The sequence below is a fragment of the Salvia hispanica genome, chromosome 2, assembly GCF_029641045.1.
Source record: "Salvia hispanica isolate PSC_SH4W2 chromosome 2, Shi_PSC_v1, whole genome shotgun sequence".
NCBI classification, from domain to species: domain Eukaryota; kingdom Viridiplantae; phylum Streptophyta; class Magnoliopsida; order Lamiales; family Lamiaceae; genus Salvia; species Salvia hispanica.
The window spans coordinates 44,311,170-44,455,348 of NC_142693.1; the positions used below are offsets into that span (position 1 = coordinate 44,311,170).

A 144,179-nucleotide genomic window follows, 5' to 3' on the forward strand; every position below is an offset into this window, starting at 1 on the left:
GCTTGGTTTTCGGTCAAAAGAAAATCTAAATTATCCCTATTGAAAATATGAGATGCACTTCATTATTGCGTATAATCTTAATATATTATTTAACAACCCAAGTGCAAATGAAAGTAAATCTTATGCGTAATAATTGTGAAAATTTAGAGGTAATATTGTATTTCCTTATCCATTCTCCCTCGGCCACTAAATCAATACAATTTTAAACTCTTCATTAATTATTTTCTTAAATACACTACAAAGAATTCAAATCCTTTTAACCTACCAATCCATAAATGCAATAATCAACTTATACTAAAATCAAACAAAATACTTTAGCAATAATACATCTTTCAAGTTATATTACCCTATTAATAATTCCTCACAGAATTAAAACCATGATTCACAACTTTCCACATTAATGAAAGAAATAAATAAACACTACTCGCTCCGTCCCGGTTAAGATGACACATTCCTTAGCGGGCACGGAATTTTATGAGTTGTTGGTTAATGTGTTTAATTGGAGAGAGAAAAGGTGGGTGGAAGTATTAAAATAGAGAGAGAAAGAAAGATGACTATTTTAATAGGGGTGAGAAAAAGTGGTTGGGTGTATTAATTAGAGAGAGAAAGTTTCCAAAAAAGAAAATGTGTCATCTTAGTTGGGACAAACTAAAAAGGAAAACGTGTCATCTTAAGTGGGACGAATGGAGTACAATATAACGACTCTAAGAATAAAAATCAAAAGCAGAAATCTAGCTTCAATAGATATGCAAATCGTAATATACAAACACCAATAACATAATATCAGTTTAACAAATACATTTATCATCAACAGAAAACAAAAAAAATGCAGATATATATTAAACATTAAATATCGACAAATAAATCCTATTATGTAAAACAAAATATAATAACCATATTGCATGTACTCATATTTTATTGCATAGATTAAAGCACAACATATTAACAATTATAGGGATCTCAGCAAAGGTAAAATATTACGATATCATTGTATAATGCAATTATAAATTATAGGTAACAAGTTAGTAAATAAAATCCAAACAAACTTCGAACTAATTTAAAAAGTAATCTAGCATGCATTATCCTTTTTGACTATTATAAAAACTAATTTAAAAAGTAATACGGCATGCATTATGTGTATATACGTGTAGTTTATGAAATTGTACGTTTATCAATCACTTTTCTTTATTTTCACTCAGAAACAATTATACATACAGATGTGAAAACACAAGTTGAAGCATAATGTTATTGCAAATATACTACACGTCTATTAGTCACTTTTAGGAATATTTTCCTTATATATCTATATAATAAAATGGAATACTATATTATTTCCTCTTATTAAATTTACAGGATTGATGACATTAATTTATAGTATTTTATTATGTACTTGAAAAGTTGAAATAAATAGAGAGACCATCTCATCGTATCTTTTAATGTTAGTAATATTAATTAGTGATAAATTTAGTTGTAATTTAATATATATTTTCAAAACCTATAGAATATTAATATACTCCATGTATACTTCCAAAAACTATAGAATATTAATATACTCCATGTATACTTCCAAAAACTATAGATTATTAATATGCTCCAAAATTATTATTACTAATTTCCATCTTTTTGAGCACCAATTGTGTGTTTTCAATTTCATATTTCAATTACTGTGATTTATGTTGTTTATTTTATACAATTTTAGTCTATCATTTATCGTGCTTTTTATCAATTTTTAGTGTGCAATAATAAATTTATCATGTAATTTTTTATTATAAGATTTAACAAAAATAAATATATAATGGTGTGGTTGGACAGTCACTAATAAATTACAAAAAAAGTATAGTTGAGTTTGTTGAATATTGAGCATATCTTAAAATATTATAATTTATTATTTTGGATTCTCTTATACATGTATGATGCAAAAAGTAAATTTCCCATTGATTGATTTAAACTCAATCAAAGATAATAAAAAAGTCCAAAAGTTACATAAATTATATAGCTTCTCTAAGAAGTTTTGCACACAAAATCTTAATAAAGTGCAAATGTATACTATGAGTTAATCTTTGTATGGTTTTTTAAAATATGAGATAAAAATACACTATTGATTAATGACATAAAAAAATATTTTCTTCCAAATTGATAACAAAATTTTATATAATCCATATATCAGTATGTTGTACGATTCTTTCTTTGCACAAATGAAAGGAAAAGTTGAATTAGCAATTTATGATATTGGAATAAGAATAGCCGTTATAGCCTCTACAGTGTGAATTGAGAATATGAGAATGCATTGAGAATAGAGAAATTTTTTGGAATATGCATCATATGGATAAAGCACCATTATACTTTGTATAATGCACATACAAAACGTGAATGAGTGTTATTGATGTGATTATCAATCAATAAATCAATGTACCAAATGGCACAATCTCATAGGTTGATAAATATTTTTAAAAAAAAAATTATATATCTTTTATCTATTATATTAAGGAATTATATAAATTATACCAAAAGTTTCAATTTTTCATCCTCTATAAATATAAACCGCATTTGCTATATTTATTTTATCATAGAAAAATATCATCTTTTCTTCTCATATAATCCCTCTTCTTTGGTTGTAGTCTTCTTTGTTTTTACTATGAATGGTGGTGAGAGTAATATATTATATGATTCTCAAAATTACTACTATTACTAATTTCCATCTTATATTTTGAGCACCAATTGTGTATTTTTCAATTTCATATTTCAATTACTGTAATTTATGTTGTTTATTTGTTTATTTTATACAACTTTAGTCTATCATTTGTTGTGTTTTTTTTAATCAATTTTTAGTATGCAATAATAAATATTTCATCTAATAATATTATTATAAAAATAAGTATATAATTGTGTGGTTGGATAATCACAGATAAATCAATCATAAAAAAAAGGTATAGTTGAGTTAGTTGAATATTGAGCATATCTTAAAATATAATAATTTATTATTTGGGTTCTTTTATACATATATGATGCAAAAATTAAATTGTCCATTGTACAAAACAAAAGCTTAAAATTATAATTATCACTTTAAATGTAATTCTAAAATATTATACTATTATGGACATTTCTTTACGTGGAAAGATTAAAATTATAAATAATCACTTTAAAGGTATATTGTTAAAATATACTTATCAATTATATCAACTAAATATCCATATTTTATCGATAAATGATAAACCAAGAGCCGATGTAATCTATACATCTATATCTATATTCATACATATATAAATGTCAAGTTGTAAGAATTTTTATTTTCCCGCTCAGATTCATGAATTTTTTTGAGTATATTGTATACATCTTTTAGAATGTATTATATAAATTTATGTAAGATGCATGACTTGATAGATTGTCATTGAATAAAGCACCATTATACATTGCATAATACACATACAAAACTTGAATGAGTTTTATTGTGGTGATTAATAAGATACTACTCCATAAACCAATGGTCAATAAATAAATCAAATGACACAATCTCATTGGTTTATAAATATTTTTAAAAAAAAATTATATATCTTTTATCTACTACATTAAGTAATTATAAAAATTATACCAAAATTTACAATTTTTCATCCTCTATAAGTAGAGACCGCATTTGCTATATTTTTTTTATCGTAAAAAATATCATCTTTTTCTCTCATATAATCCTTGTTCTTTGGTTGTAGTCTTCTTTGTTGTTCACTATGAATGGTGATGAGAGTAACATATTCTCCGATTCTCAAAATTACTATTACTAATTTTCATCTTATGTTTTGAGCACCAATTATGTATTTCATATTTCATATTTCAATTACTGTAATTTATGTTGTTTATTTGTTTATTTTATACAACTTTAGTCTATCATCTATTGTGTTTTTTTATCAATTTTTATTATGCAATGTATAATATTTCATGTTATAATATTATTATAAAAAAATTAATAAAAATAAATATATAATGGTGTGGTTGGATAGTCATTGATAAATCAACAAAAAAGGTATAATTGAGTTGGATGAATATTAAGCATATCTTAAAATATCATAATTTATTATTTTTAATTCTTTTATACATATATGATGCAAAAGGTAAATTGTACAAAACAAAAGCTTGATTTATTGACTGATTCACAATCAGTCAAAGATAATAGTAAAAAGGCTCAAAAGTTACATCAATTCTTTAAGAAGCTTTGCACAAAACCTAAACAAAAGGCAAATATGTACACTGAGCCATTAACATGTCCAATATAAATAAACCATTGATTATTGACGTAAAAAAGATTAAAACACATTTTCATCCACTGATTTTAATTTTTCAATCTTACCTACATATTTATTAAACTACACATTAACCCAACAACACTATTAATAATTTACCATTATAAATTACATAATATAATAGATTTTTTTAATAATTTGTTTATATATATTTAATAAAATAATTACATTAACTTGAGAATTAAAATATATTTTAAAATATTGCAATAATATATAGACATAAATAAAAATAGATTTAAACATTGAAAAGCACTCACTGTACGTACTATAGCATTTAAACTGAACTAATCCATTTGATTAACTTAATCAAGTTCAATTTTCAATAGTTAATATATGACCAATTAATTTAATAATCAATTACATGTAATATTTAAGCCTAATATATTCGGTCCATCTCCATTGAATTTAAGCCCACTTTTATTTATAGTAAAACAAACATATAAACAATAACCTAAAAAATAGAGTACTCCATAAAATGTGCACAGTGAGAGCGGCACTATTTATCAATGCTATACACTATTTACCAATGGTTTTAATGCATAAAAATACTTTTGGCAGATTATAATTATTTTATCTCCTAGTCAATTAACAATCACTGAGTGTATTTTAATATTAAAAAAAATGAACACATCATATTTATAGTTATAAGATAACTTTCCCTTATTTCATGAAGAGTCTCTTTTAAAAGTTGTAGAATAAATTGTTAGAATCTCTTTTAACCTGAAAAATTTATTTTCGATAAATGATTAATAAAATATTATAAAAATCTGTGTCATTTTAAAATTCATATTTTAAAAAAATAAAAAAGGGATAATCTTTTTTATACAATTACAGATACATAGCAATCATGATATTGTAAGAGTATTACAAAATGATATTAATAAAATATAAGTAATTCATCTATAAACTCTGTATAAATTATAGATACAATTAATTTGAGTATCACTTGCTATCTTTTCTCATGATAACGTTTGTATTCTAGTGGAGTACAACTTTTACCGATTAAATAGATGAATGCACAATTATATACTCCTAAAATGCCAATTAAGGCAATATATATATATATATATATATATATATATATATAAAACCTTGCATGAAAAAATATTCTAACAACTAAGTTCAAACGAATTGAAAAACTGAAATCTTGGGAAAGGAATTAAATGAAAAATAATTACTACATATAGTACTTATAGTCCTAAGCATCAATTTTTTTTTGTTATTGTTTCTTTAATTTCCAAAATTTCAATTTCTTTAATATTTGGAACGTTATTGTCGAATCTTGTTAAAAGAATTCTTGTATTCTTAAATCATCTATTTCACATTTTAAAGATATATAATTAATATTTCCTATGTTTCTTTATAAAATACACTTAGCAACAAATCAATTATTTATACTAAATATATCATATTAATATTTCCTATGTTGTGATTGTAACAATCTCATAATTTTAATTGCCCATTATTTTTATATCTTAAACTCTCTAATCAAACATCGATAAAAAAAATATGGAACAATATCTAATAAAGTGTAATTTCATAAATTTTAAATTTTGGAACATTACGATCAAACATTGCTAAAAAAAATCACATGTTCTTAACTCTATTTAATATTTTAGATCTATATAGTTAATATTTTATATTTCATATAGAATATTGCATAGCAAAAAGTACATTACACAGTTTTGTTAAATTGTAAACTATGTTACTAAGTCGGTACTACAACCTAGCCCTGCGGATTACTAAACCCTTTGGGAATGGAGTTAACTTCGATCACTTAGTGAACGATATGTTACCGAGTCGGTACTACACCTGTCACGACCACAACTCCCTAGTGCTAGTGAACGTAGCTATTTCGCGACTAATAACACTTTAGAAATAATGAAACGGGATAAACATGATTGATAAGTTGAATATAGGACATTAGTCTCATAGGCGAATGTGAATCAAGGCCAAAATAAAATCAGTGTGCGGTCTAGGTTCATAAATTCCTAGTACAAGTCCTAATGCAGCGGAAAAGTCCAAGACAAAGTAGTATGTATGGAGACATACTACCTTGGGCTACCTATCTACTTATTTAAGGATCGTTCCCAACACCTTCGCCTGCTCGTCCACGTTCAACCTGCACATTTGAAAATAACATGCAGGGCTGAGTATTTGATATACTCAGTGGGCACATTGCCAAAAATAGTTCTATTTTTAATTGTCAAGCCATAGTTGAGTGATCACAGGGTTTTTATTAAAAAGGCCCGAGTCACTAAATCCTTTTCTTTCATAAAGATTTTGATTGCGCAATCTCGTAACATAGATATACCATATCTGAAACTGATGTGAACCGGGAATGTGGCCACATTCCACGACGGTCACTGGACCGGCCAACTCCTTTGTTAGCTCACGGTCCCCTTATGTGTACACTAGTCCGAGTAGGGTTTGCGGCCCTACTGGGACCCGAATTCGATTTAACTTAAATTGGCATAGCCAAGCAGATAGGTAATTGTAATACCCGCTTCTTTAATTACCCCGATACATTAATGCTTAAGACGAACTAGAGGATTTTCGTTTTCTTGATTCATGACAAAATAAAAACTTGTTACTTTTCCTTGCTTGTGTTTAATAGAGTGGTTCGCAAGAGATAAAAGCTAAAGTAAGAATTTAGCGAACACAAGGACGTCAACAATATGTAAATGAAAGAAGAAGGACAAGAAGTCTTTTCCCAAGTATAAAGAAATTCGAATAGCGTTTCATATACAATAAACGAACTACTAACTTCAAAAAAAATAATAATACATGGAACAAGGCTTCAAATAAAGAAAACAAAGAAAAGAAAAGATAAATTTTTGATGCACTTCGGGCCTCTTCTCCAGGCCCGAACTATAGCCCGTCTTTGAGCAGTCCGTCGGGCCGAGGGGAGCGAGCCTAGCCCGAGAACAACACAATAGCCACACCTTCCTTTCTCACCTACAAAACTACAAATAAAGTAATTAATGCATATTTACAAGAGAATTAAGGGGTCTTCCTATTAAAGAAAAGGAACAACACCTCTTTTAACTATGAAGGACTAAGGACTTACCCAAGAGAGGCAAGTCAAAGCTGCCATTTTTTTTGCTCCTCCAAAACAACCCCTGTGCACCAGCTTTCCTAGTCACACAATCAACTAAAATCAGTTTTGAGGGGACTTGTAATCTCCAACTAAAGACCAAATTGCATTTAGTGTAGAGTACTACTAAATCACAAAAGTGAGATAGGTTTCAACATGAGGACAAGTGGGAAATCAGCTTTCAATTAATTCTCCTAAGGTACAAAATCAGCCTATAAAACCCCCCTCAACCCCACCGTTAGACTCCCTTCAATGCACTGGAAATTTCAGCAAATTAAGAGTTAGAGAGAGAGCTTGGAGTAGGATTCTGCAGGCTTTCTTACAGCAGCCCTGCATCCCTTAGGTAACATGTCTTCCTCCTTCCTCATCTCCAAGAATCTCTCTTCATTCAAAAAAGGAGAACTCAGTTTCACCCCCCTTTCTTTGTCACTGCAACTAGGAACTCTAAAGGAGGAGGGCAAGCTTTGTTTTCTAACAACAAATACCAAGTTAGTAATTTCTCCAAGAGGTAATTTCACCTCCACCTTCCTCCCAACCAGAATTTCATGTCATCATGTAGTAATCAAACCTAAAGCATGCTTAGAACACCACATGATAAAAGTAAAGGGAGAAAAAGAAACATTTATGTTGCATACAACCCTCTGCCTCTCTCAAATTTTCATGTTTAGGATAAGGGAATTTCTTTTCATTTTACTCCTGCAACATAGACACACATGCTGGAAACTCACTCCACTAAAATAAACAAGACACAACAGAGAAGCCCTTAGATTAAGAACATAAATCACTTTATATACAAGTTTCCTTCAAGTAGTGTTAACCCTTCTCAATCAGTAAGAAATAAGTTCAAAACTGTAAGCCAAAAGTCCAGATTGTTTAAGCTGCCGACTTCTTCTTCGAAAAAGAAACAACTACAATATGCCTAAAACCAAAATCTATGGAACAAGAACAGACTCTGTCTAAAGAAATCACCTAAATAGCTAAGATTGGAAGACTTAGCTTAGGTAGGAGCCATCCGGAGACTCCGAGCAATGGCGGAAAGAAGACCAGCTGCTGTCACATGCCGGCGAGCTCGATGAGGCGGCTGACATGCCGTCACACGCCGGAGGCGGCGACGGATGGCGGCGGTGGACAGAGGCGCTGTTTCCAAATCCTCGCGCGACGGCAGCGGCAAAGACTCGTCGCCGGTCCATAGCTGGCGGCTGGCGGCGCCGACGGCGAGACAGCGGCGACCCGATGACCGGCGCGGCGAACGGCGAACGGCGAGGGAGAGGAGCCGCCGGTTCTGTTCCAAGTTAGGGGTTTTGAATTGGGAATTTGAGAAAGAGAGAGAGAGTAGGGTCGATGGAAATGAGAAGAAAGGAGTGTTGGGCCTCTTTTGATTTTATTAGTTGTTGGACCTGATTCTTTTAATTAAGTTTGGGCAAATTTTTGGGCTCATGATTAAATTGTTTTATTTGTGTTGGGCTGCCCCTAATAAGATTTAATTATGGAGTTTGGGCCACCAACTAAAATAAGGGTGTAGGCTAAGAATTTAATTAAATCATGGGCCCTCCTATGATGTTGGTTAAATAATTAACGGTTGCTAATTATTTTCACGAAGATAAGTCTAATTTTCCGGACCTTAATTTAAGTGCTCGAATAAATATTTTTTTTCAGAATTTTATGCGCTAACGATGAATAGACCTCGAGTCTATTTTAGTGCTTGAATAAATGGCATAGGAGGTAACACCCTCTAGTTAAGCATTTGGTTTAAATTAATTAAATCTACTGATTTAATTAATATTCAAGAATTCTAGAACCTTTCTAGAAAAATTTAAGGAAAAGAACAAAAGAGCACGCACTTAGGATGCATCCACGTTTAAGCTTAATTGATTTATCAAAGTCTAATTAAGTATTATGTTATTTCCTAAAGGGGCGTCTACGAACGTCATCTAAGGCCAAGTTAAGGAAATTACGGAAAGAGCTTTAGCTTTTGAGGTGGGCATTTCTTTCAAAATGTGATTTCAGTATGAAAATGTGAATCTTTGCTCAAGTATGTTGTCATGCCATGTTTTGTTTTATGATTACCTATCTGCTTGGCTATGCCAATCTAAGTTAAATCGAATTCGGGTCCCAGTAGGGCCGCAAACCCTACTCAGACTAGTGTACACATAAGGGGATCGTGAGCTAACAAAGGAGTTGGCTGGTCCAGTGACCGTCGTGGAATGTGGCCACATTCCCGGTTCACATCAGTTTCAGATATGGTATATCTATGTTACGTGATTGCGCAATTAAATCTTCATGAAAAGAAAAGTATTTAGTGACTTGGGTCTTTTAAGTAAAACCCCGTGATCACTCAACTGTGGCATTGACAATTAAAGATAGAACTATTTTTGGCAATGTGCCCACGGAGTATGTCAAATACTCAGCCCTGCATGTTATTTTCAAATGTGCAGGTTGAACGTGTACGAGGAGGCGAAGGTGTTGGGACAAGACTTCTATATAAGTAGTTAGGTAACCCAAAGTAGCATGTCTTCATACGTGCTATATTGTCTTGGACTCTTCCGCTGCAATCCAGAGTTATGTTCTAGCAAGTTATGAACTTAGTCTTGATACGCTGAATTCATTTTGACTATGCACCCATAAGCCTTTGAGACTATTGCTTTAAGTGGTTTCACCCTTTTCATGTTGTCCCTTGAATATTGAGAATTGTTTAGTCGCGAAATAGCTACGCTCACTAGCACTAGGGAGTTGTGGTCGTGACAGAGTGGTATCAGAGCAACGTTCTTTCGCTCTGGACCCAAGAACCTTCTTTCAAGCCTTAGTCTAGAATTATAGTACTAGACTAGAATATGACTAAAATGAAAAGCTTAAAGGGACCCAACACCTCGACTCGTCACGTTCAACTGCAGCAATGAGGTAAGAAAGAAGTTCTTACCAGAAAATTTTCAGTTATTCATGAAAGAACTTGATAAGAGGAAAAATGATTTCTTTCAGAAGATGTTGTGAAAACATTCAAGGTTTTCAAGGAAAAGCATGTAAATTTCAATTTTCCTATGAACTATGGAATTTCAAGTTTAAAATGTTAGGCATAAGGATGTCTTGAGACAAATGCTAAAGTATTATTAATTACGCATGCTCGATTATGTGAAGTATGATGATAGATTAAGAACTTTTAGAAAGTTACGAAATGACTAATGTATGCGAACATAGTATGCCTAAGAAGTACATTAGGCTGAACGCTCTTGAACAGTGATATAAGTTGATGACTTCCTTTCCGCTTTCCTAAGCGATAAAACGAACAAGTATATGCAAGTTAGGGCAAAACCCTAGTTTTGTTTTCAAAATGAGGAAATATAGGTGAATGGGTCTAAAAAGGGAACCCACACCTTTTCCTCTACCCTATGTCTTGACGAGACCACGATCCATAATGTTGTAATTGGAACAATTCCAAATGTACAATAATGAACCTAACAATTTATAAATAACCCATCTATTCTTAGATGGTAACGATCACACGAGATACGAGAAACTACCTACGGCACATGGGCGTCTGTTGAACGTTTTAAATGATGAGAACAACATGAAGTTCCTTTTGTCTTCATGAACTCAATCATAACCGAAATGAGCGTAACCTCAATCCAGTAAAGGAGGTGTATCCTTACACGAAAAGACATCGTACCTACGATCTAATTAAGTGATCCAGTCTTGCGTAGCAAGTCAAGGAGGCTACGCGATCTAGAAACAATGCTTATAGCACGTTGTGAAGCACGATGGAGAGTGCAATGTTTTACGAGAATGACCGTCCTGACTTATCGGGAACATTATGAAAATATGACCTTCAACGACAGTTATTAGCAGTAACACCAGGAATCCTAGCTTGGAATGTATGGTTTCCTAGAACGCTCTGATCATGTTCGAGCTCCGAAAGAACAACCAAGGAAGTGTCACATAACTGGGACAGATGATTATGATCAACAGTACTTACTTGGATTCCCATCGATTTCTTTCTATGAACCTCTTTAATGAAAATGCCCTCGTCTACTTTAGACTCTAGAATGCAAGTAATGCCTCACTTTTTCCTTTCCTATGAAAGTTGGGGCTCTCTTTCAGTTTATTGGCTATAGTAGTTGAGCTCGTTATTCAGAAAATGTAAAGTGTTGACTTCTTAAGCTCCGGTCATAAACCTTCGATTCTAAAGTTGCTTACGACCATGCCCTTCGAAATAATCTCATTTTGAACATCCTTAACAAGGTTGTCTTGCCGTCTATTTAAGACTTTTGATTGACTCGCATTTTGGCAAGTAATAAGTCACTATCATTTTTTTTTCAATGAAAGTGGTGACTTACTTTCAAATCTTAGATTCAGAAGACTCATATGTTCTCAATTATCTTTGTTGGTTGTTTTCTCTTACGACCCATCATTTATAAGATCAATATCCTGGTTTCTTTAGCTCTCACGATATAACTTCACCCTTAAGTTGTTTATTGTTCAGACATTTCTCCTCAGAGAATGGCGCAAAAAGTGGAACTTTTGTTCACCTCCTTATTTGACAACCATATTGTGACTATTTCGTTCTTATATGGGTGAATTTGTTTTGCCCAGTTCCACTACATGTATTGTTTCTAGCTCATGATTTCTTTCTGAAACACTAAGTTAAGGCTAATGTATTGCATTTTCCTTGATGGTAGTGGATTTCTTCAAAAAAAAAAAAAACATTTCTTTCACGTTGGCCACTACTGTGAATCCATTGATGTATTTCCATGATTTCCACATTATGATGTTGGTAAACCATGATCAACGTTAATTCATGGCAATTGTTTACATTTCTAAACCCTCCTGCGACTAATCATCTGAGGTCTTGAGGTCTTGACATGTTGAAACCATCATCCTTGATGTCCGGATCTAGACAATTTGAACGGACAATTGAACTATCTTATTTGACAGCCTACTATGGAAATTGAGAGTTAATACAGTATCATCTTATTCTCATAATCTACCTCATGTTCTTTCAAGCTCCCATCAGAAGTGAATTCACAAATTCGATGGGTTTAATTATTTGAAACCATTTGAACCTTGAAGTTCCTTGAATGGATACGATAAGTTATATTGAACTCAGTATTTTTTTTCCCTCAGAATCAATTGTCACGATTTGATGATGAAAATTCATAAGAGTCGAACAAGAGATGTTATTTTTGTTCCATTTGATATTATGGAGACCTTCAAATTTTCAGTCATGCTCCTTCTATGTTTCCTATCCAAGTTAAGACTGTTAGATTAATCTCCAAGTTCTTGATACAAGACTTTCGAGAAAGGCATAGCCTTAATTTCTTTAAGATACGTATGATAAAACGTTTCTATTACCACACGTGCAGAAAATGATACATCAGCCAGAAGCGTCGCATAATCGACAACACGAAACGTTAAATATTTCACATCTTCGTACCGCTTGTAACAAGCTGGAAAAAGATCGAATCTTATGCTATGTGGATAGGTAATTAGCCTTAAGAAGAGAAATGTTAAGGAATATGTTTATGGATCAAATGACTATTGATGATGTACAAGACCATATATACAGCTGTTTGACCGATCGAAATGCTTATTAAGAGTAAAATAAGTGAGTCACAAGAAACGAAGACTCAATAATAGTTATGAAATGAAAATCATGGAGAAAATGCGAATACATTCGTAGTTTATGTTTGACGAAACAAATTCCATCAACCAGAGGGATTCGTCTGAGAGGTGGCCAAGAAGAGCCACAAGTTGGAGAGACATTCGAGAAAAGAAACGCATGATGGCACTACTAACCTCACCATCCCTGCTACGAAAGGGGAGAATCGAAATTTTTTTTAAAGAGTTATCGCGGGAGAACGGATATGGAGTCCTACAATGTGGAGCAAGGACAAACGTTAGCAACAAAATGCGAAGAAGTATTCCGAGATATGTTAATAACCCGTTTAAGTGGTCGAAAAAGGAAATGACGATAGAGTTTTTTGTTAATCCTAGACATGAGATCTAGATCATTGTGGAAAGTCATGTTAGATTATCTTACTACGAATCGCTCAGTCGAACAAATGGGCATGGAGCCAGCAATGTTTGGAAAAATAAGCCAACACCTCCGCTATACTATTCCTGTATTCAAGGATAAATATAATTAAAACGAAGTTTGTACTAAATCATGACAAATGGATCACGACCGGCACAAAAGTATCCTTAAGACTACGAAAAGTAGACTACCCTAGCTAAGTAGAAGGTTACGAAGTCTAATTTGCTAGCCTTATGGCTACAATTACGACCGATGCAAGCATTAGAGAACTCCGTATGTGACGATGAAGCTTAAGATGAGGAATGGCTTCACCAGTCATAGAAAATAAATTAATCAATGGATGGCTTGAATCAGCCCTAGTATCAAAGGAAGGCACCATACGGAATGACACCTAACGAGTCAGAAGAACTAAAGATATAGTTCCAAGAACTACTAGACCTGGGTTTCATCCGACCCAGTGTGTCACCATGGGACGCACCAGTACTCTTCGTGTAAGAGAAAGACGGAACACTGAGATTTGTATCGACTACCGAGAGTTGAAAAAGTGACTCTCAAGAACAAGTATCCGCTACCGAGGATTGATGAACTTTTTGATCAACTTCGAGGGGCGGGTGTATTCTCAAAAATGGACTTGTGATCAGGCTATCACCAACTGAAAGTCCGACAAGACGATGTACCCAAGACGGCGTTCCGCACCAGATATGGCCATTTCGAGTTCATTGTAATGCCTTTTGGGCTTACAAATGCCCCGGCGGTGTTCATGGACCTAATGAACCGCGTGTTCTACCCGTACTTAGACAAGTTCGTCCTAGTCTTTATAGATGATGTACTTATCTATTCGAAGAACGAGAAGGAACACGAGGAACATCTGAGAACCACCTTAGAGACGTTGAGGGCCAAGAAACTCTATGCTAAGTTTGGCAAATGTGAGTTCTGGCTTAACGAGGTGAACTTTCTTGGACACATAGTAACGGCAGAAGGGACCCGAGTGGACCCTGCAAAGGTGGAAGCAGTACAACGTTGGCAGTCACCAACAACGCCTAATGAGATTCGAAGTTTCTTAGGTTTGGCTGGATATTACCAAAGGTTTATTGGAGGATTTTCTAAAATAGCCAGACCAATGACTCAACAGCTCAAGAAAGGAGCTAAGGTCAATTGGACGCCGGAATGTGAGGCAAGCTTCCAGCTGTTAAAAGAAAAGTTTATCACCGCACCAGTCCTAACCGTGCCAGCACCAGGAGCAGGTTATGTGGTGTACACCGATGCATCAAAGATCGAACTTGGATGCTTATTAATGCAGAATGGCAAGGTGATTGCGTACGCGTCACGCCAACTCAGGCTGCACGAGTTAAACTACCCCACTCATGATTTGGAACTAGCGGCAGTGGTACATGCCGTGAAGATTTGGAGACATCACCTTTACGGAGATCAATGTGAGATCTTCACGGACCACAAGGGCCTTAAGTACTTCTTCGAGCAGAAGGATTTGAACATGCGACAATGCAGATGGCTCGAATTAGTCAAGGATTATGACTGTGGTATAAATTACCACCCAGGCAAGGCGAATGTAGTGGCAGATGCCTTGAGTAGGAAGGCTACACCCTAAGTGGCCACTTTCCTCACAAAGAACTAGAAGCTCCTAGGCGAGTTTGCTAAGATGCGACTGGAAGTAGTGAGAGCACCAGAGACGGTGGAAAGTAGGATCGTCACTTTGGTGATTGAACCAGACTTAAGGGCCAGAATTGTTGAGGCTCAAAGGAGTGATGAAGCATTGGAGAAAATTCATCTTAAAGTGAGGATGGGAAAAGAAGAAAGTTACCGCGAGGAGGCGGATAGCGCCATCACTTTTGAAGGAAGATTGTGTGTGCTCAATGACGAGGCACTCAGAAATGAGATCATGAGTGAAGCGCATGAGACACCCTACATTGCCCACCTAGGAGTACGAAAATGTATCAAGATATGAAGAAACAGTTTTGGTGGGATGGCATAAAGAGGGGCATAGCATCGTTTGTAGAAAGATGCCTAGCATGTCAACAGGTGAAGACTATACATCAACGAGCCTATGGAAAGTTGCAATCCCTTGAGATCCCAGAGTGGAAACGGGAGCACATTGCGATGGAGGTCGTGACAGGATTTCCAAAAGCGCTGCTATTTGGGTGATTATAGATCGTCTCACCAAAAGCGCTCACCTTATACCAATTCGTATCACTTACGGATCAGACAAGTTAGCTCAGATATATGTACAAGTGATCATACGCCTACATGGAATACCAGTGACAATCACTTCAGACCATGATTCAAAATTTACTTCTAGATTTTGGATAAGCCTACGACAAGAGCTGGGCACTAGATTGAATTTCAGTACTGCATTCCACGCACAGACTGATGGGCAGTCTGAAAGAACGATCCAGACCTTGGAAGATATGCTGAGAACCGTAGTGCTCAACCGTGGAGGAAATTGGGAGCCAGTACTACCACTTATAGAATTTGCTTACAACAACAGTTACCAGGCAACTATAAACATGGCCCCATATGAAGCGTTGTATGGAAGGAAATGTAGATCACCGCTGTACTGGGATGAAGTCGGTGAGAGAAAGACGCTTGGACCGGATTCGGTAGAGGAGATAATAGAGATCGTCCACCAGATACGTGAAAGAATCAAGGAAGCTCAAGATAGGAAAAAGTCTTACGCAGATGCTAGCCGAACCGATATGCAGTTCAAGGCGGGAGACAAAGTGTTTCTGAAAGTATCCCCATCTAAAGGGATTACGAGATTTGGTGTCAAGGACAAGCTAAGACCACGTTTCATCAGATCCTATGAAATTCTAGAAAAAGTCAGTCCTGTAGCGTACAGATTGGCACTCCCGCCAAGTTTCGGGAATGTGCCCAATGTTTTCATATGTCACAATTGAGGAAATATGTGTTCGACTTGAAACACATATGAAGAGGAGCCAGAGGCAATCTTGGACCGGAAGGTCAAAGAGTTGAGGAATAAATTTGTGGTAATAGTGAAAGTTCTATGGAAGCATTATGGTCACGAGGAAACTACGTGGGAATTGGAAGACAAAGTGAAAGAGAAGTACCCAGAGCTTTTCATTTGACGTAAGCAAATTTCGGGACGAAATTTTTGTTAAGGAGGGTAGAATGTAATACCCGCTTCTTTAATTACCCCGATACATTAATGCTTAATGACGAACTAGAGGATTTTCGTTCTCTTGATTCATGACAAAATAAAAACTTGTTACTTTTCCTTGCTTGTGTTTAATAGAGTGGTTCGCAAGAGATAAAAGCTAAAGTAAGAATTTAGCGAACACAAGGACGTCAACAATATGTAAATGAAAGAAGAAGGACAAGAAGTCTTTTCCCAAGTATAAAGAAATTCGAATAGCGTTTCATATACAATAAACGAACTACTAACTTCAAAAAAAAAAATAATACATGGAACAAGGCTTCAAATAAAGAAAACAAAGAAAAGAAAAGATAAATTTTTGATGCACTTCGGGCCTCTTCTCCAGGCCCGAACTATAGCCCGTCTTTGAGCAGTCCGTCGGGCCGAGGGGAGCGAGCCTAGCCCGAGAACAACACAATAGCCACACCTTCCTTTCTCACCTACAAAACTACAAACAAAGTAATTAATGCATATGTACAAGAGAATTAAGGGGTCTTCCTATTAAAGAAAAGGAACAACACCTCTTTTAACTATGAAGGACTAAGGACTTACCCAAGAGAGGCAAGTCAAAGCTGCCATTTTTTTTGCTCCTCCAAAACAGCCCCTGTGCACCAGCTTTCCTAGTCACACAATCAACCAAAATCAGTTTTGAGGGGACTTGTAATCTCCAACTAAAGACCAAATTGCATTTAGTGTAGAGTACTACTAAATCACAAAAGTGAGATAGGTTTCAACATGAGGACAAGTGGGAAATCAGCTTTCAATTAATTCTCCTAAGGTACAAAATCAGCCTATAAAACCCCCCTCAACCCCACCGTTAGACTCCCTTCAATGCACTGGAAATTTCAGCAAATTAAGAGTTAGAGAGAGAGCTTGGAGTAGGATTCTGCAGGCTTTCTTACAGCAGCCCTGCATCCCTTAGGTAACATGTCTTCCTCCTTCCTCATCTCCAAGAATCTCTCTTCATTCAAAAAAGGAGAACTCAGTTTCACCCCCCTTTCTTTGTCACTGCAACTAGGAACTCTAAAGGAGGAGGGCAAGCTTTGTTTTCTAACAACAAATACCAAGTTAGTAATTTCTCCAAGAGGTAATTTCACCTCCACCTTCCTCCCAACCAGAATTTCATGTCATCATGTAGTAATCAAACCTAAAGCATGCTTAGAACACCACATGATAAAAGTAAAGGGAGAAAAAGAAACATTTATGTTGCATACAACCCTCTGCCTCTCTCAAATTTTCATGTTTAGGATAAGGGAATTTCTTTTCATTTTACTCCTGCAACATAGACACACATGCTGGAAACTCACTCCACTAAAATAAACAAGACACAACAGAGAAGCCCTTAGATTAAGAACATAAATCACTTTATATACAAGTTTCCTTCAAGTAGTGTTAACCCTTCTCAATCAGTAAGAAATAAGTTCAAAACTGTAAGCCAAAAGTCCAGATTGTTTAAGCTGCCGACTTCTTCTTCGAAAAAAAAACAACTACAATCTGCCTAAAACTAAAATCTATGGAACAAGAACAGACTCTGTCTAAAGAAATCACCTAAATAGCTAAGATTGGAAGACTTAGCTTAGGTAGGAGCCATCCGGAGACTCCGAGCAATGGCGGAATGAAGACCAGCTGCTGTCACATGCCGGCGAGCTCGATGAGGCGGCTGACATGCCGTCACACGCCGGAGGCGGCGACGGATGGCGGCGGTGGACAGAGGCGCTGTTTCCAAATCCTCGCGCGACGGCAGCGGCAAAGACTCGTCGCCGGTCCATAGCTGGCGGCTGGCGGCGCCGACGGCGAGACAGCGGCGACCCGATGACCGGCGCGGCGAACGGCGAACGGCGAGGGAGAGGAGCCGCCGGTTCTCTTCCAAGTTAGGGGTTTTGAATTGGGAATTTGAGAAAGAGAGAGAGAGTAGGGTCGATGGAAATGAGAAGAAAGGAGTGTTGGGCCTCTTTTGATTTTATTAGTTGTTGGACCTGATTCTTTTAATTAAGTTTGGGCAAATTTTTGGGCTCATGATTAAATTGTTTTATTTGTGTTGGGCTGCCCCTAATAAGATTTAATTATGGAGTTTGGGCCACCAACTAAAATAAGGGTGTAGGCTAAGAATTCAATTAAATCATGGGCCCTCCTATGATGTTGGTTAAATAATTAACGGTTGCTAATTATTTTCACGAAGATAAGTCTAATTTTCCGGACCTTAATTTAAGTGCTCGAATAAATATTTTTTTTCAGAATTTTATGCGCTAACGGTGAATAGACCTCGAGTCTATTTTAGTGCTTGAATAAATGGCATAGGAGGTAACACCCTCTAGTTAAGCATTTGGTTTAAATTAATTAAATCTACTGATTTAATTAATATTCAAGAATTCTAAAACCTTTCTAGAAAAATTTAAGGAAAAGAACAAAAGAGCACGCACTTAGGATGCATCCACGTTTAAGCTTAATTGATTTATCAAAGTCTAATTAAGTATTATGTTATTTCCTAAAGGGGCGTCTACGAACGTCATCTAAGGCCAAGTTAAGGAAATTACGGAAAGAGCTTTAGCTTTTGAGGTGGGCATTTCTTTCAAAATGTGATTTCAGTATGAAAATGTGAACCTTTGCTCAAGTATGTTGTCATGCCATGTTTTGTTTTATGATTACCTATCTGCTTGGCTATGCCAATCTAAGTTAAATCGAATTCGGGTCCCAGTAGGGCCGCAAACCCTACTCGGACTAGTGTACACATAAGGGGATCGTGAGCTAACAAAGGAGTTGGCCGGTCCAGTGACCGTCGTGGAATGTGGCCACATTCCCGGTTCACATCAGTTTCAGATATGGTATATCTATGTTACGTGATTGCGCAATCAAATCTTCATGAAAAGAAAAGTATTTAGTGACTCGGGTCTTTTAAGTAAAACCCCGTGATCACTCAACTGTGCCATTGACAATTAAAGATAGAACTATTTTTGGCAATGTGCCCACGGAGTATATCAAATACTCAGCCCTGCATGTTATTTTTAAATGTGCAGGTTGAACGTGTACGAGGAGGCGAAGGTGTTGGGACAAGACTTCTATATAAGTAGTTAGGTAACCCAAAGTAGCATGTCTTCATACGTGCTATTTTGTCTTGGACTCTTCCGCTGCAATCCAGAGTTATGTTCTAGCAAGTTATGAACTTAGTCTTGATACGCTGAATTCATTTTGACTATGCACCCATAAGCCTTTGAGACTATTGCTTTAAGTGGTTTCACCCTTTTCATGTTGTCCCTTGAATATTGAGAATTGTTTAGTCGCGAAATAGCTACGCTCACTAGCACTAGGGAGTTGTGGTCGTGACAGTAATCATAAAACAAAACATGGCATGACAACATACTTGAGCAAAAATTCACATTTTCATACTGAAATCACGTTTTTAAAGAATGCCCACCTCAAAAGCTAAAGCTCCTTCCGTAATTTCCTTTACTTGGCCTTAGACGACGTTCGTAGACGCCCCTTTAGGAAATAACATAATATTTAATTAGACTTTGATAAATCAATTAAGCTTAAACGTGGATGCATCCTAAGTGCGTGCTCTTTTATTCTTTTCCTTAAATTTTTCTAAAAAGGTTCTAGAATTCTTGAATATTAATTAAATCAGGAAATTTAATTAATAGCATTTCTTTCTTAAGCTTGATTATTTTTGTGACTCGAGAACGTCGTTTCCCTCTTTCTTTCTATTTCCTTAGCGGCTGCCCGCGGCGTCGCGGGGCGACGCCGATCGACTTTCCACGTCTCCAACTTCAACATTTACCGTCTTTGAAACTTAATTAACAATCACGCTTTAACTGGGCTCTCAACTCAATTCCATAATTTCCAGCCCAAACACTTTACTTACACTGGGCCCAAAACATTTAATAAAACTAGGCCCAACTATTTAAAATCAGCCCATTTTCTTTTTTTCTCTTATTTCATTTCTGGGTCCAAATCATTTAATCATTTTAGTGGCCCACAATGACTCATTTACACTCCCCTTCTCCACCGTGACATCTACATCATCCCACATTCCCATTTCCAAATTGGGGATCCTTAATTGGAGAAGAGCACAAACCAGCGGCGCCTCCATCTCCTTCCTCAACGCTCTTCGCCGGACTCCGCCGGCGTATACTCCATCCTTCTTCGTTTATCCATTTCCACTTTCCCAAATCTACATCTCTCCCTCTTCCCTCCGTGATATCGCCACTCCGACGATTCCACGCCGATCGCCGAAGAATCCACGCACGGATTAACTTTCTTTTTCACGGATCGGGTTTCACTTCGACTCATTCATACTCTCTTTCATCTTCGGCGAACTCGCCGCGGAGTTTCCCCCGTCGCCGCACAGCTGAGGCCTCGCCGCTCCCCGACGCGGTGGAAAAACTGCTGCTATCCCGGTTAGGGAGAAGGCGTCGCCTTTCCCTTCCTCCGGTTCCTCTCTCTCTTGCGAAATCGTCGCCGAAATGGTCACCGCCGTGGTTGTACTCCGTCGTTGGAGGTGTTATCGTGCGAGGCAGCCCCTTTCTCGGCCTCTGCAGGCTCGCCAATCGCTGCCCGTCTCGCCATCCGGCTCTCCGTCAAGCTGCAGCTTCGCCTGCCACAAAACTCCGCTGCTACTCGTCGCCTTCCATCGACGTCACGGAGGTGTTAGAGTTTGTATACTAGAAATCACGTTTCGAGTGATTGAATACTGTAAAACTCTTATTTTATTTTCCAATGAATAAAACAGATTATTTTTGTCATAATGTTGTTATGTTTTACATTTAATGGATGTTAATGCATGTTTAAATGTATAAGTTAACTTAACAAAGTCTAAGTCTTTGTTTTAGTAGACCGGTTGTGGGCGTCGTCCACTTTAAGGTAATACGGTCAGTTCTAAACAAAGAAAAATATGAATTTCACAACCTAGATGGAATTAGACTACCCATCGAGAAAGGTTGCAATGTCAGTCCGTATATTTCTAAGCCTTACTGAAATAAGATGACATTGGTGTGGTATAGCATTGAACGGATCTAACAGCAAGACTTGCCTTGGGCTATCTACTGAAAGGCGAGGTCTTGATAAATATTTATTTCTTAATCAATGTAGGTTAGCATTGAGCATACGGTATTGATTATGCATTGCTTTGACTTATCAAATGGTGCGGGTTTTTCGTAGCCCAATTATCCTGATATATTGGGCAGTGGTGATCGATATCTAGCGGTGCTAGGATTGCTATTATATTGAATCGTGCACGAGGTGAGTCTCGTTTGATAATGTCCTCAAGAGGAGCGCGAAACTAAGTTTTATTATTCGGAACCTAGCTAGTTGGAGTATGATTACTCTATGAATAATAAATGAGTGTTTCATGCTAAGTCCACTCTTGGAATTAATAAGAAGTTAATTAATTAAGTCAATAGCAGACATTAATTAATTAATGGACATATTAATCTTAAGCACGGGAAATGAAAGATAAACGGAAACCCGGATTACTTATAATTTCGGATTTGGATGGGGAGAGTTCAATATTACTTCTGTAGTGGCTGCTCGTAATATTCCAATTATAACTTATATTAAATTGTGGGTTCGATTTAATTAGTAAAAAGTAAATTGGATGAGCCCATATCCAAAGCCTTCCATAGATCCCTGTCTGGGCCCAAAAGGAACTTAATATAAATAGGAGAATAAAGGAGACAGAAAATACACAATATCTCATATTGCAATTTTCGAAAATTTCGATCTCTCCCAGCTGTAGGAGATTTCGAATTTGAGTCCTATTCCAAAAAGGATTTCTTCTGTCTTCTTTATTTAAGTCCTAGTATTCTAGTAAGATCAGCCCACACTGATATTAGAGTACAGTTCGGGAACCAGAGAGAAGATTTGTGGTCTAGTACTTAAAGCTACACGTGGAGAAGTCGCTAGCCATCTTCAATTCTTTGGAGAATTAATTAGGTATTATTCTACTCCGTAGAAAAGCATGTTTTAGGTTTTCAATATTCTTAAAGCATGATTAATTCAAGTTATGAGCATGATACATGTGATAATTACGCGAATAGATTTTGTCTAAATAATCTGCTAAATAGATCTGATTATTATGTGATTTATTTACATGCTCTTCCGCTGCGTGCACCAACAATTGGTATCAGAGCCAGGTTTTGGCTCTGATTATTTGGATTTAAATTTCGCGAAATTCATGTATGCATGTCTTGATTGATTACGAAGCATGTTCTTGTGTTTTTATTTTTTTTATGTTTATGCATGTTGAACTCAAGAACATTCGAATCATAGAACTTGAATTATTCGAACGAACTAGATGTGCGATTCGTCGGCGCTTGCGCCGGGACGAATTGCGCTATGATCGATCGAAGAGGGTTGCCAATCGAGTGGGAGCCGAGGGCGACGGGCATGGGGCGACGCGCCGGCGAGCAAGGGCTCGCGCGCGCCACCGGCCAAGCCCGCCAAACCCTAGCCGGCCCCGATCAAACGGCGTGGTGGCTCGTCCGAGAGCTGCCGAGGCGCCAAGAATCCGACGAAACCCTAACCCTAACCCTAGAATCCTAGTCGACCCAGCCCTAACGAGGCGCAACCGAGAGCAGCAACGCCGGCAGGCGGCGTCTGCTGGAGCGCGCGAGCTCGTTGGGCAGTGGGAGATCGCCGGAAAGTCGCGGCTCCGGCTGTGCTTTCTGGCTTGACGTTGACGGAGGGAGATGCGGCGATGCCGCGGAAGGGAGAAGGAAGCAGCGCGCCATCGGTGCGAACTGTCGGCGGTGGTCGGGCGGCGAACACGCCGCTCCGGCGAGCATCTCCGGGAGGAGTCTTCAAATCTTCGTCGTGTTGATTCGTGCAAACCTCGAATCGCAAGATAATGACGAAAGATTATTTTAATGATTATTTAATTCCTAAATTAATAGAAATCATTAAAAATAATATTATTTAATGAAATAAAATATTTTGGGAAGATTTCCCTAGATTTTAGGAATATTTGGATTATTTTCTATATCTATGAATATTTTATATCCTAGATGATATAGATAAGAATAATTTAATAGTTTCCTAAATATAATATATCTAGAATCTATAATAAGATAAGATATATATAAGATTACATTAAATAATATATTTTAATTTTCTTCCTAATCTTGAACTTGGAAATTATATGAATTTAATTTTTCATGTCTAATTAAGATTATAAATAATGTACTTTATTTTAGATATATCTTATAGAATGACGTGAATAAGAATTAAATTCTAGAACAATAATTCCTAAACTAAGATATTAAAGATAATAAAAGATTTAATTATCCAGTAAATTAAATACCAACAGAATTTAATTAGTCTTAATCTGCCTTAAGGCTAAAGGATAATTAATTAAAACCATAACCCAAATGTCTAAGCGATAATTATGAACTTATAGTTTATATATGGTCTCCATCGGTTGGACTGCCACATTTTGTGAAGCTGATTTTCTAATATTATCGCCACCTACAGAGTAGGGACAATAATCCTACGAAAACAGTAAGTTCATAAGGGCGGACTTCTCAAATAATAAATAGAATGAACTAGAAAGTGGTTCCTAATATTATCGCCACCTACAGAGTAGGGACAATAATCCTAAGGAACTGCGAGTTTCAGGGTTCAATCAGAATTTATGAGATAGCTTGGTTTTGTTATCAACACATGAACATTGTTATGGGAGTGTGTTGTAGAAATAAAATTCTGTAATGCTAAACCTGATGGTCGTGCTTAGGCAGCATTAGATATGTCGACCTCCAGAGGAGGAAGCTATTGATATGTCGGTGTTGTGACCAGTAAATTGTCAAAATTTTAATGCGTATTAACCTCCAGAGGAGGATACAATTTATTAATTTGGCTGTTGTAAGATTTTGAAAAGTTTTATGGTTAATCTACTCAATTTCCTTACATAAGTTTATGACAAATAGTAAAATCTTCTGTTTGCAGTGCAATAAAATTCGTCAAGATGTCTTTTAATCCTCTTTCTGCCATTCTCAAAGAAAACAAACTCGAAGGCCAAAATTACATCGAATGGAAACAAAACTTGGATATCGTTCTCACAGCAGAAGAGTACAAGTTCGTACTCACTACTCCACGCCCAGCTGTCCCGGCTGCTAGTGCCAGCCAAGCATTGCGAGATGCGCATAGACGGTGGCATAAGGCGAATGAGATGGCTAAGTGCTACATGTTGGCTTCTATGTCATCAGTACTCAAGCATCAGCATTCTGCCATGGAAACTGCCGCCGAGATCATGACAAATCTCGCAAATCTTTTTGGTACTCAGAATCGAACGGCTAAGTCTCAAGCCTTTCGGAGTATCATGACGAAGTCTATGAAGGAAGGCTCGTCTGTGAGGCAACACGTCCTCGAGATGATGAGTCACCTCAACCAGATTGAGGTATTGGGAGGGACGATCGATCCCGAGTCCCAGGTTACTATAATCCTTCAGAGTCTTCCCCCTAGCTTCCAGCAGTTCAAGCTCAACTTTGAGATGAACAAACGGAATTATACTTTAGCAGAGTTGCTGACTGAACTTCAGTCGGCGGAGGACCTTATGGTTCAAGCTAAAGTAGCTATGATGAGTATCGCGCCTAATTCCTCTGGCTCTAAGGCTAGAAGAGGAAAGAAAAAGGCACCGAACCAAGTAGCAGTCAACAATGCTAAGGGAAAGAAGAAACAGCGGGGTGACAAGAAGCAAACTGGAAAATGCTTCAAGTGTGGAGAGAAAGGTCATTGGAAGCCAGATTGTCCTAAAAAGGGCAAGGCTACAGGTATGCACCATGCTCTAGTAGTCGAGTCATGTTTGGCTTTGACATCTACTCATACTTGGGTTATTGATACTGGAGCAACTGATCATATATGTTTTGATCCTGACTTGATGCAGGTGACAAGACGGCTACATGATCGTGAGATAGAGGTCCAGCTGGGCGACGCTACGAAAGTGGCGGCCGTTGCAGTGGGAGACGTTTATTTACGTTTTTCTAGTGATAGATTTTTGATTTTGAAGAATGTTTTGTTGATACCCTCTTTTAGAAGAAATTTAATTTCAGTTTCTAAATTGTCTTATGATGGATATTCGATTTCTTTTAATGACAATTGCGTTATTAAGAAAGATGGTTCTTATATCTGTCGCGGTATCATGGAAAACAATCTGTACACGATCACTTCTACACAATTTAATCAACGTAAATCAGAACTCAATGCTACATCGAAAATTTCTAAGAAAAGAAAAGAACCTTCAACTTCAATGAATGAAACGTACTTATGGCACCTTAGACTTGGTCATGCCAACGAAAGAAGGATTCATGCGATGGTTGATCAAGATCTTATTAAAGGTCTTGAGAAGGAACCGTTTTCGAAGTGTGAGTCCTGTCTCGAAGGCAAGATGACTAAGAGATCTTTTAGATCAAAGGGGAATAGGGCCAAAGAAGTACTTGAGCTCATTCATACTGATGTGTGTGGACCAATGTCAACCGAGGCAAGGGGCGGTTTTCGATATTTCGTCACCTTTACAGATGACTACTCGAAAATCGGATACATCTATTTGATGCGCTACAAGTCTGAAACTTTTGACAAGTTCAAGGAGTTTAAGGCTAAAGTAGAGACGCAACATGGTAAGAGTATCAAATGCCTGCGATCTGATCGCGGAGGCGAATACCTAAGTGCCGAGTTTTTGGACTATTTATCGGTAGCTGGGATTGAATCCCAAACGACTGCGCCGGGCACACCCCAGCAGAATGGCGTGGCTGAAAGAAGGAATAGGACCTTATTAAATATGGTCAGATCGATGATGAGTTATGCACGGTTACCTGTTTCGTTTTGGGGTCATGCTTTGCTTTCTGCAAACTATCTCTTAGACGTCTTACCTTCTAAATCTGTTCCTACTACCCCATATGAGTTGTGGAATGGGCGTAAGCCCAATCTAGAACATCTCAGAGTATGGGGGTGTCCGGCTCATGTATTGGAAAAGGATCCAACTAAGCTGGAATCTAGGACTGAGGTTTGCGTGTTTATAGGATACCCTAGAGGAACGAAAGCTTATGAATTCTATAGTCTCAGAGATCAGAAAGTGATTGTGAGCACTCATGCCACATTCTTAGAGGAAGACTATGTAATGAATCATAAGTCCAGCAGTGAGATTGCTCTAGAAGAGCTAACTCAAGTTTCAACTTCCATTAACCAAGAACAATTACCAAGTGTAACAACAATTCCAGAAACTTCAACTAATGCTCCAGATATTGTAGTGCCGCGCCGCAGTGGGAGGGTCTCTCATGAGCCCGATAGATACATTGGTTTGGGTGAGTGTATGGATCACTCCTCGGACAGCAATGTACTGGATCCCTGGAATTTTGCAGAGGCGCAGGCTGATGTCGATCATTGCGAATGGGTGAAAGCAATGGATTCGGAACTACAATCTATGTTAGACAAAGACGTCTACGATTTGTCTGTCCTACCCGAAGGCTGTACTGCCATTGGGAGCAAGTGGATATACAAACGTAAACGTGGACCCGATGGACGAGTTAAAGTCTTCAAGGCAAGACTAGTGGCTAAGGGGTATACCCAAAAGGAAGGTATCGATTACGATGAGACCTTCTCCCCAGTGGCCATGCTCAAATCGATCCGTATACTTTTGTCTATAGCAGCTTACATGGATTGGGAAGTATGGCAGATGGACGTTAAGACTGCGTTTCTAAACGGGAGTCTTGAGGAGACCATCTACATGGAACAACCCGAAGGCTATGTAGTGAAGGGCAAGGAACACATGGTTTGGAAGCTTAAGAAGGCCATTTATGGTCTCAAGCAAGCATCTAGATCATGGAACCAGTGTTTCGATCAAACTGTTCAAAAGTTTGGATTCGAAAAATGCCCTAATGAAAGCTGCGTGTATAAGAAGGTTGAAAAAGGAAATGTTGTGTTCTTAGTTTTGTATGTAGATGACATTCTTCTAATTGGAAACAATAAAAAAATGTTGTCATCAGTGCGAACTTGGTTGTCCAGCCAGTTCGAGATGAAAGATATGGGTGATGCGGGACACATTCTCGGTATCAAGGTTCTTAGGAACCGAGGTAAGAAAATGTTGTGCTTATCCCAAGAATCTTACATCGAAACGGTACTTAGACGCTTTAGCATGCAAGATGCCAAGAAAGGTTTCCTACCTTTTAGACATGGCATCCAGTTGTCTCAAGAGATGTGTCCTAAGACAGCATCTGAGATAGCAGAGATGAGAAGAATACCATATGCCTCGGCAGTTGGTAGTCTCATGTATGCTATGCTTTGTACTAGACCCGATATCTGCTTTGCTGTTGGCATGGTAGCAAGATATCAATCAAATCCCGGCCAAGGACATTGGACTGCCGTAAAGAACATACTCAAGTACCTTAATCGGACTAAGGACTATGTTCTAGTTTACAATGCAGCCGAGCTCTGTCCTTTAGGATATACAGATTCAGACTTTCAGGCTGATCTGGATTCGAGAAAATCAACTTCCGGATATGTGTTTACCTTAGGAGGTGGAGCTATAGTTTGGAAGAGTGTAAAGCAGAAATGCATTGCAGACTCTACCATGGAAGCCGAGTATGTAGCCGCTTCGGAGGCTGCAAAGGAGGCTGTATGGCTTAAGAACTTCCTTCTGGACTTAGGTGTGGTTACGAATATGCCCAAGCGCATCACCGTTTATTGTGATAACTCTGGTGCTGTGGCAAATTCGAGGGAACCACGGGCTCATAAGGCGAGCAAGCACATAGAGAGGAAGTATCATATCATTCGAGATATAGTGCAGAGAGGAGACATACAAGTGGTCAAGATTGAGTCAGAAAACAACCTGGCAGATCCTTTCACGAAGGCGTTAGCGGTAAAGCCGTATGAAAGCCATGTTGAAGGAATGGGAGTTCGACTAATTCAAGACCTCAATCCGCTTTCAGTATAAGTGGGAGATTTAGACGTTAGCACATTTTGTATACTCGAAAGTGTTTTGAGTATAAGTGGGAGATTGTTAGAGTTTGTATACTAGAAATCACGTTTCGAGTGATTGAATACTGTAAAACTCTTATTTTATTTTCCAATGAATAAAACAGATTATTTTTGTCATAATGTTGTTATGTTTTACATTTAATGGATGTTAATGCATGTTTAAATGTATAAGTTAACTTAACAAAGTCTAAGTCTTTGTTTTAGTAGACCGGTTGTGGGCGTCGTCCACTTTAAGGTAATACGGTCAGTTCTAAACAAAGAAAAATATGAATTTCACAACCTAGATGGAATTAGACTACCCATCGAGAAAGGTTGCAATGTCAGTCCGTATATTTCTAAGCCTTACTGAAATAAGATGACATTGGTGTGGTATAGCATTGAACGGATCTAACAGCAAGACTTGCCTTGGGCTATCTACTGAAAGGCGAGGTCTTGATAAATATTTATTTCTTAATCAATGTAGGTTAGCATTGAGCATACGGTATTGATTATGCATTGCTTTGACTTATCAAATGGTGCGGGTTTTTCGTAGCCCAATTATCCTGATATATTGGGCAGTGGTGATCGATATCTAGCGGTGCTAGGATTGCTATTATATTGAATCGTGCACGAGGTGAGTCTCGTTTGATAATGTCCTCAAGAGGAGCGCGAAACTAAGTTTTATTATTCGGAACCTAGCTAGTTGGAGTATGATTACTCTATGAATAATAAATGAGTGTTTCATGCTAAGTCCACTCTTGGAATTAATAAGAAGTTAATTAATTAAGTCAATAGCAGACATTAATTAATTAATGGACATATTAATCTTAAGCACGGGAAATGAAAGATAAACGGAAACCCGGATTACTTATAATTTCGGATTTGGATGGGGAGAGTTCAATATTACTTCTGTAGTGGCTGCTCGTAATATTCCAATTATAACTTATATTAAATTGTGGGTTCGATTTAATTAGTAAAAAGTAAATTGGATGAGCCCATATCCAAAGCCTTCCATAGATCCCTGTCTGGGCCCAAAAGGAACTTAATATAAATAGGAGAATAAAGGAGACAGAAAATACACAATATCTCATATTGCAATTTTCGAAAATTTCGATCTCTCCCAGCTGTAGGAGATTTCGAATTTGAGTCCTATTCCAAAAAGGATTTCTTCTGTCTTCTTTATTTAAGTCCTAGTATTCTAGTAAGATCAGCCCACACTGATATTAGAGTACAGTTCGGGAACCAGAGAGAAGATTTGTGGTCTAGTACTTAAAGCTACACGTGGAGAAGTCGCTAGCCATCTTCAATTCTTTGGAGAATTAATTAGGTATTATTCTACTCCGTAGAAAAGCATGTTTTAGGTTTTCAATATTCTTAAAGCATGATTAATTCAAGTTATGAGCATGATACATGTGATAATTACGCGAATAGATTTTGTCTAAATAATCTGCTAAATAGATCTGATTATTATGTGATTTATTTACATGCTCTTCCGCTGCGTGCACCAACAGGAGGAACTCTCCGCCTCCCGTCGCACCACCGCCGGACAATCTCTCTATAAGCTAAGTTTTCTGCCTTCTATTGCTTGGCTCAAATCGTGGGTTTATTTAGCAACCTATGTGAAATCGATTCTTAACTATTGGTGATGTTCAAGCTTTGATCTTATGAGAGTTTGATTATTGAGTCCATTAATTCGGTTTGTGGCAGAAGCTTTATGTTGTGATTCTTGGCAGAAAAAAAAAATGCTTAGTCTTGTGGAAATTTCTATAGCATGTCTAAGTTCTTGCATTTGATTACTGTGGTGAAAACTTGGTTGTTGAGCAAAAATGTTGTTGTTCTATGCTTATCCTAAATCTTTTATTAGTTAACAGCCCAGGGGTTTTAGATACGTGCTTTAACATGCTTTGGGTTGATTTCTACATGGTTGATATGTAAATTTGACTGGGAGAAGGGGTGGAGGTGGAATACCTCTTGAAGCTGCGGCTGCTTTGAGAATTCAGCTCTTAAAACCTCAGCTTTCTTCCTCTCAAACTTGCTATGTTGCTGGAAAAATTTGAAGTGTGTAGGAGAGTGATCAAAGGTGGTGTGGAGGGGATTTTATAGGCAAGAGTGTGTACTCGTGAAGCCTTAATTGAAGCTGTTGTATTTTCTTGTTATTCTCCTGCAGCAAATCTCCCTTTTCTTTGATCTTTTGTAGCCACTTTATCTTAATGTAGTTTGGTGCCTAGTTTGGGTACTTGGTACTTGGCTAATGAATTCCATTGTTTGATTGTGGCTGGTAGAAACAGGTGCTAGGTGCTGCATAGTGTGGAGGATTTGCAGGATTGACTTTCCCCTCTTGGTGAGTCTTTGGTCCTCCATAGCAAAAGGAAAGGTTGTTTCTCCCCTTCTAATAGTAGTCCCTTAATTACTCTTGTTCCTTAGCCTTAACTTGTTTTTATCTTGCAGGTGAGAGAGAAATCTTGGCTACTACCTAGCTGTACCTCGAGCGGGCCTGGATTCGTTGTCTGGGCTGACGGGCTGCTCGAAACGGGCCCTAATTTGGGCCTGGAGAAAAGGCCCGAAGTGCACCCAAAATTTTATATTTTCCTTTCCTTGTTTTCTTTCTTTGAGGACTTTGATCCATGTAACCTATTTTATTAGTTGTTCATTTTATTGAACATGAAATGCCATTCGAAACACTTTATTTTTTCGAAATGTATCTTTAGTCTGTTTTTAATTCGCTCACTTACTTCTTTAGTTTTTTTTTTGTAACTAAAAGGTTAAGTTTCAATAACGGCTCGAGTTCCATTTATTTTCACGAAATGAGAGAACGTTACATTTCTAGTTCCACATTACTATATCGAAAACAAAATACTGGTGCGGGTATTACAACACCCTAGCCTCATGGACTACTATATCCTTGGAGTGTTGTGCGCAAATTGCATAAAATTGTTCATCAAATGATATTCATGTGATAAGTGAATTTGCACTTCAACTTCGGCGCGAAGCGTATCTGATGATATTTGTAGTAATCAAATAAGTACATAATATCATTAATATATGTGAACTTTAGTACTACTATTTTATAGTATTGAATTGTTATATAGTCCACCCGTTAGAGGTGCCCTTGGTTCGGAATCGCCGGTTCCGGTTTTGGAAATTATTGAACCGGAACCGAACTGCGAGGGTGTTTCACGGTTACGGTTCCGGTTCTAAAACTATCGGTTTTCGGTTTTAGTTCCGAACCGGCGGTTTTCCGACGGTTTTTTTGCGGTTTTCACGGTTTCAAACCGCCGTTTTTTTTGCGGTTCCGACTTGATTTCACGGTTTTCCGGCGGTTTTTCGCGGTTCCGGAACGGTTTTGGTTCGAAAATTTTTGTACCTGAACCGAACCACGGTTCAAAAATTGACGGTTTCTGTTCGGATAAATTCTCACCGTTTCGATTCAGAACCGTAACCGCCGGTTACGGTTTCGGTTTTAACTCTAAATTGCAATATTTTCAATCACAGCGCGATATACTATTTTATTAATTGAATGAATATATAATAAAGTATTATTAATAACTCTAAATTTTGATATCATTATATAGTACTATTGAAATTGATATCATTATATATATAACTCTAAATTTTAGTATTTTTATATAAAATTTGAATTGATTTTTATTATTCAAAGCAAAGTCGCATTCTTTACGTATTGCTATATACCATTTGACTTGATTTAAATTGTTTCAAATTTGCTATAAATTTGCTACACATAGAGTTCGACTTTACCTTTATTAAGACGTAATTAGAGAAAATTGAAGTCACTAAACTTGCACCATATTTTAAAGTTTATTCATGTTGGGATAACAATGTGATTGATTTTGATAACCGAAGATTTTAACTAAGGTTATGTTGAAGAAATGATATTTCAATCCATCTTTATATTCGACAAAAATATCAAATCATTTAAATTCCTAATAATTAATTACATTAAAATAATTAATATATACTATTGTAGTGTGTATATTATACGTATATTATCGTACATTTTATATTTGTAGCTCATTTATTTTTTTTCCAATTGATTAGTTGGTTAATTTCCATCTTTTTAAGCACCAATTATGTATTTTCAATTGCATATTTCAATTACCGTAATTTATATTGTTTATTTGTTTATTTTATACAACTTTAGTTAATTGTGTTTTTTTTATCAATATATAATGGTGTGGTTGCATAGTCACTGATAGATAAATAAAAAAGTATAGTTGATTGGTTGAATATTGAGCATATCTTAAAATATTATAATTTATTATCTTGGGTTCTCTTATACATATGGTAACATCCCAATCCATTTGACGTATGGATTTAAAATAAACAAATGTAACTTAAAATAAAATAATCACGAATCAAATATAAGAACACTCAAATACTATAATATAAAAGCCAAAACTTATCAGATAAACATTATAAAACATTTTTGGACTGCATTAAGACACTCTCATAAATCTATATGTTATTCATTTGCTTACGTATCTAAATTCCACGTTTAATCTCACATCACACACGAAACATATTCTTTAACCAACACATATATCCAGAAGCAATATAAATAAAATATACATATGCATATGTCTCTCTATTCCTTTTTATTATTCTGTTACATATCAAGCCTGGTATCTGTTCGGGATTCTTCTATGACCCGAAGGTCCCTCTGTAATTGGCCCCCTCTATAATTGGACATATAGGCCCTTCTGTATTTGACCGGAAGGTCCCTCTGTATTTAACCCGTAGGTCTCTCTGTAATATCAGATCCAGGGCAAGACCATCACAGATCCTCTTTAATCATATGATTCATGTACTTTAATCTCAAATAAAAAACATATTCATTTCCTCACATCATATTCCACCAAAGAATTCCAATATAGTTTATAAATATATCCATTGCACCAGTCCCACGCAGCCAGATCATATTCTATCATTAATAACAAACAACATATAATCGTATTAGGTTCACATCATATAATATAATTAATCTCTTCATCAGAACTCGGAATAAAGAAGCATGTGAAACATGTAAAATTAAAAGTATGATTTATACACACCTAAGTACTATAGATATTCTCATTGATTCTACCTCCGGCTGTGCAATCCTTTTCTTCACCAAACTGACTCCGTTATTAATTTGTTACTCTTTTTCAAAATGTTATCGGACTATTGCTTCTTTCAATTCCGTGGTTAGGATGGCATGTGTATTATGATGAAATATTATTTCGTAAGGCACATGTATGAATAGGATTTTGAAGCTAAAGTTTTGAGTATACAATTTTCTCATTTACTTTCTTAATAATAATATTCTATTAACTTTAATTACATATTTATAAACCAAAGAGTCGGTGTTAATATGACTAATTTCTCCAACTTATCATACGTGTTTGTCTATTGCATAAATTACTCACACGTATAACACTTCTAGCTATATGCCATGCGTATTCATATAATATTAATTATTAAACTATTAATATATATCCATTTGCCAACACTTTTCTATAATATTCCATACACCCACTCGTTAATTATACATATATGTATATTATTTATATAATTTCTCATGTATTTTACATCTCTTATATACACATATACACTTTGTGAATAGTTTAATAATTTTACTATCTATGTTATTTTTTTTGTATAATTATAAAAAATAATAACTATAGTTTATAATAAAATGAAGAGTGCTATTAATGATCATGGTCAATCTAATAATAACTATATGTTATAATAAAATAAAGAGTGCTATTAAACTTTAGGGAAATTAGAAGTTAATATCGAATAATGTGATTTGGGCTTATAAAAGAATAAATAAATAGATGAAATATGAATTTCAGTCTGAATAAATTAGAAGATGTTACAACTATACAATGAATTTTAGGTAATTAATTGTAAGTATAGTTATTGATATTTTAAATAATCTATTGAGTAATAGTCTGATATATTGAATAATTACTAAAAATTAGTATTTTATTATGATGGATGGTAAAAAGAAAATATAATTTTTGAAAATGCGAGAAGCACATGTTCTTAACTCTTCTATTTAATATTTTAAATCTATATAGTTAATATTTTATATTTCATATAGAATATTACATCGAAAAAAGATATTGCAGAATGTTGTTAAATTGTAAACTATGTTACTAAGTCGGTACTACAACCTAACCCTATGGATTACTAAACCCTTTGGAGATGGATTTAACTTCGATCACATAGCGAACGCTATTTTATTGAGTTGGTACTATACCCTAACCTCATGTACTACTAAACCCTTGGATTGTTGGATTTACACTTCAGCCCCGGCGCGATGCGCAACTAACGATATTTTTAGTAATTAAATAAGTACATAATCATGTATTATTGATACATGTGAACTTTAGATTCGAATCGTTATATGCTCCATCAATCTAATGAAATATTGTCCAAATATTCAATCCCAGGACGATGCACTATTTTATTAATTGAATAAGTATATATTTAAGTATTGTTAATAACGTTACATTTTGATATCACTATATATTATTAAGATTAATTTTTTATCCACAAAAATAAACAATTAATGATTTATATGAATAGAGAAAAAGAGCTCAATATTTTAATTGGAATGAGAAACATGGTTAAGTGTATTAATTGAAGAAAGAAAGTTTTCAGAAAAGATAAAAGTATCATCTTATCTGGGGCAAACTAAAAAGAAAAATGTGTCATCTTAACTATGTGATAAAATTTACTAAAACTAATACTCCTACATGGCCATAATTAAAATTTTAAAACTAATACACCTACGTGGCCATAATTAAAACTTTAAAACTAATACCTTTAATTACTAAAACTAATATTCCTACATGACTATAATTAACATTTACTAAGACTAATACTGTAACACCCCGAGTTTTCGTGCACTAGTTTTAGAGTATAAAAAAAATTGGACGAAAAGACGATTGGAATTAAAGTGCGAGGAAATTTAAGTTTGTAAACTACAATTTTTGGAAGAAGAAAAAGAGAATAAATTAGCACAATACTTTGTGTTGAGGAATTTCAAATCTTGGAGAGATAGATGGAAAAGGACTACACAATCTTATTGAGAGGTGTGAGATTTTGCTACATAATAGTTACATGTGGAAAATACAAAAGTGGAAGCTACAACTTAGAGCATCTCCAATGGTACTTCGGCAAGAAATCGGCCAGCAGTTTCTCCCCCTGCCACGTCAGCAGCACTAAAAATCCACCTGCCACATCAGATTTAGTTTAGGCCAGCCATAGGCCATCCGCAATAAAAATAATTCAAAAAATACTACATTTACGGAATTAAAATTACGATTAAATTACGGAATTAAATTTACGAGACATATACGGGAAAATTCATTAATTGCATTTAAAAAAGGTACATAGATAAAAAAAAATTACATTTAACAAGGTACATAATAAAGAAAAAAAACTATCGCCGTGCAATCCTCCGTGCCCACAACTCTTCAATTATATCCTTTTGGAGTTGAATATGAGCATCCACTTGGCGCATGTTGGCAAATTCCTTGAGGCGGCCGGCTTCATCGAGAGGTACCCCACATCGTACACTAGGGGTGGCCGTTCCGTGGCTTGGACAGGCTTCATCATCATTGGCCCAACTAGTCAGTTGTACGCCTTCGTCTTCGACGATCATGTTGTGCAGGATAATGCAGGCGTACATTATCTGGGAAACGCATCCGACATCCCACAAACGCGTTGGACCCTTAATTGTCGCCCATCGAGACTGGAGCACACCAAATGCGCGCTCCACGTCCTTGCGCGCCGACTCCTGTCATTCCGCAAAGTAGGCCTTCCTTTCATCACTTGTTTGCCTGATCGTCTTCACAAAGACCGGCCACCGAGGGTATATCCCATCCGCCAAGTAGTAGCCCATATCATGCCGGTTGCCGTTGGCCACAAATGAGACGGCTGGACCGACGCCCTGGCACTTCTCGTTGAAGAGGGGAGACGAGTTCAGGATGTTGAGGTTGTTGTTCGACCTGGCTACCCCAAAATACGCATGCCAGATCCACAGCCGGTAATCAGCTACGGCCTCGAGGATCAACGTGGGATTCTTTGACTTGTAGCCGGTCGTGTAGGCCCCCTTCCAGGCAGTCGGACAGTTCTTCCACTCCCAATGCATACAATCTATGCTGCCTAATATCACGGGGAACCCATACTTCTCCCCGTGCATCTGCATCAAATTCTGACAATCTTCGGGAGTAGGGCTTCGAAGGTACTGCTCACCGAAAACGTTTATCACGCCCCCACAGAAATCCTTCAGACATTCCAGGGCTGTCGACTCACCGATGTGGAGGTACTCATCCCACATGTCTGCCGCGCCTCCGTAGGCCAACTGCCTGATTGCCGTCGTGCACTTTTGAATAGGGGTGTGGCCGGGTCTGCCAGCCACATCGTGCCTAAAGCAGAAATACAGATATCGACGCTCTAATGCGCTAACGATGCGCATAAACAACTCTCTACGCATTCTAAAACGCCGCTGGAACATGTTGGCGGGAAACCGCGGGTTCTCTGAAAAGTAGTCGTCGTACAGCCGCTGATGTGGAGCGGTGTGATCCCGATCAATCACTGCTCGGCGGTGGATAACCCGTGGAGGGCGAGGTATCGTCTGTTGTTCCACCCTACGCATGTACCGCTCCATGCCGCGGTTCATGTAGGCATTCATAGCCTCGTTCATCCTCCGTTCGTACTCCTCAGCATCCCCACCACTACCACCACCGCTACCACCCGCGTTACTCATCGGTCGATGATGCTCTTGTACAGAAAATTAGAGAGAGAGAAAACTCGTTAAAATAAGTGGTGCAAATGAAAATGAAACTAAAATCGCGTTTATATATAGGTTTTTTTTTTCTTAAAAAGAAAAGAATATTCGGCGCTGGCCGATCGGCCGCCACAATGGCGGCCAGCGCATCGGCTAGCGCATCGGCCAGCGCCCACCAATCGGCCAGCCCACGCCGATCGGCTCGCCGGTTAGCCGCTCGCCGCCTCCAATGGTTCGGCTAGCCGATCGGCCAGCGCGAAGAATCGGCTAGCCGGTCGCTAGCCGACCATTGGAGATGCTCTTAGCATTTCAAAGATGCCAAACTACAATATTTGGATACTAGTCAAATAGAGCAAATAAATCTAAGTGTTTCCCTCATTCCCATCCTTCTCGATTTTCGGCCTCCACAAGCTCCAAGGATGACAACCCATATACCTACAAATTAGCACCGTAAAGGATATTAGAAATATACTTCACAAAGACTCAAGATTGGAGACTTCTTCAATCTATACAATGCATCATCAATCTTCCAAGAAAGGAAAAAGACAAGAATGAGCAAGGAGTGAGCTCATCCCTAAGGCCTTTTAGAGGCAACATTAGATTCTCTTTCCTCATCAACCGAGGCTGAGATAGCAGCCGAGAGAGGCAGCCCCAACTTACACCAAAACAGCATAACAAGCATAAACATCATGTTCGAAAGGGAGCAAGCTGGCAGCCAAAAATGAGAGTCTTTGTCCCCAAGTTTCAGCACAAACAGCCAAAATAGAGAACTATATAAGCAACCCCATCTCCCTTCCCCTCCCCACTTCTTTAGACACCACAAATTCACTCAAAATCAAGGAGTGCAGCAAGGAAATGGGAGGAGCAAGAAGGCGAGGAGAGGCAGCGGCGAAGCGGAGGAAACAGCCGCGAACCGAGAGGATTCACCGAGTGAGGTAATCCCCTCGGTACCATTCTCGGCATCACGTTAGAACGCCACGAAATTTCCAGAACTTAGAATCATAGGCAGCATGCTCACGTAGGACAAATCATAGCGATAGGATCAACGAATAATCAGTTACCATAGTCAAAGAACAATTCCAGTAGGTTCTCAAAGAATTAGATGATAGGATTTAGGAAATCCTTATGCAAGATCAAAGCTTGAACATCACCAATAGTCAAGAATCAATTTTACATAGTTTTGCTAAATAAACCCACGAATTGAGCTAAGCAATAGAAGGCAGAAAACTTAGCTTATAGAGAGATTGTCTGGCGGTGGTGCGACGGGAGGCGGAGAGTTCCTCCGTGACGTCGATGGAAGGCGATGAGTAGCAGCGGAGTTTTGCCGCAGGCGAAGCTGCAGCTTGACGGAGAGCCGGACGGCGAGACGGGCAGTGATTGGCGAGCCTGCAGAGGCCGAGAAAGGGGCTGCCTCGCACGGTAACACCTCCAACCTCGGAGTACAACCACGGCGATGACTGTTTCCTTCGGAAGACGACAAGGATTTCGCAGAGAGAGAGAAGAAACGGGAATGGTTGAAGCCGCCGCTGTTTCTCCGATTTTGAATTTAGGGATTTCTAGTTTGGGGAAAATTGGAGAGGTGAGGTAAAGAAGGGATGATTGAAAAGGGAGGCGTAGCCGGCGACGCTCCGGCTACGCAGAGGAGCGGCGAATTCGCCGAGAAACTTATGGGAGTGAAGAAGCCGCCGCTGCTTCTCTACTCTTTTGATTAAGGATTTTAATTGGAAAATGAATTGGGGAAGAAGTATCGATAGAGGAAGGAGTATATTGGGTTCTATTTTATTAGGTTGGGCCATGGTTGGACTAAAAGAAAAAGAGGAGTCCGATAAAGGAATAAGGAGATTGGGCTTGTTCCATTTAATTAAGGAATTGGATATAAGGATTGGGCCAGGGGCTGCACGTAATTTATTTTGGTGACTACTGAATTATTCTAGTTGGACCAATTAATTTACTTTGGGCTAGAATTAATTATGAAAGTGAGCTTGGAGCTCGAAAGTTAATGGATTAATTCACGGATAAATTACTAAGTTCCGAAAATGGAAAATGTTGAAGTTGGAGACGCGATGGGCCGACCGGCGTCGCCCCGCGACGCCATGGGCGGCCTTAAGAAAATGCAAAGAAAAGATTTAAGAAAGGATTTTCTAAGAAAACATATTAAATGCTCAAGTAATTATTTTAAAGATAATGGAACTTCTCCGAATTTAGTTTAAGTGGACAAATAAATCCTACAACTTAATGAAGCCCGAGAAAGGACTAGTGATTCTATGAGACAAGACTAAGGATATAGGTGCTATGTCATAGGGTACATGCATTCTTTCTAAGGAGAAATAGTTCGAGTACTAATTAGCGCGTCGCGCTATTTATTTTCAAAGGATAAAATATTCAAGGGCAAGTGAGGTCAAAGCGAATAATCGAATTGAAGAATAAGCATATCAGGTGGACTTTCTTTTAATATTCAGCACACTAGTGTGGATATAAAGCAAATACATTTGATGTTATGAAAAATCATCTTTTCTCAAAATGGAGCTATGATTCTTTTCAAAATTATTGTCATGCCATAAATATATTTTTTTTTTGATGAATGAGATTGAATGTCATGGAATTGAATGTCATGGAATGGAATGGATTTATGAACAGAATGGATTTTCGGATGGAATGGATTTATGGATGGAATGGATTCACGAACGGAATGGATTTATAGATGGAATGGATTCACGAATGGAATGGATTTATGAATGAATGGAACGGATTGATGAATGCATGGAATGAATTTATAATGGAAATGGATTTATGAATGAATGATGAATGATGAATGATGAAAGTACCTAGTTTGTAGTCGAACTTTTAGCTCACAAAAGAACTTAGTAAGCTCGGGCCTTTTAAGAAAACCCTCGTGTGTTACTGTGATGGCTTGACAACTATATAATGTATGTTTTGTTTTCGGCACGTGTCCACTGAGTACTCCTGTACTAAACCCTGCATGTATTTATAAATTTGCAGGTTGAACGTCAAGAGGATGGAGTGATGATCGGAGTCGATGTTATCAAGTTGATCTCCCAACGATTCATGTCTTCATACACGAACCTTACTTATTCCGCTGCGCTTTTGTGAAGTGAGAATTGTAGAACCTCACCATCAACTCTGATTTATTTGAGGAGATGTTTATTCTGTTTTCAAGACCATGTAATGAAATACTTGGCTTCTTTGATATAAATTGACTTGGCCTTTGTGTAAATTCTCAAGTTCTAGCCCTTTTTCTTTCCCCGCTTCTTTAATCCCTCTTATTAGTCGCGGTTTACCCGTTTTCGCTATCCTTAGCAAAATGCGGTTGTGACAAATACCTTCAATTTACTAAAACTAATACTTCTACACGGCCACAAATTAAATTTAAAATTATCATTTATTAATTCAAGTGGGGTTTAGTTAATCCTTAATTATTTTTGGCCCAAAACATGTTAGCCTAGCCCAAATTCACTTTTAGGGTTGCATTATTCACTATATAAGTCCAACAAAACTATTCAATTCCTCCCAACGGCACTTTTCAATTCCTCCAAGTGTTGCCTTTATTTCTTAGTTATTTCTACCTCTTTCACGCCACAAATTTTACTCCAGATTTCTTGAATTTGTTTTGTTTACTAAAAATATGGAATGCATATGATGTGGAATGTTACTCCATGTTATAAAAAATAAACGAATATGGAATGCATATTATAAAAAGTAAATTGTCCATTGTACAGAACAAAAGTTTGATTGATTGACTAATTACAATCAATCAAAGACAATAAAAAAGTCCAAAAGTTACATCTATTATATAACTCTTTAAAAAGTTTTGAATAAAACCTAAATAAAATGCAAATGTATACATTGAGCCAAATTGATTAAATTTATATTATATTAGTATGTGGAACGATTTTTAATTTACATGACCATACCTGATATAAAGTACATAGCATTACACATAGTTTACAAATTTTTACTTGTTTTCTTAATTAATTTTTGACAAAATTTAATAAACTATTTAAACGATTAAAATCTAAGAAATAGTTTGATTAATACCATTATTATTATCTAATTAATGTATATTTTTTGGAGTATTTGATAATGCCATCAGTATTAATTACCTAATAATCTTATGTTTAATCGATTAATGTACACTAAACAATAATAAAATTATTAATGAAGGAGTGAGACGGTAGGTCAGGCCAACAACATATATAACAGTATGGGTCTCATCCCAAGAATCCAATCTCCCTTACCTTTATCCCAAAAAAAGTCCAAAAGTTACATCAATTATACAGCTTCTTTAAGAAGCTTTGCATAAAACCTAAATAAAATGCAAATCTATACATTGTACCAAATTGATTAATTGGTGACAAATTATGCATTAAGAAATAGAGAAAACTTTTTGGAATATGCAAATGTATACAATGTGAATTGGGAATAGGAAAATATGCATTAAGAATATTACTTGCTAATCATATAAGCATTACTACATATATTTTGGAAACACTCTTATCTCTATTTTATTCTCTGTTACTTTACTCTCTTCACTTCACATACAAAATAAAATTATATAAAATTATCAATTTTAATTATGCAATAATAAATATTTCATGTAACATTATTATTATTATTATTATAAAAATTAATAAAAATAAATATATATAATGGTGAGAAATAAAATGCAAACATGCATTGAGTCAATCCATCATTTGTCATTATAGCCTCTGCAATATGAATTGGGAATAGGAAAATGCATTGAGAATAGAGAAAACTTTTTGAAATATGCATTATTGATATACGTGTGATTTGCTATTAGGAATATGGCATTAATTGAGTAGACAACACTAAAAATGGAAACACTCTTATCTCTATTTTATTCTTTCTCTTTTATTTTACTCTCTTAACTTCACACACAAAATAAAATTACATAAAAATATCAATTTTTATTATGCAATAATAAATATTTCACGTAATATTATTATCATAAAAAATTAATCAAAATAAATATATAATGGTGAGAAATAAAATCAAATGAATACATTGAGCCAATCCATCATTGGCCATTATAGCCTCTGCAATGTGAATTGGAAATAGGAAAATACATTGAGAATAGAGAAAACTTTTTGGAATAGATTTGAAATAGGAAAATACATTGAGAATAGAGAAAATTTTTTGGAATAGATTTGTTGTTTGGAATATGCATCATTGATGTATGTGTGATTTGCATTAATTTTGTAGACTTTTTTATACTCATCATTGATATTTGTTGACATGCAAGGAAAAAATATATTGATAATTCTAAAATATAATAATATTAAATTTTTAACATTTGTTTGAAAACCATTCTTGTCTTCCTAACCACAGTCGGCCATTTTTACTCTATAATTTATATTTTCTTGATTCAATTCAGACTTTTTTAACTTTCAAATTATGATCATTTAATCCCTCTACAACATTAGATTAAATTTCAAATTTTAGTTTTTTTTCGCTCTAAAGTGAACAGATTTCCCCCCTTTTTTGCTTCAAGAAATCCCTCTATTTTAGATTCCTATTCTCAATATCATTAATTTATCACTGTTCAACAAACTAATTTTTTTTTAATAATTTAGTAAAAAGATTAACTTTTTAAATTAAATATCTGCTGCAAATTTTTTTTAAAAAAAAAAAAAATTGATTTAATATAAATATTTGTAATCAAACTCAAAATCTTGTGCGAATCTTTTATAAAATTTTCATATCGTTTCGTGCATTCTTATGTTTATAAAATATTATGGTTATATATAAAAATAATTTATGTTATTCAAATCTAATTCAATTCAAAGTTTAAATACATTATAAACATAATTTATATATGTTCATCTTTATTTTTTTTTAATAATTTACTATATGAATTGTTGTAAGATGTACAATGCTTTATCATATAAAAGTTGTTTAGTGTGAGTTTGTGCTGCACTTTTATAAAAAAAAGGAGAGTAATACATTTTTATTGCATCAAATAGATTAAATGTTATAAAGAAAGGAGAGTTATAAATTAGTTCATTGCATCAAATAGATTAAATGATTTGCAACGAAAATAAGAAATAAAGTTGAGGAGGAAAAGAAAAAAAAAGGAGAAAAGAAGAATAAAATTGACTATGTATTACCGAAATGAGGGATAAACTAATTAAACAAAAAAATGTGTATTTTAAATTAAATAAATGAAAGTTTTGATTATTTAAATATTAAAAAAAAAATATCTAATGGAAACTTGAATATAAATGAATTTGTTATTTTTGAATTTATTTTATGAACTGCCACTGATCTAGGTCCTAATTGTTTTTCGTATAGTACATTTTGACTTAATTTTTAAATTTAGAAAAATATTCACTATCCTTGATTCTAGGATTAAGAAATGTTTGTTGTTGGAATGAATATTTATAGGGCAACTTCTAGTTGAGTTTTGGCTCTTAAAATTCAAATTTTAAATTTTTAGCTCTGAAACATGATAAAAGTTTCCTCACATTGTTTGGGAGGGAAAATCTGCTCTTTTTTTAGGAGGGAAATTCCTCCCATTATTTTTGGGGGGAAAAATTTGCTCTTGTTTTTAGAGAGAAAACCTGCTCTTTTTTAGGAGGGAAATACTTGTTATATTGAAGTCACCCTCATTTTTTTGGGGAAAAAACCTTGTTATTGGTTGTCTCTATATTTAAAAGTTGATATTTAGCAATAGTTATGAGGAATAGGTGAATGAAAATGCCTGATGGTACTTCTATTTGTTTTTTTTGTCACATCAACTTTTACTCTTTTCTTACACATGTCAACTTTATGTCTTTTTTTTACATATGTCAACTTTTTGTCATTTTATCACACACTTCAACTCTCTTTACGCAGTAATCAACTACTATTGTCATACTCTTAAAGAAAATAAATACTCCACGTGATAACATAACATGAAACATATATGAATTAATTAATTAGCCTATCACAAGTCTAAAAACAAATACGTATATTAGTATTTAATTAGCCCATCCCACTAACTATATTCTACTACTAATTTAAACCTAATTTTCTCTCTCTGCAATGCTGCTATCTTCTTTCCCTTCTCTGTTTTTTTCGTTTTCTTCTATGGCTTTGCATCTCAAAATTTTCTTCCTAAGTTCTTCAACCATCAACAACTCTCCAAATATGTCCTTGCTTCTATTTGGAGGCGAATTCTACCCCAAAGATGAGTTTTGCATCATTATTGGAGATGCCCTCCGTTTCAATGAACAATAAATTAGACAAAAGAAATTGTAGAGAGATAAAAAAAGTCCCTCTAAGAATATAGAGAGAGAAATAAGAACCTGAGATTGAGAAATGTTTGTTATTTTCCCTATAAATTGTATTTATATGACAAATTGTATTAGAAAGTAAAAGATAATAGTATCATCCTAAGATTGTGCAATCAACCAAAGAACCAGGGCAATACTGCTTTTTTATAAACAATTAAATGTGGAAATTTTATTTTATATATATATATATTTAAAGTTAAAGACATTTATTTTATGAGACTATTTTCTTTTTTATTGATATATACATAAATTAATTTTTTTTTTGTATTGCACACAACAAATTAACTATGTAAATTATTATTTTAGCATTGCATACTGATTATGTGATGATTATAGGTTATGTAAAGGTAGTTAATAATAATAAGAGAGTCTAGTGGAATTTCTACAATAGAAAAAAAAGTATAAAATTCAGTATGAAATTAAATAAATTAAAATAAATTAAAATACTTTTACAAGGGATTCAAATTAAGGATTACAGTCTTAGTCTTATTTTTATACAGTTAAAATGAGATTATGTTAATAAACCAAGAAGACAAAATTTGGTGGACATAATTATGCAGTATTTTATAGTTAATTAACTTAAAAAAGGAACATTATTTAAAAAATCAATGAAAATAACTTAAATATGCATAAATATTTAATGAATTAACTTATGTATCATATTTACATGTATAAAAGAAGATTAAATTGATACTTTAGATTCTAAAAAATTATTATGTGGTGAAGTATAAGATGAGTAAATATGTACTGCTAAAGCATAACAATGAAAGGAGCTTACCATCAAACCTCAATCTCAATGGCAGTAACTTACGATTTAAATTCAATGGTAGTAACTTACGATTTTTTTAAATGATGTGAAAAATATTGATGAATCAAATACATAGAAAATTATGGACCCTGCCATATATATGTGAGTGAATTAGTGAATATATGGTAATGCATATTATATGTGGGTGTGTAAAATTTTCATAAAATATATTATAGTGGGGCAATCATGTATGCTTTAGCTAGAGGTGGGTCCCTTTTGTATTTCCATTTAGCAAAATAATGTTGGTGGGACACATCACATCGCATCACATCATATCATATTTCTATGGTGGTATCAATACGATAGCTATGAATTAATGCTACTTGTTTCAAGTTTAAATCCTATAAAATGAGCTCATTAGGTTGGACAGAAAATGTATATATTAGTAGTACCTATTAATATTATACTGCATTAATTATTAATCGCTGGAATCTTTTTTTAAATTTATTTACTTTACAAAAGTATAGAATTTTAACTTATGTAACCTGTTAAATGCATTAATTATTAATGGCTGAATTTGACTTTAAAGAACTGCATCTGAAGTAACTTACTTTTAATACTGCAGTCTACTCAATTAAAAAAAATGGGAAGCAACTTGCACTCTTTGCACAATCCTCAATGTAGAAATGAAGGTTTTCAATCTTCAGTCTTTTCATCTTTTACAAAGTAAAATGAAACAAAATAAATTTGCATGGTGGAAATCATTTGATGAATTAGAATTTTGGGATATTTAAATCCCTAAAAAATCTCCTACCTTTTATAAGCAGTACAACTGTAAATTTTGGTGGAAATATTTTTGGAATAAGAAAGATATAAAATAAAATCTATCAAAAATAGATTAAGTAGGAAGAGAAAATAATATATCAAAAGCATAATTAAATTGTGGAGTAATAAGAAATAGTACTAAATTTCCAACCCCTCTGACCCCCTCTGATTCTTTTAATCTCACCTCCACATCCTTGTTCTACTTTTTCTCTCTCGAGATATATATGAGCATACATATACAATATTAGCATTTATATAAAGTGTCGAGTTGGTCATCAATATTGTCCACCAATGAAGTACATTGAAACTTGCAATTACAATCTCCTTTTACACCCTTAGATACTATTTCCTTCCTAATATCATCCACTAGATTATAGTAGTGGACGGTCAAGATCAATCTTGGTAAATGGATCCCGGCTTGCATTATTTTTCATATGTTGTGCATTATGAGGGTGTATTAGTAATCGCACCATAGCTCAGAAACGTTTTAAAACGGAAAGGCCGAGAAATTAGCGGGATTTTGTTATTCCTTCCATCTACTCATTCTCTCTCACTCCATCCCATCAAAGCACAACTCAACAACTTCTCCCCTCATTCAAAGCCCAAAAACCCTAGCCGCCAAAGAGGAAACCGCAGATTCCGAGTGCCGCCGTCAATCGTGTCAGTGAATCGCGACGCCGAGCGTCGATTCGGAGTCACCGAGTTCAGGGTTTTGTACGCTTGCGCCGGTGGACGTCGATTCAACTAATTTATACATAAAAGGTGTGTTTTTAAGTCTTGATTCGTAGTCTGAAACACTTCAAATCGCGGTTTTTTTGTCAGGTAAGGCTCGGCACAGTATTCGTCGTTCGTTTTTTTTGCGATGGAGTTCCTTTTTTGCTGTAATGCACAAAACTTTTGTTTTTTTTTTTAAAAAAAAATTACGAATTTCTGAGTAGCAGTGGTTGGGTTATCCCAATTTTCAAGTATATTCATGGTTTCTAGGTTGAATTTTGTTTGGTCTTTGAAATTGGCGTTTAAAACGTACTGCAGTGGTTTAATTTGCTCTAAGACTACGAGTTTTCGTTTGCATCTTTTGTAGGTGATAGATTTTGGTCAAGATTTGTGGGTTCTGTTGACGAATTAACTTTGTTTATGGTGTAAAATCTAAAGTCTGTTATGTTCTTCTTGCATTTGTTAGTGCGGGAATGTCGAAAAGATGGCACCCCTTCAGAAGCCAGCCAACGCAGCCCGAACGTGAGAATGCTTCGCCTTTTAACTAATTTGATAGTATTATTTTACACTTATTATGGTGCATTGTTCAGTATTTGTTATGCATTTGTGTCATTATTATTTGCATTATAATTCTATTCTATCTCTGTTGAATTGTTGTCACATTATTAAGCGCATTAGCTGCATTATATTGAGGGATTTCACCATTGTTGATGTATGTGCTTTGTAATAGTCATTATTAGGTTGGAATTGTGCAATATTGGTTATTTTTGAATCACAGATGTACATTATTAGGTTGAAGTTATGCATTATTATACGGTCTATTACCATTAGTGTAAGGTCATACTGCGGAAATTTTAACAATGACATAGTATGATGTTGTCACTTATTATGTTGCATTATTCAGTGATTGTTGTGCATTTTTATCATTATTATTTGCCAGAACTGAAAGTAATGTTATTGATCTCGATCCTGTAAAATTGTGACGTTTTCAGTAGCTTTCTGAATTTTTTCTGGGTTTGTAGTGGATTTCGATCCGGGACTGAAAGTGATGTCGATTTTATGTCTTACAGAGAACAAATGACGAAGAGAGGTAGAGCATACAATACCCAACCAACAGACTACGAAGGTTACATACTAGTGCCCCTGTGTTGATGCATTATTTATAGGTTTTGTGAATTATGAAGGCTTTTCTTTGCATTATGATTGGTATTAAATTAATATTAGCCATTATTAGATTATTATGTTGCATTACCCAGTGGACATGATTGCATTATGTTTCTGATTTATTGCATTATACATTGACAGGCATGTGTTACTGTGAGTTAAGTTATACAACCAGAGATATGCCACCGGGTTTTGGAAGGAGAGACCGCCAAAGTTTGTCTTCGAGAAGTGGGTCGAAGATTACGAGCTGAATTGATCACATGAGTAGTCATTGAAACGCTCTTTAGTTTATTTTGAACAATGTGGTTTTTTTTAGGATAACGCATTTTGGAAGGAAAAAAGACGAATTATTTGTTGGTCAATTTTGAACAATACTTAGCTCTTGCTAAATGAAACATATTGTGGTGCTAGTGTGTGATGTCGTAATCAGAACATATATAATGTATGTAATGAGCCAAGTAATGCCAATGTATTGATTAATAATGTCAAAAAGGGTAACACGTTAACAGGATTTTACTGAACTCTTGCTAGGCTGACTATGCAATAATGAAACAAATGATTCGAATAATGTACAGAATGTGCTTAATGATGCAGAAATGAAATCTACAACAAGTTCTGTCGTAGCGTGCAATAATGCACATAATCATGAACGATAATGCACGGAACAAAGTTAATAATGCAAGGCTAATAAAATATTTTTAATATAAAGTTCATCGCTACAACTATATAATGCAAACTATATGTATTCAAAATGCACATTATCAGAATAAAATGCAAATGTAGTATGCATGGAATGTTCACTGTAGTATGTACAGTAGTAAGTTAACAGCTAGAAAAAAAAAATGAACAATTTCTTCATTTATAATGCACATTAACGTGCAAAAAATACAAATGTAATACCCCTAAAGTGTTTACATTGGTAGGATTACTAACAATAACATCAAGCTTTCCTCTTCCCCTTACTCAGCTTTTTCTCCTTCGACATCTCCTTAAGCATAGGACAGTTTCTAGAGTCGTGATGCCCCATCTCATGGCACGCCTTACACTATCTTAGAGGCCTAGAAGCGTCCTTCAAAGCCTTTACAAAATATGCATTACAAAGTCTATTATATGCATTATAGAAAGATACATGTCCCTTATGTGTATAGGTTAAGAGAACTCCATAACCCAGACGAATTGTAAACCATATATGATTCAATGAAACTCGTTCACTTTGAAGAAAACACGTGGTACTTAGTAATTACTAAACCCTAGCCCCCAATGGTTGCTAAACCCTTGGGGAATAAATGAAACTTTCGGTAAAGACAAAAACGTGCATTAAAGAGTACAAAACATGCATTACAAAGTATATTATATGCATTATAGAAAGAAACATGTCCCTTATGTGTACAGGTTAAGAGAACTCCATAACCCAGACGAATTGTAAACCATGTATGATTCAATGAAACTCGTTCACTTTGAGGAAAACACGTGGTACTTAGTAAGTACTAAACCCTAGCCCCCAATGGTTGCTTAAACCCTTGGGGAATAAATGAAACTTTCGGTAAAGACAAAAACGTGCATTCAAGATTACAAAACGTGCATTACGAAACCTATTATAGGCATTATAAAACGATAGATGTCGATTATGTGTATAGGGGAAGAGAACTCCCTAACCCAGACGAATTGTAAACCATATATGATTCAATGAAACTCGTTCGCTTTGAAGAAAACACTTGCTACTTAGTAAGTACTAAACCCTAGCCCCCAATGGTTGCTAAACCCTTGGGGAATAAATGAAACTTCGGCAAAGACACAAAAACGAACAAAAAAAAAAAATTGCAATGAACCATTATACCAAACAATCGGTGTTCAAGTCAGCCAATCGGTATTATAAACGATGAATGTAGAAATTTAATTACCTTCTTCCATTTTGTAGAAAACAAAATCAATAAACTATTGCTCCCAAAAACGGTTTCCGATAATAAACCACAACCAATAGAGATTTTATAGAGAATGTTTCAACAACGACGGAAGAAAAGGGAGAAGATCCGACAATGGAATGTCTTCAACGTTGGAAAAAGGGAGAAGATTTTGGAGAGAATTGTTTATTTTTGTGAAATAACCGCTAGAATCATGGGAAGGAGAAAATTATGGACATACCATAACCAACTCAAAGTTTGAATACCAATTTGGCTCCTATCGGTTTTTTAAAGGATTAAAAATTAATAAATCAGCCACAATTTTGGGCCATTAGATGTATAAAATAAAGGGCTAAGATTAAAAAGGAAAAAAGAACAAAAGATGTAAAAAGGATTTGAATACATCCCTATATATATATATATATATTGGCTTCAACTAAAAATGGGTATCATTGCTCTTAATTAATGAAGTTTAAAATCTATTGCTTCACAATAATCATATGGCTACTAAACTTAATCTCAACTCTTTGTGCCACCTGTTTCTAATTGTATCTCTCATTCTCTCTCTTCCTTGCAATATACTGTACGAAACCAATGGTGAAGAAATAGAGGATTCTATTTTATGTCTTAAAGTATATTAAAATAAAAGAAAATATATTATATTAAGACAAAAGAAAGAAATGACATTGATTTATTGATCAATAAAAATATATAATCATTTACATAGAGTATTGTTCAATAAAAGAAAAAAATGACATTGTAGATATTGTTTATTTTAGATAAGTTGATTTATTGATCTGTAAAAAAATGTACTCCATTTAATACTATTTGAAATTATTTGATTAGAATATATATTTAATGGACTTATGAGAATTAATACAAATAAATAGAGAAATAAAACTCAAAACCCATTTTACAGTTGAAAACTAAGATATTTAATCCTTTATAATTATATAGTACTCTATTATATTACAAACTCATATTTTATGGAAAATGAAATGCATCTTTATCTATACTATCAATAAAAGCTCGGTTTTTTTTGGGGGGAAATCAAAGGGAATTCCCCCCTGTTTTCAAATTTGTGATTTGGGGGAAATTTTAGTAATGCCAACCGCCCACACACACTCCCATGTATTAACAAATAGTTTAATTGACAGCACACATTTTTTGCATTAAATCCTATGGTCAAAACCATTTTACTGATTTTTAATCTAATTTTTTTACACTTTGAAATCGAGTTTAAAAAAAGGGTGGGTTTTCCCCCCCAAAAAAAGAGAGGGTTTTCCCCCCAATGAAAAGGGCGGTTTTCCCACCTTCATAATAGAAACTTCTCTATAAATACCAGTTGTCATTGCAAACAATACTCTTGCTGCAGGTTCTTATTTCTCTCTCTATTCCCTTATTGTTGCTTTTATATGTCTTTTATTCTTCTTATTTTCTTTTAATACGAATAACGCTGTTTGTTTAACTATTTCTTATGTTGCAGATAGCAAAGGTAATATCTGTGTTTTTTCACGTTTTTGTTTTATTGTTTTCTTATTTTGTTTCAATGCTTCCTTAAATGCTGATGATTTTTTATTTTGCAGATTATAGAGGTGAAATCTTTGTTGTTTCATTGTTTCTGTTTTAGTATTGTTTCGTTTTTATTTTTTTTCATTAGTTTATTAATTTCTGATGGTTTCTTATTTTACAGATTGTAAAGGTGAAATCTTTGTTGTTTCATCGTTTGTGTTTTAGTATTTTGATTAGTTCATTTTACGCTGATGATATTTTATTTTGCAGATTATAAAGTTGAGATCTTTGTTGTTCCATTGTTTGTATTTTATTATTGTTTCCTCTTCGTATTTTATAAAAATTTTATTTTATTGTTGTAACAATATCTTCACTTCTTCTGCAGTAATCGTCTTCAAGTTTTAGGCAGTTGTTCGCTATTTTTCAGTCTGGTTTTTGTATGAAGAGCTGAGAACGATTGTGATGGAGAGACAGTTTGAAGAGTGAAGGTGGAAATGGTTGAAGATGGAAATGGTTGATGGAGATGGTTGAACATTTCGAAATCGTAGTTTGAGTTTGGAAGATGTCTTTGACAGTTGATTAACTGTGTAAAGTTGTTACCCTGTGTATATAGGCCAGATAGATAGTGGAATGGTGAGTAACAGTTGTACAGTTTTTGGAATGTTAAATAATTATTTGAAGTTCAGATAATAAAATAACATTGTTTTTGTCATGCATATTATTTTATTTTATTATTGAGTGATTAGTATATGTGTCTTTGTGTAATAAAGTATTTGTATAATATGTGGAATGTTGAATAATCAATAGATGTTCAAATAATAGTATTCGAGTAACATAGAAATTGTTATCCATATTTGTGTTTGTTAATACACACAAAACTGTGGGGTTTAGTAGTTTTTGATTGTAGTGTGTAGCATCTGCTCATTGGTGTGAGTTATAATCTTAGGATAGTGTTCACTAATTGATCGGAGTTAAATCCTTCCCCTAAGGGTTTAGTAATCCATAGGGCTAGGGTCTATCACCTAATTAGCGAATTTTGTTTACAGTTTTATACATTAATTTTTTGTATGTAATTTTATGCATAAAATACTACATTAACTAATACTTATAATTCAAATGTTATCAAACTTTATTTTGATTGTAGTTATTGTGTTTTTGCGTCGATGTTTTTATAGTGTTTAATGTTGATCATTTAGAGGTATTTGTATGTATTAAATTTAAATTCCCACAAAACTGTATGGTTTTTTGAGCTTATTTATGTAATGAAATTAGTCATCAAGTTATTTGGGAATGATAAGTTATGTTGGATTTTTGTAATTTTTTATGTTGTGCCTTATTGTTATGAGTTATAACCTTATGATAGTGTTAACTAATTGATCGAAGTTAAATCCTTCCCCTAAGGGTTTAGTAACCCATAGGGCTAGGGTCTAGCACCTAAATAGCTAATGTTGTGTACAGTTTTATACATTATTTTTTTGTATTTAATTTTATGCATAAATATACATTAACTAATATTTATAATTCATATGTTATAAAAATTTATTTTGGTTGTAGTTATTAGGTTTTCGTGTCGATGTTTTCATAGCGTTTTATGTTAATTAGTTAGATGTATTTGTATGTATTAAAGTTTAATTCCCACAATACTAGATGGTGTTTTGAGCTTATTTATGTAATGAAATTAGTCATCAATTTATTTCTGAATACTGACTTATGTCGAATTTTTGTTATATTTTATGGTGTACCACTGAATATTTTTACAGATATATGTTTACATGTGTGTTGTTTGTTTTTGGAAGTTCATTTATTTAATTTTAATAATTGTTAAATTAGTTGTTGAGGTGTTTCATTTATCGTTGATCGACGTGTTATTCAAGTTTGTAGGTATGCAGAGAACATTGACATGTGCGAATTATATTTTTTGTTTGTTAATACATTCAAAACTCTAGGGTTTAGTGTTGCATGGGTGTAGGGTGTAGTACCTACTTTTCATAGTTGTAATCATATCATAGTGTATGTCTATATCCATAGGGTTTACTAATGCATACGGTTAGCATATAGTAGTATTTTTTATTACAGTACTTCTTTGATTGATTATACTGCTTCGTCAATATTTATAATACGTCAAGATTTATAATACAGTAATTTTGATTATTTATTGCAGTATTAATTCATAGATAATCTAAATCACTATTTTTGAGGTGGTTTCATTTGTTGTTGATTGACGTGTTGTTCAAGATTTTGCTTAATTTAAAATTTATGATAGAATGTTAGATGTGTATATGCATTCATTAGTTTATATGTATTGGTTAAATTTGTAATAATTAGCTTTGCTCAGAAAGTTGATATTGTCAAGATTTTGCATAGATTATCTAAATCACTGTTTTTGAGGTGGATTCATTTATTGTTGATTGACATGTTGTTCAAGATTTGCTTAATTTAAAATTTATGATAGAATGTTTATATGTGTGTATGTATACATTAGTTTATATGTATATGTTAAATTTGTAATAATTATCTTTGCGCAGAAAAGTTGATATTGCCAATTAATGCAAAACTGATATTCTTTGCAGTAATGGGTATTGCATTTATTGCTGATTGACATAAATTAAAAATTTTAATTGTGAGTATTGGATAAATTGTTTTATTTAGATTATGAGTATTAATTTTCGTTGTGTGTTTTAATAGATTCACTCTTACCGTGTTATCTCATTATAATGTTCATCTTCATATTCATATGTTGTTTTCATTTTATTTTTTTCTTGTGATATTTGATTTGATTTTTGTAATAATTTGCTTGGTTGTGGTGTTTTAGTAATGAACTTTTCAGCATTGTATGTTGGTCCAATTTCAATCCAACTATACGATGGATAATCAAATCTCAGAGTGTTTGATTCTGTAGAGTAAGACATTGTTTGCTGAACAAATGATATAGAATATCATGACAATTTAACAAAATAAAACTAATATAGAATATCAGGACAATTACTACTATGAATTAATTCAACTCTACAAAAGTTACAAAATACAAATAATTTTATTGATGACAATCAATATAGAATACAAATAATTTTATTACTCTACAAAATAGTAGATCTAATTTGTATTACTATCGGACGCTACACATTTATATTCCAAGTAGAATATAAATTAGATCTACTATTGACTACTACCAAAAAATATAGGCAGCTACACATTTATATTCCAAGTAGAATATCATGACAATCGAACTCTCGGAGTGTTAAATTTGTATTTATAAAAAGTTATAACAAATTTCATGATATTCTATATTGATGTTATACATTTATACTCAAGTATTTATTGTAATAACACATTTTATGATATATTGAATACTATATGTTATATTGAGTCGGATGATGTACTTATGAGATATATTTTGTATTTTAGCATTTTGAATATGAAAGCAGAATTGTCAGTCGGTTGTAATGTAATGATTAGTTTGATTAGAAGTGTTTGTCATTAATGTTTTGTCGATTCGTCTTACGTCGGTCATAGTAACTTTGAATTATATAATATATTTTACCGGAGTTATTATTTTAGTAGCTTTCATAGTGTAAATACAACAACCTGTTTATTTTTAATTATACAAATATAGTAATTAACAAAAGAGAGTAATATCGTAATAGTGAAATAAGGTATGTTGTTTCATAATACTACTTATTAAAAAAAATGAAAACAATAATGTTTTGGTAGTAGTGAATATAAAAGGATAGATCTACTTGGAATATAAATTTAACAATTACATACACACATATATCTAAATATTTTTATATCATAAATTCTAGAGTAATAAAATCTAAACAAGTACTACTATGAATCAATTCATACAAATAGTACGATATGAGCAAGTAAAATACAATATTAATCTATACATGTAAATTATTACATACATACATGAATCTCAACATTCTATCATAAATTTTTAATTAATCAAAATTTAATTTAATATATGTTAATATTTGTAATGAATATCATTTTTTCTATAATAGTGTCATAAGCATAATACAAAACAGATATTAATTCATTGATGAGTACATATTTGATTTACATATTCATAAATATAATGTAATCAATAATTGCATCATAAATATAATTCAAAATAGAATTAACAAAGTTCATATTTGATACTGTATGCGATAGAGTATTTAAAACATAATCAATTAAAAATACATATTGTTTGTTCCACAAATTATAGTTTCTAAGATTCACTTACCTGATTAGCAATTCTTCAAAATACTCCATTTATCATTTGTCATCACTGCAAAGATATATTGCAAGATTGTATTATTTATTTATCTAGCAATGTAATATCGTGTATTGAATTGAATTAATGCATTAATTATGTACTATACTATTTATTACGTTACCTCATTGTGGTTTGGCGTTTTAAACAATGCGTAACACCATCATATATATCCACGTGGAAAGAATTGGGTGAAATCAGATGAAAAATCACCACACCTCCGGCTTTCAGGTTGTTATCTGTTTGAAATTTCTGCCATCCATCATCGAAGCACTTTAATCCGTCGGCAAGTAGTTTGACTTCTACTGTCCAGATTTTTTGCCTGTTTTCAAGTTGGCATGTTGGGCCTAACTCACCTTGAAATTCTGCTTGAAGTATGTCTTGAAAGACCTGTTGTATTAATTAATATGAATTTTATAGTTTTGTGAATTTAGATGATACAAGCAACGTATTCTAAAAAGAAAAACTAAATTTAATAAATGAGTTTCAATACGTACCATTTGTGATTGTTGATCGGATGAAATCACTGTGCCAAACTTTGTAATCTTTTTTCGTGGGTTTCTTTCATTTAGTTGCATAGCCATTTTTTTAGCAAATTGAATCTTTGATCTTTACAGAGAGAAATATGGATATGGTTTCAAATATGAGAGAAAATTTACAGGAGTAATTGTGGTTGACTGGTAGATGAGGAAATGTTGTTGCTTTTATTGAATGGTAGGTGTAACACCCCGACTTTTTTTTCTAGTTTCTTAGCTGTTCTCACAACAATGTCGATTGTGTAGCCAAAATTTTTATTCAATAGCTCGAGTTCTTTTTACATTTGAAGGACTCAATTAGATGATCATTTTTTTTTTGACGATGCAACCCGAATGAAGAAACGAATGTGTTTTATTGAAGATAGAAAGAAATTTTAGATTTTGTTGATCGTGTACCAAGTCTCAAAGTTTACAAATAAATTAACATCTCTCTTTGGAAGCCCAAATTCTTTTGTTGAGAAATTATTTTGTTTAAGAGCCCAATCCATTTATCAATATGTCTGTTGAGCCCAATTTTGTATCTATAGCACAAATAAGATCAATCTGATCAGCATCACGTTCTTCCCCCACTTTTATTTTGTTACCGGGAAAAGAGGAAACCGAATTATTTTATACACTCACAAATCACTGCCAAATACTGAAACAACCTCAGCCTATATGTACGCTTACCATTACTCAGTTCAGTTATGCACATCATAATTGACAAACCAAGAGCAAAAAGAAGAGAAGAAATGCGTTTACTTTGTTTCTGGAATTGGTAGCTGCAAAAGAAGAGAAATCAATACAACATATACTTTCATCAGTGCAGCAAGCATCGTTGGAATTCACGAAAATCGAGCGGCACCGACAGAGCAGAATTTATCGGGAAGGCGGCAGCACTGCTAGGCTGCTTGACGAGCAGCGGAGTCTAGGCAACGGAAATTTGCAGCAACCGAACACCGAACGGATTGACGGCACCCAGTGCTGAAACTGATTGAGAAGGAGAGTCTGATGAGACGGCAGCAATCTTGAGACCGGGCTGGAGCACGGTGGTCTCAAATTGAAGACAGAGCGAGCTTGATGCTGAACGGAGAAGTCGGTGGTTGGGATGCGAATCAAAAGTGGCAGCGGCGAGGGACACTGAGAGAGGGAGAGAGAGATAAAGCTGCTTTGAGAATTTGAGAGATGAAGATAGAGGCAGTTTTGAATTGTGGAAGGAAGAAGGAGAGAGGATGAAGGAGACAGAGGCAGCGGCAGACTTCCGAGCAGGCCCAACCAGCGACGGTGACGGGAGCAAGGAAGGAGATGGCGGCGTGTGAACGACGGCGCTGCGGGAAAATTCAAAGCAGCGGCGAACTTCCTTTGAGAGGCCGAGATGGAAGAGGATGAGAGATATCTAGAAGAGGGAGACATAGTTGGGTTTCTCTGATTTTGGAACAGCAAATGGCGGTGGCTCGGCGAGTGCAGGGCAGCACTGAATCGCCACGGAAATGAACAGAGCAGACGTCGTTGAACCGTCTGGAGAGAAGAGGAGTGAAATACCGGCGAGGAGAGAGAAAGAGAAATAGTGTGATATGAATTTGGGATCCCATGATTTTACGCAAGAAAGTGAAGAGAGAAGAGAGGGATTGGAGTTTCTGATTTTGAAATTTCAAATGGGCGACTCCTGTTTTGGCATTTGCTATTGAGGTTGAGGGAGAAGCAGTAGAGGAGAGAAGTAGTAATTAAGAACTGAGAGAAAATGGAGATATGCATTGATCGAGCATTCCTTTCCTCTAGGAATGGGACTAATTTAATGGATTGCTGGAGCATCTAATTCATTGTTGAGCACATGGAAATGGAGTGGGTGAGTTCTCTTTTAGATTTTCGAGCTCGTTTGATAAGAATATTTATTTTATTACTCTCAAGCAGTATGGATTTGAAATGAGGGCAAAGGGAATTAGTCTTAGACATAATTTATATTTGCAAGTGTTGGGCTGGTGTAGTTTTGTTGGGCTAAGGATTTAATATATATATTGATGATCTAGTATAGCTTTTTGGGCAGCGAGCTTAGCTCTTGAAGTGAGTTGGGCAGGTTGTTTGATCGCTAGGCTGTTTAACGAAATTAATTAAACCTCCCTTCTAACTAAAATACGAGAGCTTCACAAATTTATGCTAAGGATGAGCGAGGATTAAATGAACACCATGTAGGACGCATGCACTATTTTAAATATATTTTCTTTTTGCAAAGTCTAATTTTAGCATTCTATGTTCTTTTGAAAAGGGTGAATTTTGTGCACGTCTTTTGAGATCGGAACGGAAAGTTGTTTTGAGGAGATAAGCGAATGAGGTGGACTTTCTTTTTAAATAAGAACTATGTCCTAAGCATGTTATTTTTGAAATGATGGAAGATTGGGAGATATGTTTGTCATGCCATATTTTCTTTTTGTGATGCCGTGGGACCTATCTGAAGTGGCTTTTGCCATGTATGGTTAACGAATTCGGGTCTGACTAGGGAGTGAGTCCCTACTCAGGCTGGTGTACACCCAGTAGATCGTGCGCTATCTCTTTGAGTTGGCCGGTCTAGTGACTTGGAATGTGGCCACATTCCTTGTCATGTAGTTCAGATATGGTATGGTGATGTTGATGATGTTGAGGTTGATGGTGCTGATGATGTTGGTGAAATGTTTTAGTGACTCGGGCCCTTTCAAAGTTAAAACCCCTAGGCCACTCGTTAATGGCATGTTAAACAATTTTTATAAAAATGTTTTCGGCATGAGTCCACTGAGTGCATCAAGTACTCAGCCCTGCATTTGTTTTAAAAAATGTGCAGGTTAAGCTGTGACGAGCGTGGTGGGTGTTGAGCATAAAAGTGGAGAATGTCTATCAAATGTTCGGAATATGTTGTGTCTTCATACATGACATTATTCTACTCTCGAAATGCTTCCGCTGAGTTGTTGTCTTTCTTTTGAGTTCTTGTATTGTTGAGATAATATTCTTTGGGGTTGTTGATTGTCGAAATGGTACTCTGATTTTATTTGAGCTATTTCAATTTTTTCGAGCTATGGTCGAGTTGTGTCTTTTTCCCCTTTCTTCCCCGCTTCTTTAACCCTCTCCAGTCGCGATTTACTGTGTTTTCTATCCTTAGAAAATGCGGGCGTGACAAAGGTGAGTAGGGTTTTAATATTTTGTACTCGGGATATGTATTCACTTTTTATTTATAATTGAACAATTAAATAATATTATATTTTAAGTAGATAAATACGTAACTAATTAATAATATGATTAGATGAATGTGTAACTATGTTGAGTATAATTTTGCATTTAATACTTTGATTTTTTTTAATGTTTCAGCGAATTTATTTGTTAATTCGCATGTTGTTTTATATTTTTTCCCAATAATATTTTAGGGGACAATATAATGACAACTATGAATTAATGCTATTTGGTGGAAGAGGACAATATAATGACAACTATGAATTAATGCTATTGGTTTCAAGTTTTAAATTTCTTTTAATCAAAATATATTTCCAAGATTTCAGTTTGTGGTTTTAATAAATAATTATTTTCATGTTCTAGTCTATGATTTAAGTTTAGGATTTCAATAAATATAATTATTTTCATTTGTTTAATTTCTTTTTCAAGATTTATGTGTTTGTTTCATTGGATTAATTGGATTGCCATATACACACACGTATATTGATATCATAATATGATAATATTATACACATAAAATGTCACGACCACAACTCCCTAGTGCTAGTGAGCGTAGCTATTTCACGACTAAACAATTCTCAGTAATCAAGGAACAACAATAAAAAGGATGAAATCACTTAAATCAATAGTATCAAAGGCATATGGGTACATAGTCAAAACGTGTTCAGAGTATCAAGACTAAGTTCATAGCTTTCTAGCACATAACTCTAGATTGCAGCGGAAGAGTCCAAGACAAAATAGCACGTATGAAGACATGCTACCTTGGGCTACCTATCTACTTATTTAAGGATCGTTCCCAACACCTTCGCCTGCTCGTCCACGTTCAACCTGCACATTTGAAAATAACATGCAGGGCTGAGTATTTGATATACTCAGTGGGCACGTTGCCAAAAACAGTTCTATTTTAAATTGTCAATGCCACAGTTAAGTGATCACGGGGTTTTACTTAAAAGACCCGAGTCACTAAAATACTTTTCCTTTAGTAAAGATTTGATTGCGCAATCACATAACATAGATATACCATATCTGAAACTGATGTGAACCGGGAATGTGGCCACATTCCACGACGGTCACTGGACCGGCCAACTCCTTTGTTAGCTCACGGTCCCCTCATGTGTACACTAGTCCGAGTAGGGTTTGCGGCCCTACTGGGACCCGAATTCGATTTAACTAAATTGGCATAGCCAAGCAGATAGGTAATCATAAAACAAAACATGGCATGACAACATACTTGAGCAAAGATTCACATTTTCATACTGAAATCACGTTTTGAAAGAAATGCCCACCTCAAAAGCTAAAGCTCCTTCCGAAATTTCCTTAACTTGGTCTTAGATGACGTTCGAAGATGTCCCTTTAGGAAATAAAATGATACTTAATTAGATTTTGAGATATCCGTTAAGCTTAAACATGGATGCATCCTAAGTGCGTGATCATTTTATTCTTCCTTTAAATTTTCTAGAAGAGTTCTAGAATTCTTGAATATTAATTAAATCAGTAGATTTAATTAAATTAGAAAAATTATTCGCTTAACTTGAGGGTGTTTCCTCCTAAGCCATTCATTTAAGTACTAAAAATTTGGCTCGAGGTCTATTCATCGTTAAAGTATCATATTTTCTTAATATTAATCACTTGAGCACCAATTCTAAATCCCGGGAAAATTAGACTTATTCTTGTGAAATAATTAGCGGGCTATTATTTAAATTCATAACATAGTAAGGCCCAAAGATTTAATTAGCTTCCTAATACTTAAATTTATTTAATGGCCCAACTAATGCTCACCCTACTAGCCCATCTCATAAAAAAAATATAAGACCCACCAATAAAATAGAGAGAGGCCCAAAGATGAAGCCCCATATACTTCACAAAACCACCGGCCCCTCCCTCATTCCCTTAATTCGAAACCCTAATCGGAGAGAGAGCTTGGCGGCCCCTCCTTGTCTACCGCCGCCGGCTGCTCCGATCAGCGCCCCCCCCCCTGTGCGTCGCCGGTGACTCGTTGCCTTCCCCTCCTCTCTCTACCTCATTAATAAAAAATTTCCCAAATTAAAATCCTAAATCGGAAGAGGAAAAATCGGCGGCTCCACCCTCTTCTTCCTCACGTTGCCTCGCCGGACTCCGCCGGCGCATACTCCCCTGCAACTCGACACTCGACGCCGCTGAGCGTTTCCCGGTGAGGCAGCGCCGCCTCCTTCACGGCTGCATCCGTCATCGCCGTCTAAGGCTCGGGGGAAACGACGGCTGCTGCGCGGCGAGGCTCGAGGCGCCGCCGCTTCGCGCTACTGCTCCTGCGGCGCCGTCGCCCCGGTCGACTACCCGGAGCTCTGCCGTTGACTGACCATACCAGACAGCTTGCCTTTCTAAGGCTAAGTTCTTTAGCCTCTCTCTTTTTTTTTGGTTCATCTCCTATGATTTAGGTGTGGAAAGGAAGTAGATATTCTCAAAACTATGCCTCTGATTTTAAAGATTTATTCTTGTTGGGTTTATTCACAGGGGTAAAAGCAGCAGCCTGTTGTTTTTCTTCTTCTGTTATGCAGGAAAGCTCTAATCTTCTTATCTTAAACATGAAATCAATGAAAGGCAAGGAGTGTGCTAGTGCTTTACTGATTCTATTTAGGATTTAGTATGCTATTTAAGATTTCTATGCTGAGGTGCTCTGTTCTCGCTTGTATTTGTTCTTCTTACTGATTCCGAGTTGTGGATTTGTAAGTGACCTCTTTGTGCTTAAGCATGGTTGTGTGGTGATTTTCTACATGGATGAAAAAGGAGTCATAAGGGGAGTTGTGTGTTACCTCTTATGATAGTGAAGAAAATGGGGCTGCCCTTGTTGTTGCTCTCGGTTATGTGCCACTCTTTACTCTCTATCTTGCTGAAAAATTTGATGGTATGCAGAAGGAAGTTGAATGTGTTGTGGAGGGGATTTTATAGATTGGTTGTGGTGTACTCGTGAGCCTTAAATGGCTGTTGTATCACTTGTTGTTATGCTGCAGAATATCTCACTTTTAGTGATCTCCTTGTCTCTCCTTCATGGCTGCAAAACTTGTATTTTTATGGGTACCTAGTACTAGTTATTAATTGGGGTTGTTTGATTGCAGAGAGGCAGGGGATGTTGTGCCAAGGGCTGCCTTATGTAGGGTGTGCAGGCTGGAATCCCCCCCCCCCCCCCCCTCCTTTGGCAAGTTCTTGGTCTTCAAGGAAAAAGAAGGGTTTGTTTTCTATCCCTCCCTAAGTATTCCATTAATTTCTCTTGTCCCATGGCCATTAAAGCTTGTTTTTTTTTTTATCTTGCAGGTGAGAGTGAAATCTCGGCTACTACCTGGCTGCACCGCGAGCGGGCCTGGGTTCGTGGCCTGGGCCGACGGGTCTGCTCGAAACGGGCCCTAATTTGGGCCTGGAGGAAGGGCCCGAAGTGCACCCCAAAGTCTATTTTCCTTTCCTTGTTTTCTTTCATTGAGGACTTTGATCCATGTAATCTATTTTATTAGTTGTTCATTTTATTGGACACGAAAAATACCATTCGAAACACTTTATTTTTCCGAAGTGTATCTTTAGTCTGTTTTAACTCGCTCACTTACTTCTTTAGCTTTTATTTCGCAACTAAAAAGATTAAGTTTCATCAAAGGCTCGAGTTCCACTAAAAAAAAAAAAACTTCACGAAAAGAGAGGACGTTACATTTCTAGTTCCATATTAATATATCGAAAGCAAACTAATGGTGCGGGTATTACATAAAAAATCTGATCATATTGCATTACTTTTCATTTTTCAAGTCAAGGAAAAAAATTATACTATAACAATTCTTTAATAGAATTTAAAAAAAACACACACATCTAAATCAGAACCAGTCCATAGATGTGTGTGTTTCAGTTAGTTGGGGATTTGCTTTTTTTTGTCAGCTGCCTAATGCTATGGATTTTTTGCTAGATGTGTGTGTTCACTAATTGAGATTTGGTTTTAGGTAATATTAAGAAGACTGAGTAAAAATAAATGTGTGGGCTGGTTTGCTTTAGATTTTGTGAGTTTCGACTTAAAGGAAAGCAGCCCACACATAGATAAAATATATAATTTAAAGTGATGATATTATATTAATAAATTATTTTTATTACTATGGATATAGTTATGGTATTGATATTTTAATTTTATATTATTATATAGGAGTATGAAATTAGTGATAGTAGTTTATATTACTACTATATATTTTTACGCAGATAAAATATAGTATGACTTATTAATTTTAAATTTATATAAAAAAATTGAAAATTCTGGTCATATTTATACTCTGTAGGTCATATTTAGATTTATATTTAAAATGTGTATTTTTAATTGCTCATGGAGTATATGTTTGTCTAAGTTGTATCCCAAAATAAATTTTGTTCTACATTTGGAGATGTTGTATATAAATTTTTGTTTGGTTGCAATAAATTTTTTGTTTGATTCAGAGCAGGTTTTGTTTTGTCAAATGTAGTGTAGTTATTCTTTTGTTTTATTGATATATTCATAGTGCAATCATTATTTTTCCGTTTTCAACTAATAATAAACTTTATTGAGTACGTATTTATTGTACATTGATTATATCTTCAATTTAATTGTTGGATTTGCTATGTTTCTCATGTAATTAAAACCATTATTGAGTTAGTGGTGAATGGTTTGTTTGTATGTATTGAATGTTGTGTTTTTAAACAGACTGTATTATTACTGTTTTATCATTGTGTTTATTTTTGTTTGACAAATTTTTAAAGTTTTGATCTTATGATAAAATATTGAGGTGTTTGTATACATGTATTAATTTATATGTATTAATTTATATGTATATTTTAAATGTTAAATTTTTTGCATTAATATTTCTGATATTTGTGTGAAAATCAAAGGGATAATTCTATTCCTAAATTGATATGTTAATTGTACTCTCCGAAATTGTATCTGCAGAAATTCTCTCTTGCCAATTGATAGGATTACAAATCAGAATTCTTTTGCAGTGAGTTGTAGTTCATTTATTGATGATTGACATAAATTTAAAAGGTTTATTCCGATGTAGATTTACATTGTGTGTATTTATAGGTTTTTTATTAAATTTTATTCCTATATAGATTTACATTGTTTGTTTAATGTGGGAAGTTATTCCAGACTCTTCATTTATCTACAATTTTATTAATTTGCTCCTTTTTTTCAGTATGTTATATTAAAGTTAAGCAATGAAAAAATATTAACATATACAGTTATAATTGAAGAATATACAACATTTAAATGTTGATATACTTCAGTTCTGAGATTGGCAATGATTAGTATTTACAAATGAACAGTTTTTGCAGAATGTATTTTAATTATGCTTTATTTTGCTGCCGTATATATATATTTAATAAAGGGAGTATAAATTTAGAAGTTGATGTGTAATATTTTATTAGTTTTACACGTGTTGTTGATATGTGATTTTATGCATGTAATGTTTAATAAATGAAATTTAATTCAAAAGTTGGAGTATACACACGTGTTTTCTATTTGTTATTTTATGCATATATCTCGACTTATGTCAGTATCTAGATATCTAGATAGCTTCGTTTTAGTTTATCTAAAGGTATTATGGGTATTAGATTAGATTTGGTTTATAACCATTGTGTAATTTTTTGGAGCCAATTTTTCGATTCAAAATCGTCTTTAAATTTTCTCTATAAATAGGGTCATTTGTGGCTTTGTTAATTGCTAAGTCTGATTTCAGGTTAAAAAAAATTTTGTGTTCTATTTTTTTTTTGTTGTAGTTTGCGATTGCTATATCTAATAATGTTTTTTATTATTTAATGATCAGTTTATCTAAGTGAATTCGTAATGGCGCAAGGTGTTACATTGCTAGCAAATTTGACGAGGGCAAGTGTCACATAGCTCATTAAAGTGCGTTGTGTTTATAAGTATAACAATTATTGGGCTGGTAGGGAGGATGTTGTTTCTTCGCTTGAGTGTATAATGCATGATGAGGAGGTATTATTATAATATATTTCTATTTGTATAAAAATTGTTTGGCATTTACGAGCATAATTATATATATTCTGACAAATGGTTTTTATTACAGGGAGTCAAAATACATGTCACATTTCCTAAGAGTATGATAGAGAGAAAAGGCCGTGTTATCAGTGAAGGCGAAATATATTATATCAAGAACTTTTTCGTCAAGGATATTCCCAAAAAATACAAAACCACATCACATGCATTCAATATCCAGATCTATGAAAAGTCTGTTATCACAAAAGTTGAAGTATCTGGGTTTTGCGTTTGCATGTATAATACAATGAGTATCAATGATATTCGCAGTATTGATGATGTCAATAACTGTGGTTTGTTTGGTATGTTTTAAGTTAAATTATTTTTGGGTTTTCAGTTAATTTTATTATTATATATTTTTCATTTTAGTTTCATTTTAAATTGCAGATTTGGTGGGAGTTGTTCAAGATTGTGTTAGGGTTTCTAATGAAAACCATTCTAAATTGCTGGAATTGGTTATTGAGGATGAGCAGTAAAATTCTAATTTTAAACTCATATTTTAATTATGTATTTTGAGTACTATAATTTTTAACTAACTTGTACATTTTTTTTATAGTCATGTATCTATTCATTGCACTCTGTGGGGGCAATACGTTGATTCTTTTTTGAGTCAACGTGATTTTGATCTGAAGATTGTACCAATTGTTTTGGCAATGGTATGTTTTTTTTTTAATTATTTTTTTATATATGTCTGTTTTACTAATGCTAATATTTATTTATTTTTTGCTCTTTTAGGTCAAATTCGTTGTGGGACTGTTTATAATGCTTCAAGAGTATTGTTCAACAAAGATATTGAGGAGATCAATCGACTTAGAGAAAGGTGTGATTTTGTAAAATAATTTTCTATTTTATAAATTTTATTTTATTTTGTGTTTAACATGTTTTTGTTATTTCTATAGGATTAAGGATGATGAGTCATTCTCTGTTGGTTTACCATTGGCGTTAAAGTCTCACGAGCCTAAAGTGGTTGATGAAATTGCCGGAAATTTGAAGTCGATTGAAACATTATTCTGCCTTGAAGTATGAAATAATTTAAATATTTTCTTATTTTGTGTTGTTATACTTATGATACATTAAAATATTTTATAGTTATTGGATGTACAGGATGAAAGTTATTGGATTTGTGCAAGAGTAGAATCGGTTAGTTGCTATGGCGATTGGTATTATATTTCTTGCAAGAAATGTGGAAAAAAGGTTCTTAAGGATGGTAATCAGTTTTTCTGCTCTGGATGTGGATTGTTTGATGGCTCTGGTTTTATGAGGTATTATAATTTAAATAATTGTTTTAATTTTGATATCTTTGGTGTATTTTTTAATATATATAAAGTTGATTTTTAAATTGTATTTAATTGTTTTATAGGTATATGTTGAAGTTTGAAGTCTTTGATGGTACAAGTACTGCACAATTGGTGCTTTGGGACAAGGAATGTGTCAATATAATGAACAAAAAGGCTTCTGAAGTTGATACCCGAGAGGTATGTTTAGAAAAATAAATACGGTGTATAATTTTTTTGTTTTAGTTTAATTAATTTGATATTTTTTTTATTTATATTAGGTTGTTCTAGTAAACTGCGTGTCGAAGGATGTTGAAACTTTTATCACTGGAAAAGTATTCCTCTTCAAGGTTTCTATCAGGAAAGAGGATGATTTCTTAAGCTTGAAACCCTATAATGTCAAAAAAGTTGTTACTGATGAGGATTTGATTCGTCAATATTCTGCAAATATTCTTCCAAATTTGGACATAGGGAATTGTTCGCAATCATTAGATGATCTTTTCTTAGAAGAGTGCGACAGGCTGTCTCCCATTGTGAATTTGGGTGATGATCAAGATTCTCTGCAGGTATTTTAGAGTAGTATTAATTAATTTTTTATAGTAATTAATGATTACTATTAGATTTTATTATTATTAATTAATTAATTAATTTTGCATATTAGGTGTATGGTGAGAAGTTGTTTTCTCCTGGCTCGATTGGTATAAAAACTGATGTGGAGATTCTTCCCGATGATGGCCTTGTGAGTCTTGATGGTTTGTGCAGAGTTCCTGGAGTGATGAATGAAGATTTTGTCATTGATGTTGATGCTGTAATTGATGTTTGTCCATCCTTGGATCGCAAGAAAAGTGTTGTTTTGAAGAGTGAAGGTGATGTTACTCCGGGTCTCAAGAGAAAGCTGGTTGAAGAGTTCGATGGATCTATTAAGTATTCCTAGAAGAAGCATAAGCTGGTACCGGTTAAGATTGAGCCCAAGGATTGAAGTTGTTTTTGTTGATAATGTGATAGGCTTATGGGGGTGGTTATTTTGTCGTTTGTCTAAATATTAGTATATTAGTATTATGTTGGTTGGTATGATTGCTCATCTTTAATTTTCATTTTGTTGTCGACTCTGATTCTTTCGGACTCAAGAAAGATGAGCAAATATGTATTTCTACGAATTTCTCCTGCTTTAATCATATAATATTGGCAGTTGAGGTTTAATTATCAGTGTTTCTTTTAATTGTTGTAATGTGTTTAATTATTTTATGTAAATATTTGCAGATGTTATTTGTTTTGATATTTGAATTATTATATTTCTATTTTTAATCTTTAATAGAATAACTTCAAAATTATAAATTGTAAGTCCACAGTGGGTTTTAACTTTTGGGTATTGTTTTATGTAATTAGAGAAATAGTTTTGCGTTTCTAAATCATCTATTGATTCGAACTTCAAGAAAATGATTTATTAATGTTTTGATACTTTAAATTGTTGTCATCAGGATGAATCTGCAGTTATTAACATAAGGAAATTATGAAAACAATTAAAAAGTCTCTCAAGTTTTGAAGAAAAGGTCCTCCATAAGTTGTCATCTTATCAGGTGCTTGTGTTTTATTATTACTCATTTTAATTTTAAATATTACCATTAGTTTCGAAAATGTACACCCACTCTCATTTTTGTTGTCTTTTTGTTGGTATATTAATATTTTATGAATTTTTGGTGTTTTCAGCTATATGTATATTGAGAAGAAATTTTTGGTATCTAACCTGAAGAATTAGTTGCAGAGTGATATATTGAATGTATATTGATTGTGTGTTTAGATTTTGGAACTTATTGTTTCTTTGTTGTTGTTCTTGTGGATTTTGCAGATTTTAGGAGAGCTATATTTTTTTAAAACACAAAGTTCGTAAAAATTTTTGTAGTTTTAGCATGAGTTACTTTGAATTCAAAAAGGGATTGGTATTTATATATTTTACTTTTCCTTGGTGTATCTATCTTTGAGAGTGTCAAATCGAATTTTGTTGCATTGAATTTTCTTTTTACGGCATTTTGTTATTAATCTTCTTTGAATTCAAAAATTGACTTAAAGTATTTACAGGGATGGACTCAATGTATATGTGGACATGGCAAATGCTTTACCTGAATTTTCCATTGATATATAGACATATGGAGTATAATTGTACTCATAGATAGATATATTTATATTGATTGCTTTTCTTCGTTTGTTTAACAAAAAGAAGGTTTGCTTGTCTCTCCCTTTGACATTCACACTGCCTTACAGCATTATTTTAGTTAATAAAATATGGAAGTCCCAAGGGCAAAATTTATATATACGAACAAATATATATAGCCCTAGAAAATAAGCAGAGGTTTCAAGGAGGAAGTAAATCATTTATTTTGATTAATTTTATCACTAATAATGTTGTTGTTCTATGTTATTTTAGGTTTAAAGAATGCTGATGATTAATTTTCGTAGGAAATGGATTATATCTTTATGTATTTTACATGATGTGTTAATTTTTGTTTGTTATGGAGAATTTCCTTTTGTTTTGTATCGATGTTTATTATGATATATTTAGTTATTTTAATATTTTCACAAGTGTAATTTTTTAGTATTATTATATTGAAATCAAATGTTACGGATTGTTGTTTTTTGTTGAATAATTAGATGTTTTGGCCAAATATTAGTCGTCATTTACAAATGACAGTATTCTCAATATGTAATATAGATTTTACTATTTGTTATAGATTATATATATTTTGTTGTAGGAACACCTCTTAAGTGAGTGGTTTGTAGTTCCCAATGAATTATATTATTTTAAAAATCATGGGTTTTACTGTAGTATAAAATCAATCAGAAGTTATTAGTATATTACGGTGTAGGAACACCACTTAAGTAGAAGTTTGTATTTCCCAATGAATAAATATATTGTATATTAGTCCAACTTATCAATATGTAGAAAACTCAGCTCGGAAATGAAGAAAATCGAGAAATCTATCAAGTTGGTAACTAACAAATTGTGCGAAACCATCAATATTTCAGGTATGTATGTACAATTAACACGGTATGTGAGAAAATTTTTTTTGTTGTTTTTGTTATTTTGTTTAGCTATGTAGATTATTGAGATTTTCGGGATATGATGAAATATAAATTGAGATTTTGTGAATTGAATTTTTGAATATTTTTTTCTTTTGCTGGGCATTTTATTTTGATATTTTGTTCTGTTTTAATAGAAATTATATTTTGTATTTACGGAGAGTATTTGTTTAATATATTTAAAATAGTTTTATGTTAGGTTTTGATATTTATGTATTATTCATATCTTGACTATTTACTAATTAAATTTTTGATAATATGTTTGTAGGTAAATCTTCGTTATTGTCTAAAGGGGTAAAATATTTGGGAAGGTACTCCCATCCGAAAATTTAAATTATTTGAACATTATCTGAAGTTCACAGCGGATTCTTGGAATGGTGCTGTTATACATGGTATTTTCTGATCTTATGATTTGTTGATTTAATTTAGATATTTTCATTGTAGTTGTTATTCATTGTGTTGTTGGCATTATTTCATTATTGTTTTGTAGGTGTTAACGTTTTTGGTTTGATTGAAGTTGATCAACGATCATTTTTTAAAAGTTGTAATGACAATGAATTGACTTTTGAAGGTAATATTTACATTATTTGTTTTATTTTTTTTGTTCGTTTTTTTGTGTTTTACATAGCAATTAATTTTGGCAGGTGTATCTTCGTTAGTATTTAAAGGTTTGGATCTTTGTGAAGGAAGACCTAATAAAAGGTTTAAATTGTTTGATGGTGATTTTAACTTTACAATGTCGTCTATAAATGGTATGTTCTATAGATATCAAATTAGTTGTATAGTTTAGTTTTTAAATTTGTCCTTTGAAATTACTCAATTTTTTTTATTAATTAATTCTAGGTTCTTCGATACCTTCGTCAAAAGAGATGGATCAAGGTTTATTGGGTGGAGGACATATTGGTACTGTTGTTAAGAGTTGTAACTTTTTAAATTATGTTTTGTTTGTTTTGGTATATTCGTGTTATTGTTTTTTTTAGTTTTGGTGTATTCGTGTTATTGTATATATGTAAAGTTAACTTTTTTATATTTTTTTTTGTGGGTGATAAAAATATAATATAGCATCTACGAGTTGGATTTTAAAAGATGGTGTTTATTGTGATCTAAGAAGTAGTGTGCTTCCATCTACTTCAAAAGCTATTAATAGGAGTTGTGATATGTTGGAACACAACATTTTTCCTGTTGAAGGTAATTGTTTATATGTATTTGTTGTGTAAGTTTTTATCTTTGTAAGTTCAAGATTCTTTAGTTTTAAATTTCTTAGTTTATATGTACTTCTTAGTTTTTGTTGTTCTTTGTAAATTATTAAATTTATTGTATATAATGCAGGGTATTTCGACGTTGGTGATCCAACTTATGTTTGGTCACATTGTAGTGCTATGTTTTGGTATGATGAAAGGTTGAAAAAGTCTGCTAAAGATAAAAATCCAAAGTTTTCTAGGTGTTGTGTCAATGGAAAAATACAACTACCGAGTTTTGAAGATCCACCTATACTTCTGAAGGAGTTGTTTTTTGGAAGTGATAGAAAGTGTAAGCATTTTCAGAAGAACATTCGTACTTACAATAGTATGTTTGGATTTACTTCTATGGGTGGAAAAGTTGATAATAGCATTAATGATGGGCATGGTCCTCCAATTTTTCGTTTGCATGGTCAAAACTATCATCTTATTGGTAGTATGGTGCCCGTAGTTGGTTGTCGGCCTAAATTTGCTCAGTTATATATTTACGATACTGAGAATGAAGTTCTTAATAGAATGTTGGCTGTGAGGTATGAGTTTTTTGTTTTTGGTTGATTTTATTTTATATCTTAATTTTATTACATTAATTTGATTTAATTAACATTATTTTTATTAGGTCTGAGAAAGATTTGAATTCTTTGCATAATGAATTAGTTTTGGAAATTCAACAAATGCTTGATGAGCATAATCAATTAGTGAAGACATTTCGGATGGTCAGAGAAAAGTTACATGAAACTGATGAGGTTGTGAGATTGAGGTTGATTGGAAAAAGGGGGAAAGATGGCAGGAGATATAATTTGCCAGTTGTATCTGAAGTAGCTGCATTGATTGTTGGTGATATCGATGAAAATATATGCGATAGGGATATCATAGTTGAACTTCGCACAGGACATCTGAAAATGATTCATGAGTTACATCCAACATATCTTCCTTTACAATATCCATTGTTGTATGTATATGGTGAAGATGGTTATAGGGATGATATTTGTTTTTCAGAATCTGTTGTGGGTTTGGGTTATTCTCACAGAAAAATAAGTGCAAAAGAATATTTTGCATACTACTTGCATGACAGAATGAATTGTTTGTCGTTAATTTTGTCATCTCGACGATTGTTTCAACAATTTATTGTGGATGCATACACGATGGTTGAAGCTGGCAGATTGAAGTATATCCGTTCTCATCAAAAGAGTTTGCGATGTGATTTGTATAAAGGTCTGTCAGATGCGTTGTTAAGTGGTGAAACAGATGGTACTAAATGTGGTATGCGAGTTATTTTGCCTTCAAGTTATACAGGCGGTGCCCGTTATATGATTCAAAGTTATCATGACGCAATGGCTATTTGCAAGTGGGCTGGATATCCAAATTTGTTTATTACATTCACTTGCAATCCTAAATGGCCTGAAATTTTAAGGTTTGTTGATAGCAGGGGGCTAAAATACGAAGATCGTCCTTATATTGTTTCGAGAATATTTAAGTTGAAGTTAAACAGTATGATCAAAGATTTTCGTTGTAATAAAGTGTTTGGTGACGTAGTAGCAGGTCAGATTTATTGTATATTTATTTTATTTGTTTTTAATTTGTTCTTAATTTTTTACTTTTTATTATTTATAATATTTTTTTTTATGTTGCAGTTGTTTATATTGTGGAATTTCAAAAACGTGGTTTGCCTCACGCTCATATTCTTCTGTTTCTAGCCAAGAAGAGAAAACATCCTGAGCCTGCAGATATTGATGAAATTATTTCTGCTGAAATTCCAGATTCTGATCTTAACGAAGATTATTATAAACTTGTCTCTGAATTTATGGTGCATGGCCCTTGTGGTGTAGCTAGGCGTGATTCTCCTTGCATATTTGAAGGCAAATGCAGTAAGTATTTTCCAAAGAAATATTTAGATGCTACAAAAGTTGATGGTGAGGGTTATCCAGTTTATAGAAGGAGGAATAATGGTCGAACTATTTGGAAGAGTGGGATACCCTTAGATAATCGTTATATTGTTCCTCATAACCGTTATTTGTTGATGAAGTATGGAGCTCATGTCAATGTTGAATGGTGTAATCAATCTCGGTCTATTAAGTATTTGTTTAAGTAAGTTAACAAAGGTAATGATCGTGTAACTGCGTCATTTTATAATACTGCAAGAGATGCTGATTCAATGAAAGAAGTTGATGAAGTCAGTATGTATTATGATTGTAGATATATTTCGCCTTGTGAAGCTGCATGGAGGTTGTTTGGATTTGAAATACAGTATAGTGATCCTGCAGTGGAAAGATTAAGTTTTCATTTACCAAATGAGCAAACTATCATATATGATGAGTCAACTGGTTTAGATGATGTGATGACTCGGAATAGTGTTAATGAAAGCATGTTTTTAGGTTGGTTTGAAGCGAATAAGAAATATCCTTATGCTAGAGCGCTGATATACTCAGATTTTCCAAATAAGTTTGTTTGGAAATCTGCTAGCAGAGAGTGGACACCTCGAAAACAAGGTTTTGTGATTGGAAGGTTGAGATTTATTCCATTATGTTCTAGTGAGTTATATTATTTGAGATTGCTCTTGAATATTATTCCTGGTGCTACTTGCTTTGAAGATTTAAGAAGTGTCAAGGGTGTTCAACATGGTACATTTAGGGATGCATGTTATGCCTTAGGATTATTGGATGATGATAAAGAATATATTAATGGTATTATGGAGGCAAGTTAATGGGCCTCTGCTTCTGCATTAAGAGATTTGTTTGTAATGTTATTATCCTCTGATTCTATTTGTCGTCCTGAAATTGTTTGGGACAGTTGTTGGAGTGTATTGTCAGATGATATTATTTATAGACAACGAAGAGTGCTAAGGCATCCAGGTAATGTGAATTATTATTATATTAAATTTTTGAGTATTGTTTATTTGATTTTGTTTATGTCATATTGTATTTGTTTTTTAGATTTGTTACTCACTGAAGAGGATAAACGAAATTATGCATTAGCAGATATTGAAAAGGCCTTGGTGAAGGTGGGAAGGAGTTTAAATGAATTTCAATCAATGCCATTTCCATCAGAAGATTATTTTCAACCTTGTCAGAATAGGTTGATAATGGAGGAGTTGTCTTATGACCGAGAAGGCTTGGCTATAGATCATGCTGTGTATGTCTCTAAATTTAACGATGAACAACGACATGTGTATGATTCTATAATTCAGTCAGTTGATTCTGGAGGTGGGGAAGTATTTTTTGTATATGGATCTGGTGGTACCGGGAAAACTTTTATGTGGTCATCTTTGTCTGCTGCTATTCGGTGTAGAGGTGAAATTGTGTTAAATGTTGCCTCAAGTGGAATTGCATCGTTATTGTTACCTGGTGGGAGAACAACTCATTCTCGGTTTAAGATTCCAATTAATGTAACTGAGGATTCATTTTGTTGTATTAAACAAGGAAGTGCACTTGCTGATCTTATTGTTAGAACAAAATTGATTATTTGGGATGAAGCTCCAATGATGCATAAACATTGCTTTGAAGCTTTGGATAGAACTCTTCATGATATAATACGTTGTTCAGATCAAAGTAGGGCAGATTTACCGTTTGGTGGTACAACAACTGTCTTTGGTGGTGATTTTCGGCAGGTTTTACCTGTTATTCCCAAAGGTAGTAGGCAAGATGTTGTAAATGTCACTATCAATTCTTCTTATATTTGGGATTATTGCAAAGTTTTGAGGTTGACAAAAAATATGAGATTATTGAGTGTTGATAGTTGTATTGAGAGCTTAGAATTAATTGAATTTTCTAAGTGGTTGATAGATGTTGGTGATGGTGTTGTTGGAGATTGTACAGATGGGTATGGTAAAGTAGTTATTCCAAGAGATTTGTTGCTGGAGTATACTACTGATCCTTTGCAAAGTATTGTTTCTTCGACCTATCCAAGATTTGGGCAAAATGTTGAAGATCGTGCTATTTTAGCTCCAACTTTAGAAGTTGTTGAAATGGTTAATCAGTATATGATGTCTCATAATTGTTTGCAAGACCATACTTATTTAAGTGTTGATAGTGTAATTGGATCTGATTCACGTCCGGGTGTTTTCGAGGAGGTTCACACTCCAGAATTATTGAATGGTATACGTTGTTCTGGTTTACCAAATCATGAATTACATCTTAAGATTGGTACTCCTGTGATGTTATTGAGAAATATTGATCATGATTCTGGATTGTGCAACGGTACTAGATTGGTGATTACTAGACTTGGAAGTCATGTTTTGGAAGCAAAAGTGCTTTCTGGTCGTTCTGCAGGCCATTTAGTTTGTTACCACGGTTGTCTCTCAGTTCTTCTGATTTAAAGTTGCCTTTTAAGTTTCAACGTCGACAATTTCCATTGATTGTGTCTTATGCAATGACAATTAATAAAAATCAGGGACAGTCTTTATCAGTAACATCCCCAACTTTTGAACCTTAGTATTATTATTATGATCTTAACTACATATTATAAATAAGTGATCAATGTAGTATTTATAAACTGCCCATTTGAATTTTTAATATCGATCTTTTGAGTTATAAAGAAATCAAAACGAAATATACAATAGAAGTTGTTGGTTTTACCACGATTAATTTAAAATAATAAATACAAATAATAGTACATGATACGAGAAGTCCGATTAAAATATACGATACAACCAAATCCTAATCTTTTACAATAAGAGATAGGCGTGCAAGTTCGGGCAGCCGCTCAACGGTCGTGCTCAAGCTCCGAGGAAAGCCGATACATCGACGAGGATAGCCCATGCTCCATAAATAGATGCTATTTACTACAAAAGAAGAGAATTAGAGAGAGTAACAAAATAAATTGTGGAGTAAATCCTTGAATGGATTAGGGAGTATCAAATGAAATTCATTGCAAGATTTGTGCCGGAGTATCAAATGGATTAGGGAGGTTAACAATGGGGAAGATTTGATGAAATTCATTCCCAAATCCAATCAAAATCTTTGCAAGATTTCAACCAAGTGGACATTAAATGCAAGTGCAGAGAGATCAAAGCTTCAAATGCTCCCTCAATTCGCAAGCCATATTTTTAGCCGTAAGATCAAGAAATAGGATCCAAATTAGATCCTTGAGGAGATTTTGAGGAGATCTTTTGGCAGTAAACCTCCCCAGATTAAACCTCCCCCATGTTAAACCTTCCCCATTGTTAAACCCCCCTCCACTTGCATAGCAACTTGCAATGAAATAGCAACTATATAAACCCAGCCTTTCCACTTCAGGAAACCCATCACTATCAAACATTCTACAAATTCTCTTCATACACGCATATAGAATAAAGGAGTACGAGGAATGAGAGTTGGAGAAAGTTACAGATAATCGTAGGATCAAGCCCTACAATCCAACAACACTTTGTTCCCAGTTCCCACCTCAAAAGGTAAACACCAAGCCTTTCTTTTCTTTCATCTATGTACAAGCATATGCATTTAATTAGAAAATAGAATCTGCCACAATAAGCTTAACAACATATTTCACCATCTTCCAAATAGCAAGGCATATACTCACAAATCACCAAATTCAGTAAATAGAACCAAAGTAGAATCCTACTGCCTTAATAACTAGAAAGAATGAGGAAGCTTATCTCGTTAGCACAAATCTGCCGGATTTCCGGCGACGGCTCTTCGGCAGCCCGGAGACGACAATAACAGCCCCCATCCCAAATCCATCTCTAAAATCGCAGCCTTCACAACTCTACAAGTCAAAAATACCAAGCTTTGAAATTAAAGATTAAATCTTTAGAATTAAAACAAAAAGGATAAATGATAAATTGGCCTACCTTACCTGTCGGTGCATGGCGGTGATGGCGGCGAAATCCGAGAGGGGGAGATCGAAGGCCGCGAAGGCGAGCTGCCGCGCGCGAAGGGGAGAGATTAGAGGGGGAGAGAGAGAGAGAGAGAGGAGGGGGTGATGGAGAAGAGAAGAGGGGAAGACGGAGGAGAGGCGCCGCCGGAGGCGGCGACGGACGGCGGCGCTGGAGCGTGGTAGCGGCGGCAGTAGCAAGTAGAGAGAAGTGGGAGCTTCTCTCACATCATTTCTAATTGCGGTAAATATTGAGGAAGATGATATGTGGGTTGATTTATTTAATTATTGTTGGGCTAACACTTTAGTTATTTGGGCTAAACAAATGGAATAATAAAATATGGGTTCAACCTTTTAATAATTGGTGCTGTAGTAAATAAACGTAGGAAGGCCCATTTCCAAAATTTAATCATATTTTAGCCAATGTTTTAAAATAATTGTCCTTTTGATTTATATTAGAGTTTTGCATAAGAGTAAATTTTGAAATTAAGTAAAAAGTTTAATTCAATCGAAGTCGAGAATAGTGAACGAAGAGGCATTAAATAGTATGTGAGTTTTTAGAATTTTTTTAAGATAAGTGAAATAAGAAAAGGGAATTAATTATGAGGCATGCATTCCTATTAAAGTTTAAGATTTTCTTGAAATCTAATTAGTGTGTTATATTATTATGTTGTGATGTTTTCAAAAAGGTTATCTCTGCAAGTTAAGGTCAGAGCAAGAAATTCAAGTTAAGGAAAATTAAACGAACCAGGTGGGCTTTCGAACTAAAGTTTTACTGTGGGCTTTCGAACTAAAGTATTTTTATGGGCTTTCTTTCCTACATTATTATGTGGGCAAATTTATTTAAATTTAAAGTATGTTTTGTCTTGCCATGTTTTTGTTTTGAGCATTACCTATCTGTTCATCTAGAAAGGGGAGCGTCCCTACTAGACCAGTTATGTTGTGAATCGAATTCGGGTCTGAGTGTGGGAGAGATTCCCCGCTCAGGCTAGTGTACACCAGGGACCGGGAGCCATCCTTCGAGTTGGCCGGTCATTGTGACCGTGGAATGTGGCCACATTCCCGGCACCAGAATGAAGTTCAGATATGGTATATGTTCCAGGAAAAATTGACTGCAGTCACAGTTTTAAAGAGAAAATGTTTTTAGTGTTCTCGGGCATTTTCAGTAAAACCCCGTGTTCACTCAGTTATGGCTTGACAAAACCAGTTTTTATGAAAAAATATTTTGGCATTGTGTTCACTGAGTACATCAAGTACTCAACCCTGCATATGTTTTAAAAAGGTGCAGGTTAAGCGGTGATGACGAAGGGCGATGTTGAGCATAAATGGCGAATGTGTTTCAGTATTATATTCCTCGGATGAATCGTGTCTCCATACACGGTGTCATTCTCTCTTGACTCTTCCGCTGCAGTGTAAAAGTTGAACTTATGTTCTTTTGTATTGTTACTTTGATATATTTTTCCAGTTATCCCCATTTGATTTCATTCATATCAGTCATGTCGAGGTTTCCCCCTTTCTTCCCCGCTTCTTTAATCCTCCCCTAGTCGCGATAAACCGCGTTTGCTATCCCTAGCAAAGTGCGGTCGTGACATTATCTCATGTTGGTCTGCTTTTGAAAAATCCTGTGTTTACTCATGGGCAATTTTATGTTGCTATCTCAAGAGTTACAAGTCGCAGTGGATTGAAAATATTAATAGTTGGAAGTGAAGAGAAGCATTCTGATGTTACCGACAATGTTGTATACAAAGAAGTATTTCGTAATGTATAATATATATCTGTATCTATTTTGTCTTTGTTGATAATTAATGTTTTTGTTAAATTGATATCATTACTTTGGTGGTTATCCTTAACATTTACATATGTATCGATTGCCACGTTTATTTATTTGTTTTCAGTGTTGAAAGCCATGTATCATGGATATAATTCTGAGGAAATATATCATATCATTAAAGTATTTTGTTTGATTTTAGTATAAGTTGATTATTGCGTGTGTTGATTATTTGTCTGATTCATAATTGAAATCTAGATTTGTTGAAAGATATGGTACCGCTAAAGATTTCTTTCCATAAATTGAAAAATATGTTACTATTAAAATATTTTGATTTTATAAATTAATATCAATAATTAATTTTGAATATCAAAGGTATATGTAAAAAATGTTGGATATATTGAAATAATATATCCAACATTGATTTATAGTATAATATTTGATTATATATTCAAATTAAAGTTAAATTTCAGTAGTCCAAAATGATTGAAAGTTCTGATGTTGCATGGACGTGTTTATCATCATAGATACAAATGATAAAGTAGAGCTGCGCAAAATAAATTGTTTCAATTTAATGTTCAGTGTTACAAAATATCATTAAAGTATTTTGTTTGATTTTAGTATAAGTTGATTATTGCGTGTGTCGATTATTTGTTTGATTCATAATTGAAATCTAGATTTGTTGAAAGATATGGTACTGCTAAAGATTTCTTACTATGAATTGAAAGATATGTTACTATTAAAATATTTTGATTTTATAAATTAATATCAATAATTAATTTTGAATATCAAATGTATATGTAAAAAATGTTGGATATATTGAAATAATATACTAATATTGATTTATAGTATAATATTTGATTATATATTCAACTTAAAGTTAATTTCAGTAATCCAAAATGATTGAAAGCTTAGATGTTGCATGGACGTGCTTATCATCATAGATACATATGATAAAGTAGAGCTGCGCAAAATAAATTGTTTCAATTTAATGTTTACTATTACAAAATATTTAATGAATTTTACCAAAAAGAGAAGCAAAGCTGTTGATTTCAGGAGTAGGTACCTGAATGCAAAAGAAAAATACAATTTTAATAATTTGTTAAAGAATGATGATAAGTTTAGTATCATGATGGAATTTCATATATATGTATATAAAATGTATAAAAATATTTTGCTACCTGTCCTTATGGTTGAATAGCAACTCTGAGAACAATGTATGGATCTTTCAATAGCCAAAAAGTGACAACTTTTCCCATTCTCAACTTATTTTCGTCGTAAAAGATTCTCCATCCATTAGTGAAAAACATGCGGCATCCAACTTTTTCTTAGCTGCATTGCATAATGATATCCATTGATTGTGAGAAATACCTTTTGGTTTTCTTCTTGGCTGAGTTGTTTTGTCCAGAATGAGTACAGAAGTTCCTTCAATAAATAAATTTAATAATATTATATAAAATTGAGTGAGTATATTTAAAAAATAATATTTCTGTAGATTTAGCTCGGTTAATAAATAATACTACAGTACTAGAAATATAAGGTTAGGAAGTTACCAATTTATATCTGTTGTTTTCATGTATTATCACACTGAAAGAAGGTCTTCCTTGGTAATTCAAATAGTAATCTTCATACAGCAATATACCTGAGAAATCTCAATATAATTCAAATATTTGTTAACTTATTAGATATAATATTCCTTTAATAAAATTTTTGTTTAGTTTTAGTTTAAGAATATATTACCTGGGATGGTGGGTGGACTCTTGATACTTCCATTTTTGTCAAAGATATCAACTCTGAAGATTTCATTGTGGTTATATTGGAGAACTAAACTATCTTCTGCTTCAACTTTGTTATCATCAAGGAATTCTTTCCAACCATTTGTTAAGACATAATGATTGTGCTTATGATGAGTTTCGATTTCCCATTGAAGTGGGGTTGAATCCATAGCTATTTTTGTATGGTTTGGAATGTTGCAGTTTGCAAATTCTGTAGGAAGTTTCTGTAAAAATTTAACAAATTTGTTTTAGTTCATTAAGAAAGTAATGAATTGGTTTTTGCAGTTTAATAAAATAATAGAAACTGATTTTGAATATTACCATGGCATTTCGTTTGATTGTTGTGTATCTATGTATGCAGAATTTTGGTGTTACTCACAAGCTTGTGTTTGTGGATGATGCTTGGCTTGAAGTCGACATTTTTAATCTGTAGTTGTTTTCTTTGACAGAAATCTTAGAAGGGTAATGAGAGTTGTGTGATTTGAAACGACTGGTTGGTAATGTGAATAGTCTGATTGGTTAGGAATATTAATAAATTAATAGGGATGATGTAATGAGTATGGAAATATTCTGAATTTTGAGAATAGGGTTTTTGTTTTCATTGTATTTAATATAGGATTGCAAATATATATAATTATATTTTGTAAATTCATTTGATCTTATTATTAGTAAATATCTCGAAATTGTTTAATGATTTATTTTTTTTGACAAAATAAAAGAATTACCTTAATTTACGTAATGCTTTTTAAAAGTTATTTACATTCCATTAATATAGTGTTGTAAAAGTTATTCACATTCCAAAATAAAAGAATTACCTTAGTAGATTACCTTAATATAGGGTTGCAATTCACATTCCATTAAAAGTTATTTCCCTTTTTAAAATAAAAGAATAAAACATCCAGTTATTTTTACGTAATGCTCTTTGTATACCACGATAATTGTCACTCTCATTCTTGTCCTTAAATGTAACGAAAAGTTAGTTAGAAAAGTTAGTGGACTGTGTGACCTATTTATTATTTATGGTAAAAACTGTGACAATAATTTTGGGATGAACTGAAATGGAAAAGAGTGACAATTATTCTGGGATGGATAGAGACGTGGAGTGATTCCTAGGAGTACTTTTTTCTCTATGTTATTAACTTTTCAGTTCCGATATTTGTTTAACTTAAAATCAGAGTTTTGTTTTATCCAGAGATATTTTAACTCAGGTTTTGTTTTTTTTGTTTTGTTTTTCAGTTCCGATATTATTTAGTTTTATTTTTTTGTTTTATTCAGAGATATTTTAACTCAGGTTTTTGAATCAAGAATAAATGCTTGTATATTTTGATTTTATGAATGATTAAATTTATAGTATATACTGTATATTTTTCGTAGTATGTATTGATGTTATATTACATAGGTACAAATCAATTTTGACAATGCATGTATTTTGGGAAGATGTGTTTTCTTGAGGTTGTAGATTGCGTATATCACCGATTAGCAATGAAAATATATTTTGGATTTTGTCAATATTGATGTGAAAGTGTAGTCAGTATGTCGTGGGGTCATAATGGATTTGTGTAGTAGGTGTCATCATTATTTTCAACATTGAATGGACTTGTATTGTTTATTTACTATTAGTCACGGAACATAAATTTAGATTTAAAGTTAATATATATGTATTTGGAAAATTTGAATATATAGTACTCCATATATGATTTGTAATGGTGGTAATAATTTTATTATGAAAATAATAATATTTTAAACAATATATATAAATGTAATTCATATTTTATTTAGCAAATCATATACTACTACTAAAATAATTAGAAAAATATCCAATGCAACAAGTTAAATATATATACATAATATAGTTACAATAATTTGAAGCAAGAATGATTTTTTGTATTTTGTTAATTTTTATTTTGATTGGATGAATGAATAAATTTATACTAATAAATATTTGATATCGTAGTATGTATTGATAATATTTTATATAGATATATGTCACTTTTGACTATGCGTGAATTCAGGGAAGATTTGTTTTATTGAGATTGAACACATTTTACTATATCCGATGAGATATGATTTTTTTTTTGGATTTTATCAGTAATGATCAATTGGCGACAGAGTCGTAATTGATTTCAATAGTAGCGTAATTGTCATTATTATGTGTATTTATTTTAGGCAAAAATAATTAGCAAAATAGGCAATGCAACAAGTTAAATATAAATCCATAATATAGTTACAATAATCCGAAGAATGTTTAATATATTGAAGTTGTTGAATCATTCATACGTAATCTGCAAGATATTTGGGACGAGAAGTTTTCCGAGGTACTCTAGACTGTGATGATGGAACAATGTCTTTCTTTTCTGTTGTTGTGGTGCTATTGTTGGATTTTCCAATGTTTTTAGTTGCTTCATTCGATGGTTGTGTAAAATCTGCAGCAAGATAGTTCATGTTAGTATATATACAATTATAAGTAAGATTATCATTAATTAATTTGATAAGGATATATAATAGAACAATGATTAAAAAGAATCGCACCTTTAGGGAAATTAACCTTCATCCGAATACCATTGTTTTCAGAGAAATGTATTATGAATGTATCCTCACCAACATATATGAAAGTCAATAAAGTAGGAATTCCAATGTTGTTATCAAGCAAAAATTTCTTCCAACCCATTGATAGATAAGTTCTGGTATGGTGGCGTTTTTTCACTTTTTCTAAGTGAATTTTCCATTCTGAATTTGGAGAAATTTTTAGGATGCATTTTTCTGGTATTATATTTCCGTACATATCTTCAAACTGTTGTGGAAATGCCTGTGATATACAAGTGACATATAAAAGTTATATAAATAATTAAACCGCTATTTCAATTACCTATAATAATAATATAATGATCATTGACAAAGCAAACATCATTCTAAATTAAACGATGATTATTTAGATCAAATGTATGATTAAAGTTAATGTAACGGTTAAATAATAATTTGGTTACATTAAAGGTTGAAAAAAATAAATTTAGAAAATTATTCTGCAATATAATTATAGATATTTTTTAGTAAAAGTTGATATTTTGTATGATGTCACAAATAATATTGCTAATAAAATTACAGATTCTATTTTATTATTGTAAAGTAAAAAAGGATTGAATTCTTGTGATGATATGCATAATATTCAGTGTCATATTAAATAATTAAACATATGTTCATCTACTATATAAATTATTTGCTACATGTAAAACAGGTTTAGTGTCAACTAGAGATTGTTATATGTTTATGTAACATGAATAAATATTAAAGTTTTACTCACGATAATCATGACATTAATTAAAATATTTGTTGCAGATGAAATGTATAAATTGTAAAGCAAACAATTCTTACTATCATTTTTGCATGTTTGCAAGGGTTGTACACTTTGTGGAAAGTTGGTATCCATTTGCATAGTATTGCTATTGTTTCAGAAGAAACTTTGGTTGTGCTATAATATTCAAAATAACAAATGTCAGGTTTTATATGTTGATAGGAAATTTCGAATATATTTAAACAGATGATGTTAAACATGAATGAAGTAATATAGTAATAAATTTTTTTCTTAAATATTTAAATTCTTACCGTGTTATCTCTTCAGAGTCCTCATCTTCATCTTCATATACTGCCTTCATTTTATTTTTTTCTTGTGATTTTTGGTTTGACTTTTGTTCCCATTTGCTTGGTTGTGGTGTTAAAGTAATGAAGTCTTCAGGATTGTATGTTGCTCCATCTTCAATCCAGCCATAGCACGGGCGATTAGCTCTCGAAATATCTGGGTGTGTATAATTTGACATTGTATGTTGAACAAATATTATTTTGGTAGCAATATGAAGTATAAGTAGTATATTACTATTAAATAGTAGGAGTTCTTTTTATACGATGTGATTAGTTGTGAAATGACATGCAGTCAGTTTTTGCCATCATTGTAGACATTTTGTCTTTTCAATATCTTTTACAAGAGCTGGCAGTCTTTTTATTTAGTTTGATTGTTTTCAATATATATATTAAGAACTTAGTCATGAATTAGATTTGTGTTTGAGTTAAACTTTATTTGAACTTAAAGTTGAACTGAGATTACGTATTATTTAGTTGAGGTTCAAATTATAAAAAAATGTATGTATAATTCAAGTTTTGCACCTATAATTTTATTTATGTACTATAAAGTAGAAAACTGAAATTTGTGATTTAATTAGCTGATTTTAATCTTTGTGGGATAAGTCATATTTTGATCAAAGTTAATTATGTATTGGTTGTTTACCCTTAATTTAATACTAATGTAATTTTATTTTTGATTACAAGATGCATACAATAAGATTTGCATTTATAATTTTAATTTAATGTTATTAGTAGTACTTCTGTCGTTTCAGGTAATTTAATTTGTACTACCAGAGGTGCATATAATATTTATTGGATTGAACGTGTCATCATTGAGTAAATAGAGAGTCAGGGTGATTTTATTAGTGGTATACATAGGGTTTTATATTTATAGATGTAATAATTAATTGTTATTGTCTTTTGTAGGTTCAGTAATTATTCGTTGTTTTCAAGATAAAATTGTATGTTTTGTTACTAGGAGTACTATTAATTATAGAGATATATAGAGATGTGTGTATACTGAATTGTATGAAGACATATACGTTTTATGCTACCCTAGTTATAATTTACTGTGTGGACATTTAACATTGATTTTCAAATTTATATTCAATGTAAATTACTTATAATCCATCCGTGTAAAAATACTTTAACTAAATATTTGTTGTAAAATATTCTCCTTTATTGTATTTTGTCTTTATTTGTTTTAATTTATTGATTTATTCTCTCTATTGATTTCATGTGTGTTATTTAAAATTATTGGTAACTGTATCTACTTTAAAAAGTATAGTTGTTCTCTTGCCGATTTATTTTCTCCTTTTCCTTTCTCTGTTAATAGTGAAAAACATTTCTTAGAAGATTTTCAGTTTCGACGCAAAGAAAAGCAAACAGAGGTAAAAATTTGTATTGTTTTGCTTGAGGAAGAAAATTTTGTATTCTTTACAAAAATTGGTAGTATTTCAAAGTGATTTCTTATAATAAATTTTATACGAAAAAACCCTTAAATATTTGAAGTACTCAGACTTTTAATGGATATTGTAGTAGTAATATTTTAAGTTTGTAATTGTTTGTATAAGAAAATTTTGTATTCTTTACAAAAATTGGTAGTATTTCAAAGTGATTTCTTATAATAAATTTTATACAAAAAAACCCTTAAATATTTGAAGTACTCTGTCACGACCACATTTTCCCCAGTGGTAGTGACTGCATCTATACGTGACTAAATAACACTTTAGAAACAATATAATGGGATAAACATAACTGATAAGTCGAACATAGGACATTAGTCTTATAGGCGAATGTGACTCAAGGCCAAAATAAGGTCAGAGTGCGGTCTAGGTTCATAAATTCCTAGTACAAAATCCTAATGCAGCGGAAAAGTCCAAGACAAAGTAGTATGTATGGAGACATACTACCCTGGGCTACCTATCTACTTATTTAAGGATCGTTCCCAACACCTTCGCCTGCTCGTCCACGTTCAACCTGCACATTTGAAATAACATGCAGGGCTGAGTATTTGATATACTCAGTGGGCACATTGCCAAAAACAGTTCTACTTTAAATTGTCAATGCCACAGTTGAGTGATCACGGAGTTTTACTTAAAAGACCCGAGTCACTAAAATACTTTTCCTTTCATGAAGATTTGATTGCGCAATCACATAACATAGATATACCATATCTGAAACTGATGTGAACCGGGAATGTGGCCACATTCCACGACGGTCACTGGACCGGCCAACTCCTTTGTTAGCTCACGGTCCCCTTATGTGTACACTAGTCCGAGTAGGGTTTGCGGCCCTACTGGGACCCGAATTCGATTTAACTTAAATTGGCATAGCCAAGCAGATAGGTAATCATAAAACAAAACATGGCATGACAACATACTTGAGCAAAAATTCACATTTTCATACTGAAATCACGTTTTGAAAGAAATGCCCACCTCAAAAGCTAAAGCTCCTTCCGAAATTTCCTTAACTTGGTCTTAGACGACGTGTGAAGACGTCCCTTTAGGAAATAAAAATAATACTTACTTAGATTTTGAGATATCCATTAAGCTTAAACATGGATGCATCCTAAGTGCGTGGTCATTTTATTCCTTTTCCTTAATTCATAAAAAGTCCTTGAGCACTAAATAAATCTTGCGATTTAGTTTGGTGTGGAGGTCTACCAATTAATCGTTTAACGGAAGAGCGTTACCTCCTATATATTTTATTCAAGCACTAACATAGACTCGAGGTCTTTTCATCATTTCGTACCATAACTTATTCGAGCGTGAATACTAAAGTCCGGGAATTAAATTTATCATCGTGGAAATAATTTAGCGGACCATTACTTAACCTCAATTATTTGATTGAGCAACATAAGTGGGCTCATGATTTAATTAGGCTAAAGCCAACTCCCATTTTATTTTAATTATTAGCCCAACTTCTTAGATTATTTAAGAATTAGTCCATTCTTTAGAATAAAACCTTAGCCCATGCATTTAATTAATAGAGGCCCAAGAAGAGGCCCAAAATACTCCCTTTCCCCCAATTCCATCGACCTCTCTCTCTCAAAATCACAAGACAAAAATCCCTAAATTGGAGAATTGAAATCCCCAACTTCTTCCCCTTCTTCCTCTCGGCGGAATCGCCGCCTCACCTGGTCGCCGGATCGCCGCCGGCTTCAGCTCCTCGGCGTCACGGAGTCGCCGACGGCTCGTGCCAGCGAGTCCCGCCGTCGCGCGAGGTTTTGGAAACGGCGCCTCTATCCAACGCCGCCATCCGCCTCCGGCGGCGTCCCTCTCTGTCTTGCTCACTCCACCGCCGCTGCTGCCCGCGCGGCGGCTCGCCGTCGCAGCCCTCCATCTATCTCTCCCTCTGGTTCCTCCGCGACGCGGCTGTTGTCCGAGAGCTTGGAAGCTGCTCGTCGCGGCCTCCCGTTGCTGTCGCCGACGCTGCTAAAATCTGCTTCTCAAACCAGCGCCGCCGCCGCCGCCGCCGCCTCGCAGCCCTCTGTCGTTGTCCAGATCGGGCAGCTCAAGCATAATTTTTTTTTAAAGCTAAGTTCTTTCACTCCTTTCATTCCTTAGCATTTCGTTTAAAAACTTGGAGCAGTAGCAATGTGACTAACGACTTGATTGTGGAGCTTAACTCACTGGAATGAGCTTGAGTTGTTTATCTTGTTATGTTAAGTGTTGTTTCTATGATTCCAAGAGTTGGAGCTTTACTGGGGCTTTACTAATCTGCAATTACCCTATGAGTTTGGCTAAGAAATGTTGATCCCTTGATTATTAAAGCTTGCTACTTGTTGTGAGGCTGAAATTAGTGTAGTTAACACTTGTGCTACTAAGTTCTTGTACTATGTTGTGATTGTTCTAAACATGATGCAAGATAAGGTGTTGGGGTGTGGAGGTGTTTACATGGATGAAAAGGAGTGACATGGAGGATGTTGATGATTTACCTGTTGTGGTGAAAGGGACCAAAAGGAGGGATGGAGTGCTCCTGATCTTAGCTCGCTCACTGCCCTCTTTTTCCAGAAATTTCACTCTCTAATTTTCTCAAAGAAATTTGCTGGATTTGTTGTGTGTGTGAAGGAGTTCATAGGCGGTGTGGAGGGGATTTTATAGGCTGATTGTGGTGTACTATGGGGAATTAAATGGGGCTGTTGTATCACCTGTTGTTATGCTGCAGAAAATCCCACTTTAATGATCCCATTGCCCCTCCTTCTTGGCTGCAAATTTGGCATTATATGGGTACTTAGTACTAGTTATTAATTGGGATTGTTTGATTGCAGAGAGGCAGGGGATGTTGTGCCAAGGGGCTGCATTATGAAGGGTTTGCATGTGACGCCCCGGAAATTTCGATCCTTTCTTTCGAGATAAATCAGATTTAGTAGCTTAATTAATTTTTCTCTTAGAAGTTGTGTAATCGTGCTTTTCCTCGTTGTATTCGACTTTGGAGTAAATTAAGTATGTTTCGTGAAAGGAATAAAGTGCAAGGAAATTTTGTGTTCAAGAATAAAAGTGGAGGAAATACTTTCACTAGAGAAATGTGAAAATGTTTGGAGAAATAGAAATGCATGAGAATAAAGTATTTAAGTATATACATCTTTATTTGGTACAAGAATGATTAATGACAAGCTACTACTATCCTAATGGTCTCAAGACCTAAGACTTTGGCTCCAAGCTAGAAGTAAGAATGAGAATGCAAGCATAGTGGGGATAGGATCTCTTCTTCTTCTTCCCCCATCCTTCTCGATTTTTGCTTCCCTCCACAAGCTCCAAGAATGCCTCCATGTACCTACAAAGTTTACACCAAATTGGGGTTAGAAGATGACTCACAAGTAAAGAGAGAGGGAAGCACAAGCTAAATAAAGAGATGGAGCATTTAGTGATAATGTAGCTAAGTAAGCTACAAAGTATAGCATGAGGTAAGAAAATCTTGATCACCATCTCCTCTAACATCAAAAGGGAGTCGAGACAAAGGGGCATTGGAGAGTGAGCTCCTACAGAAGCCCAAAAATAGAGGATGAGACAAACTCTCATCTCCCCGTCGATCGAGGCTGAGAAATCAGCCAAGAGAATCAGCCACAATCACCAAAACGGCAAGAATCTCACAATCATCAAGCTCGAAAGTAAGAGAGCTAACAAGCCCAAAATAGGAGTCTTTGACTCCAAGTCTCAAGCCTAGCTTTCAATAGCTTAGCACCATATAAGCAACCTCTCCTCACCTCCTCCACCACCACATTCCATCACCACAAATTCTGCAACACCAAACGCGAAGAGCAGCAAGGGAGGAGGGAGAGGGCAGCGAGTGGTGACGGCAAGGACAGCCACCACCGATACAAGTTCAACAAGTGAGGTAAACAACCTCAACACCCATCTCCATCGCATCATGTAGAACAACGAATAGCTAGAAACAAGAACTTAGATTTTTCATAGGATCCTCACAGCAAGGATAAAACAATAGCAATCATGTAACACTAAGTTGAAGCTCAAGAGCTTAGAGCTATGCAAATTAGAGATAGCCGCATGATACCCCCTCCCTAAGATTTCAGTGGCATGGTATCATAAGCAAGAACTTAGCAAGGTTTCACTTTGAGCAATATATCACCATAAGCCACACAAGACTCCAATAGAGAATTTCCTTTCCAAGAATAAGCTACTGCCATAACTCGAGAAAAAAAGAGTAAGGGGTAGGGGGAGGAGACTTAGCTTAAGCGGAGGGGCTGCCGGGCGACGGCGAGTGTCGACGGAGCCGAAGAACTTCCGCAGAGAAGCTGCGGATCACGACGGCAGCAGAGGCGAGGCTGCCGGGCGACGGAAGAGCGTCGACGGAGTCCGAAAACCTCCGCGGAGCAGCTGCAGGTCGCGGCTGAGGGAGGGAGAAGGAGGCGATGCCTCCTCTCTGCCGCTAGGTTCGCCGAGGACGCCGGCCCTGGACGAAGAGCGCTCGTCGGAGAACGCCGAGGCGAATTCACCGGCGACGCAGAGGAGGCGCCGACACAGAGCAGCACCCAGCGAGGCGGCGAGTTACGGAGGCACGGAGTTGAGGCGACGCCTCCTCTCCACTGCTGACGTCGCCGAGAGGGAAGAGAACTCGCCGGAGGGCGTTCGCTGGAGAAGGAGAACTCGATGGAGGAAGGAGTACGCGCCGACGGGACTCTGAAATCCCGTCGAGCTAGAGGCGATTTCGCCGAAGGAAAGGAGACGAGGTGCGAATTCGAGAGAGGAGGCGGAGCCGGTGTAGTTCCGGCGACGCAGAGAGGCGGTGAATCGCCGGAGAGACGACGATTTCGCCGGAGAATGGAGTAGGAGGCGCAGCCTCTGGTTCTTTGAATTAGGGATTTTGGAGAAATGAAGTGAAATTGGAATTGTGAAGAAGAGAGAGAGAGATGTGTCGATGGGAGAGGGAGCATAGCATTGGGCTGATTTTAATTAAGAATTGAGCCAAGGAATTTATGTTGATTTGGGCCTTAGTAAATAAAAGGAGAAAGGTGGGCCACTGTCTGTTTAATTGTTGGGCTAGAAATATTAAAAGAAAGAGGAGCTTGGACCAATTTTAAGTGGCAGCTGGGCCGAGATTAAATAGTGGGCCGATAATTATTATTCAGGTGGAATTAAATTAAGGACTGGAGTTGGAGCTCAATTAATTAATTCCCGAATAATTGCTATGTTCCCGAAAGTGGAAAATATCGAGTTGGACCCCGAAAGTTGATAAGTTAATTTCTGAATAATTTTATTTAGATTCCGGGAAAATAAAGTAGTAAAGTGGGAGACGCGAAAGCCGACCGGCGTCGCCCCGCGACGCCATGGGCGGCCTTAAGAAAAATCCGAAGAAAAGGATTTAAGAAGAGACTTTCCAAGAATTCCTATTCTTGTTAATAAGTGCCCGAATATTTAAGTTAGAGAAAACAGAATTTCTCCAAGTTAATAAAGAGAATAAATAAACTCTGCAGAGTAGTAAAGCCGAGGTAGGATTAAGAAAAATCCTATAGGCCGAGACTGAGATGTAGGTGCTATCCAATAGGATGCATGCATTCTTTCTAAAGAGAAATAATTCAAGTATTAATTAGCGTGCTACGCTATTTATTTTCAAGGGATAAATTGCTCAAGGGCGAGTGAAGCCAAAGCGAGTAATTGAGTTGAGACATAAGCATATCAGGTGGGCTTTCTTTTAATATCCAGCACTATAGTGTGGATATAAAGCAAATACTTTTGAAGTTATGAAAAATCATTTTCTCAAAATGAAGCAGTGATTATTTTAAAGTTGTTGTCATGCCATAAAATGTTTGTTTTGAGGCCTATCTGTTGGGGTTGTAGCCCGTGGGTTTTGGCGATGCCAGCCCGAGTTTAAAGAATTCGGTTCCCAATAGGACCGCAAATCCTGTTCGGAATAATGTGCACGAGAGCCGTGAGCCATCAGCTGTTGGCCGGCTATGTGTCCGCTGAAGGTGGCCACCTTCACGGTACACGTTTATCAGATAAGGCGAGGATCCAAAAGAACTTAGACTGCAGTCGGACTTTTAAGATCACAGAGAATTTAGTATGCTCGGGCCTTTTAAGAAAAACCCCCGTGCGATATTGTGGATGGATGACAACTATATATTGTATGTTTTGTTTTCGGCATGTGTCCACTGAGTACTCCTGTACTCAGCCCTGCATGTATTTATAAATGTGCAGGTTGAACGTCAAGAGGAGGGAGAAATGACCGGAGTCGATGCTACTAAATAATTAAGTGGATCTCTTCACGATTCGTGTCTTCATACACGAAGTCGTCTAGTATGGACTTATTCCGCTGCTCTTTTGTGAAGTGAGACATCTTAGAATCTCACCTTCGAACTCTGATTTATGGATGTAATATTCATTCTAGTTCTAAGACCATGAAATGGTACATTTAGCTTCTATTCTATGAAGTGTTCGATTTGGCCTTCGAGTATATTCACAAGTTCTTTCCCCCTTTCTTTCCCCGCTTCTTTAATCCCCCATTAGTCGCGATTTACCCGCTTTCGCTATCCTTAGCAAAATGCGGTCGTGACAGAGTGGTATCAGAGCACACAGTTTCTTTCTTTCTCTGAGATCCAAACTTTCTCCAGTCAAGATCTAGACTTGTTCACTAGATCATTCCAAGAAATCGACTCGATCATCTCCATGACGTTCAACCAAGTTGGAAGTAAAGAAGTGGAATTTTGAGATAACCGAGGCAAGTGTGACAAAAGATATACCCAGCCGAGAATGAAAGAACATAGTATGAAAAAGAGTTTCCTTGAAGAATGTAGCTCGAGATGAGACTACAAAGGATGAACTATAAATCCTATAATTGCTTTCCTAAGCAACAATTGTGAGACGATGCTAGACAGAGTTAGGCACGAAAGCGTGATCCGCGGTGACACGACATTTTGCGCGAGAAGAGCCGCCCAGTGCACGAGAGCACAAGAGGGGCAAATGTTGAAAAGGGAAATGAGGAATGATGCTATAAGGGAATAGCACAAGATAGATCCTCACTGTGGCTATGCCACTCGTTTAGATCCGAAGGAGAGTATCGATTCCATCACGTTTCACGAGAACCTTTAGAAACGTTAGATTTGAGGTGTGAACTTAGTTTGTTGACGTTAGATCACACAGTATAGTGGCTCTAGTTGAGGATTCCTTTGCCTTAGACTCTCATGCATCGCTTTTACGCTACGTTTCTCTTTGAGTACCCCTTCTGACCTGTGCCGTACCCTTTGTGTAGATGGAGGGACGTGATCCCACTAGACCCCCGTTGAGTATTTATGAGAGTTGCGCAGAGTACGCGCTCCGCGAGTTCAGAGCTTATCGACCGTACGTAGGGGAGAGCATAGTACCGATCGTGAGCAGGTTTTACCAGCTGTGGGAGAGGACCCACCAGTACGGCGGCGCTACTGAGCTAGATGGCATCCACCAGCTGATCTCCGTACTTCCCGAGGAGTGGGGAGCATGGGCCGAGTGGCTGTCCAGCAGCTATATCTATAGGAGGATCGACACCCAGGAGGAGGTGGGGGATTTTCGTGGCTTCGTGTCTTTCGTTTTCCTACATTCCGTACACTACCCAGAGATTCCGCCTATTGCGGAAGGTGACCTACCGCCACCCCCACTTCAGTGGCGCTCGTCGATCCGTCCCGAGGACGGCACCCGGGGAGTCCACGACCACGAGGCAGGGTCGTCCCGGCAGACTGTTACAGATCTACCCCCAGGTACCAGCCGAGAGCCAGTGGTGCGTCGGCTCGATGGCGCAGCGTATGACCCCGAGGGGCGGGGCAAGGCCCCGATGGTTGCTATGGATGAGGAGGAGGACCTAGGGGAGCCATGGATGGACCGTGCAGTGGTAGCACAGGAGAGAGCCCCCGAGAGGGAGGGGCAGAGGCTAGAGGTGCACGTGCCACTACGGGCCCACGTCTGGGATGAGGACTTTCACGCCGAGCTGCGGCGACAGTCAGAGGAGTGGGAGGCTTGGCTGCGAGCCCTCCGAGTTGAGATGGACCTAGATGAGGCTCTGTTCCCAGAGGTGCCCCAGCCTGCACACGAGGATCTACCGGGAGCAGTGTCAGATGATCCCATTCAGGTCGAGGACAGTGATGATGACTTTGAGGGGAGCTCGGGAGTGAGCTCGGAGGGATCAGACGATGAGCAGTAGAGAGGTTGTACCATTAGAAACGTCCTAGTATGATGGCGTTCTGATGTAGTTGTTCTTTTCTTTTAGGACTTTCAGTAGATCACGTTTTGTTAGCACATAAGACCCGGGATGTTAGGAGGGCAGTGGCTAAGTACTTTAGTGATGTTCCGCAGTATCGGGACTTCACAATACGTACTTGGGTGTACGTTTTAGGATTCATCTTTTGTAAAAAGTCCTTTCGAGGCAGACTCTTTTATCCCTTTGACGATGTACTGATCTGATGGTTTTTATGGAAAATCAGTTATCTTGGAAAAGTTGTGTTCGCCTCTATGATTCAGCTGTTATGTTTTGCCCTCAAAATTTTGATAGTACTTAACGAGTAATTGCGCGAACAATTAGGATGCCTCCAAGGAGAGCTGATGGGCCACGAGGCCGAGGACGTGGGAGAGGCCGAGGTCGAGGCCGAAGAGAACTCCCTATCTTGGAGGAGGAAGTACAAGGAGATTGGTATGAAGTAACACCACCCCCATCACCTGTTCCACCGCCTTCACCACCTCCACCACCACCCCAGCCACAGGACCGTATGGTCGAAGAGATGTTTCTGAGACATAATCCACCAGTGTTCAATGGGTTAGGAGACCCAACTGTTGCTGAAACTTGGATACGCGCACTGGAGCGCATATTCAACTTTCTGCACTGCACAGACCAAGAGCGTCTGTCTTGCGTGACGTTTCAACTGATTGGACCTGCTGACTTCTGGTGGGAAGCAAGGAAGAAGACCATGACTCCGGAGCAGCTCAGGGAGATGACTTGGGAGGAATTTAAAGCTGAGGTCTATGGCAAGTACATCCCTAAGAGCTACCGGAAGAAGAAGGAGGTAGAATTCTACCATCTGAAACAAGGACGGATGTCAGTGACTGATTATGATCGTATGTTCTGTGAGATGGCTCGGTACGCACCAGATCAGGTGGACACCGACCAAAAGATGGCCGAGAAATTCTGTACCGGTCTGAGGTACGAGATAAGGATGACTCTGGCCAGTCATGAAGGACTGTCCTACACTGAAGCTCTAGGACGAGCACTGGACATTGAGGCAGCTATGCCGGGAGAGAAAACCGGGTCAGCTGTGAATCATGCTCCACCCCTAGCTCAGTCCCAAGCATTCAGGGACAAGAGGAAATGGGAAGGACCGCAGGCCCAATCTGAGCCTAAGCGGGGAGGATATGGACCAAGCAAGCCACAAGGTGGCGGATATCAAACTACCCCTGGGTCATTCAAGGGGAATACCCCAAAGTCCAACTTATGCCCCAAATGCAACAGACTGCACAGCGGCATTTGCAAGTCAGGGACTGATGGTTGCTTCAACTGCGGGAAGACTGGGCACTTTGCCAAATACTGCCCAAACAAGACTTCAGGGACGGGAGCAAAATCTCACCCGTCAGCTCAGCGCCCACAACTGCGGGCAATGAATATTCAACCTGGAGCAAATCCACAGCAGGCGCCAAAGAATCAGCAGCAGAGGCCAAAACTCCCATCACAGGCTCGAGCTTATGCAATGAGGCAGAAGCAGCCAGAGGTGAACCAGGGAAACTTGGCAGGCATGGGTAAGATCTTCAATACCCCTGTTATGCTTCTGTTTGATACTGGTGCTTCGCATTCGTTTATTTCTGCAAATTGCGTGACTACTTTGAAACTCGCTACTAAGGAGTCAGAACATAGAATGGAAGTAGTTTCCCCAGTAGGAGGATGTATAGAGATTTCTCGTATTTGCTCGAACTTAGAGATCACTCTGGGCGAACTTAAGATTGTAGCGAACAACTTGAGTGTTATGATCATGTGGGATGTGGACATAATACTAGGAATGGACTGGCTGGCTGAAAACCATGCCACGATCCATTGCAAAGAGAGGCAAATTTCTTTTGGAAACCCCGAAGGTGAAGCTACCCGCTTTCACGGAATTTCTTTAGGAACGCGAAAATCTGTAATCTCGATGTTGCAAGCCAACAAGCTGATGGGGAAAGGATGCCCCGCATACCTTGTCTACTTGAACAAAGAAGAGAAAGACGAAAGGAAATTGGAAGAGGTCGACATCGCTCGCGAATTTCCGGATGTGTTTCCTGACACACTACCGGGTTTGCCGCCAGACAGGCAAGTGGAGTTCACTATAGATCTAGAACCAGGATCTGCTCCAGTATCAAAGGCACCATACCGAATGGCCCCAAAGGAACTAGATGAACTGAAGGTACAGCTGCAAGAACTCCTAGACCTGGGATTCATCAGACCCAGCGTCTCGCCATGGGGAGCACCTGTACTGTTCGTCAAGAAGAAAGACGGGACCATGAGGATGTGTGTGGACTACCGAGAGCTTAACAAGCTGACTCTCAAGAACAAGTATCCCTTACCCAGAATCGACGATTTGTTTGACCAGCTCAAAGGAGCTAGCGTATTTTCTAAGATGGATCTGAAGTCGGGATACCACCAGCTGAGGATTAAACCAGCGGATGTGCCCAAGACGGCCTTCCGAACCAGATATGGTCACTATGAGTTTACAGTGGTGCCGTTTGGACTAACGAATGCACCGGCAGTGTTCATGGACCTGATGAACCGCGTTTTTCATCCTTACCTCGACAAGTTTATCCTAGTTTTTATCGACGATGTGCTGATATACTCTAAGAATAGGAAGGAACATGAGGAGCATTTAAGGACTGCTCTAGAGACGCTTCGGGCGGAGAAGTTGTATGCCAAATTCAGCAAGTGCGAATTTTGGCTCAATGAGGTGAATTTTCTTGGACATATTGTGACAGCAGAAGGGACCGAGTGGACCCTGCAAAAGTGGAGGCGGTACGAAATTGGAAGGTACCAACTACGCCCAACGAGATCCGAAGTTTCTTAGGACTGGCCGGCTACTATAGAAGATTCATTGAAGGATTCTAGAAGATTGCACGGCCGATGACTCAGCAACTCAAGAAGGGAACCAAAGTCTCATGGTCTCCTGAGTGCGAGGCGAGTTTTCAGCTGTTAAAGGAGAAGTTGACCAGCGCACCCGTACTAGCAGTCCCAGAGCCAGGGACGGACTACGTTGTCTATACGGATGCCTCCAAGAGCGGACTTGGATGTGTGTTGATGTAGAACGGGAAGGTGATTGCTTATGCATCACGGCAACTCAGGCCACACGAGCTCAACTACCCAACACACGATCTAGAACTGGCGGCAGTGGTCCACGCCTTGAAAATTTGGAGACACCACCTATATGGAGTTAGGTGTGAAATTTTCACGGACCACAAGAGTCTCAAATACTTCTTCGAGCAGAAGGACTTGAATATGCGACAGAGGAGATGGCTCGAATTAGTAAAAGACTATGACTGCGGCATAAATTACCACCCAGGCAAGGCCAACGTTGTGGCAGACGCGTTGAGCCGGAAGACTCAGCACCAAGTGGCAGTCCTGTTCACTCAGGAAGAGGAATTGCTGCGAGAATTCGATAGAATGAGTTTAGAAATGGTGCGAGCACCCGAAACTGTAGAAGGCGTAGTTTCTACTCTAGTAGTTATTCCCGATTGGAGAGGAAGAATCATCGAGGCCCAGAGACGGGATGAAACTCTAGAGAAGTTACGCCTAAAAGTGAGAACGGGCGAACAAAAGAACTACCAGGAGGAGGCAGATAACGCCCTCACATTCGAAGGGAGATTGTGTGTGCCGAACCAGGAAGAGCTCAGGAACGAGATAATGAGCGAGGCGCACGATACTCCATACACCGCCCACCCAGGGAGTACAAAGATGTATCAGGACTTGAAGAAGAAGTTCTGGTGGGACGGTATGAAGAGAGATATAGCATCTTTCGTTGAGAGGTGTCTTGGCTGTCAACAAGTGAAGGCACTACACCAGCGACCTTATGGAAAGTTGCAACCATTGGAGATTCCCGAGTGGAAATGGGAGCACATAGCTATGGATTTCGTTACGGGATTGCCGAAATCTCAAAAAGGAAATACTGCAATCTGGGTGATAGTGGATCGTCTCACTAAGAGCGCCCATTTTGTACCAATACCTATCACATACGGGTCAGAGAAGCTAGCCCAGTTGTACGTGAAGGAGATCATTCGCCTGCACGGCATACCAGCGACGATTACGTCAGACAGAGATGCTAAATTCACGTCCAGATTTTGGAAGAGCCTACAGAAAGAGCTAGGGACGCAGCTGAATTTTAGCACTGCTTTTCATCCACAGACCGACGGGCAGTCGGAGAGAACAATTCAAACACTAGAGGACATGCTAAGGGCAGTAGTGCTCGATAGAGGGAGCAATTGGGAACAAGTACTGCCGCTAATAGAGTTTGCCTATAATAATAGCTACCGGGCAACGATTGATATGGCTCCGTACGAAGCTCTGTACGGAAGAAAGTGTAGATCACCCCTCTATTGGGACGAGGTTGGTGAGAGGAAAATTCTGGGCCCAGATGCGGTCGAAGAGATGATAGAAGTGGTCAAAAAGATCCGAGAGAGGATCAAGGAGGCTCAGGACAGACAGAAGTCCTATGCAGATATTCGGCGGACGGAATTGCAATTTAATGTGGGAGATAAGGTTTTCTTGAAAGTATCGCCCTCGAAAGGGATCACCAGATTTGGAGTCAAGGGAAAACTCCGACCCCGCTATATAGGACCGTATGAGATTTTGGAAGCGGTCGGACCAGTAGCTTATCGATTGGCGCTACCGCCAAGCTTTGTAAACGTTCACAACGTGTTCCATGTATCTCAGCTTAGAAAGTATGTTTTTTGATCCAAAACATGTGATTCACCAAGAAGAGATGATAATAAATCCGGATCTGAGCTATGAGGAAAAGCCAAAAAAAATTTTGGATAAAAAAGTGCAACAGTTGAGGAATAAGGCGATCACTTCAGTGAAAGTACTGTGGGAGCACCACAGGCAAGAAGAAGCCACGTGGGAGTTGGAGGATAAGATGAAGGAACGTTACCCCGAACTTTTCGAGTAGAGCTGCACAAATTTCGGGACGAAATTTCTTATAAGGAGGGTGGAATGTGACGCCCCGGAAATTTCGATCCTTTCTTTCGAGATAAATCGGATTTAGTAGCTTAATTAATTTTTCTCTTAGAAGTTGTGTAATCGTGCTTTTCCTCGTTGTATTCGACTTTGGAGTAAATTAAGTATGTTTCGTGAAAGGAATAAAGTGCAAGGAAATTTTGTGTTCAAGAATAAAAGTGGAGGAAATACTTTCACTAGAGAAATGTGAAAATGTTTGGAGAAATAGAAATGCATGAGAATAAAGTATTTAAGTATATACATCTTTATTTGGTACAAGAATGATTAATGACAAGCTACTACTATCCTAATGGTCTCAAGACCTAAGACTTTGGCTCCAAGCTAGAAGTAAGAATGAGAATGCAAGCATAGTGGGGATAGGATCTCTTCTTCTTCTTCCCCCATCCTTCTCGATTTTTGCTTCCCTCCACAAGCTCCAAGAATGCCTCCATGTACCTACAAAGTTTACACCAAATTGGGGTTAGAAGATGACTCACAAGTAAAGAGAGAGGGAAGCACAAGCTAAATAAAGAGATGGAGCATTTAGTGATAATGTAGCTAAGTAAGCTACAAAGTATAGCATGAGGTAAGAAAATCTTGATCACCATCTCCTCTAACATCAAAAGGGAGTCGAGACAAAGGGGCATTAGAGAGCGAGCTCCTACACAAGCCCAAAAATAGAGGATGAGACAAACTCTCATCTCCCCGTCGATCGAGGCCGAGAAATCAGCCAAGAGAATCAGCCACAATCACCAAAACGGCAAGAATCTCACAATCATCAAGCTCGAAAGTAAGAGAGCTAACAAGCCCAAAATAGGAGTCTTTGACTCCAAGTCTCAAGCCTAGCTTTCAATAGCTTAGCACCATATAAGCAACCTCTCCTCACCTCCTCCACCACCACATTCCATCACCACAAATTCTGCAACACCAAACGCGAAGAGCAGCAAGGGAGGAGGGAGAGGGCAGCGAGTGGTGACGGCAAGGACAGCCACCACCGATACAAGTTCAACAAGTGAGGTAAACAACCTCAACACCCATCTCCATCGCATCATGTAGAACAACGAATAGCTAGAAACAAGAACTTAGATTTTTCATAGGATCCTCACAGCAAGGATAAAACAATAGCAATCATGTAACACTAAGTTGAAGCTCAAGAGCTTAGAGCTATGCAAATTAGAGATAGCCGCATGATACCCCCTCCCTAAGATTTCAGTGGCATGGTATCATAAGCAAGAACTTAGCAAGGTTTCACTTTGAGCAATATATCACCATAAGCCACACAAGACTCCAATAGAGAATTTCCTTTCCAAGAATAAGCTACTGCCATAACTCGAGAAAAAAAGAGTAAGGGGTAGGGGGAGGAGACTTAGCTTAAGCGGAGGGGCTGCCGGGCGACGGCGAGTGTCGACGGAGCCGAAGAACTTCCGCAGAGAAGCTGCGGATCACGACGGCAGCAGAGGCGAGGCTGCCGGGCAACGGAAGAGCGTCGACGGAGTCCGAAAACCTCCGCGGAGCAGCTGCAGGTCGCGGCTGAGGGAGGGAGAAGGAGGCGATGCCTCCTCTCTGCCGCTAGGTTCGCCGAGGACGCCGGCGCTGGACGAAGAGCGCTCGTCGGAGAACGCCGAGGCGAATTCACCGGCGACGCAGAGGAGGCGCCGACACAGAGCAGCACCCAGCGAGGCGGCGAGTTACGGAGGCACGGAGTTGAGGCGACGCCTCCTCTCCACTGCTGACGTCGCCGAGAGGGAAGAGAACTCGCCGGAGGGCGTTCGCTGGAGAAGGAGAACTCGATGGAGGAAGGAGTACGCGCCGACGGGACTCTGAAATCCCGTCGAGCTAGAGGCGATTTCGCCGAAGGAAAGGAGACGAGGTGCGAATTCGAGAGAGGAGGCGGAGCCGGTGTAGTTCCGGCGACGCAGAGAGGCGGTGAATCGCCGGAGAGACGACGATTTCGCCGGAGAATGGAGTAGGAGGCGCAGCCTCTGGTTCTTTGAATTAGGGATTTTGGAGAAATGAAGTGAAATTGGAATTGTGAAGAAGAGAGAGAGAGATGTGTCGATGGGAGAGGGAGCATAGCATTGGGCTGATTTTAATTAAGAATTGGGCCAAGGAATTTATGTTGATTTGGGCCTTAGTAAATAAAAGGAGAAAGGTGGGCCACTGTCTGTTTAATTGTTGGGCTAGAAATATTAAAAGAAAGAGGAGCTTGGACCAATTTTAAGTGGCAGCTGGGCCGAGATTAAATAGTGGGCCGATAATTATTATTCAGGTGGAATTAAATTAAGGACTGGAGTTGGAGCTCAATTAATTAATTCCCGAATAATTGCTATGTTCCCGAAAGTGGAAAATATCGAGTTGGACCCCGAAAGTTGATAAGTTAATTTCTGAATAATTTTATTTAGATTCCGGGAAAATAAAGTAGTAAAGTGGGAGACGCGAAAGCCGACCGGCGTCGCCCCGCGACGCCATGGGCGGCCTTAAGAAAAATCCGAAGAAAAGGATTTAAGAAGAGACTTTCCAAGAATTCCTATTCTTGTTAATAAGTGCCCGAATATTTAAGTTAGAGAAAACAGAATTTCTCCAAGTTAATAAAGAGAATAAATAAATTCTGCAGAGTAGTAAAGCCGAGGTAGGATTAAGAAAAATCCTATAGGCCGAGACTGAGATGTAGGTGCTATCCAATAGGATGCATGCATTCTTTCTAAAGAGAAATAATTCAAGTATTAATTAGCGTGCTACGCTATTTATTTTCAAAGGATAAATTGCTCAAGGGCGAGTGAAGCCAAAGCGAGTAATTGAGTTGAGACATAAGCATATCAGGTGGGCTTTCTTTTAATATCCAGCACTATAGTGTGGATATAAAGCAAATACTTTTGAAGTTATGAAAAATCATTTTCTCAAAATGAAGCAGTGATTATTTTAAAGTTGTTGTCATGCCATAAAATGTTTGTTTTGAGGCCTATCTGTTGGGGTTGTAGCCCGTGGGTTTTGGCGATGCCAGCCCGAGTTTAAAGAATTCGGTTCCCAATAGGACCGCAAATCCTGTTCGGAATAATGTGCACGAGAGCCGTGAGCCATCAGCTGTTGGCCGGCTATGTGTCCGCTGAAGGTGGCCACCTTCACGGTACACGTTTATCAGATAAGGCGAGGATCCAAAAGAACTTAGACTGCAGTCGGACTTTTAAGATCACAGAGAATTTAGTATTCTCGGGCCTTTTAAGAAAAACCCCCGTGCGATATTGTGGATGGATGACAACTATATATTGTATGTTTTGTTTTCGGCATGTGTCCACTGAGTACTCCTGTACTCAGCCCTGCATGTATTTATAAATGTGCAGGTTGAACGTCAAGAGGAGGGAGAAATGACCGGAGTCGATGCTACTAAATAATTAAGTGGATCTCTTCACGATTCGTGTCTTCATACACGAAGTCGTCTAGTATGGACTTATTCCGCTGCTCTTTTGTGAAGTGAGACATCTTAGAATCTCACCTTCGAACTCTGATTTATGGATGTAATATTCATTCTAGTTCTAAGACCATGAAATGGTACATTTAGCTTCTATTCTATGAAGTGTTCGATTTGGCCTTCGAGTATATTCACAAGTTCTTTCCCCCTTTCTTTTCCCGCTTCTTTAATCCCCCATTAGTCGCGATTTACCCGCTTTCGCTATCCTTAGCAAAATGCGGTCGTGACATTGCAGGCTGGAAATCCCCCTGTTTTTGGCAAGTTCTTGGTCTTCAAGGAAAAAGAAAGGTTTGTTTTCTTTCCCTCCATAAGTGTTCTATTAATCATTCTTGTCCCATGGACATTAAAGCTTGTTTACATAATGTAGGTGAGAGGAAAACTTAGCTCCCATCCAACTGCATCTCGAGTGGGCTCGGATTCACCGAATGGCCGACGGGCTGCCCGAAACGGGCCCTAAATCGGGCCTGGAGGAACAAGGCCGAGAAACACTCCACAATTTCATATATATATTTTTTCTTTTTTTTTTCTTTTCTTTGGGACTTGATCCATGTAACATATATATGTATTTTTTTTTTGTTGTTTATTAGTTAAGCTTGTTCTATGTATTACAGCATTTGAACATTAGTTGCTCGTAAATTGTTTTTTTTTTTTTTTCGAAATTTCTATTCGAAAATTCGTGATACTTTACATTGCAAAGTCCAATTGTTTAGTTCTTGCAACTAAAAAGAATTAAATCCCATAACAAGGGCTCGAGTTCCAATAACCCTTCGTGAAAAGAGAACTTACATCTTTAGTTCGATAATAACAAAACGAAAGAAAGGAATTAAGGGTGCGGGTATTACATACTCAGACTTTTAATGGATATTGTAGTAGTACTATTTTAAGTTTGTAATTGTTTGTATAAGAAAATTTTGTATTCTTTACAAAAATTGGTAGTATTTCAAAGTGATTTCTTATAATAAATTTTATACGAAAAAACCCTTAAATATTTGAAGTACTCAGACTTTTAATGGATATTGTAGTAGTACTATTTTAAGTTTGTATTTGTTTGTATAATAAAGTCTGATTTTTTTTAGTATAAAATGTCAACTTCTGATGGGGAATCTTCTTCAAGCCCTACCTTTGATGTGCAGCCGAAGATCTGCGTTCGTGTGAACAGGAATTTCAATTTAAATACATTAGTAAGATCTTAAAATTAGGATTCCATTATCTGATTATAATGCCATTTATCAAAATATTATTTATTGAAATAATTATTTGATATTATTTTTTTATTTTTTTATTTTAATAGGTACTGCCTCCTAATTTTCTAAGAAGTGATTCGTGCTTAATACCTAGAGAGTGTAAAATAATGATGTTTTCCACTCAATTTCAATGGGAAGTTGAAGTTTATTTTCGTCACAGATGTTATTTTTTGTTATATGGATGGAAGAATTTTATTACTGAGAATAACGTTGTAGTGGATGACACAATAACTTTGGAGTACAAAGGTGGTGGGTTGTTCATGGCTGATATCTATGCGAGTTGTGGCTTGATCAAACCTGCACCAAGATTACCAAGTAATTATTTTAACTACTTATAAGTTGATTTCAATTTAAATATGTATAATATTTAATTATACTTAATAATTGAATCTTATTGGTGTAATTTTAGGTATTTTACAAAGTTCAGCATTCCTTCAGAGCCGTTTGCATGGACCTTCTTTCAGTGTAGTCATACAAGAAGAAAAGCGTTATGAATTGGTAATTTTTGATGTTGTATGATACTCTTTATTACTATAATATATTACTCTTTACTAGTAATAATATTATTTATGAGTAAGGTATGTTTCTAATAGTTTATTAATAATATATTTCGTTTTATATATTTGTTTATAAAAAATATGTTTTTTATCAAACTAAACCTTTTAGATTAACATATTTTGATTGTTTCAATTGTTTTATGTATGATTAAAAATTTTAATTTGAATATGATATCGATATTTTGTTTTTCAAATGTAGGAACTACCATTTTCATTTTGGAGACAACATCTACCTGAAAGGGATGAAGAATTTCATCAAGTTGTTCTTACGTGTGATTTGCGATATTTTTCTATGAAAGTAACACAATGTGATGATGATTTGATAATTTGTCATAGTGGTTGGAGAATTTTCTATGATGAAAATGGTTTGAAAATTGGGAGCATAGTTACTTTTATGCTCTTACCAGATCCATACATCACTTTCAAGGTTACTATTGAACCATGATATTTCAAACTTTGATGATGTACATTATTTTCATTGTTTGTGTAATTTTTGTTTGTCATAATTCTAAGATGTTTGTGTTTAATAGTATGAGTGTTTAACTAATTATTAATTATTTCGTATGAGTATATGTTTAGCTCTATGGTTTTGATTTGTAGATGTTGGATTATCATTGTGGTCTAAGATGGAAGTTTTGGCGTTGTAGCTCATATAGTATGTTTATATGTAAAAAAAGTTATAACAGATTCGATGATACTACGTTGATGTTAGTCATTTATACTCTAATATTTATTGCAGTGATTGAATCCATGATATATTGTATTCTTTTATGCGTGTATGTATGAGATATATTTTGGAGTTTAGAGTTTCAATGTATAATTTGGTTACATTAAAGGTCGAAAAAAAAAATTAGAAAACTATTCTGCAATATAATTATAGATATTTTTTAGTAAAATCTGATATTTTGTATGATGTCACAAATAATATTGCTAATAAAATTACAGATTCTATTTTATTATTGTAAAGTAAAAAATGATTGAATTCTTGTGATGATATGCATAATATTCAGTGTCATATTAAATAATTAAATATATGTTCATCTACTATATAAATTATTAAGTAATTATATGTTTATGTATTTAAAAAGTTTTTATCATTAAGATTTGTCGATTCGTTTTAGATTGATTGTTATGTTTTCAATGTAGTTCAGTTGTTTTGTTTTGTGTATGTTGTATATTTTTGTATGCATTGCATGTTATTTATATTTATATTTACATTTAATTTATATACTTTGTATAATTGGATGAATAGTAGTAGTAGTATTAAGTGTATACTTTACTTACAACAATTTTGAAGTAATTTCGACGGATTTAATATTATACTAGCTATCATATTTTAATTTTAGTAAGATATTTATGTTTAACCATATGAAAATAATAACTAATACAAGAAAGTAATATCATACTATAATAGTCAAATAAGGTATAATAGTGTATTGATAGTAATAAATATAAAAGCATAAATCTACTTTATTGGTTAAAAGTTAATAACAAGGGATGGTGCATAAATATTGGTTTAATAAGCGACTTCCTCCTAAATTCCTCCTTAAAACCGAGAATTTAGGGTGTAGGTTATCTCTATACCATTACCATTTGATAAATATTTCTATATCACTATATTATTGAAATTTAACAAATATTTTTTGCATTTATATGTAATTTGCAAGATATGTATTTACCCCAGTTTCTGCACTATTATTTATTTAGTTTAACATAATTCATGATATATTTATGTAATTTAGATGTTTATATTCGTAGTAAACTTTGTGTCATTCATAATTGCACCATAAATATAATACAAAATATATGCTAATTGATGAGTGCATACTGCATATTGTCTACTACTGGTAGAGTACTTAAAACATAATCAATTAAAAATACATATTGTTTGTTGCACAAATTACAGTTTTTGAAATCCACTTACTTGATCAGCAATTCTCCAAAACATTGTATTTTGTCACCGTCGTCACTGCAAAAGATATAATGATAGTCTTCAAAACATTCTATTTATGATATTGATAATGAGCTTAATTATAAAATGGAGTTAGTAAGGTATGTTTTCCTCCTACTAATGTTGTTATTAAATATTTATTTAATACTACAATAAAAAATTACAATCTTAAACATTGTATTTTGTCATGATTAATGGTGATTGCTGCATAACATATAGCGGAAGATTATTTTTTTTATTTATCAATCAAAGAAATATCATGTATTGAGTTAAAACATGAATTATAGACTATTTATCTTTACCTCAGCCACAGTAACTTTGAACTTGATGGTAGGGGTATTCCTTATCAACTGAAAACTTAATTTCATTCCAGTGTGAAATGAGTTTTCATGGAAGAAATTTGACCATCCTGTTGAGACTGTGACTCTATCTTTAGTGCTCTTCAAATATGTTTGCCACTTTCTCTCTTGGAATTCAAAGATTGCGACTTGAACATCTTTGTTCATCACATGTGTCCTCCAGAATTGAATTGGTATGTGCTATAATGTTGATTACATTAATTTATCAATTTCAATTGTTCAATTTATAAATCAATAAACTCAATGATTATTAAATATATTTATGAAATAAAAATATAAATTCTTACCAATTTTTTGTGATTTGATGTTGCAATGGTTGATTTGAAAGAAGGTGAAACAATGAGTTCTGAAGATGATGGTCTATCGATCATGACGATAGCTCCTTCTATAAAGTAATGATTAAAACATGGAATATTAAAATTTATATTAACAAAGTTGAATTTATTGTAATTTCTTACCCCATTCTGGTTGGTATTCTTTAGCACATTGCGTAGTGCCATCATATATTTCCACATAGAAGCAATTGGGTGAAATCAGATCAAAAGTCAAGATATCTCCAGCTCTCAAGTGGTTATCTTTGTGGAATTTCTGCCATCCATTGTCCAAGTACATTTTTCTGTTTGGAAGTTGTTTGATTGCTACTATCCAGTAGTTATTAAACCTGTTTTCAAGCTCGCATGTTGGGCCTATCTCAACTTGGTATTTCTCTTGAAATTTTTATGGAAAGATCTGTTGTAGGGAGTATTATTTAACATAAATGTAATTGTCTTTTTGAATCTTGATGATACAAGGAATGTTATTTAAAAAAAAAAGAAGCTAAAAGTAATAAATAAATTTCAATACATACCATTTGTGATTGTTCATCGGATGAAATTATCGTAGTGAATCTTGCAATGTTAGCTTCCGAGTATCTCTCCTCTGGTTGCATAGACATTTTTTGACCACTTGAATGTTTGAGATTTACAAAGAGAATATGGAAGAAGGAAATGGTTTTAGGTGTGAGAGAATACTAATGGGGAATTCGTACCTTTCTTTCCATTATATGGCAATGAAGCGGTCTTCACGCTTTTCTGTCCTTATTGCGTGAACATACTTACTCGTTCTATTATCCTCCAAGTGTTTTCCACCTTATGGTGCAATCTTATTATGTTCTCTATTTTCCTAACAACTGTTTTGTGTGGTCTTTCTTTATGCCATACTTCTGAATGAGTTAAAATTTCTTTTCTTCCTTTCAAAGTACCCCATCTTGAGATTTTAAATTGAGTACGCTAACAATTCGAGTGTGATAAATCAGAATGCCGCCTAGACGCAACGTGAGGAACGAGGAACCTACCTCCCAGGCTTCGGTAGAGGAAAGTGTGACGCAACCTAGGCCGCCGACACCACCACCACCACCACCTCCACGAGTAGATAGGGAAGTCGTGAAGCTGTTCCTTGACCAAAAGCCTCCTACCTTCGACGGAATGGGCGAACCTGCGAAAGCCGAAACTTGGATACGAGCCTTAGAGCGCATTTTCTGAACCTTAGTGTGCAACGACACGGAGAAGATGATCTGCGTGACGCATCAGCTGACCGGATCCGCCGATTTTTGGTGGGACACCAAACTGAAGACCATGTCCCAGGATCGCATAGACGAGATGACTTGGGAAGAGTTCAAGAGTGAGGTTTACGATAAGTACGTACCCAAGAGCTACCGCAAGGCGAAAGCAGCCGAGTTTCACAACCTCACCCAAGGACGTCTGTCTGTAACCGAGTATGACCGTGCACTTTGTGACATGACCCGCTATGCGCCAGAACAGACCGATACCGACGAGAAGCTGGCCGATAAGTTTCGTGAGGGCCTTAGGCACGAGATTAGGATGGCACTGGCAGTCCGCGGAGCCCTTACGTACGCCGAGGCGCTAGCCCTCGCACTGGATGTAGAGGCAGCAATGCCAAAGGAGAAGAGTGCGCGGAACACCGCAATGACATTACCCCCGCCACGTCCTAACCATGATAAAAGGAGATGGGAGGAGAGTAGGATCCACCATGACAATAAGTGATACCGCCCCAGCGGAGGGGGACAGACTTCGTTCAATCCAAGGAGCGACCCCCGTGCCAGACCACCTCAGTGTAACGCTTGCGCCAAGTTCCATTTCGGGCAGTGTAGAGGACCGAACTCGAATAGATGCTTCAATTGTGGAGGGAATGGGCACTTCTCGAGGGAGTGTCCAAGCAAGGGAAACAGATCGAGGCAGAACCATCAGGGTTTCCGCTAGCAGCCGAGAGCGCCACGAGCTCGGGAGCAAACCCGAATCAGCAACTGCGGCTGCAGCAGCCTGTCCGCCCAAGACTTCCCGCCCCGGCTAGAGCGTACGCCATAGAGCAGAAGCAACCCAAGGTCGAGCAAGGAAAGCCCGAGAGTGGAAATCTAGCAGGTATAGGCAAAATCCTTGATACCCCTATCGTTGTTTTGTTTGATACGGGCGCATCCCATTCTTTCATCTCTGAGTTGTGTGTGCATACCCTAAGTTTGCCTACTAGGAAGTCCGAACATAGAATGATGGTGTCCTCACCCGTAGGAGGAATGATAGAGATCTCTCATTTTTGTTTGAATGTAGAAATCATACTAGGAGAACTTAAGTTAGTTGCTCACGACCTGCGAGTTATGGCGATGAGAGACGTTGACGTGATCTTAGGAATGGATTGGTTAACTCCGAACTTTGCGACGATTAGTTGTAAGAAGCGACAGATAACCCTACAAACCCCGGGTATGGAACCTGTTGGTGCACGCAGCGGAAGAGCATGTAAATAAATCACATAATAATCAGATCTATTTAGCAGATTATTTAGACAAAATCTATTCGCGTAATTATCACATGTATCATGCTCATAACTTGAATTAATCATGCTTTAAGAATATTGAAAACCTAAAACATGCTTTTCTACGGAGTAGAATAATACCTAATTAATTCTCCAAAGAATTGAAGATGGCTAGCGACTTCTCCACGTGTAGCTTTAAGTACTAGACCACAAATCTTCTCTCTGGTTCCCGAACTGTACTCTAATATCAGTGTGGGCTGATCTTACTAGAATACTAGGACTTAAATAAAGAAGACAGAAGAAATCCTTTTTGGAATAGGACTCAAATTCGAAATCTCCTACAGCTGGGAGAGATCGAAATTTTCGAAAATTGCAATATGAGATATTGTGTATTTTCTGTCTCCTTTATTCTCCTATTTATATTAAGTTCCTTTTGGGCCCAGACAGGGATCTATGGAAGGCTTTGGATATGGGCTCATCCAATTTACTTTTTACTAATTAAATTGAACCCACAATTTAATATAAGTTATAATTGGAATATTACGAGCAGCCACTACAGAAGTAATATTGAACTCTCCCCATCCAAATCCGAAATTATAAGTAATCCGGGTTTCCGTTTATCTTTCATTTCCCGTGCTTAAGATTAATATGTCCATTAATTAATTAATGTCTGCTATTGACTTAATTAATTAACTTCTTATTAATTCCAAGAGTGGACTTAGCATGAAACACTCATTTATTATTCATAGAGTAATCATACTCCAACTAGCTAGGTTCCGAATAATAAAACTTAGTTTCGCGCTCCTCTTGAGGACATTATCAAACGAGACTCACCTCGTGCACGATTCAATATAATAGCAATCCTAGCACCGCTAGATATCGATCACCACTGCCCAATATATCAGGATAATTGGGCTACGAAAAACCCGCACCATTTGATAAGTCAAAGCAATGCATAATCAATACCGTATGCTCAATGCTAACCTACATTGATTAAGAAATAAATATTTATCAAGACCTCGCCTTTCAGTAGATAGCCCAAGGCAAGTCTTGCTGTTAGATCCGTTCAATGCTATACCACACCAATGTCATCTTATTTCAGTAAGGCTTAGAAATATACGGACTGACATTGCAACCTTTCTCGATGGGTAGTCTAATTCCATCTAGGTTGTGAAATTCATATTTTTCTTTGTTTAGAACTGACCGTATTACCTTAAAGTGGACGACGCCCACAACCGGTCTACTAAAACAAAGACTTAGACTTTGTTAAGTTAACTTATACATTTAAACATGCATTAACATCCATTAAATGTAAAACATAACAACATTATGACAAAAATAATCTGTTTTATTCATTGGAAAATAAAATAAGAGTTTTACAGTATTCAATCACTCGAAACGTGATTTCTAGTATACAAACTCTAACAATCTCCCACTTATACTCAAAACACTTTCGAGTATACAAAATGTGCTAACGTCTAAATCTCCCACTTATACTGAAAGCGGATTGAGGTCTTGAATTAGTCGAACTCCCATTCCTTCAACATGGCTTTCATACGGCTTTACCGCTAACGCCTTCGTGAAAGGATCTGCCAGGTTGTTTTCTGACTCAATCTTGACCACTTGTATGTCTCCTCTCTGCACTATATCTCGAATGATATGATACTTCCTCTCTATGTGCTTGCTCGCCTTATGAGCCCGTGGTTCCCTCGAATTTGCCACAGCACCAGAGTTATCACAATAAACGGTGATGCGCTTGGGCATATTCGTAACCACACCTAAGTCCAGAAGGAAGTTCTTAAGCCATACAGCCTCCTTTGCAGCCTCCGAAGCGGCTACATACTCGGCTTCCATGGTAGAGTCTGCAATGCATTTCTGCTTTACACTCTTCCAAACTATAGCTCCACCTCCTAAGGTAAACACATATCCGGAAGTTGATTTTCTCGAATCCAGATCAGCCTGAAAGTCTGAATCTGTATATCCTAAAGGACAGAGCTCGGCTGCATTGTAAACTAGAACATAGTCCTTAGTCCGATTAAGGTACTTGAGTATGTTCTTTACGGCAGTCCAATGTCCTTGGCCGGGATTTGATTGATATCTTGCTACCATGCCAACAGCAAAGCAGATATCGGGTCTAGTACAAAGCATAGCATACATGAGACTACCAACTGCCGAGGCATATGGTATTCTTCTCATCTCTGCTATCTCAGATGCTGTCTTAGGACACATCTCTTGAGACAACTGGATGCCATGTCTAAAAGGTAGGAAACCTTTCTTGGCATCTTGCATGCTAAAGCGTCTAAGTACCGTTTCGATGTAAGATTCTTGGGATAAGCACAACATTTTCTTACCTCGGTTCCTAAGAACCTTGATACCGAGAATGTGTCCCGCATCACCCATATCTTTCATCTCGAACTGGCTGGACAACCAAGTTCGCACTGATGACAACATTTTTTTTATTGTTTCCAATTAGAAGAATGTCATCTACATACAAAACTAAGAACACAACATTTCCTTTTTCAACCTTCTTATACACGCAGCTTTCATTAGGGCATTTTTCGAATCCAAACTTTTGAACAGTTTGATCGAAACACTGGTTCCATGATCTAGATGCTTGCTTGAGACCATAAATGGCCTTCTTAAGCTTCCAAACCATGTGTTCCTTGCCCTTCACTACATAGCCTTCGGGTTGTTCCATGTAGATGGTCTCCTCAAGACTCCCGTTTAGAAACGCAGTCTTAACGTCCATCTGCCATACTTCCCAATCCATGTAAGCTGCTATAGACAAAAGTATACGGATCGATTTGAGCATGGCCACTGGGGAGAAGGTCTCATCGTAATCGATACCTTCCTTTTGGGTATACCCCTTAGCCACTAGTCTTGCCTTGAAGACTTTAACTCGTCCATCGGGTCCACGTTTACGTTTGTATATCCACTTGCTCCCAATGGCAGTACAGCCTTCGGGTAGGACAGACAAATCGTAGACGTCTTTGTCTAACATAGATTGTAGTTCCGAATCCATTGCTTTCACCCATTCGCAATGATCGACATCAGCCTGCGCCTCTGCAAAATTCCAGGGATCCAGTACATTGCTGTCCGAGGAGTGATCCATACACTCACCCAAACCAATGTATCTATCGGGCTCATGAGAGACCCTCCCACTGCGGCGCGGCACTACAATATCTGGAGTATTAGTTGAAGTTTCTGGAATTGTTGTTACACTTGGTAATTGTTCTTGGTTAATGGAAGTTGAAACTTGAGTTAGCTCTTCTAGAGCAATCTCACTGCTGGACTTATGATTCATTACATAGTCTTCCTCTAAGAATGTGGCATGAGTGCTCACAATCACTTTCTGATCTCTGAGACTATAGAATTCATAAGCTTTCGTTCCTCTAGGGTATCCTATAAACACGCAAACCTCAGTCCTAGATTCCAGCTTAGTTGGATCCTTTTCCAATACATGAGCCGGACACCCCCATACTCTGAGATGTTCTAGATTGGGCTTACGCCCATTCCACAACTCATATGGGGTAGTAGGAACAGATTTAGAAGGTAAGACGTCTAAGAGATAGTTTGCAGAAAGCAAAGCATGACCCCAAAACGAAACAGGTAACCGTGCATAACTCATCATCGATCTGACCATATTTAATAAGGTCCTATTCCTTCTTTCAGCCACGCCATTCTGCTGGGGTGTGCCCGGCGCAGTCGTTTGGGATTCAATCCCAGCTACCGATAAATAGTCCAAAAACTCGGCACTTAGGTATTCGCCTCCGCGATCAGATCGCAGGCATTTGATACTCTTACCATGTTGCGTCTCTACTTTAGCCTTAAACTCCTTGAACTTGTCAAAAGTTTCAGACTTGTAGCGCATCAAATAGATGTATCCGATTTTCGAGTAGTCATCTGTAAAGGTGACGAAATATCGAAAACCGCCCCTTGCCTCGGTTGACATTGGTCCACACACATCAGTATGAATGAGCTCAAGTACTTCTTTGGCCCTATTCCCCTTTGATCTAAAAGATCTCTTAGTCATCTTGCCTTCGAGACAGGACTCACACTTCGAAAACGGTTCCTTCTCAAGACCTTTAATAAGATCTTGATCAACCATCGCATGAATCCTTCTTTCGTTGGCATGACCAAGTCTAAGGTGCCATAAGTACGTTTCATTCATTGAAGTTGAAGGTTCTTTTCTTTTCTTAGAAATTTTCGATGTAGCATTGAGTTCTGATTTACGTTGATTAAATTGTGTAGAAGTGATCGTGTACAGATTGTTTTCCATGATACCGCGACAGATATAAGAACCATCTTTCTTAATAACGCAATTGTCATTAAAAGAAATCGAATATCCATCATAAGACAATTTAGAAACTGAAATTAAATTTCTTCTAAAAGAGGGTATCAACAAAACATTCTTCAAAATCAAAAATCTATCACTAGAAAAACGTAAATAAACGTCTCCCACTGCAACGGCCGCCACTTTCGTAGCGTCGCCCAGCTGGACCTCTATCTCACGATCATGTAGCCGTCTTGTCACCTGCATCAAGTCAGGATCAAAACATATATGATCAGTTGCTCCAGTATCAATAACCCAAGTATGAGTAGATGTCAAAGCCAAACATGACTCGACTACTAGAGCATGGTGCATACCTGTAGCCTTGCCCTTTTTAGGACAATCTGGCTTCCAATGACCTTTCTCTCCACACTTGAAGCATTTTCCAGTTTGCTTCTTGTCACCCCGCTGTTTCTTCTTTCCCTTAGCATTGTTGACTGCTACTTGGTTCGGTGCCTTTTTCTTTCCTCTTCTAGCCTTAGAGCCAGAGGAATTAGGCGCGATACTCATCATAGCTACTTTAGCTTGAACCATAAGGTCCTCCGCCGACTGAAGTTCAGTCAGCAACTCTGCTAAAGTATAATTCCGTTTGTTCATCTCAAAGTTGAGCTTGAACTGCTGGATGCTAGGGGGAAGACTCTGAAGGATTATAGTAACCTGGGACTCGGGATCGATCGTCCCTCCCAATACCTCAATCTGGTTGAGGTGACTCATCATCTCGAGGACGTGTTGCCTCACAGACGAGCCTTCCTTCATAGACTTCGTCATGATACTCCGAAAGGCTTGAGACTTAGCCGTTCGATTCTGAGTACCAAAAAGATTTGCGAGATTTGTCATGATCTCGGCGGCAGTTTCCATGGCAGAATGCTGATGCTTGAGTACTGATGACATAGAAGCCAACATGTAGCACTTAGCCATCTCATTCGCCTTATGCCACCGTCTATGCGCATCTCGCAATGCTTGGCTGGCACTAGCAGCCGGGACAGCTGGGCGTGGAGTAGTGAGTACGAACTTGTACTCTTCTGCTGTGAGAACGATATCCAAGTTTTGTTTCCATTCGATGTAATTTTGGCCTTCGAGTTTGTTTTCTTTGAGAATGGCAGAAAGAGGATTAAAAGACATCTTGACGAATTTTATTGCACTGTAAACAGAAGATTTTACTATTTGTCATAAACTTATGTAAGGAAATTGAGTAGATTAACCATAAAACTTTTCAAAATCTTACAACAGCAAAATTAATAAATTGTATCCTCCTCAGGAGGTTAATACGCATTAAAATTTCGACAATTTACTGGTCACAACACCGACATATCAATAGCTTCCTCCTCTGGAGGTTGACATGTCAAATGCTTCCTAAGCACGACCACCTGGTTTAGCATTACAGTATTTTATTTCTACAACACACTCCCATAACAATGTTCATGTGTTGATAACAAAATCAAGCTATCTCATAAATTCCGATTGAACCCTGAAACTCGCAATTCCTTAGGATTATTGTCCCTACTCTGTAGGTGGCGATAATATTAGGAATCACTTTCTAGTTCACTCTATTCATTATTTGAGAAGTCCGCCCTTATGAACTTACTGTTTTCGTAGGATTATTGTCCCTACTCTGTAGGTGGCGATAATATTAGAAAATCAGCTTCACAAAATTTGGCAGTCCAACCGATGGAGACCATATATAAACCATTAGTTCATAATTATCGCTTAGATATTTGGGTTATGGTTTTAATTAATTATCCTTTAGCCTTAAGGCAGATTAAGACTAATTAAATTCTGTTGGTATTTAATTTACTGGATAATTAAATCTTTTATAATCTTTAATATCTTAATATAGAAACTATTAATCTAGAATTTAATTCTCATTCATGTCTTACTATAAGATATATCTAAAATAAAATACATTATTTATAATCTTAATTAGACATGAAAAATCAAATTCATATAATTTCCAAGTTCAAGATTAGGAAGAATATCAATTATATTATTTAATGTATTCTTATATATATCATATCTTATAATAGATTCTAGATATATATTATAATTAGGAAACTATTAAATTATTCTTATCTATATCATCTAGGATATAAAATATTCATAGATATAGAAAATAATCCAAATATTCCTAAAATCTAGGGAAATCTTCCCAAAATGTTTTATTTCATTAAATAATATTATTTTTAATGATATCTATTAATTAAACAATTAAATAATCATTAAAATAATCTTTCGTCAATTTCTAGAGATTCGAGGTTGGCACGAATCTACACAACGAAGATACGAAGATATCCCCGGAGATTCTCGCCGGGACGGCGTGTTCGCCCCCCGACGACCGCCGGAAAACCCGCGCCTTACGGCGCGCTCTTCCTTCTCCCTTCTTCCTCCCGGCGGACAACCGCCGAGATTTCACCCTCCGTCGTCGTCGAGCCAGAAGGCGCAGCCAGAGCCACGACCTCCCGGCGATCTCCCACTGCCCGACGAGCTCGCGCGCACCAGCAGCCGGCGGCTGCTCTCGGTTGCGCCTCGCTAGGGCTGGGTCGGCTAGGGTTTCGGTATTAGGGTTAGGGTTAGGGTTTTGCGAAGAAGACCGGCGCCTCGGTGGTTCTCGGACGAGCCACCGTGCCAGGCTTCCTCCGTCCGACGCGTCTGGTGCCGCCTGGGCTCGCGGTCTCGATCGGCGGCGCGCGCGAGCCCCTGCTCGCATGCGCGTCGCCGCGTGATCGCACGTCCTCGGCTCCTGTCGCGTCGCATCGCGTTTGATCGGGGCCGGCTAGGGTTTGGCGGGCTTGGCCGGTGGCGCGCGCGAGCCCTTGCTCGCCGGCGCGTCGCCCCATGCCCGTCGCCCTCGGCTCCCACTCGATTGGCAACCCTCTTCGATCGATCATAGCGCAATTCGTCCCGGCGCAAGCGCCGACGAATCGCACATCTAGTTCGTTCGAATAATTCAAGTTCTATGATTCGAATGTTCTTGAGTTCAACATGCATAAACATAAAAAATAAAAACACAAGAACATGCTTCGTAATCAATCAAGACATGCATACATGAATTTCGCGAAATTTAAATCCAAATAATCAGAGCCAAAGACTGGCTCTGATACCAGTTGTTGGTGCACGCAGCGGAAGAGCATGTAAATAAATCACATAATAATCAGATCTATTTAGCAGATTATTTAGACAAAATCTATTCGCGTAATTATCACATGTATCATGCTCATAACTTGAATTAATCATGCTTTAAGAATATTGAAAACCTAAAACATGCTTTTCTACGGAGTAGAATAATACCTAATTAATTCTCCAAAGAATTGAAGATGGCTAGCGACTTCTCCACGTGTAGCTTTAAGTACTAGACCACAAATCTTCTCTCTGGTTCCCGAACTGTACTCTAATATCAGTGTGGGCTGATCTTACTAGAATACTAGGACTTAAATAAAGAAGACAGAAGAAATCCTTTTTGGAATAGGACTCAAATTCGAAATCTCCTACAGCTGGGAGAGATCGAAATTTTCGAAAATTGCAATATGAGATATTGTGTATTTTCTGTCTCCTTTATTCTCCTATTTATATTAAGTTCCTTTTGGGCCCAGACAGGGATCTATGGAAGGCTTTGGATATGGGCTCATCCAATTTACTTTTTACTAATTAAATTGAACCCACAATTTAATATAAGTTATAATTGGAATATTACGAGCAGCCACTACAGAAGTAATATTGAACTCTCCCCATCCAAATCCGAAATTATAAGTAATCCGGGTTTCCGTTTATCTTTCATTTCTCGTGCTTAAGATTAATATGTCCATTAATTAATTAATGTCTGCTATTGACTTAATTAATTAACTTCTTATTAATTCCAAGAGTGGACTTAGCATGAAACACTCATTTATTATTCATAGAGTAATCATACTCCAACTAGCTAGGTTCCGAATAATAAAACTTAGTTTCGCGCTTCTCTTGAGGACATTATCAAACGAGACTCACCTCGTGCACGATTCAATATAATAGCAATCCTAGCACCGCTAGATATCGATCACCACTGCCCAATATATCAGGATAATTGGGCTACGAAAAACCCGCACCATTTGATAAGTCAAAGCAATGCATAATCAATACCGTATGCTCAATGCTAACCTACATTGATTAAGAAATAAATATTTATCAAGACCTCGCCTTTCAGTAGATAGCCCAAGGCAAGTCTTGCTGTTAGATCCGTTCAATGCTATACCACACCAATGTCATCTTATTTCAGTAAGGCTTAGAAATATACGGACTGACATTGCAACCTTTCTCGATGGGTAGTCTAATTCCATCTAGGTTGTGAAATTCATATTTTTCTTTGTTTAGAACTGACCGTATTACCTTAAAGTGGACGACGCCCACAACCGGTCTACTAAAACAAAGACTTAGACTTTGTTAAGTTAACTTATACATTTAAACATGCATTAACATCCATTAAATGTAAAACATAACAACATTATGACAAAAATAATCTGTTTTATTCATTGGAAAATAAAATAAGAGTTTTACAGTATTCAATCACTCGAAACGTGATTTCTAGTATACAAACTCTAACAGAACCCGCCGTGTACCACGGAATCTCGATGAACCGACGAATCGTTGTAGTCACTGCGTTACAAGCCACCGCCATGTTGAGGAAAGGACGCCCGGCCTACCTTTTCTATCTCCACGGAGAAGAGAATGAGGAAGCGAGGCTTGAAGACGTTGCAGTCGTACGAGATTTTCCCGATGTTTTCCCGAGGAGTTACCTGGACCGCCGCCAGATAGGCAGTTAGAATTTACGATCGATCTCGAACCTGGAGCCGCCCCTATATCGAAGGCACCGTACCGCATGGCGCCTAAGGAATTGGAGGAGCTAAAGATTCAGCTGCAAGAGCTCATGGACTTAGGTTTCGTTAGGCCCAGTGTTTCGCCATGGGGCGCACCGGCGCTCTTCGTTAAGAAGAAAGATGGGTCAATGAGAATGTGTATCGACTATAGAGAGTTGAACAAATTGACCCTCAAGAACAAATACCCTTTGCCGAGGATAGATGACCTGTTCGATCAACTCCGAGGAGCCGGAGTGTTCTCTAAGATGGATCTGAAGTCCGGATACCACCAGCTGAAAGTGCGAAAGGAGGATATACCTAAGACCGCATTTCATACCAGATATGGTCACTATGAGTTCGTCGTGATGCCGTTCGGTCTGACGAACGCCCCAGCCGTGTTCATGGACCTAATGAACCGAGTTTTCCATCCGTACCTAGATACGTTCGTCTTAGTATTCATAGATGATATCTTAGTCTACTCAAAGGACGAGAAGGAGCACGCGGAACACCTACGAATCGCGCTGGAGACATTGAGGAAAGAGAAGTTGTATGCCAAATTCAGTAAGTGTGAATTCTGGCTGAAGGAAGTCAACTTTTTAGGACACATCGTGTCAGCGGAAGGAATCCGAGTGGACCCCGCCAAGGTCGAGGCGGTGCAACAATGGAAGTCGCCATCGACACCGAACGAGATTCGGAGTTTCCTGGGTTTGGCAGGATACTACCGAAGGTTTATCGAAGGATTCTCTAAGATAGCGAGACCAATGACCCAGCAACTCAAGAAAGGAATCAAGGTGAATTGGACGCCGGAGTGTGAAGCGAGCTTCCAACTCTTGAAGGAGAAATTGACCACCGCACCAGTGTTAGCTGTGCCCGAGCTTGAAGTCGACTACGTAGTTTACACCGACGCTTCGAAAGTCGGATTAGGATGCGTGTTGATGCAGAACAACAAGGTGATCGCTTACGCGTCGCGACAGTTGAAACCGCACGAGTTGAACTACCCTACCCACGATTTAGAGTTAGCCGCGGTAGTGCATGCCCTAAAGATTTGGAGGCACCATCTCTACGGAGTTAGGTGTGAAATCATTACGGACCATAAGAGTTTGAAGTACTTTTTCGAGCAGAAGGACCTGAACATGCGACAACGGAGATGGCTCGAGCTAGTGAAGGATTACGATTGTGGTATCAACTACCACCCCGGCAAGGCAAAAGTAGTAGCAGACGCTTTAAGCCGTAGAGACCATTCGCAACTCGCTGTTTTTCTAACAAAAGAGGAAAGTTTAGTGCGAGAGTTGAGTAAGTTGCGGATAGAGGTAGTTAGAACACCCGATACCGTGGAAGGTCGAATCGCCGCGTTAGTAGTAGAACCTGATCTAAGGACGAGGATCGTTGTAGCACAACATCTAGATGTGAGATTAGAGGAGATTCGAGTCGAAGTAAGGACCGGTGAGTCCGGACAGTTTAGCGAGGCTTCCGATAACGCTCTTACCTTTAAAGGGAGACTGTGTGAGCCGAACGACGAGGGTCTTAGGAACAAAATCTTGAGCGAAGTGCACGAAACCCCATACACTGCTCACCCCGGGAGCACGAAGATGTACCAGGATCTGAAAAAGTCCTTTTGGTGGAACGGCATGAAGAGAGATGTCGCAGCTTTCGTGGAGCGTTGCTTAGCCTGCCAACAGGTGAAAGCCTTACACCAACGACCGTACGGGAAGCTACAACCACTTGAGATACCCGAGTGGAAGTGGGAGCACATCGCTATGGACTTCGTGACTGCGTTGCCAAAAACCCTTAAAGGGAACACCGCGATTTGGGTGATCATCGATCGACTTACCAAGAGTGCGCATTTCATACCAATCCCCGTAACCCATGGATCGGATAGGTTAGCTCGGATCTACATTCAAGAGATCGTGCGACTACATGGAGTCCCAGTGACGATTACGTCTGATCGTGACCCGAAGTTTACCTCGAAATTTTGGATTAGTCTACAACGTGAGCTTGGAACACGCTTAAACTTTAGCACCGCTTTTCACCCGCAATCCGATGGACAATCCGAGAGGACAATACTAACTCTCGAGGATATGTTAAGAGCTGTGGTGCTCGACCGAGGCGGAAGTTGGGAGACCGCACTCCCTTTGATCGAGTTCGCCTACAACAACAGTTTTCAAGCAACGATCGGCATGGCGCCATATGAAGCACTTTATGGGAGAAAGTGTAGATCTCCGCTCTACTGGGATGAAGTTGGCGAACAAAGAGCGCTTGGACTCGATGCAGTCGAAGAAATGGTCGAAATCGTTCGACAAATCCGCGCGCAAATGAAGGAAGCTCAGGACAGACAGAAGTCGTACGCCGACGTTCGACGGACGGACCTACAGTTCCACGCTGGTAATAAAGTTTTCCTCAAAGTATCCCCGTCGAAAGGGATTGCGCGTTTTGGAGTCAAGGGCAAGCTGAAGCCACGTTTTATCGGGCCGTACGAGATTCTAGAAGGAGTAGGACCCGTAGCTTATCGTTTAGTGCTGCCGCCCAGCCTTGGGAATGTGCACAACGTTTTTCATGTGTCGCAGTTGCGAAAATACGTGTTCGATCCGAAGCATGTGATTCGTTACGAGGATATTGCTGTAAGCCCGGATTTGAGCTACGAGGAGCGACCCCAGTTAATCTTAGATCGAAAGGTCCAAACCTTGAGAAATAAAACCACTACCTTCGTGAAAATTCAATGGAGAAACCACGGGCCCGAGGAAGCCACGTGGGAGCGTGAGGATAAGATGATAGAGCTATACCCGGAACTTTTTCCGTAAAATGTATCAAATTTCGGGATGAAATTTCTTTTAAGTGTGGTAGGATGTAACATCCCGTATTTTAGAACCCTAATTTTAGAGCCCTAGAATTAATTGTTGATGACGTGGAATCAAGAATGCACTTATTCCGTGAGTTAATATGGTCGAATTGAGTTTAGGGTTTGTGTTGAAAGTTTGAAAAGTCAAACTTTTTGATTTAATGATGGGGCATGTGATTTATTTATTTGGTGAGATTATGTGGCAATTATTTGTTTAAGGGTGAGTGAGAATATTAGAGAAAAATTTCCATAAATACTTGTCACCCTAATTCTTGTAATTTTCGAACCCTAGACCCCTTGGAGAAAGAATTTCTATCTTTCCGGAATTTATTTAATCCTTGGGATATTTATCCAAATTAAATTCCAAGAGCCAATTATTACCTTGTTTGAAGATGGAAAAATCGAGCCCCCTCATTTTAATAGTGATTTTCGAAAATCACTATGTGGAAAGGAAATATTATTTTGCTTATTTAATTGATTCCTTACTTGATTTCCTTCCATACCTAGAATTTAAATATTCTACCAAATCTTTCCATACTTCAAGAGATCTTGCCTTACTTTATTTTAGTCAATATTCAAAAATCCATGCCTTATTTAAAAGGCATAGAAATCGCCCCTTACCTTGCTTCATGGAGGATTTTCCTTATTTTTATTTTGCTCCATGATATTTTATTCTATATGGAAAAATACCAAAACAAAATCTTGGCTATCCTAGAAGCCTAGTTTTCGAAAATTGCCATGCTTGATACCTAGTCTATTTTTGTTAATTCTTCTTCCCTACTTCACAATATTTCTTTATTTATTTAATTGTGGAGAATGAGATCTTACCAAATATTCTATTCTAATTACCTAAAGATCTTGTTGAACTCTATAAATAAGAACCAAAACCCCTAACCCTAGCCCCATATTCCCCCCCCCCCCCCCCCCATCCCATACACTCTCTCAATTTTCTTCTTCTACACTCCAATATTTTGCTATCTTTTGGAGAAGAATTGAAGTTTAATCCAAGAACTTTGAAGAATCAAGGCTAATACTTGTTTCCTACCGATCGTTTTTCTCAAAAAGGTATTTTTGTTTAAGAGTTATGTTTGTTCTTCTTCTACTTCTTCTTTTTCTTCTTCTAACCGATTAATCGGTCTTGTTGAACCCTCATGCATCTTGGTTGAGTGAAAGAGGGATAAAAAGGGATGTGGGAACATGCATATATATGTGTGCCGTGTGTGTGTGGCGTGTGTATGTGTGTGCCGTGTGTGTGTGTTGCTGTGTTGTGTAGTGTGTGTTTGATAGTTAAATAATCTTGTGTGATAAACATGGTCTTGATTAATTAGTAATGATAAGGTGAATCATTGGGAAGAGGGAAAAGCAATGAGACATGCATGAGTAAGAGTAGTATTGAACCTAATTTGTGATATGTGCCTATGTGATTAAAAGGTGAAATTTTGGTTGCGAAGCCGGATAACAGAAAAGCGAAACTACTTGAAAACTAAGCAATCGAGGTGGGCTTTACTCTTAAAACTCTCTTTAATTTTGTCAAAATGTGGTTCTGAGTTAGGGTGGTTTAACTGTTATGCCATGCCTATGTTTGTTTAAATGTGATTGTTGGATATGCTTATACGAATTCGGGTCTGAGTATGGGCCGCAAGCCCTACCAGGCTGTGTACACAATGGGATCGAGAGCCGTCCTTGCTAGTCGGCCGGTCTCGTGGGCGAAAAGTGTGGCCACACTTTCGTCGCACCATGGAATGTTTGTGATTGTTAATTTGATGAGAAAATGGGAGGTTATTTTGACTGGCCAGTCTATGAAAATATATTTTGTGATACTCGTGATATTCTTTTTAACTGCTTAAAACTCGAGTTCACTTGGTAAGGGTGGCATAACTTATAAAATGTTTTGGCAACGAGCTCACTGAGTATTTCAAAATACTCAGCCCTGCATGTGTTTTCCTTATGTGCAGATTGAATGATGACGAGCGGTGGCGGGTGTTGAGCAGCTTAATTAACTAATATGGATATGTTGAACTCTAAGTGTAGTTGTGTCACCATACATAGCTATGATTTTCTCTTGGTCGTTTTTCCGCTGAATTTTGATACACTTATGAATTTGTTTTGGAGTATTGGCTTCTTGCCTTCGATTTGAGACCTTAGCCTTTTCTCGTGACTTTGTCTTGGATATTATGTCGTACTCTTAAGGTTTTGACCATCATTTATGATATATATCTTCCTTTGAACTTCTAGGTTAAGTTGTTGCATTAAATACTCTGATATTCCTTTCAATTCTCTTGGTCAGTACTCTTTAAATGAAACCCTAGTCTGTGTTTACTTCTTTGGAGTCGGTTTCGGGTAGCAGCCGCCGCATTTATTGTACCCTAGGAGGGCGGGCTGTTACACTCTTTGTTTCGAATAATTTAGTACCAAATTATGAATACATATTTGGACGTTGTATACAAAAGATTTGGCACGGAATGTCGTCAGCAGCGCAACGCGCTAGGGATTTACTAGTACATGTAAAGATTGGCATTATGCCTCTGCCATTTCTGTGAGGAGGCCAGAGCGAGGGAAATAAGAGAGGTTGTGAGAGAAAGTGTAAATTGAAGAGAGGGAGAGGTGTTGAATAGATAGTGTTGGTGAGGAGGAGCTTTATGTAGAAATGAACATTTGTCTTTAGGGTAAAGTGAAGTGCGGTTTAGGGAAAAAAAGAAGACTAGAGAATTCCAATTGATTCTTTGAACAAAAAATGACCAAAATTAAATAGGGAAAATTTTTAAAAAAAAATTATTTTTTTTTTGAAACCATTGGGATTATTACAATAAATGAGAGCATTTGCAATAAGGGCGTTGATTGGTCGTCGTTCGATCGACGGTCCGATCAGCGCTTATTGCATGAGAACCGCCGATCGACGGCTATTGGCGGGCGTTGCCGAACGCGATTGGCGCTCGATCGGTGACTATTTAAGTGTACATGTATATATATTGGTTGATATTGTATCATTGAATGATGTAGTTGGAAGTTAGATTTGAAGTTGAAATGAAAGCGTACTACAACCATGGAGTCACCATAATATAAGATTCAGTACTAATCGCATGCAGTACAGGTAGTTTTTGAATGGAAGTACTCCACTTTTTATGAAAGGATGATAAATACAAATTCATACTAAAGTGGATCATGTTTTCAAATTTATTGATTGAAAAATAAGCATCCGATCAACTCATTAGCACACTACAAGGTGTTAGGGAAGGGGGCCCAGTCCCCGGCGAACAAATTTTAATACTCCCTCTTTCCCATAGTAGATGACATAATTAGGGTATCCACTATGGTTGGCCGGGCCAAGTCACAAAACTTGACCAAGCCATAAAATTTGGCCGGGCCACCAAAAAACTTGTTCACACTATAGTGGACAAGTCCAAGCCACCAAATAAATTATTTTTTTTCGTTTTGTGTATATTTTAATTTAACTGCAATAAAAAAATATTGGACTATAGTAATTAAAAAAAATGCATAAGCGGGGGACTGACCCCGGTTTTGGGGTGTTTGTTGCCACGGCGCCGGCAATGGCGGACTCCACATTGGGATGGACGGGGGGTGGGACTCGCTCTCCAGTATTGGGGAGATGGAAAGCTCCCGTGTCCCGAATCTCTGTAGCCAGGGGGAATTATCGTCTCCTCCTTGCATTTTTTGAAAGTTGTATAAAAATTGAAGAGAATGGGATAAAATGTGTGTGAGGTAAAAAAGAAGAGTAGAATGAGGTATTTATAAAAAAAATTCGAAAATATTTTTTTAAAAAATTATAAAATAGGGGGACCGTGCCCGAGCCGCTGGCATGGCGCTCTCCTGGGCACCATAATATAAGATTCAGTACTAATCGCATGCAGTATAGGTAGTTTTTGAATGGAAGTACTCCACTTTTTATGAAAGGATGATAAATACAAATTCATACTCAAGTGGATCATGTTTTCAAATTTATTGATTGAAAAATAAGCATCCGATCAACTCATTAGCACACTACAAGGTGTTAGGGAAGGGGGCCCAGCGAACAAATTTTAATACTCCCTCTTTCCCACAGTAGATGACATAATTAGGGTATCCACTATGGTTGGCCGGGCCAAGTCACAAAACTTGACCAAGCCATAAAACTTGGCCGGGCCACCAAAAAACTTGTTCACACTATAGCGGACAAGACCAAGCCACCAAATAAATTATTTTTTTTCGTTTTGTGTATATTTTAATTTAACTGCAATAAAAAAATATTGGACTATAGTAATTAAAAAAAATGCATAAGCGGGGGACTGACCCCGGTTTTGGGGTGTTTGTTGCCACGGCGCCGGCGATGGCGGACTCCACATTAGGATGGACGGGGGGTGGGACTCGCTCTCCAGTATTGGGGAGATGGAAAGCTCCCGTGTCCCGAATCTCCGTAGCTAGGGGGAATTATCTTCTCCTCCTTGCATTTTTCGAAAGTTGTATAAAAATTGAAGAGAATGAGATAAAATGTGTGTGAGATAAAAAAGAAGAGTAGAATGAGGTATTTATAAACAAAAATTCAAAAATATTTTTTTTAAAAATTATAAAATAGGGGGAGCCGCGGCCGAGCCACTGGCATGGCGCTCTCCTGGCACCCCCCACACGAAAATCCATGGCCCCCTCACTATAGGGAGCCGCAGCCGGGCCACGAGCCACGACTCTCCTATAGTGGACACTCTTACGAAAATGCCACGAGATTTTAGAAAATATTGTTTTGTGTGTTAGGTGGAGAAATAAAATAATATATTTATATTAATATGAGAGAGAACTTAAAAAAAAAATGTGACATCTTTTATGAGACAAACTAAAAAGAAAAGTGTGACATCTATTATAAGACGGAGGAAGTAATTTTCATCTAATAATGATATAAAGTTATTTAGATTATTTTTATGGATCACTTCAAATATTAGTTGTTTAAATATTTAATTATAAATAAAAATAAAAATAAATTAAAGAAGAAGGAAAGAAGGAAACTGAAAATTGAGGACGAATTTTATAAGAACGTATGAAAGGTGCTCTGTAAGTGGGATATAGATGAGATGAGATGAGATGAGAAGAGCTTAGGATACTGATTTGTTGAATCTTCCACCTCCACTCTTAGACCAAATTTATAAACTATTTAGAAGAAGGATGGAGCCATGTCGTGTCACGTGCTTCTACTTGTTTGGGGTAATCTAATCAAGAAATTATTGGGATTTGGAAGGTCGGTTTAGACACCAATATGTATACATAAAATGGTATCTATTGTTGTATTTTGTATGGTAGAAAATGGGCATATTTTGAGTTGGTCCTCATCCACTCTTTTATCACTCTGCTATTTTTATGTTTGAGATTCGAGCTTTCAAAGAATAGTCCCTTCGCCCACTCCTAGTTAAGACCATACCAACTTCTTTGGGTTAGCTGAGACTCCGTTGTTTGATTCAATATTAATTATATTTTGTTAAGGAACCCACATTTTGACTTCGGAGTTCAGAATTTACTCCTTTTAGAGGTTAAGTACACATTCTCACGTAAAAATGGTCACTCACTCCTTTTAAAGGCTTCATAAAAAGGAAAGTTATCCACTCATATATAGAAAAGTCGGGATCACTATTTTATCGATATGGGATAAGTAGAGGTATCAATACACTCTTGCAATGTGGGTCAGAATGGTTATCGAACTTCCACACTTACGACAAAGAAACTTATCACCCTACTTGGACTAGCTCTGATACCGTGTTAAAAATAGGTAACTCACTCTAGGCCTCATAACAGAGGAGTATTATCTACACGTTTATAGAAAAGTCAAAGTGACCATTTTGAAAACATTCTCTTTGATTGAAAACGATAAAAAGGAAAAACATAATTTTTATATAAAGTATTTTTTTTCACTTTTTTACATGTTTTATAATAAGAATGTTAAATAGTGTCCAAGCTTCCCATGTTTTCTGATTTTCAATCAAGTTCTTGATGATATTCTTATGGAGTATTGACGTAATATGATTTTTTATATTGATATTGACATTATAACTTATTTTTCTAAACAACACGAGATTAAAAAATGTTGATCACTACATTTGATATTTTTTCCCATATTCCTTTTTTATTATACGGCAGAATAGTAAATTTTAGAACCAAGCATAAGAGCATCCGCAGCGGCGCTCTTAGCGCCGTCCGTCCGTCCTTGCTGGCAAGGACGAGGTTGTCCGCTGATGGGAGTTGTCCGTCCGTGCCAGCGGCACGACGCTGCTCTTAGCTAAGAGCACGTCCGTGCCGCTGAGCACCCTTACGTGGCGCTCTCTGATTGGCCAACGGCTTAGCCGTTGACATATTCAAATTTTTTATTTTTTATTTTAAAAAAATTCAAAATTAATTTAAAAAAATGTTTTTAAATTTAAAAATAATATTTTCCCACTTCCCAAAAAATTATATCCGTTTTCTACCCACTTTTAATTTATTTTTCAATTTTTTTTCCCAAAATTCATATTTTCATTTATAAATACCCCACTTCAACACAAAAAAATTCCCAAAACACTTTAATTATGAGAATTTTTAATTTGTAGGATTTTAATTATGTATTTTTTTATTTTCTAGGATTTTAATTATGTATTTTTATTTTTTACGATTTTAATTATGTAATTTTTATTTTTTAATGTATTTTTTATAATGTAGAAATGTTTTTAGTAATTGAAGTATTTAAATTGAATAATAGAATGGTGGGACTCTTGAGCTTTTCCTTAGCTAAGAGCACGGATGTGGGTGTTGTGCTCTTAGTTAAGGACAAGGAGTAAAAGTGGATCCGGGCCCACTTCCGTGCTCTAAGCTAAGAGCACGGATGGAAATGCTCTAAGAGCACTCCCAATGGTTTGGGGATAAACTCCCTTATTTCTCCCTAACTCCTGCCACATCAGCGCCACATCAGCACCAAAATTTATCCCCAGTTTTTAGCCAACTTTTAGCCAACCTCTGCAATGGTTTCTCCCTTATTTCTCCCTAACTCAACATTTCATTTTTACATCATCACTAATTTAATTGTTTTATTTTTATATATAATAAAGCTAGCTTATTTAATTTATAAGATAAAACAAATAATAGTAATAAAGTTCGTTGTATTAAACACGGGTACACATTACAACGAAGAAAATAAAAAAAAAAAAAAAAAAAGTACACGAATGGAAAAAAAAATTCAAAAAAAAAATTCAAAGAAAAAAAAATTCAAGGGCGGTGGGCGCGGTTTCTATTTGCCCACAATTCTTCGATGATATCGTGTTGTAGTGCTTGATGGGCCTCCTTCTGGTGTATGTCCATGAACGCCTGGAACCGTTCATGTTCGTTGTGCGGTACACCCTGGCGGGCGGACTCGGTTGAGACACCGTGACTCGATGATGCAACACTTGGGTCGTTGGTGACGTCGAGGACGCCTTCGTGTTCATCATCGATGATCATGTTATGCATGATGATGCACGCATACATGATATCGGCAATATCCCCCTGGTAGAAAAAGCGCGTCGGGCCCTTTACCAGTGCAAATCGCGATTGGAGCACCCCAAATGCCCTCTCCACATCCTTGCGCGCAGACTCTTGCGCTCGGGCAAAATACCTTCTTCTATCTCCGAGTGGGCATCTGATCATCTTCAGAAACACGGACCATTGCGGATAGATGCCGTCAGCCAGGTAGTACTCCATGTTATGCACATTGCCATTGGCCGTGAATTCGATGGAGGGGCCTAACCCGTTGATCCGCTCGTTGAAAAGGGGCGACGAATTGAGAACATTTAGGTCGTTGTTCGACCCGGCTATACCAAAATAAGCATGCCAAATCCAAAGCCGTTGGTCGGCAACGGCTTCAAGAATGATGGTGGGATGCGTACCTTTGTAGCCGGTAGTGAACTGGCCTCGCCACGCGGTTGGGCAGTTCTTCCACTGCCAGTGCATACAGTCGATGCTGCCGAGCATCCCCGGAAAGCCGTGGGTCCTCCAGTGCCAATCCAGTAGGAACTGGCAGTCAGCTGCGTCCGGCGAGCGAAGGTAGTGCTCCCCAAATATCTCTCGCACGCCCTGACAGAAATTCTTCAGGCACTCGTTGCCAGTCGTCTCGCCGCATTGCAGATACTCATCGAACATGTCGGCGGACCCTCCGTATGCCAACTGCCGGATGGCAACAGTGCATTTCTGTAGGGGCGATAGTCCGGGCTTCCCTGCTGCGTCTCGCTGGAGCCGGAACTCGGGGTAACGCGCGGACAACGCATTAACAATGCGCAGGAAGAGGGAGCGGCGCATTCTGAACCGGCGACGAAATACATCTGCCGGATAACGTGGTTCTTCCGCGAAATAATCGGCGAACAGCCGATCGTGCGCACCAGTGTGGTTGCGAGGGATGTATCGGCGCCGCCGGCGGATTGGCCGTTGGGGGGGTGGCTGCTGCATTCGAGCGATCTCGCTTTGTATGCAGCGGGAGATATAGTTGTTGATTGGGTTGTTGGCGAAACCCGCTACATCCCATCCGGTGGGAGCGGGAGGTACCTCTTCTTCGGAAGAAGAATGTGATATTTCCTCGTCGGACTGAGCACGAGACGATGAATCAGAACTCATTTAATAAAGATGGAGAGAAAAAAGATTGAAAATTTGTGTGAATGAAGTTTGTGGGTGATGAATGGAGGAAGAGGATGAAATATTTATAGGGGTGGAAATTAGAATATGACCGTTGAGGAAAAAAAAAAAAAAAAAATTTGATCATCGCCGAAAAATCGCCGAACAGCTCCCCACAGTGGCCGGCGATGATCCGGTGATAGCCCGGCGTTAAAACGCCGCTTGGCGTAAAATCGGTAGGATTTTCGCCGAAAAATCGCCGAACTCCTCCCAATGGCTGGCGATAAGTCGGCGATATCCGGCGAAAAATCGCCGGATTTTCGCCGTCGCCATTGGGAGTGCTCTAAGAACTCTAAATTATGCGAGCACCTTTGTCCCTCACTAATTAACATTTCTAGGCACGGACGCACTGACACTGCCTATGTATATTTACATTAATAAAAATTAGTAGTATAATTTAAATTTATAGTTTAAAATCTGTGATTAATCACATATACGAGTAGCTCGGATCCAAAGCATGTTTCAAAATATAAATTGCAGTGGTCTTAGGCCATCATCAACAATTGAATATCCCCCCTTATAATTTCTTAGAGCATCCTTAACGTGGATGGGCCGGGCCGCAACTCGCGAATCCCGGCCCGGGAACAGCGTTGGAGCATGGTGAGTCACGGCCTGGGCCGGTCCCGGGGTCCGACCCGGCCTAAGGTTATCTGCTACGGGACGGGCCGCAAACCCCCAATTTTTTTTTTTCTTTTTTTTTTTTTTGCCTATTTATACCCATTTCTTCAACATTCTTCCACCAATTTCTCCATTTATATCCTCTAAATTATTTCAATATTTTTTCTAGGAATTGAAAATTTTATTTTCTAGGTCTTAATAATTTTTTTTAGGATTTGTAATTTTTTTTTCTAGGATTTGTAATTTTTTATTTTTCGACTGAACAATGAATTTTCCCGGTTTTAATTGTTCAACGTATTCTATTTTACGATTAAAATATGTTGTAGTTGTGAATAATGCAAATGAATAGTTGTGGCCTGAGTTGTGGCCCAAGTTGTGGCCTGTGGGGTTAATGGAGTTGTGGCCTGGAACCCCCTAATTTGAGGGAATGATGACGTGGAGGGGACTTGCGGCCCAAATCCGGGACGGGGTTAAGGATGCTCTTAAAACCAACAACTTCTTCACTTATTTATTCAGTCTTCCACAATTTATGTATTTTATTTCTGATTTATATGATTTTTCTTATTTCATATAATTAAAAACACACATATTATTCAAATTAAAAATTACAGAATTAAACTAAAAAATACTCCTACTATATAACCAAAATTTTAAAAAAATTATAATTAAAAACCAAACTGTCTTAATATAATATATAAAGGAAACAACAAAAAAAGTATACCCTACACACAAAGATGACAATGAATTAATTACCTTCAGCAGTAGAAAGAAACTCAGATAGCAGGCTCTGCATATCTTTGTAATTGCAAGATAAAACTGAATGTAACATCACTAACCTTTCTGCTTCTCTCCACGAATCTTCCCTGCATCGATCAAATTTATTGCATTCCAATAAAATCACAAATCAACAAACTTAGATTAGTCACTACTTCTGGTGTTCTGATAAATTGTCATTTAGAACATAAATAATCAAAAGTCATCTTCATTTTCGTGCTCAGTGGCATAGGTTCCTCGTTAAAAGTCAACGTAATAGCTGAATATGAAGAAGCCATCTAGACATGAGGGAGAAAACAAAGATGCTTCCACCTAAACATGACGACCATGTATTGGACTGGATCGTATCACATTTAATTTCTTACTAGTACATTTTATGAGGCACTAGAAAGGGAGAATTGAATCATCCGAGTCTTGATACACATTAGAAACCTCAAAGCCCTTTTCCGTCCTATATATGCAAATTACAGATGGATTATGACATTCAAGCCCACCTCCTTGAGGAGCAGATAAAGCCACTGACTTAAGCCTCATCGAGCTGGTCCTGCAAACCACGCCAAAAGGAGCACAGAGATAGAAAACCAAGTTAATTGATTTGCATTACATACAAGATATTGAGAACACACACGCACACGCACACGCACACGCACACGCACACGCACACGCGCACGCACACACACAAGAGAAACAAGTCCAAAGGGGAAGGGAGGGGTTCTCAACAATTTTTAAAATCGTTTAGAATTTGCGAGTGCATGAAGTGTTAATAAGATCGGCTATGTTTCTAATGGCAAGAGAGTAAGCCAATAACAAAAGGAGGTTCCAACTCTTGTTATAGCAATTTTATGAATAGACCAGGTAGGTTGTTCGATAAACAAGAACATATGTTATATTCATCAATGAATCAAATTCTATATATATTAATGGAGAAGCTAGCAAATTTCAACAGAGTATTAACAAAAGCAAACATGCAGAGGAACTCAAGTAATTTCAGATGAGCATGAAAGATGTACATGCAAAAATACCTTTTTGCCTTGCAAATCATTTATGTAATGGTAAGATTAGAGAGATGCATTATTTCAAATATTAAGAGATACTACTAGTATTAATTTCCAAGCTAAAATGTTGTTATCTGATTCAATCAACTGAGTGTATCATATATTGACAAAACTTTTGATACATTTTTTATTACTCCCTCCGTCCCACTCTAAGTGACACATTTTCCTTTTTGGGATGTCCCACTCTAAATGACACATTTCTAGAATATAGACACATCACTCTCTCTACTTGATTCTCTCCACTTCACTCACAAATCAACACAAAATAAAATCCTATGCCGAATTAGAAATGCTCCACTTAGAGTGGGATGGAGGTAGTAAAATCCAATCAAAGAGTGAAAAACTACATATGGTTAGCCCTTATAAACAATTAAAAAGAGGATGCAGAGAGAAAAGGATATGATTTAGTTAGAGTAAAAATCTAAAAGCTCAAATCACCTTTTTATTTAGAACAGTACCGATCAAGAAGCCATGTCTCAAACTCAATACATTGGACTGGCAGGAAAACAATGAACTACATTCGCCACAGTAGACAGAGAAATTAATTATCATTTAATAAAGTGCCAAACGGCAGTATACACAAGAGAGGTCATTACATACAAAATGCACATAGATATTTAAACACAATCATTCCAGATTAAATAGAAATGTGATAAAAATGACACAGAATAAAAGCAGGAGTGTTCGACGAGTGGTTAAGAGCTGAACTATACTAAAATCCACTCTGTGCCCCTATTTAAAATGTCATTCAAGCGTGTAATCTAGTTGTTTTCTACCTGCATATCCGATGTCCAGAGAGTGAGATTGTCTCTCAGAAGTTGCATGATAAGAGTGCTATCCTTGTAGGACTCTTCACCCAAAGTGTCCAACTCAGCAATAGCTTCCTCAAAAGCCTACATATCATGAATAAGTCACATAATGTTCAAGCAAAATATGATTCTCCAACAAGATGAAGAAATAAACGTAAGTGGCAAGTATTCTTATCTCCAAATCATTATAGAAGGAAAATTAACTGAAACTTCGGTCTGGCATATTGTCTGATACCAATCTAAGCAGTATAATTTGTAAATGCATCGTGACAATTATATGATCTCTCTTTGATAATGTAGGCAGGGAAATAGATTTAGTTTTACTGCGGAGAGAGAAACACATGGATAGTCGGATCGATAAAATGTCCAAGGGAGGGAACAATGGTTCTTCTAGAGAGTAAACAAACAAGATTACATTGAAGTTTCAGTCAACTGGATGCGAACTGAGATCCTATACTTGACATTTTTGCAATATAAGGAACCTATAGAGATTAGAGAATGAGATATCTAGTAACAATCTTCTACTACTTCTTAGAGCGTAAAGAAACCCGCGGAAAATATGAAGAGCAATTCAACAAACCTGCTTGGCCATGCTGCAAGCCTTCTCCGATGAATTCTGAATTTCATAGTAAAACACGGAGAAGTTGAGCGCCAAACCCAACCGTATAGGATGTGTGGGAGCAAGATCAGCTAGTGCAATTTCCTATTCACATCGATCATAAAAAGAAGACAAATTACTAAATAGAAATACACAGCTTTAAAATTGAACCAAAACAACAATTGAAAAGTTAATCAAAAAATTAATCCAGAATCGTAAGAGAAAAATGAATAGGCCTAAAATCTGAGACCAAAAGCCCTAATCAAAGGAAGCAGGATACCTGAGCGGCTGTGTAAGCGAGCATAGTATTGTCAGCCGCCTCCTTGCGCTCATCGTCAACCTTAAATTCGGCGAGATAGCGATGGTAATCTCCCTTCATCTTCAAGTAGAAGATCTTAGACTCGCTGGAGGCGGCGGAGGGGATGAGGCAGTTGGAGAGGAGGTTGAGAATGCCGGCGCAGACTTGGGAGAGCTCGGCCTCGACTCTAGATCTGTAGTCCTTGACGAGGGAGACGTGGTCGTCGTTCTTGCGAGACTCCTCTTTCTGCTCAATGGAGCTGACGATGCGCCAGGCAGCGCGGACGGAGCCGACGACGTTCTTGTAGGCGACGGAGAGGAGGTTGCGCTCCTCGACGGAGAGCTCGTTGGCGGGGGCGCTGGCGACGAGTTTGTCCATGAATTGAACCATCTCTTCATAGCGTTCGGCTTGCTCTGCTAGCTTCGCCATGTAGAGGTATTGTTCTCTGCTCAGAGCCATCGGAAAACTAGTGAGTGAGCCACACAGAAATTGGGGGTTTTGATTTGTGTGAATGTGAATTTGGGGAAGGGAACTTCCAAGAGTGAATATACGATCTTAGCTAATACTCCGTCCGACAGTAAAAAGTACTCAAGAACTGTTTTCTACTCCTTAGGAGTCGTTCGGTTGTGCATAATTGGCCAGATAAGGCCCCAATTCTTGGGAATAACCAGTGTTCGGTTGTCATTATATATTTCTTCATGGGCCTAGAATTAGCACAAGGCCCACACTTTTCACCAGAAATGAAGCAGAATGAAAACCAAGAAAATGGATGGTATATAATTCTGCATTGATTTACGTCTCAAGATATGGAAGTATGAAAGACTAAATTACCCTTTCTAGAAAGGTTTCCCCCATTATTTTCACCCAAAAAAATCATTTGAACCCTAGAACGATCTCTCACCAGCTACGGCGCGACGACTAATCTGAAACGTCTCGCGCCAATTCTTCCGGTGGCTGGCTTGGTATCGTGTCATTCTTTTTGCCCGGAATCGTTTGGTATGTCATAAAATTGTGCTGAATTTTGATATTCCTCTGTTTTGTGAATACCCATCTAAGTCAGCAATACGTAAATTTGTTGCAGCAGTTCGGGCGATCTTCGAACGTCTCCAACATTGCAACTTTTACCGCAGCTGAAGTACGAAAGGTACCCTCTGAAAAGTGTGAATTTATTCGATTTGTCAAGTGTTTGATGTATATTTTGTTATGGTCCTACGCACAAAGATAGTTTTTATGCTACACTATGGTTTGTCTGCTTCAATTACTTTGAAATATGGTTTTCTGTGGGAACGACACTGAAATTATGGGCAAAGCGAAACGAATACCGCAACTCTCCCCATTGCTATGTACTACTCTGTTTGGTTATTGTTCACTGTGAAAATTAGTGGGGGCTGTCTAAACTGATAACACATGTTGCAGTGGTTATTGTGGGGTTAGAAACTACCGTAATGATGCGAATACGTTCTTGTACTTATGCTCCGTTGCGAGAGCTACTTGAAGATATAATGCTTATATATCGCCTTGAGACAACTGTCCTGTTACGCCGATATATGAGTGCCCGAAGCGGCAACCGAAAACGTCGAATTTTTGAGCAAGCCAGAAAGTATAGCATTCTGAATAAGATACCTCGACAGTTAGAACACATAGACCGACTTGTCCACCTAACGGACGCAGATTGTATTGCTAACCTCAGAATGGACCGTAACGCGTTTGGGAGGTTGTGTCGTGTTCTACGTGAACGGGGCGGACTACGTTGTGGTCATCATGTAGGGGTTGAGGAACAAGTGGCCATTATGGTTGGAGTACTTGCACATCACAATAAGAATCGGGTTGTCAAGTTCACATTTAGGAGGTCTGGGTCAACAATTTCATATTATGTTAACAAAGTTCTTGGGGCAGTTCTTTGTATGTCTTCAGTGCTCCTTCCTAAACCAACACCAGTTCCGGACAACTGCGATGACAACCGTTGGAAGTGGTTTAAGGTATCTTCAATGTTGTTGATTTCATATATTGCATCACAAAGCATTTTATTGTTAGTTTGATTTGTTGAATTTTTTTTTAAAAGGATGTCTTGGGGCTTTAGATGGTACACACATCAGTTTGTTGGTTAGTAATGAGGACAAGCCTCGGTTCAGATCGCGGAAGGGGCAAATTTCAACTAACACGCTGGCTGTATGTGACCGTAACCTGCAGTTTGTTTACTTCTTGGCTGGGTGGGAGGGGTCAGCCGGCGACTCCAGAGTACTGAGGGATGCAGTTGCCCGTCCAAGAGGTTTGAAGGTTCCACAAGGTCGGACATCTTTCATTGTACTTCAATTAGACAGTTTTACTATTTATATAACATAATATATTTTGATATTGCAGGGGGTTATTATTTGTGCGATAATGGCTATGCCAATAGTAACGGTTTCCTAACTCCGTACAAGGGCGTACGGTATCACCTTCGTGAATGGGGTCCTGGTAATTCAATGCCTGAGAACCATAGAGAAATGTTCAACATGCGCCATACCAAAGCTCGGAACATAATTGAGCGCGCATTTGCAGTGTTAAAAATGCGGTGGGGTATATTGAGGTCTCCTTCGTTTTACCCGATAAAAACTCAAATTCGTTTGATCATGGCCTGCTTCCTATTGCACAACTTCATCCGTCTTGAGATGCCTATTGACCCTTTCGAAGCTGAAATTGATGGAGATAGCTCGGTGATGGGTGAGGAAGAACAAAACATCGGGCTGGAATATGTTGATTGCATTGAACCAACGGCGGAGTGGACCCAGACGCGTGATGATATAGCCATGCATATGTGGAACAATAGATAGAGATGTTTTTTTTATCGTTATTTGTTTTTGCCCCTCTAGACTGATGTGAATCTTTTGTACTTGGCCTAAATATTATGCATTGATAAGTATTAGCTATGTGAACTCCCTGTGAACATGGTTTCTTGATTTATTGCAACCTTATGTATAAACCTTATGTATACAGGATTTTCGATGTCTGATATTCCACTGTGTTCCTGCGGCAATGGGAAAATGGTGTTGCGCCGTGCTGGGCCGGAAGCTAAAAATGCTGGAAGATACTACTACAAGTGTCCAGTGCGTGGGCAACACTCGGGTGACTTCAAGTGGGCTGACGAATATCACGCAGACAAACCACGAAGATGGCAGGTTGTCGACCTTGACAAACACCAGTGGGGTGATTTTGTAGACCAAAAGCCGGTGTTTGCTGTGGGTGGCTGCAACGGCGGTGCGGCCCAATGTTGTGGAAACAAAACATCGTATCGCATTGTTGCACAGGTGTTAATCGGTGTCATGTGTGTGGTATTGGTCCTCATTGGTATTTTAATTGGAAAGGTCATGTAGCAAGCTACGAGTGATGTGTGTGAATTATAGGCACTCCATGCTTGAGACTCGCAAGTGCCTCATTTTGTTTACCGCTTTAGTTTGGTAGGGTATGTAACTGCAAGCACTAACTTTCCTTTATGTAGGCCTTTTGGAAATTTTTTGATTCAGCGTCTCAATTATAAGGAACTGTCTGTGAATGGATGTAGATGTATTTCATACCCTGACATTGCTACTAATATGAATACATTTTGCGTACACAAGAGTATTTTATAATATTACACACCAAGTCATATTACGTACTTGATGCGTATTTTAAAGTCTCTGATTCAGTTCACACAAATTATCAAGTTTAATTAATTAACTCTAATAATACTACGATACTGCAATATGTCTGAATCCCCTCCTCTCTTTTCTCTCTTTTCCTCTCCCTTTTCTCGTGTCAATCCCCTCCAAAACCGCCCCAGAAACCAATTTGAAACCTAAAATTCGGCAGTTTCCGAGAAAAACGCCCGACCGGGCAAAATGAAATGGTGCCAGCCCGGGCGTTTTTTATGCTAACCCGGGCGTTTCCTCTGTCCCCGGGCGTTTTTAATGCTGAAACGCCCGACTCGGGCGTTTTTGCCGGTTTTTGACTGCTTCGCGCAACCTTCATCAAATGGCCATAACTTCTTCATCCGAGCTCCGATTAAGGCGTACAATATACCCACGCGAAGCTATTTCAAAGACGAAGATAATGGTGGTGAGATAAAAGAATTTGGAAACCATCTTGATAGGCAATGAACAGTTTCAATAAGACCCTACTCCACATGTACATCTATCAACTAATATATAATAATCAAACCTTAATGATCAATTGATAGATGATTTAAATATACAAAATAGGAGAAAACTTGGAGTAGAATTAGCATCATTTGATTCACATCAGTACTACACATACAAACAATTCATTCACTACCCACCTTAACATATCCATACTAAATACTAGTACCTAACTGTCACTGGACCTTGTTCTAAGATATCACAAAATATGAAAGGTCTAACCATCGAGGTGATTTTATTTCTTTGGATCACAGTTCCACACTAACATGGAAGTGGATACCATCTGACGGAACAAGGTTAAAGGTGCACCGGTCCCCTGTTCCTAGGTCGTTATCACGAACGAAAGTCTTCCAACCACCATGAATGGCATATCCAATGCTCTTTTTGGCTATAAGCACATCCCATGTGCGGTGGTGCACGGTAAGGCACGCCTTACACTTGTCACCATCCATTGATATGTTAGCATTCCAAAATTCAGTTGGTATATTCTGTGGCCATGAAGATGGAAGGTGTCAACTAAGGTAATAGAACAAAACAATATCTGAAATAGTAGCTAACAATAGAGTATCTAACACGCACAAGATGTTGTTTTATCGGATACCCCCCTAGAACGATGGTAAATGATGGTTGTGTGACAATTTCGGTTATCTCGGCATCAAGGCCTGGACCGGACAGTGAATCGATTTCAGACAGTGAATCTAACCATCCGTCAGACGAATCCACATCCACTTGGTCGTCATTTGGTGTCATTGAGAGACCCCCAACTACAATAGAATTCTTTGTTACTATACAACTATAAAATATTACATTAATAAAACCATCAACACTTACTCTCGAGATCACTACGAGGTGGGCATCCACTCGTAAATAGAAATCGCTTCACATAAAATAGTCCATCGCCCGTGTGAGTGAATGTGAGCCATTCTCCATTCGAAACATGATTGTTGTACACAAACTCAGACCACCCCTCGCCAAAGTACCAACCACCAGGCCTTTTTGCTATAGCTACTTCTGTTTTCTGGAAATTTGGCATTGCGAGTAAACATTGCTCAGGGATTGTGTTGCCGTGCTCCGACACAAACTCGGGAGGTATGCGCTAGAAATTTTATGTACAAGGGTTAATTGAAATGATCTAAAATTCCAAATCTTTTTGGATTTAACTTCACAAATGTAACGCAGGTATGTACAGCTTAGACTCACCAAACTGTTCGAGTGTTGGATCGATTAAAACAATTTGAAAAACTGGGGGAGCAAATTGTATTCTTTGAAATAAATTCTGGCACCATATCATCGGGGATTAGTCACTCTCAAATATTACGAAGTACACTGGCTTAAAAACAAGTGGTGTAACCACTTTTACGAATACATGAAAGCTAATGAGTAACATACCTCTTGTCATTCATGTTGGGATCGACAGCCATGTCAACTTACTCAACAGAGATGGAGAATGTGGATATGTGTTTAAGGCAGTTTTGGTTCAGTGGGAAGACATTATGGAGTTAATGCAAAGCCACCAACTTCATCAACCAAATTAATAGCATCTAGTCAATGTTAATGTGGTTGAGCACGTTTCCATTTACTTCATTCGGCTGTGAATAGTAATGAATGACAAACTAGCCAATAGAATACACACAGCTGCATGAGGTCTTCTCAGATGATATTAATGTTGGTAGTTTGATGTCAATCACATTAGATGCATTCAAATTTTTGTTTATAAAATATACAAGCCAACCGCTCTGCATTCCACTTGCAAATAGAACCTCCGAAAATACCATAATCTTTACTGCAAACATGAATATCCCACCCCAATCAAAATTCCTCTACGAAGGAAAATGGTCCCCGTTGGTGGACAATATCCTTGTTGATACTATAATTCGTTTAAAAAATATGACGGCTTGGACTCTGCTAGAATTCCCCTCCTACTTCTTGCTTACGGCAGCAAAGGAGATTCACACCAAAACTTCGGTGCATTTCACTGAAGTTGAAGTCGAGCTCACTGATCGTGTGGGAAAGCTTCATATGAGGTATCGGACATTCAAGGAACTTGTCGCGGTAGATGGCGTCCAGTGGGATATGCCTACAAAGTACGTCAGTGTCGAAGATTGGCTCTGGAAGAGAATATGCAAGGTAAGTATGAAACGGTTTGTTATATGTAGCTCAGCCCATGTTGCACCAGAATGTATACTACTATTTCTCGCGTTTGCTCATATCTTCTCATTTGTTGTTTAGGAAAACAGCTTAGCCGCTGCGTACTACTACAACGATGAGCCTCTCCATAAGAAGCTTGCATGTTTGTTTGGCATTGACGACATTAAGCTTGAGTCAGAAGAAGAAGTGATTGTCATCTCTGAGACTACGGAGAAGATTTCGATTGACGAGGGTCCGCGTTATGATGCGGGTGAAGACAACGAGGAAGTCAACTCTCCCTTTGTCATTCCGCCAACGAACGTCCGCCGCAAGCTTTTCGTAGAGACAGAGGATCCTGACGATAGACAGTCTACAACGGAGAAATGCATCGTCTTTGTTGATGTCGGAGAGGATGTCCAGGTAATTACTAGGGTTGACAAGGGTAGGAAGTTAACTAAAAAGCTACGGACCAAGCCGGACAGTGCAGGGCCGTCGGCATTCTCTCCGCGTGGGAGCTCATGTGCCTCCAACTCGCCCATAGGGTCGACCGCACGCCTCCACAAATGATGACAGCACCGGGGGTGAGGGGAGATAGTGGGCGGTCCTCGTAGGTTGATGCATTAAATATTCATGTAGAAGGGGAAGGGGTCTTGGCCAATATGACCATTTTTTTGGTAATTAGATGACTCCCGGATTCATATATTTGCTCTAGTTTGTTATGCATCTGTTTGTAAGCGTCCTTATAGCCTAGTTTCTTATGTTTTGGCTATGTAATTTGGGCTATCACCATAATATGACATTAGTTTCCAGAGTGTATTATGGTAACTAACAAGTGTTAATGTGGTATGCAATATTTGTAGTATGACCAAATGTTACTCTGAAAGATATGTCCATACAAATTGATTATAGATGGAATCCCAAATGCATACAGATGATAGTTATATTATGCATCCATAATGCATGATTCAACTGAACCAAGCAACAAAAGTCACAAGAGATGTCTCAAAATAACAACTGCGATACCTAAAGGGGATAGTGGCTCACCCAAAAAAGATCAGGCCATGCCATCATATACTATGGCTATGTATAAGGCCGCACCATACGATAAACTACTTCAGAATGCAATACTTACATTCAAAACATAAAAATCCAATAACGATGAATTTAGTCTGTGAACTTTAGGGTTTATAAGTAGAAAATTGTTTCTAATGTTAAAAATCCAATTACATTAACTAATACTAATATTTTTAGGGTGTGATTGGTTCGATGAAATGGTTTTATTGAGTTATAAATAACACGTTTTTCCCATGACTAGGGATAGCAATTCTTGTAAATTGTTGTTTGGTAGAGGATGCTTATACAAGTACTCCATTGTTTAATATGATTTACATGTTGTAGACCAACATTATATTACATTATATGATGACTAAAATAGCCTTACTTTTGGGAAGGAAATGACAGCAACACCATCCATCATTCTTGACAGCAAGCAAAACTCGTTTATGAATGTGCACAACCCAAATCCCCACTTTCTCATTTTTTAAGCTCAAATATCAAATTACAGAATGAAGGCTGAATTGAATAAGTTAAAACAACGACGCATCTTCTTCCCAAACTTCTCTTCCGTAAATTCTCAGCTCTCCTTTTTCTTTGTTCCAAATTTCCTATCGAAATCATATTTGCTTCTCTTCTTCACCAAATTGAGTCTCTTCCTTCTTTCTCTAAATTTTAGTTTCATTGTCTTCTTTGCTTCTCTTCCTTGGAGAAGGCTGCCGTGGGGTCGGAGGCAGGGCTTTTGAGCGTCGGCGGGCTGAGTAGTGGCAGAAAAATTGGAGGGCAAATTAGGTATAAAGCTTGCTATCAGATTTTCTGCAAAGTAGAGAAAACCTTATACCACAAAATTCCTCAGATAGTGTTTTGCCACAATGGATAGTTACGCAAACATTAATGAAATCCGGCAATTTTATTCTGGGTCCTCTGAAAAATTCAAGAGGTACCAAATGTGGGAGAATGAGGTCGCACAGTACATTTTTCGGCCTTTTATGGTTTTTACCCCCTACCAATCACACCCTTACTGTTCTTTTTTCACATGTCTCTTATTTATCAGATAATATTAACGTCGTGCAATGCACCATCCAATTTATTTTCATCATACTAAATTCATATTCTCGCTTAATTAATTAAATTAAAAAGAATTTCTTTATCTAATTAAAATAAGAAAAAATGTCATAAGTAGTAAAAAAATATACTCCTTCTGTTCTATTAAAGAAGACACATTTTCACTTTCAATTTGTCCCAACTAAGATGACCTACTACTTAAAAAATAAAAATAGAAAAACACATTTGTCTCTAATTCACACGTCCATATTCTCTCCACTTAACACATAAAATAAAATTGCATAAAATCTGTGTTAAAATAAAATTGCATAAAATCTTGTGTTGTCTAAAAAAATGGTCATCTTCCTTATAATGGAAAAAGTATATAATAATTAATTAAAAAGTATATAATAAAATCTTGTGTTGTCTAAAAAAAATGGTCTATCTCTCCACAGTCCTTCACTTAAATTCCATCTCCCCCTTCACTATTCACCCTACAACTCATCATCTCTCCATCACCTATTATCTTCACAATTCATGGATCAAACTATTTTATTTCTTTTTTTTTTTCTAACTAATTATAATTTAATATTATATTATAATCCTAAAAATGACATTTAAACTAAAAAATTTGAAAATTACATATTTGAAATCCTAAAATTATACTCTTTTCGTCTCACTGAAGACGATGCACTTTTCCTTTTGGTTTGTCCCAACTAAGATGACTCATTACTAAAAATGGAAACATCATTATTTGTACTTTATATCTCTCTTACTTTACTATCTTCGCATAACACAAAAAATAAAATTGCGTAGAATCCCTTGCTGCCCAAGAAAGAGGTCATCTTCCTTGAAACGAAAGGAGTAATTTATTATAAGCAATAAAATACAACATCCTAAAATTGAATCAGTAGAATAAGTAATCAATAGATTTTTAATGGAAAATTATCTGCCACTGTTGAAAGTTAAACCAGAAAAATACTGCGGAAGATCGGCTACTAGTTGCTAAAGTCGTAGCCTCGTAGCCGACGAAGGCGACGGAATCGCGAGTTGATTCCCAACGTTATAAGAACTCGCAAAATGATGTTGGCGCACTCTACCGTCTAAAACATCGTTGAAGCAGTCAGGGTGGTTTAGCAAGTTGATGTTATTGTTTGATTGCGGGACCCTGAAAATGCATTCAAATCAGTAGGCGGTAGTCGACGACCGTATCTAGCACAACCCATCATTCAACTAAATCATAACACTCACATTCTATTAATAAAACTAATACTCCCTCCATCCCTCTGTAGTAGAAGCGTTTCTTTCCGACACGGAATTTAAGAAATTGTGTTAAAAGTGAGTTAAGTAAATGAAGAATAAGTAGAAAAGGAAAAAGGTAGAGAGATGAAGAAAGAATAACGTAAGAGAGAAGAAAAGTTGGTGCTTTATACCAAAATAGGAAATGACTCAGCTACAGTGGGACAACCAAAAAAGGAATACGACTCAGCTACAAAGGGACGGGGAAAGTACATAAAAATGGGGCCCACACTTCTAACTCACTCTTTATTTTTTTTCATAAAGTCAAATAATTTTTAAAAACTCAAAATAGGACTATAAATGGTGGACGTAGCGAGTAACGAAATTATGGTCAAGTAATTTCCACATGATGAATATATGAACAAAATTTAGTGGGAGAATGAAAATTTGGTATGAATTTTATTTTATAAATAAGATATTTATAGAATGAAAATTTGGTATGATAAAAAAGACAAAATAAACAGTGAAAATAATATTTGAGGAAGTGAGAATTTATTTTTTTAGTTTTTGCCGATTTAAAAAGAAAATTACAACAGTCAAACATGAAGCCACTCGCGAGCCGACGAATGGGTGTCGCATGAATGGGCTCATTGGGCTGCCCGGTGCGGTGACCCGTCACAGTCCCATCCCAGCGGGACTGGCTAACACCA

General features: G+C 36.9%; 5 protein-coding genes and 7 long non-coding RNA genes across 15 annotated transcripts; 6 read left to right on the forward strand and 6 right to left on the reverse strand.

Annotated features, from left to right (window-relative positions):
• Nucleotides 1–6,986: 6,986 nt before the first annotated feature.
• Nucleotides 6,987–8,692, reverse strand: LOC125198443 (uncharacterized). 2 transcript variants are annotated; one of them, XR_007172403.2, is made up of 3 exons: nucleotides 8,356–8,692; nucleotides 7,360–7,427; nucleotides 6,987–7,255 (listed from the first exon to the last, which is right to left on the reverse strand). It is a non-coding gene; the product is annotated as an uncharacterized LOC125198443 (long non-coding RNA). The 2 variants fall into 2 exon arrangements; XR_007172402.2 differs by having other exon boundaries at nucleotides 7,360–8,692.
• Nucleotides 8,693–16,759: 8,067 nt separating this feature from the next.
• LOC125221701 (uncharacterized) lies at nucleotides 16,760–18,444 on the reverse strand. The gene is made up of 2 exons (XR_007176416.2): nucleotides 17,133–18,444; nucleotides 16,760–17,028 (listed from the first exon to the last, which is right to left on the reverse strand). It is a non-coding gene; the product is annotated as an uncharacterized LOC125221701 (long non-coding RNA).
• A 2,168-nt stretch (nucleotides 18,445–20,612) lies between these two features.
• LOC125221708 (uncharacterized) lies at nucleotides 20,613–31,198 on the forward strand. The gene is made up of 3 exons (XR_007176417.2): nucleotides 20,613–21,221; nucleotides 30,032–30,891; nucleotides 30,966–31,198. It is a non-coding gene; the product is annotated as an uncharacterized LOC125221708 (long non-coding RNA).
• Nucleotides 31,199–55,630: 24,432 nt separating this feature from the next.
• LOC148932486 (uncharacterized) lies at nucleotides 55,631–56,359 on the reverse strand. Its single transcript, XR_016135116.1, has 3 exons — nucleotides 56,253–56,359; nucleotides 55,880–56,145; nucleotides 55,631–55,770 (listed from the first exon to the last, which is right to left on the reverse strand). It is a non-coding gene; the product is annotated as an uncharacterized LOC148932486 (long non-coding RNA).
• A 9,378-nt stretch (nucleotides 56,360–65,737) lies between these two features.
• LOC125195883 (uncharacterized) lies at nucleotides 65,738–67,698 on the forward strand. Its single transcript, XM_048094161.1, has 7 exons — nucleotides 65,738–65,792; nucleotides 66,226–66,310; nucleotides 66,390–66,510; nucleotides 66,595–66,752; nucleotides 66,851–66,965; nucleotides 67,046–67,330; nucleotides 67,426–67,698. The coding sequence occupies exons 1-7, from the start codon at nucleotides 65,738–65,740 to the stop codon at nucleotides 67,696–67,698; spliced, it is 1,092 nt and encodes a 363-aa protein (XP_047950118.1).
• A 2,877-nt stretch (nucleotides 67,699–70,575) lies between these two features.
• LOC125195891 (uncharacterized) lies at nucleotides 70,576–75,389 on the forward strand. Its single transcript, XM_089065123.1, has 8 exons — nucleotides 70,576–70,591; nucleotides 70,683–70,742; nucleotides 71,169–71,607; nucleotides 71,694–72,616; nucleotides 72,709–73,162; nucleotides 73,271–73,563; nucleotides 73,666–73,758; nucleotides 74,008–75,389. Exons 1-8 carry the CDS (start codon nucleotides 70,576–70,578, stop codon nucleotides 75,387–75,389), a joined length of 3,660 nt encoding a protein of 1,219 aa, XP_088921249.1.
• Nucleotides 75,390–75,624: 235 nt separating this feature from the next.
• On the reverse strand, nucleotides 75,625–77,130 carry LOC125202591 (uncharacterized). Of its 2 annotated transcripts, none has more exons than XR_016135063.1 (2): nucleotides 76,868–77,130; nucleotides 75,625–76,777 (listed from the first exon to the last, which is right to left on the reverse strand). It is a non-coding gene; the product is annotated as an uncharacterized LOC125202591 (long non-coding RNA). The 2 variants fall into 2 exon arrangements; XR_016135062.1 differs by having other exon boundaries at nucleotides 76,863–77,130.
• On the forward strand, nucleotides 75,651–78,713 carry LOC148932487 (uncharacterized). Its single transcript, XR_016135064.1, has 3 exons — nucleotides 75,651–76,463; nucleotides 77,575–77,636; nucleotides 78,174–78,713. It is a non-coding gene; the product is annotated as an uncharacterized LOC148932487 (long non-coding RNA).
• An 8,394-nt stretch (nucleotides 78,714–87,107) lies between these two features.
• On the forward strand, nucleotides 87,108–102,805 carry LOC125191047 (uncharacterized). The gene is made up of 3 exons (XR_016135652.1): nucleotides 87,108–88,362; nucleotides 102,388–102,440; nucleotides 102,520–102,805. It is a non-coding gene; the product is annotated as an uncharacterized LOC125191047 (long non-coding RNA).
• Nucleotides 94,053–96,545, forward strand: LOC148932488 (uncharacterized). Its single transcript, XM_089063733.1, has one exon. It carries the CDS (start codon nucleotides 94,053–94,055, stop codon nucleotides 96,543–96,545), a length of 2,493 nt encoding a protein of 830 aa, XP_088919859.1.
• Nucleotides 102,806–131,284: 28,479 nt separating the features above from the next.
• LOC148932489 (14-3-3-like protein G-BOX factor 14 kappa) lies at nucleotides 131,285–134,487 on the reverse strand. 2 transcript variants are annotated; one of them, XM_089065832.1, is made up of 5 exons: nucleotides 133,835–134,487; nucleotides 133,537–133,659; nucleotides 132,924–133,040; nucleotides 132,586–132,661; nucleotides 131,285–131,636 (listed from the first exon to the last, which is right to left on the reverse strand). In XM_089065832.1, the coding sequence occupies exons 1-4, from the start codon at nucleotides 134,309–134,311 to the stop codon at nucleotides 132,590–132,592; spliced, it is 789 nt and encodes a 262-aa protein (XP_088921958.1). In that variant the 5' UTR covers nucleotides 134,312–134,487; the 3' UTR covers nucleotides 131,285–131,636; nucleotides 132,586–132,589. The 2 variants fall into 2 exon arrangements, with proteins under 2 accessions (XP_088921958.1, XP_088921959.1); XM_089065833.1 differs by lacking the exon at nucleotides 132,586–132,661 and having other exon boundaries at nucleotides 133,835–134,482.
• A 3,767-nt stretch (nucleotides 134,488–138,254) lies between these two features.
• LOC148932490 (B3 domain-containing protein At5g18000-like) lies at nucleotides 138,255–139,427 on the reverse strand. The gene is made up of 5 exons (XM_089065124.1): nucleotides 139,396–139,427; nucleotides 139,207–139,210; nucleotides 138,838–139,102; nucleotides 138,580–138,770; nucleotides 138,255–138,494 (listed from the first exon to the last, which is right to left on the reverse strand). The coding sequence occupies exons 1-5, from the start codon at nucleotides 139,425–139,427 to the stop codon at nucleotides 138,255–138,257; spliced, it is 732 nt and encodes a 243-aa protein (XP_088921250.1).
• Nucleotides 139,428–144,179: the final 4,752 nt, after the last annotated feature.

What these genes read in the sequence shown, in the direction of transcription:
- LOC125195891 (XM_089065123.1), top strand. An exon ending in GTGGACACCTCGAAAACAAG is followed by an intron (nt 73,564 to 73,665) that starts GTTTTGTGATTG and finishes CTTGCTTTGAAG; the next exon opens with ATTTAAGAAGTGTCAAGGGT. An exon ending in TGATAAAGAATATATTAATG is followed by an intron (nt 73,759 to 74,007) that starts GTATTATGGAGG and finishes TTTGTTTTTTAG; the next exon opens with ATTTGTTACTCACTGAAGAG.
- LOC148932489 (XM_089065832.1), bottom strand. Translation starts at nt 134,311, where the DNA reads ATGGCTCTGAGCAGAGAACAATACCTCTACATGGCGAAGCTAGCAGAG. An exon ending in TCGCTTACACAGCCGCTCAG is followed by an intron (nt 133,660 to 133,834) that starts GTATCCTGCTTC and finishes CGATGTGAATAG; the next exon opens with GAAATTGCACTAGCTGATCT. An exon ending in TCTGGACATCGGATATGCAG is followed by an intron (nt 132,662 to 132,923) that starts GTAGAAAACAAC and finishes TGGCGAATGTAG; the next exon opens with TTCATTGTTTTCCTGCCAGT.
- LOC148932488 (XM_089063733.1), top strand. Translation starts at nt 94,053, where the DNA reads ATGCCTCCAAGGAGAGCTGATGGGCCACGAGGCCGAGGACGTGGGAGA.
- LOC125195883 (XM_048094161.1), top strand. Translation starts at nt 65,738, where the DNA reads ATGAGTATCAATGATATTCGCAGTATTGATGATGTCAATAACTGTGGT. An exon ending in CAATAACTGTGGTTTGTTTG is followed by an intron (nt 65,793 to 66,225) that starts GTATGTTTTAAG and finishes TTGCTCTTTTAG; the next exon opens with GTCAAATTCGTTGTGGGACT. An exon ending in GATGGCTCTGGTTTTATGAG is followed by an intron (nt 66,753 to 66,850) that starts GTATTATAATTT and finishes ATTGTTTTATAG; the next exon opens with GTATATGTTGAAGTTTGAAG.
- LOC148932490 (XM_089065124.1), bottom strand. Translation starts at nt 139,427, where the DNA reads ATGGCTGTCGATCCCAACATGAATGACAAGAG. An exon ending in ACCTCGTAGTGATCTCGAGA is followed by an intron (nt 138,771 to 138,837) that starts GTAAGTGTTGAT and finishes ATTCTATTGTAG; the next exon opens with TTGGGGGTCTCTCAATGACA. An exon ending in TAAAACAACATCTTGTGCGT is followed by an intron (nt 138,495 to 138,579) that starts GTTAGATACTCT and finishes TCATGGCCACAG; the next exon opens with AATATACCAACTGAATTTTG.